Source organism: Pongo abelii, chromosome 8 (genome assembly GCF_028885655.2).
Source record: "Pongo abelii isolate AG06213 chromosome 8, NHGRI_mPonAbe1-v2.0_pri, whole genome shotgun sequence".
Lineage (NCBI taxonomy): Eukaryota > Metazoa > Chordata > Mammalia > Primates > Hominidae > Pongo > Pongo abelii.
Window position 1 is genome coordinate 48,698,872 of NC_071993.2, and position 144,179 is coordinate 48,843,050.

General features: G+C 41.4%; 2 protein-coding genes, 1 long non-coding RNA gene and 1 pseudogene across 4 annotated transcripts; 2 read left to right on the forward strand and 2 right to left on the reverse strand.

The window, feature by feature from the left end:
- Positions 1-26,183: 26,183 nt before the first annotated feature.
- Positions 26,184-59,304, reverse strand: LOC100454321 (zinc finger protein 37A-like; annotated as a pseudogene).
- A 2,627-nt stretch (positions 59,305-61,931) lies between these two features.
- On the forward strand, positions 61,932-62,219 carry LOC129048444 (FXYD domain-containing ion transport regulator 6-like). Its single transcript, XM_063727541.1, has one exon. It carries the CDS (start codon positions 61,932-61,934, stop codon positions 62,217-62,219), a length of 288 nt encoding a protein of 95 aa, XP_063583611.1.
- A 1,272-nt stretch (positions 62,220-63,491) lies between these two features.
- LOC100456980 (eukaryotic translation initiation factor 3 subunit L-like) lies at positions 63,492-73,817 on the forward strand. Its single transcript, XM_054523479.2, has 3 exons — positions 63,492-63,553; positions 64,061-64,179; positions 73,003-73,817. The coding sequence occupies exons 1-3, from the start codon at positions 63,492-63,494 to the stop codon at positions 73,815-73,817; spliced, it is 996 nt and encodes a 331-aa protein (XP_054379454.2).
- A 5,475-nt stretch (positions 73,818-79,292) lies between these two features.
- LOC129048445 (uncharacterized) lies at positions 79,293-114,764 on the reverse strand. Of its 2 annotated transcripts, none has more exons than XR_008510784.2 (6): positions 114,541-114,745; positions 113,735-113,844; positions 108,966-109,031; positions 106,367-106,469; positions 98,380-98,612; positions 79,293-81,036 (listed from the first exon to the last, which is right to left on the reverse strand). It is a non-coding gene; the product is annotated as an uncharacterized LOC129048445 (long non-coding RNA). The 2 variants fall into 2 exon arrangements; XR_008510783.2 differs by lacking the exon at positions 79,293-81,036 and adding an exon at positions 88,324-89,475 and having other exon boundaries at positions 114,541-114,764.
- Between the last annotated feature and the right edge of the window lie 29,415 nt (positions 114,765-144,179).

Here is a 144,179-nt window from a genome sequence, read left to right on the forward strand (position 1 = left end):
AGGGAGAAAGAGGTGAAACAACACACTTGTTATCTTGGAAGAGGAGATGAAGGGAGGAGAGCTGGATATGTCCAGTGGGGAGAAAACCAGGAGCTACTCCACCGAAGGTCGAGGTCTCCGTGTGGATGATACCCACAAAACATCGGCAGGAGGGACGCAGCCAGCACCAAGTCAGTGGTGAGTTTCATGAGTGTCAACTGTGGCCATCCAAATTAAAGGCCTGGCAATGGGATAAGTTAGCAACTGAGCTTTCTGTATGTTACCTTATTAACTTTCTGTATATTAGCTTATTAACTTTCTGTAATCAAATGCTGATTAAGCATTTTCTGAGCCAAAAGCTTTGTGTAATTTGAATGTAGTGAAAAAATGTTATGCGTTTAACACTATAACTTGAGATCTAAAAACAAAAAAAAAATTGCATAAGAATTGGTCAGATACCTTGTCTTTGAAACATACTGAAGTCTTCAAAATTAATCTGATAGCTCTGCGGTTGGTAGGTGGCATAAGAAAATATTTGGCATGAAGGGGAGTAACACACCACATGTATGTAAGTAACAATGGAAAAAATGTTAACTCTAGACTTTGAATAATTACTCTGGAATTCATGTGGAGAGAAATTCATTATGAATATATGTGGACAAATTATTAACAACCCTCCCAAAAGCAGAAAGCTCAGACTCAGGAAGATCCATTTAAATGGAATGATTTGGGAGATGATTTCAAGCGCAACTCTGCATTGATTCAGCATTTATTAAGTCATACAGCAGGCTGCTGGAGGCCTCACTGCAGCCTGGGCTGGTATCCAGTGTCCTCCTCCTTCCTTCTCAGTAGACTTCCTTGGCCTTGATAATAATACGTGTTAATGAACACAAATCTCAAAATACACATAACTTTTCTCCCCCACAAGCCAGGGTATCAGCTCTGCAAATCAGATGACCCCAAGGTCAGTGGGGGTGACCGGGGACACCGCCCCACATTCCTCCTCAGCTTCCAGATCCTGAGGAGCTCTGGGGCCTTCCTTCTGGACAGGGAACATGTCTGCCTGGCTTCCTCAGCCAAGTACGGGAGGCTTTGAGGTCCTGTGTCTGTCTCTGGGAAGGAGAAAGGAGCCTGTGGCATCTTCCCTAAGCAAAAGCACATCCAGCCCATGGCCAAACCTCAGAGTGGGGCGAGGGGCCCAGCACATCTCCTCCGTTCCTGCAGCAGAGCCCAGAAAACACATCTGATGTTGTGGCTGCCTCAAACCTGCAAACACCATGGGTTTGAAGTGTCCTGTTGACATGGCCATGGCCACTTTCCCCGTGGACCATGGCAAGTTTTTGTTTTTGGTTTTTGCTGTTTGTTTGAGACAAGGTCTCACTTTGTGGCCCAGGCTAGAGTGCAGTGGTGCAAACTCAGCTCATTACAGCCTCCACTTCCTGGGCTCAAGCAATCCTTCCACCTCGGCCTCCCAAAGTGCTAGAATTCCGGGCTTGAGTCACCATGCCAGGCCTTGTGTAGAAGTATTATACATTATCTTTAAAACATAGTTTAGTGCTAATAATCTAAAATTGTGTTGCCATTTACTATTAATATGCCCTTTGTGGTGCATCTAATAAAATGCTTTGCTTCATAACCTGAAACAAAAAAAGTTTCACTATATTTACTTGATCAGATCAACAACTATGGAAGTCTTAGAATAATGATAGTCTCACTCGAAAGAAAAGCAACAACCCAGCTTTAATGAAACTGTTTCTGTGTTTTATTAGTGGTTGAGAAATAACACATTCCTCCAGCAGTGGCAGCAGTCAGCTAGCATATGAATTTTTGTATTATTTTTTTACTTTGATAAATCCTGAGGCTCTGTTGAGGAAGAAGCTTCCACAGTAGGCCCTAGGAGAGCTGCAGCCACCATGTCCACACTGTGGTACGCACAAATGGGAATGTAGTTTCCCAGAGGAAACAACTTCCGTGGGTAGATTTGTGATTGAAGTTTGTGAATAGCTTTAAAAATCCTTATGAAGGCCGGGCACAGTGGCTCATGCCTGTAATCCCAGCACTTTGGGAGGCTGAGGCAGGCAGATCACCTGAGGTCAGGAGTTCGAGACCAGCTTGACCAACATGGAGAAACCCCATCTCTACTAAAAATACAAAAATTAACCAGCCATGGTGGCACATGCCTGGAATCCCAGCTGCTTGGGAGGCAGAGGCAGGAGACTTGCTTGAACCTAGGAGGCAGAGGTTGCAGTGAGCTGAGATCGCACCATTGCACACAAGCCTGGGCAACAAGAGCGAAACTCTTCTTAAAAAAAAAAAAAAAAGGTCTGGGCATGATGACTCATGCCTGTAATCCCAGCACTTTGGGAGGCCAAGGTGGGCAGATCACCTGAGGTTGGGAGTTCAAGACCAGCCTGATCAACGTGGAGAAACCCTGTCTCTACTAAAAATACAATTAGTTGGGCATGGTGGCACACGCCTGTAATCCCAGCTACTCAGGAGGCTGAGGCACGAGAATCGCTTGAATCCGGGAGGCAGAGGTTGCGGTGAGCCAAGATCGCGTTACCGCACTTTAGCCTGGGCAACAAAAGTGAAACTCCATCTCAAAAAAAAAAAAAAAATCCTCAGGAAGATTATTTACTTATAATCTCCTCCTTCCTTAATAAGCAGTCTCAGCATTTCTGCAATAACCAAATCTCAGCATCCAGTGAGGCAGCCTGCAACATGCGGGAGCTCAGGGCATTGCCACTGCACATGCGGCGCTTGGTGGGACTTTGGCAAGGATTTTGTCATTAACACTGAGCAAAACTCTACGAAGACAGAGGCATTCTTTTAGATTAAAAACTAACAACATAAGGCGGGGCATGGTGGCTCACGCTTGTAATCCCAACACTTTGGGAGGTCAGGGGGGACAGATCACTTGAGCTGAGGAGCTCAACACCATCCTGGGCAACATGGTGAAACCCATCTCTACTAAAAATACAAAAATTAGCTGAGCATCATGGTGCACACCTATAATCCCAGCTATTCAGGAGGCTGAGGTGGGAGAACTGCTTGAACCCAAGAGCAGAGGTAGCAGTGAGTTGAGATTGTGCCACTACACTCCAGCCTGGGCAACAGAGTGAGACGCCATCTAAAAAAAAAAAAAGTTTTCTACAGAAAATCTTTAATTTCTATAGAAAATCTTCAGTCTTCTATAGAAGAAAATTAAATATTACAAAATTGAAGATTAGAAAATTGCATAGAGAGCCGGGCATGGTGGCTCACACCTGTATTCCCAGCATTTTGGGAGACCAGGGTGGGTGGATCACCCGAGGTCAGGCATTCGAGACCAGCCTGGCCAACATGGTGAAGCCCTGTTTCTATTAAAAATACAAAAAATTAGCCAGGTGTAGTGGTGGGCCCCTGTAATCCCAGCTACTCAGGAGGCTGAGGCAGGAGAATCACTCGAACCCAGGAGGCGGAGGTTGCAGAGAGCAGAGATTGCGCCACTGCACTCCAGCCTGGGTGACAAGAGCTAAACTCTATCTCAAAATTAAAAAGAGGGAGAGAGAGAGAGAGAGAAAGAAAAGAAAAAAAAAGAAAAAAAAAGAATGATTGATTCCATAGAGAAACAGGTATTTATCAATCTTCTTGATTCTGGTGCTCATAAGGCTGCAAGTTACTCAGTTCCACCATCTTTTGCATTTGTGGTTGTGGTTGAAAGGAATGGCCTGAATCATGCACCTCATAACTCCACAGAGTGGACCCATGCCTTCCAGTTTTCTTTTTTTTCACTTAGGTTCTAAATTACCCATGTAGTTTAAGGAGTTTTGTTGTTCTTCACAATTCTGTCTGTGGCTAATCTTATGTCCATGGGATTCATTTGAGTCTGGAACATGTCCCAGATGGCAAGATGCAGCATGCCATGATATTTTCAAAATCTATGAACATGGTTGTTTGGCAGTTCCACAGTAAATATGTATTTGGAGTCTTAAGCTATTTCTTTCATGATATATGCTCAGGTACTGATAGTGACACTGATGAATTCTACTCGAGCCCTGAGGCACTGGGAAATGGTGATGGTTAAAGAAATCCCCACCTTGTGTTCCTGCCTTACTGCAAAGAATTCCCCTTCCCCATTGACTTAGCTAAGACTCACGGATCCCCCCTCAAAGGATGTCCCACCTATGACAAGGTCAGACACAGACCCCACAAATGCTGTCCTTGTTTCATGAAAGTTTAGCTGAACTGCTTGTCCCCACGGATTCATCAGGATATAATGCTAATTAACTTGGCTTTGATATGGGCTTTACCATGTCCTTCAGGACCTGCTCATTAGTTAGAGACCCCTTGTACTGCATAACTTCTTCAAAGACATTTTATTTTATGATTAATCTTATAGAAATGCAATGATTTGATAGATTAACCAATGTGGTTTTCCTCCCTTGTTCTCCAGTTTCCCACTATTTCTCTCCCATTTAGTCTAAACCTTGGCATCTCCTCTTTCAAAGGGGAAGTTTTAACAAAAGGACAAAGAGAAAGAAAAGAGTAGACACTCACATTTTGAATTTTAATAAACTTGGAAGAATGATGACACAAGAGTGAGTTTCTCTCATCCCAGAGCAGATGAGGAGCTTCTGAATGAGAGTGGGGGAAGGGATTGTGCTGTTGACACTCGATGGCAATTACACTGATGCAGACAGGGACCATGGGTGGTGGGGGGCTGAGGGTGCTGAGTGCACCTCCCCAGGCAGACAAGAAGAAACTTGCAAGTGCAGGCACAAGATGAGGAATCACAGTGAAACTTACCACAACATTCAGCCTCTATTCAGGAAATACTTCACAACACTTGCCAGGTACTTTTCTAGGCACTGGACATACCGCAAATAATAAAGCCATAAAAAAATTATGTCCCTGTGGAACTTGCAATTTTGTGCAGAAGAGCAAATAGTTCACTAAAGAACAAAGCACAACCGGCAACGTGTTGTGGCTCACACCTGTAATCCTAGCACTTTGGGAGGCTGAGGTGGGTGAATCATGAGGTCAGGAGATCAAGACCATCCTGGCTAACATGGTGAAACCCCGTCTCTACTGAAAAATACAAAAAAATTAGCTGGGCGTGGTGGCAGGCACATGTAGTCCCAGCTACTCAGGAGGATGAGGCAGGAGAATGGCGTGAACCTTGGAGGCAGAGCTTGCAGTGAGCCGAGATCATGACACTGCACTCCAGCCTGGGTGACAGAGTGAGACTTTGTCCAAAAAAAAAAAAAAAGCACAACCATACAATGTTGGAAGGTGTCAAAATTTATGGAACAAAATGAAGGAAAGGGGATAGGGACTGCTGAGGGGTGGGCTACAATCTGAATTGGGGGTTAGGACGGGGTGGAGTGAGAATGTTCCATTTGATCACAGCCTTGATGCATGTGAGAGATCCTGGAGGAGAGAGTGGGCAAGAGCCGCCCAAGTGGCTGTAGCAGGCTGGGTGCTGCATTACATAGGGCACATTAAGTGAAATGCGATGGCTATTTTGTGTAATCCTTTAAAATCCCAATAGAAATAGGACTTTGTGGGAGGACTACATTTTGAAATAATTATTTTCAAAAATAGTTATTTCAAAAAAAGCACAGCAGTTGCATCCTATTGAGTAGTGGGAACATTGGATGATAAGTTAAAGTATCATTTTGTGTTAGAATATTGAAGCAAATATGGCTTGGTGTGGTGGCTCACACCTGTAATCCCAGCACTTTGGGAGGCCAAGGAGGGTGGTTCACTTGAGGTCAGGAGATCAAGATCAGCCTGGCCAATATGGTGGAATCCCGTCTCTACTAAAAGTACAAAAATTAGCCAGTTGTGTTGGTGAGTGCCTGTAATCCAAGCTACTGAGGAGGCTGAGGCAAGAGAATTGCTTGAATCCAGGAGGCAGAGGCTACAGTGAGCCAGGATTGTGCCATTGCACTCCAGCCTGGGTGACAGAGCAAGACTCCATTAAAAAAAAAGAATATTAAAGCTAACCATTAAAAAAATTCGAAAGTTCCAGAAATGTGGCAAGACAAGCAACCCTATTAATGGCCCTAATGAAGCCCTGTAGATTTCTCAGAGGAGCCTCCATGTGTTAGAACCATACCTAGAGCTGCAGCTGGCTATACATTCTCCATCAGCCTCTGGGATCAAAGGTGGGGTGTGGAGGTTGTCTGGATGGGGCCATGAGACTCCCTCGCAGTAAAACACAAGCACAAAGGCTACATCCCTCTTGGTTTTTCATAATGTGGGAACACAGGCAGAGCTTAGTGTTCTCAGAGCCTCTGAGATCCCGGGCAAAGTGTTAGGTAAGATGCTGCAGATATGTCCTTCTAAAAATAAAAACTCCCCTGGTAAATGCTCAGGCATCTCAATGGCCACACCCGCCCTCATGTGTGTACCCAACTCCCTTCATTTGCCTCTGTTCCCACTGAAATTTTCCATGTGAAATCTGGGAGGGATTTGGACATCTTGCATAACTTAGTCGATGACTCTTCTACAATTTTATAGACTTCACTGATCTTTGAGGCTCTTCACTGACTCATGTGACAAAGTCACTTAATTCTGTAAATTTGGGCCAGTTCATTTTGCTAGCTCTCAGTTTGCTCATCTGTATGCAAGAAGTTTAGTGTAGGTAAACCAAGGACGCCAATATGCCTGTCTCTCCAGAAGGTCATTAACAGAAAATCTGAGCTGGGGGGTGCAGTTCCAAGTCCCAATTCCATGCCTCCAAGATCAGCTGTTTGTCTTTATTCATCACCAGGCATGCATCTCCTTGATACCCTCAATATCCAGACATAAAATGTGACAAGACAGATTATCTATGTGTTATTTTTTTCTCCATTCCTCATGACTTGTATTTCCTTAACTCATTGAAATCAATTTTCCACATTTTTTGAAGGAGAGTCTTTTGACAAAGATGTGAATTATCTACAAGCAGCTGAGAGAAATGGCTACTGCCCTCAGTGTGCTGGTGATAAATTTACAAATGATGAATAAAAGATTTCCTAAGGCATCAGTTCGCATGATGGTGTGTTTCTTTTTTTCTCTTGGGCACAAGGGAATGAGCAGAGCAGGTATGCCTCTGGGTTTGTTTTGTTTGTTTTTAGCTTATGTACAAAATCAAGCTCTGTTTTTCCTTGAAATATCTTTTTTTCTTGTATCAGAGATGAGTTGTAAAAGACTCATTGTGGGTTCAGAGAAGAATGCTTTAACATGCAAGGAAATGTTGCAAAATTGGAAAGAGGACATAATTCCACAAAACTAAATAAAACTGGGGGAATTTTTAGAATACTCTGAGTAAATCTTATTATTTGCATCCCACTAACCCCAATCAAATAATAATTTATTTAATTTACTAAATAGATTTGTTTAATTTACTAAACTGCACATTCAATTGACTGAACTGTAGAGGATAAGCAAGTGTCAACCAATAATTACCCTCCTTATGGGCTAACATAACAGACTCCAGTGAGTCATAATACATGCATTCAGAGGTGGTCCAATGCAGTCCCACCATAGAAATCCTTCCCATGCTTAGCCACTGTTGTCATTAATCTCTCCAAATTCAAACCATGGTTCAAACACAGTTGTCCCTTAGTATCCAGAGGATTGGTTCCAGGACCCACTTTGGACACCCAAATCTGCTGGGAACAGGCCCTAAGCCTGTCATAAACAGGCCTTAAAGAAACTGGCCATAAACAGGATTTCTGCAGTAATGTGATGTGCTCGTGATGGCTATGACACACACTGCTAGAAGATGTTGGTTTACTGGAGCAGGGCAAGGAACACCTGGCCCACCCAGAGCAGAAAACTGCTCAAAACACAAACAACAGCATGAGCAGCCTGTGCCATAACAACATGTTTTTGCTGCAGGTAATCATCCAGAGACTGTTTCTCTGCTCTTCACTAAGAATGTTTGTTTCCCCTAAGGAATGCTTTTAGCTAATTTATAACCTATAGAAACAATGCTTATCACTGGCTTGCTGTCAATAAATATGTGGGTCAAACTCTGTTCGTGGCTCTCAACTCCGAAGGCTGTTATCCCCCTGATTCCCACTTTGCACTTTATTTCTGTGTGTTTGTCTTCATTCCTCTAGCACTGCTGGGTTGGGGTCTCCACGACCGAGCTGGTCTCGGCAAGTGGCGCCCAATATGGGGCTCAAACCCAGTTTGAGGGGTTGCTGGAGCAACAGAGAATGTGGAACTATACTGGAGGACAGCAGAGTACTCTTAAGCAATCCCATGGTAAGTAAGAGGTGGAGCTTGGAAGCATCAGGGTAACAATGGGACAAGGGTCAAGCAGGCATGAGTCTTATTTGAGTCTGCTTTGGCAGCTCCTCAGAAAAGGGGGAATGAAGGTTAGTACTAGCCAACTTATGCAGCTTTGTAGTGTGGTAGAGAAATATTGCCCCTGGTTTCTGGACCAAGGAACTATGAATATAGAGGTCTGGGAAAAGGTAGCCAGCACACTGAAAAAGGCATATAAGGATGGTGCTGAGGATATTCCTATAGCTGTCTGGTCAGTGTGGGCTCTGGTTCATTCCACCTTGGAGACTTTCCACACAGATAATGAGGAGGAGGAATCAGAGGAAGAAGGGGAGTATAATGAAGTAACAGAAGAGGTGACAGAGCAGTTTTGCTTGCCAGCTAAAGCAGCAAAGGAGGGAGAGGTTTGCCCCTACCCCTCTGTACTCCCTCATTTTGAAGAAAAAGAGTGGCCTGACCCTCCAAATCTTTCTTTCCTGGAGGACACTGGGTGAAAATTAGTTGCCTCAGTGACTGTTCGAGCAGCACCTCAAGCGACCACTCTCAGTTCTATTCAGGCATGGATCCAGCAAGCTAGATGAGAGGGTGATATGGATGCTTGGCAGTTCCCTGTTAGAATACACCCACCTGATCAACAGGGGAATATTATAGCTATGTTTGAGGCTTTTCCTTTTAAAATACTTAAAGAATTTAAACTTGCTATTAATCAATATGGACCAGGTTCTCCTTTTGTAATGGGACTGTTAAGGAATGTTGCTGTCTCTAGTCAGATGATTCCTACTGAGTGGGATGCTTTTACTCGAGCTAGTGTGACTCTAGCTCAGTTCTTACAATTTAAAACTTGGTGGGCAGATGAAGCTTCCATTCAGGCTGCTCGCAACACCAAGGCCCAACCTCAAATTAATATAACTGCAGACCAACTTTTGGGGGTTTGTGGCTGGGCTGGTTTAGATAGATGCACAAGTGGTCATGCAGGATGATGCCATACAGCAGCTTAGAGGAGTGTGCAGTAGGGGTTGGGAAAAAAATCACTTCAGGAGGAGAACAATACCCTTCTTTTAGTGCTGTCAAGCAGGGGGCTAAAGAACTTTATGCAGATTTTATAGCCAGGTTACAGAAGTCTCTTTAAAAAGGTAGTTGCAGATTCACCTGCTAAGGATATAGTGTTGTGGTTATTAGCTTTTGACAATGCCAATCCTAAGTGCCAAGCTGCTCTGTGACCTATTAGAGGAAAAGCACATTTGGTTGACTATATTAAAGCTTGTGATGGTATCGGAGGTAATCTGCATAAAGCTACTCTGCTGGCCCAGGCAATGACAGGAATAAGAGTGGGTAAAGGAAATACTCCATTTCCTGGAGCTTGTTATGGGAAGCATGGTCATACTAAGAAAGAATGTAGAAAAAAATCAGTGAGTCAGACTGCCAGTTGGGGGAAAATAGAAAACTGCTGAGCCTGAAATACGTCAAAAATGCAAAAAAGGAAAACACTGGGCTAATCAGTGTCAGTCTAAGTTTGAGACAGATGGGAACCTGATTTTGGGAAATGCCATGAGGTGCCTGTCCCAGGCCCCATTCCAAACCGGGGAATTTCCAGCTCAGGCCACTCCCTCACCCCGTACAATGCCTGTCCCCCACCACAGCCAGTAGTGCCACAGTAGATTTATGCTGCACAAAAGCTGTGAGCCTTCTGCCTGGGGAACGCCCACAAAAAGTGCCAACAGGAGTCTGTGGACCCTTGCCAGCAGGGATAGTAGGATTACTTCTAGGTAGTTCTAGTTTAAATTTAAAAGGAGTGCAAGTACATACAGGAGTCATTGATTCATATTACAATGGGGTAATACAAATTGTTATATCTACTTCTGTTCTGTGGAAAGCAGAGCCAGGAGAGCGCATAGTACAGCTCCTCATTGTGCTGTATGTGGTAATGGGAAAAAGTGAAATTAAATGAACAGGAAGATTTGCAAGCACAAATAAACAAGGCAAAGCAGCTTATTGGGTAAATCAAATTACTGATAAACATTCTACCTGTGACATAACTATTCAGGGAAAGAAATTTAAAGGTTTGGCAGATACAGGAGCGGACACTTCAATCATTTCTCTACAGCAGTGGCCATCCGTGTGGCCAATTCAACCCACTAAATTTAACATAGTTGGAAATGGTAAAGCCCCTGAAGTATATCAGAGTAGTTATATTTTGCATTGTGAAGGGCCCGAAGGACAACCTGGGACTATTCAACAAATTATAACTTCTGTACCTATAAATTTATGGGGAAGAGATTTATTACAACAATGGGGAGCACAAGTTCTACTTCCAGAACAGTTATATAGCCTTCAAAGTCAACATATGATGCATGAAATGGGGTATGTCCCTGGTATGGGACTAGAAAAAAATTTGCAAGGTTTGAAAAGTTTCCACCAAAGATTAGGATATCATTTTTGCTGGTGGCCATTGTTAAGCCTCCAGAACCTATACCTTTAAAATGGTTAACAGATAAGCCAATTTGGATAGAACAATGGCTGCTAAGTAAAGAGAAACTGGAGGCTTTAGAGAAATTAGTTACTGAACAACTAGAAAATAGGCACATAGCTCCAACATTTTCCCATTGGAATTCACCAGTTTTCATAATTAAGAAAAAATCAGGTAAACGGAGAACGTTAACTGACTTAAGAGCCATCAATTCAGTTATACAATCTATGGGAACATTACAGCCAGGATTGCCTTCTCCTGCTATAATTACAAAAAAATTGGCCTTTAATAGTCATAGATTTAAAAGACTGTTTCTTTACTGTCCCTTTAGCTGAGCAAGACTGTGAACGGTTTGCCTTTACAATTCCTGCAGTAAACAACCTGCAGCCTGCTAAGTGTTATCATTGCAAAGTGTTGCCACAGGGCATGTTAAACAGTCCCACAATTTGCCTGATGTATGTGGGGCAAGCAATTGAACCTACTCGTAAAAAATTTTCAGTGTTACATTATTCACTATATGGATGGTATAATTTGTGCTGCCCCCACTGGAGAAATATTACTCCAATGTCATAATCACTTGCAAAATTTGATTTTTTGCACTGGTTTAATTATAGCTTCTGACAAAATTCAGACTACTACTCCTTACTCCTACTTGGGGACCTTTGTAAATGACACTACCACTTTGCCACAGAAAGTAACCCTTCATAGGGATCAACTAAAAACATTAAATGACTTTCAAAAATTACTAGGGGACATTAATTGGATACAACTTCCTCTAGGCATTCCTACCTATGCCATGAGTAACCTGTTTTCTATCCTTAGAGGAAATCCTAGTCTCACTAGCCCTCGGCAATTAATGAAGGAGGCTGAGGCAGAGTTACAACTGATTGAGAAGCAAGTCCATAAAGCTCAAATAAATAGAATAGATCCAGAGAAGACTCTAGATTTGCTAATTTTTTCAACTCTGCATTCACTTACTGGTGTTATTTTCCAAGAACAGGACTTAGTAGAGTGGCTTTTTCTTCCACATACTAATTCATGGAATCTAACTCCTTATTTAGATCAAATCACTACTATGATAGGGATTGGGAGAACTCAGATTGTTAAATTACATGGATATGATCCTGGAAAAATTATTGTCCCTCTCACGAAGGCACAAATACAGCAAGCTTTTATAAATAGTCTTACTTGGCAAACCCATTTAGCTGACTTTGTGGGTATTCTCAATAATCATTTTCCTAAAATAAAGCTGTTTCAGTTTTTGAAATTAACTAATTGGATTCTCCCCAAAATAACTAAATTTAAACCAATTAAAAGTGTTGAGAATGTTTTTATAGAAGGGTCTAGTAATGGTAAAGCTTCTTATTTTGTCAAAATGTAAAGTTTTTCAGATGCCCTATACTTCAGCTCAAAAAGTGGAGCTTGTAGCTGTAATTGAGGCATTGACTGCTTTTGATATGCCTATTAATGTTATTTCTGATTCTTCATACATGGTTCATTCCACACAGTTAATTGAAAATGCTCAGTTATGATTTCATACAGAAGAAAAACTGATGACTTTATTTACCCAGTTGCAAACAGCAGTTAGAAGTAGAATGCACCCTTTTTACATCACTCACATAAGGGCTCATACACATCTTCCAGGATCTTTGACTGAAGGGAATCAAATGGCTGATTACCTAGTTGCTACTGCAATATCTAATGCTAGACACTTTCACAGTTTAACCCATGTTACTGCCTCTGGTTTCAAACGCAGATACAGCATTACCTGGAAGGAAGCTAAAGCTATTATCCAGTGATGCCCAACTTGCCAAGTGGTACATTCCTCATCTTTTACAGGAGGCGTTAATCCTAGATGACTGGAACCTAACTCTTTTGGCAAATGGATGTCACACATGTTCTTTCATTTGGGAGACTAGCTTATGTACATGTATGCGTGGACACCTTTTCTCACTTTGTCTGGGCTACATGCCAAACAGGAGAGTCTTCTGCCTGTGTTAAGCATCATCTTTTGTGGTGATGGGAATTCCAGCTTCCATTAAAACAGATAATGCCCCAGGCTATACTAGCCAAACTCTAGCTACATTTTTCTCTATGTGGAATATTAAACACATTACTGGTATCCCATACAATTCTCAAGGACAAGCCATAGTGGAAAGAATGAATCTCTCCCTAAAACAGCAGTTGCAAAAGCAGAAAGGGGGAGACAGGCAATATGGAACCCCACAGATGCAACTGAACCTAGCATTATTAACTTTAAATTTTTTGAGCCTGCCCAAAGGCCAGATGTTATCAGCAGCTGAACAGCATCTACAGAAACCAGCTGCAAACACAGAAACAGAACAACTGATTTGGTGGAGAGACCCAATAACAAAAAGTTGGGAAATAGGTAAAATAATAACTTGGGGTAGAGGTTATGCTTGTATTTCTCCAGGCCAAAATCAACAGCTGATTTGGATACCATCAAGACACCTGAAACCTTTTCATGAGCCAGATGCCAAGGAAGAGATTCCAGGAGGATCCCGAGGACCACCCCTATTGCAGCCATGTCGAAGCTGATGCTAAGGAGGACCCCAACTGTCATGAGCAACACCTGTCAAACACAGCCACCCACCTGGGGACAGATCAAGAAGCTGTCACAGATGGTGGAAGAAAACCTGAGGAAAGCGGGACAACCAGTAACAATGAGTAATTTAATGGTAGCTGTGATAGTGATGATCACCACTGCCACGAGTATTCTTTCAATAAGGGCTGACAAAGAGAACAGTTATACTTACTGGGCATATTTATCAATCTTGGCTGGCAATAATGCCTGGATGCAATCACTCTGACACAATTACACATGCTTTCTGATCTCAGTATTTACTATAATAAATCTGCTCCTATAAATGAGGCATACCACCTTCAAAAACCTATTTGTAAACAAAATAGAACCTCAGCAGAAATAATGAACATACTTGTCAAGGAAGATAAAATTGCAGAACAGGCAGAGGTGCTGCACAATGATTCCTATGGAATCATTATTGATTGGTCTCCTAAGAGGATGTTTACCTTGAATTGCACCTCTGAGTCTGTGTGCCACTGCCACACTATGCTCAGATGATCAAAAAAAAAAATAGTCAGATGGTAGAAATCATAAGAAGTATGGCAAAAGTTCCTATTATCTGGAACCATGGTGGGATAGTGGCACCTCAACCTCAAATGATATGGCCAGCTCTAGAAGCTAAACATAAGGATTTGTGGAAACTATTAATAGCTCTTAATAAGATCAAAATTTGGGAAAGAAAAAAACATCTAGAAAGACACACTACAAACTTGTCTTTGGATATTGCAAAATTAAAGACAAATATTTAAAGCATCCCAGGCACACCTGACCTTAATGACAGGAACTGGAGTGCTTGAAGGAGTTACAGAAAAATTAGCAGCTAGTAACCCATTAAAACGGATAAAAACACTTGGAAGTGCTGTGATTTCAATGATGATTGTGCTTTTAATCTGTGTTGTTTGTCTTTGTATGGTCAGCAGATGTGGATCCTGACTACTGCTAGAAGTAGCTCACTGTGACGAAGCTGCCCTTGCTTTTATCAATTTGCAAATCAGAGAAGGGGAACATGTTGGGAGCAGGCCCCCCAAAATCTGCCCATAAATTGTCCCCAAAACTGGCCATAAACAAAATCTCTGCAGCACTGTAACATGTTCGCAATGGCCATAACGCCCATGCTGGAAGGTGGTGGGTTTACAGGAATGAGGGCAAGGAATACCTGGTCCGCTGAGGGCAGAAAACGGCTTAAAGACATTCTTAAGCCACTAACAGTAGCATGAGTGATCTGTGCCTTAAGGACATATTCCTGCTGCAGTTAACTAGCCCAACATATTCCTTTAATTTGGCCCATCCCTTCATTTCCCATAAGGGATATTTTAGTTAATTTAATATCTATAGAAACAATGCTAATGACTGGTTTGCTGTTAATAAATACATGGGTAATTCTCTGTTCGGGGCTCTTAGCTCTGAAGGCTGTGAGACCCCTGATTTCCCACTTGGCACCTCTATATTTCTGTGTGTGTGTCTTTAATTCCTCTAGTGCTGCTGGGTTAGGGTCTCCCTGACCGAGCTGGTCTTGGCACGAGCTTGAATTTATCCTTAAGTCCAATCTAGCTGTTTATCTATATCCTCATAAACTACTAAAACACTTGTTGTGGGTTGCGCATGGTGGTCATGCCTGTAATCCCAGCACTTTGGGGGGCTGAGGTGGTGAGTTGAGATTGTGCCACTGCACTCCAGCCTGGGCAACAAGAGTGAACTCTGTTTCAAATAAATAAACAAACAAACAAACAAACAAACACCTGTTGTGAAGTCTTAGGGAAATGTGCCTGGCTCTGGCTTCTCCCTGCTTGGGTTGTTCAAATTATGCCAAGATAAGAGGCAGTGATTTCAATGAAAGAAAAGCATCTCACAGTCTATTTTGTTTCTTTCTTTTTGTTTTTTTTGAGACGGAATCTCACTCTGTCACCCAGGGTGGAGTGCAATGGTATGATCTTGGCTCACTGCAACCTCTGCTTCCCAGGTTCAAGCGATTCTCCTGCCTCAGCCTCCCGAGTAGCTGGGATTACAGGTGCCCACCACCACGCCTGGCTAATTTTTGTACTTTTAGTAGAGACGAGTTTTCACCATAGTTGGCCAGGCTGGTCTTGAGCTCCTGACTTCAGGTGATCTGCCCACCTCAGTGTCCCAAATTGCTGAGATTACAGGCATGAGCCACCGCTCGCCCAGCTCACAGTCTTTAGTCTCCCCTTGAGAAAAACAGTTTTATAGGTATATTCTCACTCAGCTGATCCTTTCTCTTTTCTCGAGGAACATTTCTGGTATTAGTTTTTACCACAGTAAATCTGCTACAGTGACTGAGCCCCCAGCCAATATGAACTGTATAGGCACATCCATTGTTTTCCACTGTGCAGTGACCCATGAACCAAAGGGTGAAAATTGTGCCTGAGTGACCAATTTAAAAGCCTGATCTAGTACTCCAGAAGTTTCTTTATACTCCATTCATGTGATAGAAAATATCCCTAGTGAGAATGTAGAGATAATATGAAAAATGTAGAGATAATGTGAAAAAAACAATAACAGGTTCATTGTTAAAAATTTCCCACACAAATTTTAAAGTATAAAAAGCTTGGCAAGAAAATGTTTAAAGGGAAATGACACATGTGGAATTCAAATTACTCTTGGAGCACTTACAGCCTCTCTTAGTAGGTACGGTGAGCTAGATACCCTAACAAACAATTTGTTTCCTTCCTAAATTTCAAATGATATTAGTGACTGATTTTATTATAATAGTCACAGGCAGTGTGAGCCAGAACTATTTCCATACCTTCTGTAAAATTTGTGGCATTCTGATCCTTTTTTCCCCTGGATCTGCTTTTATTGTTGTTCTTTTTGTTTTGGAAAATGGGGAGTGTGTGAAAGTCAATAAAGCTGTTGAAATTGTCTCCTGTACGTTTAGCATCCAAGCCGCTCAAAACTGCCCCAGGTGTGAAGGAGTGAGAAGGGATTTGCATTTCTGCTTTCTTTTTAACTTTCCATGTATCTGCTGTCAAATCTCCATATGCTATTTCCCACACCTCCCACTTGGAAAATTCCTGTATAAATCCATCATTTTACTAAATGCATTGTTTTGAACTGAACTGACCCAACACTACATATGTTGTAGAATCTGGACAACTTCCAGCAGCCTTCTTACCTCTGATTCTTGAGTCTGGTATGCAGCTGGGTGGTGCTGCATACAAGACTTGGTTTAAACCATGGGGTGTGCTTTAAATCACACCCATGGCATTGGGTTCACTGCTGGAAACTTTAAAGAATTTAAGATTCTATTATGAGATTGTTGAATTTTTTCAACTTCATCCAAGCAGACATAGGTAATTGATGTGCAGAAACATTTCAGAAATTAGGTCAGCAGACATTCAGTTGTCCAGGGGTGCCACCCATGTGGGCTGTGCTGGACACTCAAGCCATGTGTATTCATTAGGTCCTTTGGGGCTTGACCCCTTGTTGAGAAGCTGACACAGCATTAGACAACTATAATGAAAAAGAATTAATGCATACTATATTTTGTCATGAATCTGTGGGTCACATTATTCCAAAATATGTATTTTATAATTGTATTTGACTGTGAGAGAAATTAATGTACCCATGGATGAGTATATACTGATTAAAACAATAAGAAAAAGACTATAAGTTTATTTTTTTGATTATGTGATTTTTTAAAATGGGAAAGTCACTGGTTACATTATATAATTTTAAACTTTATGTCACAGAAGGTAGTAAGAAGTTCTAGTATTGTTTGTTTCTCACAGACACTGAGTTCTGGCTAAATACATTACGATACAACTTTTAACAAAAACATTACTGCAAATACATAGTAATGTATATCTCAGTTAAAAAATAAATCTCTGGATACTATGATCAAAACACTTTGACAATTTCAGAGCTGATTCTATACCTCGAAGAGATTTGATGACTAGAAAACTCAATTGCAATAAAAGACACTTCCATATCCCTGTTGACCTCTGTGTCTCCTCTTTCCCCCATCTCTGCTCACAGGTGCCATGTGGACCATGGTTCTCATGGCAGACCTAAAGCAGTCACAGGTAGAAGCTCCCTCTAGGGCACTACAATTCCCATCCTTTGAGCATGCAGCCAGTCTTGAGCAGCTCCAGACCCCAGCTGACCTCACTTACTGTTGCCAGGGAAAGGCCCTGTTTGTGGACTTCTTGCTGCAAGGGGTGGCTCGCAGTGCATGTGATTCCTCCCATCAGGCAAACTGGCCATACTCTGCAGATGGTAAACTGCATGTCCAGGGAGCATAGGTCAAGGTTATTCACATGGAGCTTAAGTTGAAGCCCTGGCCAAGCTCTTAGTGTCTCCCATTCTTGACTGGACAACAGAGCAATGAAGGGCTCCTTCCTGACAGTTCATAAATGCTCCTTCAAACCACAGTGAGATTTTGCTACTAACATCATGTCTTCATTTTCTGAAAATGACCCATGTGTTTCTTTTCATAGACTTCACAATCAGGAGAGAACAGATAATTAGGGTGGGTTGGGTCAGGTGCAGTTCTTTCAAGAGATGAGACTGGGGACCAGATATGCCTCCTTACTCTTCAAAATCGACCTCATACAAAACATCAATTTCCTGTCTTTAGATGATCTCAATATGTAGCGTGGAGCTGTTTCTCCCTGGTCCTACTAGCCTAAACTTGGTTTAGCCCTTAAATATTTATTGAAATGATTACCATATCTTTCCAGTGAGTCCCCCAGGTCTTCCAGATTATCCAAAAGATTAATCCTCATAAATACAGACCATCGCCTTGAAATAATGGCTTCCATCCAATTTTGTCTGGTTTCAGATGTGCTGGTGCCTTATCTTTTAGGTCAAGTGCAGACCCCCTGCCACAATTTCAAGACCTCCTAGAGCCCATGTCCACCCTGTGTATCCTAGATCCACACTGCCAGCTGCCAGGGGGACCTGGGACTCAAGGAAGGTCACGGTAATCTTTTTAAAGATGTGGCTAAAGGAAATTCCTGATTCAGAAACAAAATGATAAAAGAAGGAAACAATATCAGGGATGAAGAAAAATAGAAATAATAAAAGCATGGATAAATATGATAGGCTAGGCTTCTTGAGTTTTTCTAAACTGTGTTTGATGATTGAAGCAAAAATTTCTCCATGGTCTGATATAGTTCTTCATGCATGTAAATTATGTTGTAAAGTGAGAAGAAGAAATGGGCCTAAATGGAGGTGAGGATCCTGCATATCACATGGCAGAATGTGGACACCAGTGGGCTGCAACAAGTGACGTGCATAAAATGTCACACCTGAAGTAATGGAGGGTCTAGAGAAACCCACACATTCTAAAACAGTATAGATAAACCAAACTGGAATTTAAAAAAATATTACCTTGCTGAGACCAGCATTTGGGGAGACCCTAACCCAGCAGCACTAGAGGAATTAAAGACACGCACACAGAAATATAGAGGTGCCAAGTGGGAAATCAGGGGTCTCACAGCCTTCAGAGCTGAGAACCCCAAACAGAGATTTACTCAGGTATTTATTAACAGCAAGCCAGTTATTAGCATTGTTTCTATAGATATTAAATTAACTAAAAGTATCCCTTATGGGAAACGAAGGGATGGGCCACATTAAAGGAATAGGTTGGGCTAGTTAACTGCAGCAGGAGCATGTCCTTAAGGCAGAGATCGCTCATGCTATTGTTTGTGACTTAAGAATGCCTTTAAGCAGTTTTCCACCCTGGGCAGGCCAGGTGTTCCTTGCCCTCATTCCAGTAAACCCACCACCTTCCAGCGTGGGTGTTATGGCCATCATGAACATGTTACAGTGCTGCAGAGATTTTGTTTATGGCCAGTTTTGGGGCCAGTTTATGGCCAGATTTTGTGGGCAGGGGCCTGTTCCCAACGTGTCCCCCTTATTTGATTTGCAAATCAATAAAAGCAAAGGCAGCTTTGTCATGGTGAGCTACTTCTTGCAGGAGTCAGGATCTACATCTGCAGACTACACAAAGACAAATGACACAGATTAAAAGCACAATCATAAAAATTACAGAGCTTCCAAGTGTTTTCATCCATTTTAATGGGTTACTAGCTGCTAATCTTTCTGCAGCTCCTTTCAGCACTCCAGTTCTTGGCATTAAGGTCAGGTGTGCCTGGGATGCTTTAAATATTTGTTCTTTTAATTTTGCAATATCCAAAAACAAGTTTGTAGAGTGTCCTTTTAGATGCTTTTTTATTCTTTCCCAAATTTTTATCTTATTAAGAGCCATTAATAGTTTCCACAAATCCTTAATGTTTAGCTCCTACAGCAGGCCGTATCATTTGAGGTTGAGGTGCCACTATGCTGCCATGGGTCCAGATAATAAGAACTCTTGCTGTAGCTTCTTATATCTACCATCTGACCATTTTGTTCAGATCAGCTGAACATAGTGTGGCCGTGGCACACAGACTGAGAGGTGCAATTTAAGCTAAACATCCCCTTAGGGAACCAATCAGTAATGATTCCATAGGAATCATTGGGCAGCACCTCTGCCTGTTCTGCAATGCAATCTTCCTAAATAAGTACATTCATTTTCTCTGGCCAGGTTCAATTTTGTTTACAAATAGGTTTTTTAGGGTGGTATGCCTCAATTATAGGAGCAGATTTATTATGGTAAATACAGAGATCAGAAAGCATGTGTAACTGTGTCATAGAGTGATTATACCCAGGCATTATTGCCAGCCAAGATTGATAAGTATGCCCAATAAGTATGATTGTTCCCTGTGTCAGCCCTTACTGAAGGAATACTCATAGCAGTGGTGATCATCACTATCATAGCTACTATTAAATTACTCATTGTGACTGGTTGTTCCACTTTCCTCAGGTTTTCTTTTATCATCAGTGACACCTTCTTGATCTGTCCCCAGGTGGGTGGCTGTGTTTGATGGGTGTTGCTCATGAAAGTTGGGGTCCTCCTCAGCATCAGCATCAACCTGGCTGAAATGTGGGGGTTGGTCCTCTGGATCCTCCTGGAATATCTTCCTTGGCATCTGGCTTATGATAAGGTTTCAGGTATTTTGATGGTACCCAAATCAGCTGTTGATTTTGGCCTGGAGAAACAGAAGGATAACCTGTACCCCAAGTTATTATTTTACCTGTTTCCCAACTTTTTGTTATTGAATCTCTCCACCAAATCAGTTGTTCTGCTCCTGTCTTTGCAGCTGGTTTCTGCAGATGCTGTTCAGCTCCTGATAACATCTGGCCTTTGGGCAGGCTCAAAAAATTTAAAGTTAATAATGCTAAATTCAATTGTGTATGGACTGTCCTGTAATCCCTATTTCTTCCCTTTTTTTGTTTTTGTCATCAGTTGTTTATCTGTATGATATCATAACTGAGCATTTTCAATTAACTCTGTGGAATGAACCACGTATGAAGAATCAGAAATCACATTAATAGGCGTAACAAAAGCAGTCAATACCTCGATTACAGCTACAAGCTTTGCTTTTCATAGGGCATCTGAATAACTTTACTTTTTGAGCGAGAATAAGAAGCTTTACCATTACTACACCCATCTGTGAAACAATGAAAACACTTAGCAGGCTGCAGATTGTTTACTGCAGGAATTATACATGCAAACTGTTTACAGTCTTGCTCAGCTAAAGGGATAGTAAAGAACTGAATTGATGGCTCTTAAGTCAGTTAACATTCTCCATTTACCTTATTTTTTCTTAATTACAAAAACTGGGGAATTCCTAGGGGAAAATTTTGGAGGTATGTGCCCATTTTCTAATTGTTAAGTAACTAATTTCTCTAAAGCCTCCAGTTTCTCTTAACTTGGTGGCCATTGTTCTATCCAAATTGGCTTATCTGTTAACCATTTTAAAGGTCTAGGTCCTGGAGGCTTAACAATGGCCACCAGCAAAAATGATATCCTAATCTTTGGTGGGAACTTTGTCTTTCCACTTGAAGCAGTTCCTTCAAATCTTGCAAATTTTTTTCTAGTTCCATGCCAGGGACATACCCCATTTCATGCATTGTATGTTGACTTTGAGGGCTATATAATGGTTCTGGAATTATAACTTGTGCTCCCCATTGTTGTAATAAATGTCTCCCACATATATTTATAGGTACAGAAGTTATAATTGGTTGAATAGTCCCAGGTTGTCCATTGGGCCCTTCACAGTGCAAACTACAACTACTTTGACATACTTCAGGGGCTTTACCAACTCCAACTATGTTAAATTTGGTGGGTTGAATTGGTCACATGGACAGCCAGTGCTGTAGAAAAATGATTGAAATGTCCACTCCTGTATCTACTAAACCTTTAAATTTCTTTCCCTGAATGGTTATTTCATTTATCAGTGATTTGATTTACACAATAAACTGCTTTGTGTTGTTTATTTGTGCTTCCAAATCCTCCTGGTCATTTAATTTCACTTTTTCCCATTCCCACATATGGCACAATCAGGAGCTGTGTTATGTGCTCTCCTGGCTCTGCTTTCCAGGGAACAAAAGTAGATACAACAATGTGAATTTCACTATTGTAATCCGAGTCAATGACTCCTGTATGTATTTGTATCCCTTTTAAACTTAGACCTTCCTAAAAGTAATCCTACTGTCCCTGCTGGCAAGGGTACACAGACTCCTGTTGGGACATTTTGCAGGGGTTCCCCAGGCCAAAGACTCACAGCTTTTGTGCAACATAAATCTACTGTGGCACTACAGGCTGTGGTGGGTGACAGACATTGCACAGGGGTGAGGGAATGGCCTGAGCTGGAAATGCCCCAGTTTAGAATGGAGCCCAGGACGGGACCCTCATGGCGTTTCCCGAAATCACGTTCCCATCTTTATCAAACTTAGAGTGATGCTGATTATCCCAATGTTTTCCTTTTTTACATTTTGGACATATTTCAGACTCAGCAGTTTTCTTTTTTCCCGTCTGGCGGCCTGATTCACTGATTATTTCTACATTCTTTTTTAGTATGAATAGCTTGTTTAAATTCTTTGAGTAATTTAAAAAGAAAAAGCTCAAATGTAGCTATAATATTTTCCTGTTGATCTAGGGGGTGTATTCTAACAGGGAACTGCCAAGCCTCTAAATCACCCTCTCGTCTAGCTTGCTGAATTCCTCCCTGAATAGAACTAAAAGCGGTCACTTGAGGCGCTGCTCAAACAGTCACTGGGGCAACTACTTTTCACCCAGTGTCCTCCAGAAAAGAAAGATCTGGAGGGTCATTTTCTTTAAAATAATAATGAGGAGGTGCAGAATGGTAGGGATGAACCTCTCCCTCCTTTGCCGCTTTAGCTTTAGCTGGTAAATAAACATGCTTTGTAACCTCTTCTGTTAGTTTGTTATACTCTCCTTCCTCATCATCATCAGTGTGAAAAACTTCCAAGGTGGAATGAACCAGACCCCACACTTGTCCCATTGGTACCTTGATGCTTCTGCGCTCCCCTTCTTACTCACCACAGGGATTGCTTAATTCCACTTTCTCCAACCATTGCTCTGGCAACCCTTTGACCTGGATTCGAGCCCCCACGATGGACACCACTTGCCAAGACCAGCTCAGTTGGGGAGACCCTAACCCAGCAGCACTAGAGGAATTAAAGACACACACACAGAAATATAGAGGTGTCAAGTGGGAAATCAGGGGTTTCTCAGTCTTCAGAGCTGAGAGCCATGAACAGAGATTTACTCACATATTTATTAACAGCAAACCAGTCATTAGCATTGTTTCTATAGATATTAAATTAACTAAATGTATCCCTTATGGGAAACGAAGGGATGGGCCGAATTAAAGGAACAGGTTGGGCTAGTTAACTACAGCAGGAACATGTCCTTAAGGCACAGATCGCTCATGCTATTGTTTTTGGCTTAAGACTGCCTTTAAGCAGTTTTCAACCCTGGGCAGGCCAGGTGTTCCTTGCCCTCATTCCGGTAAACCCACAAACTTCCAGTGTGGGCATTATGGCCATCATAAACATGTCACAGTGCTGCAGAGATTTTGTTTATAGCCAGTTTTGGGGCCAGTTTATGGCCGGATTTTGGGGGGCCTGTTCCCAACACCCATCATATACCAGCAGTGGACTTAGAGAAATGCACCACCTGAATGAGCTGTGTAACACTAGGAAAGCACATCTTTAGTTGGAACATTACTGGTTTCACTTAAAACCAAGTATCACACACATTATATACACCCTTTGTTTTCTATTTTTCATTTCTAACATTTGTATATTAGCATTAAAGAGAGAAATACAATTTGAGTGCTTGTCATCAGTGAAGAAAGTGATTGGCATAATTGAAAAGATGAAAAGAGAAGACATTCTGAGGGTCCTCAATCGATCTTATTGATTTTTAAAGGATTCTAGGGCTTGAATGTCTCAAACTAGTCCAAAAAAAGCCAATGGCAAGACCCACACAACTATAAATCTCACTAGGTACATCCCCTATTCCATGAACATGGGAGGAGATGAACATATCAGCCTTGCCCAATTTCTCAGCTTAAATTTATTTGGGGGTCAATCCAATACCGTTATATGAATTATTTGGAAATTGGAATATTTGAGCAAAAATGTTACTCTTTGCACTTGAAAATACAAAAAGATATGGACATAGAATATATCTTTATTAGAGAATACCGAAAGTCCCTTCAAGTCCAAGCTTTCAAATCCCCAGTTGACTATTTGGCAGAATGGCTCATTGTCAGGTAGAACTCTTTTCTAGGGCCCAAACTACATTGCTTGGATACAATGCACAGAGAAATTGGCCAACCCCACCTTTCCAGCTCATTCGTTATCAGCAAAAAGCTTCAGCCTGGGCTCCAGTTATGGCTATAGTTGGCTTCATAGGTGTGCGAACCATCATCTGGGTGATCACAGGATGATGACAGGGCTGCTGCATGTTGCTCTGGAGGCTTTTCACTGCACAGTGAACTGCCCGATCACAGCAGACTTAGACAAAACTGGATAACATAGTTCTTAATGGTTTCTTCCTCATTGAGCATCCCCTGATCTGAAAGGCTGTGAGGCAAGTTTTTACAAGACAAAGATATTAGCTCAGAGGATCAAGTAGAACAAATGTATTGTTGCTGAACACCAGGGCTTTGGCCTAGGTGTGGTTGCTCACCGCACAGAAAGCCAGTCACTAAGACGAGTATTGCCAGGGAAGAAGAGATTTATTGTGGATGCTGTCAGTCTAACCGTCAAATCCGTCTCTCTCCCAACTAAAGTTAGGAGTTCATATAGACAGGAATTAAGGGGAGCAAGGAATATGATCAACAGGCAGCAGGTAGTTAGATGAGAGGTCTAGCATCTCTTTGTAACCACCTGTGGGAAAACAGGAATGGGAGAGAAGGAAGAGGGGTCAACTGGCAACAGCTCTCCTTGTCCAGTTGTGGTGATCTGTAAAGTTTCAATTCCATGAAACTATGTGGAAGTCCTAATGATCAGTTTATTGAGAAAGAAACTCAGATGACAAATGTTAAATTTCTCAACCTTTAAGACTGGGAGGTCAATCCTATACATTGGATATTTTTGCCTGCTTAAATCTGATGTTGAATTGCAATTCCCAGTGCTGGAGGCAGGTCCTGGTGGGAGGTGATCATGGGCATGGAACCCTCATACGGCTTAGTGCTGTCTTCCTGATACTGAATTCTCCCAAGATCTGGTCATCTAAAAGAATGTGGCACTTCCCCCAACTCCCTCTCTCTTGCTCCTGCTTTGCCTTCTGCTATGACTGAAAGTTGAGGCTTCACCAGAAGCCGAGTAGATGCCAGCACCATGCTTCCTGCAAAGCCTGCAGAACCTGAGCCAATTAAACCTCTTTCCTTTATAACCTCTTTTCTTTATATTACCCAGTCTCAGGTATTTCTTTACAGCAATGCAAGAATGGTTTGACAGTAAATTTCTATGTTTATTTCCCTCAAAAAAGGCCCCCATAAACATCAATTGCATAGGAAAATTGAGCTGGTTTCAAGATCAGAAATTTGGCACATATTAATAGTGGAATTATTGTATTGTGCTTTTACTGAGTGGTGTTGTAAATTGACAACTACAGATTTTATTCTGTTCTGTGGAAAATTATGATCCCTTGAGACTTTATGTTTACAATTATTACTTCTGTTCATTTTACCATGTCCTCTTCCTCCATGCAGCAGGGGCATGTTGCAAATCACACACCCCAAAAAATTAAACACAGGACATTTCAAAAATTAGCATTGGTATTGAATACACTCCCCCAAATCAGGCTTATTTGCCATTCATATTTTTTCTGTAGTGAACTTTTCATACCAATCTTTCACCAATTTTCTTATTGGGATTTCTCTTCTATTCTTATCCAAAGCTGTTTTACAAGTATTTTTTTCAGTCCATAACTCACCTTTCCATTTCCTTAATTGTGTGCTTTAAGAACACAAGCTTTTGAATTTAACAAAATTTAATTTATCAAAGTTTAAAGTGAGTACATCGTTTTTATTAAGTGCATTAAATTTGTGTATATTCCATATTTTTATTGTCCATATAGAAATCATCACCTAACTCAAACCTACACAAATTTTCTCAGTTTTTCTTCTACAAGTTTTAACCTTGAGCTCTTTTATTTAGATCTATGATGAGTTGAGGCTTTATATATGCTTTGGGGAGTCAAAGTTAACACCACTTTTTGAAGATGTGTCTTTCCCCTTGGATTTCATTGGCACATTTGCTGAAAATGTCCCAAGCACCTCATGGTGTATGGCTGTGATTCTGGACTCATATATTCACAATTGTTTTGAATATTCACATAAACTTATAATCCACTATCAAACTTTAATTCAGGTGTTTAATTAATAGAACAATTTGAGGAAAACTGACATCTCAAAAATAGTTTTCTTGCCTATTTTGGCCCTATTTCTGCCATACACATTTTTGGAAAAATTTTTCCAGTACTAAGAATAAATATTGGAAGCTTTATTGAAATTGTATTAAATTTACAGAAACAGTTAAAGAAAACTGATATTAACAATGGTCTTCCTAATCATTGAAATTTTTACTTTATTTTTAGTTTTTTTGGGTACATACTAGATGTACACATCTATAGGGTACATGATATATTTATACAGGCATGCAATGTCTAATAATCACATCAGGGTAAATGGGGTATCCATAACCTCATGCATTTATCCTTTGTGTTACAAACAATTCAATTATACCTTAAAAATGTACAATTATTATTGACTGTAGTAAACTTGTTGTGCTATCGAATACTAGGTCTTAGTCACTCTACTTTTTTGTGCCCATTAACATTCCCCACTTCCCCTCATCATGCCCCCCACTACCTTTCCCAGCCTCTGGTAAACACCCTTCTACTCTCTATCTCTATAAATTCAGTTGTTTTCATCTTTAGCTCCAACAAATAAGTCAGAACATGTGATGTCTGTCTTGCTGTGCCTGGCTTATTTCACTTAATGATCTCTAGTTCCATCTATAATGTTGCAAATGACAGGATCTCATTCTTTTTTATGGCTGAATAGTACTCCATTGTATATATGTACCATATTTTATTTATCCATTCATCTGCCGATGGACACTTAGGTTGCTTCCAAATCTTGGCTATTGCGAGTAGTGCTACAGTAAACATGGTGCAGATTTATCTTGAATATACTGATTTCCTTTCTTTGGGGTATATACCTACCAGTGGAATTGCTGGATTGTATGGTAGCTCTATTTTTAGCTTTTGAGGTACCTACAAACTGTTCTCCATAGTGGTTGTACTAATATATATTTCCACAGTGCATGAGGGTTCCCTTTTCTTCACGTCCTCTTCAGCATTTGTTATTACCTGTCTTTTGGACAGAAGACATTTTAACTGGGGTGAGATGATATCTCATTGTAGTTTTGATTTGCATTTCTCTAATGGATCAATGATGTTGAGTACCTTTTCATATGCCTGTTTGCCATTTGTATGTCTTCTTTTGAGAAATGTCTATTCAGATTTTTGTCCAGTTTTCAGATTAGATTTTTTTTCTATAGAATTGTTATAGCTCCTGATATAGTTATAGTTACAGCTCCTGATATAGCTAGTGATATAGTTTGGATATTTGTCCCTGCCCAAATCTCATTTTGAGATGTAATCCTCAGCATTAAAGGTGGGTCTTGGTGGAAGGTATTTTGGTCAAGGGGGAGGATCCCTCATTAATTGATGCTGTCCTCGCATCAACGCCCATATTTCTGCCATATGCATTTTGGAAAAGTTTTTCCAGTATTAAGAATAAATACTGGGAGTTTTATTGAAATATTAAATTTATAGAAACTGCTATTATTTTAATAATGAGTCTTTAAACATTGAAATTAACTTTATTTTTAAATTTTTGTGGGTACAAATAGGTGTATATGTTCATGGGGGTACATGAGATATTCTGATAGTCATGAAATGTGTATGAACACATCAGGGTAAATGGGGTATCCATGACTTCAAGCAACCCTCACAAGACCTGAGTACTCACAAGATCTGGTTAAGTGTGTGGCACCTCCCTCCCCATCTCTTTGCCCTTGCTCCTGCCATGTGAGATACTTATTCCCCTTTTGCCTTCCACCATGGTTGGAAGCTTCCTGACGCCTCCCTACAAGCTGATCAGATGTTAGCACCATGCTTCCTGTACAGCCTGCAAAACCGTGAGCCAATTAAACCTCTTCTTTATAAATTACCCAGTCTCAAGTATTTCTTTATAGTACTTCAAGAATGGCCTAATACAGATGGATAGTTTGCAAATATTCTTTCCCATTCTATGGGTTGTCTCTTCACTTTGTTGTTTCCCTTGCAATACAGAAGGTTTTTAACTTGATGTGATCCCACTTGTCCACTTTTGCTTTGGTTGCCTGTTTGTCAGCTATTACACAAGAAATCTTTGCCCACTCCAATGTCCTGGAGATTCTCCAATGTTTTCTTTTAGCTGTTTCATAGTTTGAGGTCTTAGACTTAACTTTTTAATTAATTTTGATTTTTGTATATGCTAAGAGATAGGGGTCTAGTTTCATTCTTCTCCATATGGATATCCAGTTTTGCCAGCACCATTTATTAAAGACACTATCTTTACCCTAATGTATGTTCCTCATACCTTTGTCAAAAGTGAGTTCACTGTAGATGTATGAATTTGTTTCTGGGTTGTCTATTCTGTTCCTACGTGTCTGTTTTTATGCCAGTATCATGCTGTTTTGGTTACTGTAGCTCTGTAGAATAATTTGAAGTCAGTTAATATGATTCCTCCAGTTTGATTCCTTTTGCTCAGGATAGCTCTATTCTAGGTCTTTTGTGGTTTCCATATAAATTTTAGGATTGTGTTTTCTATTTCTTTGAAGAACGTTAAAGTTTTCTGGATGTTGCACAGTTTGTCCATTAACTTGCTGAGTGACATCTTTTTTTTTTCTTTTTTCCTGAGACAGGGTTTCACTCTGTCTTCCAGGCTGGAGTGCAGTGGCATGACCACAGCTCAATGCAGTCTCAATATCCCAGGCTCAAGTGATCCTCCCACCTCGCTGCCTCCTGAGTATCTTGGACAACAGGTGCACACCATCATGCCTGGCTAATTTTCATATTTTTTGTAGAGACAGTTTTGCCATGTTGCCCGGGCTGGTCTCAAACTCCTGGGCTCAAGCAACCCACCCACCTCGACCTTCTAACATGCTAGAATTACAGGCATGAGCCACTGAGCCCAGCCAGAGTATTTTCTTACTGTTAGGTACATGAAATGATTCAGGCTCATCTTCTTTTTCTCCCAATCTCTGACTAGGAATCATCCCTGGTCCCCATTTTTGTGGATAGTATTTAGGAACTAATAACTTGGCAGTTGGTGTGCTTACTGTTACTGAGGTGTCACTGCATTTGTGTTCTCTTAGTAGAATGAATCACAAAATATATGTATATGGGCACACACAACAATTTCTCTATTGTTCCTATATATTTAAAAGATATGAGTTCTATTCTAATCCCACACTCCAGGTTTTCTAGCTCTCCTCATTCTTATTTTTATAAAAACCTTCTCTAACAGGGAGAAAAGTTGCCGTCATCATTCTCAACATATTTATTTGCTCAGTGGTACCAATCTCTCAACAATGCTACCCATCTCCTCCCCCTGTCCCTTCCACACCTCACCCTCAGCCCTCTTGGTGCCAGCAGACACATAGCCACAACTCCTCACATCCCACGATGCAGGTCTAACTCCTCCACTCTGGGGAGGGAAGGCAAAAGAGACACATAAAGAGTCAAAGAGGGGAATCAAAAGAAAGAGGAATGGAAGGCCACATTGATTTTTTAAAAATAATAAATCATCTTTTGATTGCCCTAATAAACATCTCTTGGTGATGATACAGTTTATGGATATGACTAGACTTTTTTTTCAATTTTAGGATTTTGCATCTAAATCTATGAGACTTTGGTCTATAGCTTTATGTTTTTTGTTTGTTTGTTTTTTTGGTTTTGGTATCAAGGTTGCACTGGCCCCAAAAACTGAATTGAAAAGTTCCAACTTTTTTCTTCTAGAAGAGTTTATAAAAGCCTGGTATGCTTTATTTATTAAATATTTGGAATAATTTCAGTGAAGCCATCTGTCCTAGAGTTTTCTTTCTAAGCACGTTTTTGAATATTCCACTCAGGTACTGTTTGCACAGTTGTGACAAGGCACAATGAACCTCTGGTATGACCTTGTTTCCAGGGCTTTTACTGATGGCATGTTCACGAAAGGACCAACCTGCTGGCACTTCCTAAGTTCTAATCATTTCTACTGCATATTGCAAAATGCAAAACAAAACAAAAATCCTACTTGTTTTCTTCTCAAATTAGCTTTTCAGCCTCCTGCCCTATGAAGCATGAGACATCTAGAAATTTCTTTAGAAATTATATGTGTTTGAAGCCCCTAATGTATCCATTTTTTTTTCATTGCAATCTTGATTGTTCTCCTGGTTTCTGGTCCCCCCATGGCTTCCCCTGACCCCCAGGGTATGGCCCTCTGCCTGAACCAAGTTCAGTATTCCGGTTCTTTCCTATAGCCAGAATTGGAAAGGGTCCCCAGAGCAAAGAGCTGCATTCTGTGCATGTGCTTTCTGGGATTTACCACTCTCTAGAATTTTGCCCCTTTAGTTCTATTTGCTTCTATAGCAATAACTTGCATTTAAATATTTTTTGTAATTTTATAGTTGTCCTCAATCAGTGTATTCTGCTGCTGACTACTATACCTTACCCAATAGCAAAATCTATTTTTTTTTTTTGAAAGTGTCTGTCACTCAGGCTGGAGTGCAGTGGCATGATCTCAGCTCACTGAAACCTCCACCTCCCAAGTTCAAGTGATCCTCCCACCTCAGCCTCTCTAGTAGCCGGGACTACAGGTGTGCACCATCATGCCTGGCTAATTTTTGTATTTTTAGTAGAGACAGGGTTTCATCATGTTGGCCAGGCTGGTCTGGAACTCCTGACCTCAGGTCTTGCCCACCTCAGCCTCCCAAAGTACTGGGATTACAGGCGCAAGCCACCATGCCCAGCCTATTTGTGCTTTTTCAAAGCCCCATATTTAAGTTGTATCTCTATATACATTTTAAAAAGTTATATCACCTATGAAAAACGTGTTTCAGTTTGGAGAGAAATAGAGTTGGGTACAATAAGTCACTCACAACAGAATGTCCTGGCTTATGTGTTGGACGTCTGCTAGAGCAGAAATCTGGACGCACTCTCTTCTACTAATCCTCATAAGCTGCATACAAGGCAAGCTGACTTGCCCCTTTGATCCACCGTTCTGAGATGGGTCGCCCGAAATTAGTCTGCCCCAGGATTATTCAAAAATCCTGCTGGTGGGCTCCTGTCCTATGGCCCCAGATTAAGGGTCTCTTTATTCCTGGACATACAAGAGCACTCTCGCTTATGGTTCCCTTTGCTAAAAAGTCTTCGCTTATTTTACATATGGCTAAGCAATAAACCTTTGAACTAGTTATAGTCATTGACTCCAGAGTGGCATCTTTTCAAGTCTCAGAAAACAGCAGTCTTGACAATTAACTGAACTGGATATTAGCAAAGTAAAATGCTATTTCTCAATAAAAACCTTTTTTTTGCAGGGTGGCTCACACCTGTAATCCCAGCACTTTAGGAGGCCGAGGCAGGCAGATCACGAGGTCAGGAGATCGAGACCACGGTGAAACCCTGTCTCCACTAAAAATACAAAAAATTAGCCAGGTGTGGTGGCAGGTGCCTGTAGTCCCAGCTACTCAGGAGGCTGAGGCAGGAGAATGGCATGAACCCAGGAGGCGGAGCTTGCAGTGGGCCGAGATCATGCCACTGCACTCCAGCCTGGGTGGCAGAGCGAGACTCCATCTCAAAAAAAAAAAAAAAAACCTTTTCTCTACGTTTTCTTAAATTGCTAGATATCCTGTAATTCAACACCTCTGGTCTATATTAAATTTAGATTTTAACCTAAAACGTCCACACATTGGATACAGTTAAAAATACTTTCTCTACTATCTGATGTTCACTGAGAAAGTACTTCTTATTACATATGCTCTACAAAATATAACCTCATAGTAAATGCTTTCCTATAGTTTGTGCATTTTCTGTGGCCTCTTGACTTCACACAGACTGATTTTCCACATTCATTACATCCATAGGGTTTCTGTCTTATATGAGTTCTGTGGTGAACAATTAGGGCTGACTTCTGATGAAAGGTTTTCCCACATTCATTACACCCAAAAAGTTTCTCGCCTGTGTGTCTTCTCAGATATTCTGTGAAACTGTAGTAGTAGCAGAAAAATGCATCCCTTCTCAACCTAGGGATGCTGAGCCAGGTTTCACCCTGTGTGAACTCTCTGATGTTTACTGAGGTGTGGCATTGAGCAAAATGTTTCCTATATTCATTCACCAATAAGTATTTTCCACTTTTAGTTTTTAAACATAATCTATGGCCCAAATTCCAGAATAATGTTTTCCTGCATTCCATATCTTCATATTGTTTTTTTCCCTCTTTAAGTTCTCTTCTATACTGTGAGAACTGACTTCAGGGCAAAGGTGTTCTCATTATCATTATATTAACAGATTTCTTTCACCCTTTATGTTCTCTGTTCTACAAAGTTCTGACTTCACCCAGAGTAATTTCCCTCACTTACTACATTTATAGGGTTTCACCTCAAGTGTGTTCTCTGATGTACAGTTAGTTTTGACTTAATAATAATTTTCCACAAACATTACATTCACAGGGTTTCTCCCCTGTGTATGTTCTATGATGTGCAATGAGTTTTCACTTCACACAGAATGATTTTCCACATTCATTACATCCATAGGGTTTCTGTCTTCTATGAGTTCTCTGGTGAACAATTAGGGCCGACTTCTGACGGAAGGTTTTCCCACATTCATTACATCCAAAAGGTTTCTCCCCGTGTGTCTTCTCAGATGTTCTGTGAAACTGTAGTAGCAGCAGAAGAATTTTCCACATTGAATACATTCATAAGATTTCCCATCTGTGTGTTCTTAGATGTTTATTAAGGGTTGACTTCTCAGAGAATGACTTCCCACATTCATTACATTCATAAGGTTTTTCTCCTCTGTGAATTCTTTGATGTTTAATGAGGTCTGACTTTCCGAGAAAGGCGTTCCCACATGCATAGCATTCATAGGGCTTCTCCCCTGTGTGTTTTCTGATGCACAGTAAGAACTGACTTAAATGAGGTTTTCCCACATTCATGACATACCTATGGTTTCTCCCCATGTGTGTTCTCTGATGTTGAGTAAGGGATGACTTTTCACTGAAGGATTTCTCCATTCATGACATCTGTAAGGTCTCTCCACTGTGTGAATTCTTTGATTTCTAATGAGGTCTGAATTCTTATAGGTCTTCCCACATCCGTGACATTCATAGGGTTTTCCCTGTGTGTGTTCTCTGATGTCTTGTGTGGCCTGACTTCTGGGTGAAGGTTTTTCCACATTCATGACATTCATAAGGTTTTTCCCCTGGATGTGCTGTCTGTTGTAAATAAGGACTAATTTTTCACTGAAAAAGGTTCCACATTCATTATATTCAATAATATGGTTAATTGAGTGGGTTCTCTGAATTGGAGTGGGATTTAACTTCTGGCTGAATGGGTAAACACTCTGATGTTCAAGGAGAATGGATTCCTCAAAGATACTTTCTCCACATTCATTACATTCATAGTGGTTCTCTCTTGGATGTGTTTGCTGATGACTAATAAAAAACGACATATCACAGGTTTTCCCATGTTCAGTATATTTGCATGTTTTCTGTCCTGTGTAAGCTCTCCTATGTACAAGGAAGAGTGAATTCTCAGGGAAAGCTTTCCCACATTCATTGTATTCAAAAGGTTGCTCCCAATTTGTAATCTTCTGATGCCAAACGAGGTCTTCATTCAGCCAGAAGCCATTCCCATTTTTATTATATTCAGAAGGTTCCTCTTCAAAATGAATTATTTCATGCTTTCATCACAGAAATATTTTCCACCTTTGTTAAACTCATTGAACTTCATTCTTGAATAGTTTCTACTGGTATTAATTAATTCTGAAATATAGAGTGACAAGAAAGATTAGTTGACAAGGATATGTAAGAGAAATAAAGTTAGCATTATGTTTGAAGGCTCAGTTTAGGCCATTATCTCCTCACACCTACATTATGACAATAACGTGCACACTTCCAGTCTTATAACTCTTTTCAACTCAACACAGCAGCAACAAATCAAATTTCTAAAAGTTCTAATTCATAGATAGTCCTATAATCCAGGCTCCAATTCTGTGTGTTGTTGTTTTTGAGACAGTCTTCCTCTGTCACCCAGGCTGGCATGTAGTGACGTGATCTCAGCTCACTGCAACCTCTGCTTCCTGGATTCAAGCAATTCTCATGCCTCAACCTCCCAAGTAGCTGGGACTACAGGCATGCACCACCATGCTCAGCTAGTTTTTATGTTTTTAGTAGAGACAGGATTTTGCCATGTTAGCCAGGCTGGTCTCAAACTCCTGGCCTCAAGCAGTTCAACCACATTGGCCTTCGAAAGGGCTAGGATTACAGACATGAGCCACTGCATCTGGCTTAATTGTTTTTCTAGCTCTGATTCACTAGGAATAAAAGTATGCAACAATAAGAGTGAAATCAATGAGTGAACAAGTCATCGTTGCCACAGGATCAGGCTTATGGTTCTATTCCGGCTATGGGATTTGCCTTTTATTCCATCAACTGTACTATATTATACTGAGACCAATGTTCCAAGAACAAACACTTTTTTTTTTAACAAGGTATCACTGAAGTAGACATATCTTTATGTTTAGATTCAGATTAGAACCAAGCCATTCTTTTACAAGTCTAGAATGAATATATTTCACTCTAGGTAAGTTCATCTGTTTGTCCCTCATAAATTGCTCATGCCCATCATAATTTTATACTGATTGTTTTTTCATTGTCAGCTTACAGTCTAACAATGTTTTTAAAAAGTTGCCTTCCCAAATTTTCCCACCACTTCCAGGTTCATTTACTAAAAAATGTGAAAGAACCGTTTGTATAATTCATTTAAGCACAAACATCAGCTGGATTGCTATAACAATATTCTTTGTTAAACACTGAATTTTAAAATATTTCATGCAATTCTGTTTTCGATCACCAACTATGTTCCTGGCAGCCATTACTCTACCTATGATTTTCTCTCAGTGCCCTACGTAGATATTTACATCAATGGTACCTGATAAATAATGTTTATCAGAATTACCCAGAGAGCTTTTTCAAACACAAATTTTTTCAGGCTTCATGCTGAAATCATTAGTGTTTGAATGTTTAATTTTAATTTTAATTGCTTTTTATATTTTAGAGACAGAATCTTGCTCTGTCACCCAGGCTGCAGTGCAATGGCACAAACACAGCTCACTGCAGCCTCTTCCTAGGCTAAAGCAAGACTCTCAGCTCAGCTCCCCAGTAGCTGAGATCACAAAAATTAGCCAGGCATGGGACCGCAGGTGTGTGCCACCATGACTGGCTAATTTTTTAAGTTTTCATAGAGATAGGGTCTCCCTGTGTTGCCCAAGCTGGTCTCAAATTCCTGGGCTCAAGTGATCCTCCCACCTCAGCCTCCCAAATTGCTGGGATTACAGGCATGCACCACTGGGCCCAGGCTATTTTAAAATAATTCTGTAAAAAAATGTGAATACGGTAGAATGCTAACGAATGAGCAACTCAAAAAAGCATGTATAGAAAAATATATTTAATATTTTATAGAAGGAGGGATGCTCTTTAATGGGAAGACTACACCAGGGAGCTTTCCAGGGGTGCTGAAAAACACTCTATATATTCATCTCAATGATGGATACATGAGTCTCTCATATATATATATAATTTTATTTAGCTTTGACTTAACTATATAATTTATACCACAATTTTAAAAAAAAAACAAGATGTGTGTATGGAAGTGATACTGGGAGATGCTGGGTGATTCAGAGCCACTGGATATTTGGGTCATTCTAAAATATGATTCCTGAAGAACATTGCAATGGTCTTATTTATCTAAACTTACCCTTTGTGATCTGCCTACCTTTAAATTCCATCCAGCACTAACTCACCCAGATGACTCTGGCTTCGAAATTTTTCCTCTAATATCCATGGCTCCTCGCCTTTCTCCAACTTGAGGATCACTTCTGGTTTAGGAATGCAATATCCTGTGAATGAGAATTATATTACTTCTGACAAACTGGGTGGGTTTCCCTGAAGGAGGAAGACAGTATACCCCAAACAGTATACACACACACACACACACACACACACACACACACACACCTCATTTAATCCTGTCATGGGGCAGAGGAAAATATTCTTTCTGGTATCCAAAAGGGATACATTGTCCTTGACCTCTAAATTTCAAACCTAAATATTATATTTTACAAAATTTCCACAAGTTTCTATTGATAAGAAAGGACATGCATTCTGGCCTTCTACATGGGAAACAATTCCTACCTACCTACTGAGACAAGGTGGCTGTAGTTCTCCAGCATCACATTCCTGTACAGGGTCCTCTGAGCAGGGTCCAGATGCTGCCACTCCTCTTGAGTGAAGCCCATAGTCACATCCCTAAATGACACTGATCCCTGGAAAATCACAGTTCTGCTCAGTCTGACACGATAAGAATCAGCTGATGTGAGAAAAGATGTTTAGGGACTAATTCTTACCATTTTTGTTGTTGAAAATTAAATAGAAAATGTTATAAAGGGCCTCCATGATATATGTTGTTTTATGTTACACACTGTCGGTAAAAAATCATAGCAGAAATATCCTGTTGATGCATTAATTACTTAATGCAAAAGTATTTAGTACCCACATGTGCCTAGAGCTTTCTTAGTTTCTGAGTATTCCAATTTGAATACAAGAGTCTTCCTTACAAGAGACGAACATTATCTTCTCATAAGGAAACATACATACAGAGACATATCTACCACAGGACTTAAAGGACTCACACCACAGATATGTGCAACACAGATGGATCATAAAAGTGTTCTGTGCAAATTCATGTGAGAGTGTGTCAACATATTAGACTTCACTGAGATGATAAAACTTTAGTTCCTTTGCAAACATATAACAAAAACTTAAGAAAAGGTTAAAAACCTGAAAAAATATGTGGCAAGTCAATGGAATTGCTTAACAGGATAAGAGCATGTCTTACCTGTGATGAGATAAAGGTTGCAGAGGCACAGGAGATGAGGGAGACTAGGAAATACTTTTGGCTTTAATCCTGTTAGTGTTCTCCAGATATTTATCACTCATCTAATCCATAAAAATGTTTAGCAACTACTAGTTTTGTTTATATTTATTTATAAAGAAAATACAATCCACATATAAGGAAAGCTTAATTTTGTTCTTATTTTTTAGATAAAAATATAAATAGGCATGCTGATAGTTTCCTCCCATGCCCTAAAGGACTGGCAGTATATGACATCAACACAATTATCTTGCACACTTCCTTTAGGCCATAGGCTCCCTGCTCCCCCAACTCCAAGTCATTGATGCAAATAGCAGAAGATGGTGAACTGAAAATACACAACTGAATCCCTGTAACATAATTCAGTTTTCACTCAGGAAGCAATGCCACCAAAGTAGAGTGGAGACTGCTGGAGAGCAGCGTTAGAGGTAGGTTGTCTATATTAAGGGGCAGCAGTGGAGATGTGGAAGCGGAAATTCGCTAAGCAAAGGAAGAGAGGAAGGGCTACTTCCAGAGGGCCTGTATAGGGGCCTTAGAAGGTCTGGAAATTAGAACCAGGAGGTTGGGTGTTGCGGGAGGTGAGGGTGCAGAGTGACAATAAGACACATGCAGGCCATGCAGCTCTTGGAATGTCTTCATGTCATGCAAGTGAGCGTGTCCAGTGGAAGGTTACAGAGATGATTCTGAAGCTTGGGAGAGACCTAAGGTCTGGAGTTCAAGACCAGCCTGGCCAACATGGTGAAACCCCGTCTCTACTAAAGATACAAAAAATAGCCATGTGTGGCAGTGGATGCCTGTAATCCCATCTACTCAGGAGGCTGAGGCAGGAGAATCTCTTGAATCCGGGAGGTGGAGGTTGCAGTGAGCCAAGGTCGTACCACTGAACTCCAGCCTGGGTAACAGGATGAGACTCCATCTCAAAAAAATATATATGTCAGAGAAAAAAAAACAGCATTCCAAAATTAAATGTTAATATTTGCCTAACTGTGAAAACAAAACAAATACTCTGTGAACACTACTACAAAACAAAATAGGCCAGGTGTGGTGGCTCACGCCTGTAATCCCAGTACTTTGGTAGGCCAAGGCGGGAGGATCACGAGGTCAGGAGTTCAAGACCAGCCTGGTCAACATGGTGAAACCCCTTCTTTACTAAAAATACAAAAATTAGCCAGGCATGGTGGCAGGTGCCTGTAATCCCAGCTACTCAGGAGGCTGAGACAGGAGAATCACTTGAAAATCCAGGAGGCAGATGTTGCAGTGAGCCAAGATCACACCACTGTACTCCAGCCTGGGCAAAAAGAGTGAAACTCTGTCAAAAAAAAAAAAAAAAAAAGAAAGAAAGAAAGAAAACAAAATGGATGTAAAATGCAGAATTGTACAAATCTAAATGTATAAAATTGCACAAATTATCACAAAATAAAAACTGGAAGAAGAGATAATAAAAGAATAGTTTGTAAATCTAGGAGATAAATTCCATTCTATAATGAATTCCAGAAGAAAAAAAAGCTAAAGAGAGACTTTTTTCGGGGGAAAATGAGGGCAATCAAGAGCACTGTGTACGTTATAGCCCATTTATGCCTGAGGTTACAATTTTTTTAATTTTTGCAATCAGACCTTCAAATGACCTTAAGCAGTAGGATATAAATAACTCCTGCATGCTTAGCGTTCCAATAATGGCACACTAGCCATAAATGGGTTAGGGAATTCAGAATGCCAAGCACATACTCAGGACAGGAGAAGCTTGGCAAAGACCTGAAAAGACCCTAAGGTTTTACTTCTGGCTAATCTCTATGCTCAGTTCAAGCAAGCAGTGAAGACTAAGATGAAGTTCTAAATGGACCAGGCTAAGTGTTTAAAAAGTGCCCCAGGACAGAGCCAATTTGCAAATAATAAGAAAGGGGTTTTGTTGTAGTTTTTTTTTTAGTTTTTTGTTTTTTCTTTTTCTTTTTCTTTTTTGTTTGGTGGTGGTTGTTTGAAACCTGGCCTTCCAGGAAAAATGCCTGTTAAAACACTACCTGAACACAAGCTAAAGAGAGAGACCACACATAAGACTGCAAAAAAAGTTTGAAAAATTCATAAAAACAAATGGATACTGAAGACTTCAGTAATTAAGAACAGCAAAGTCTAGAGAAGAATGAGAAAGTGATTTCTAAAGTTACCAAATTATAATATTAAAATACCCAGTTTCAACAGGAACAAGAAAATCACAAAGCATACAAAGAAACTGGAAGTGTTCTCCAATCAAAGGAAAAATAGAAATTGACAGATATATCCCAGAGGCAAACCAAACATAACACTTCTTAAAAAAAGACTTTAAATCAACTGTCTTAAATATGGTCAAAAGCTAAAAGAAAACATACGAGCACCAGAGAGAACCATGAAACAACTTACAAACCAAATATCAATAAAGAGATTGAAACTGTAAAAAAGCACCATATAGACATTCTAAAACTAAAAAGTACCATAATTGAAATAATGAATTCACCAGAGGAGTTCAACAGCAGATTTGGGAATGCCAAAAAGAATCTGTGAATTTAAATATAAGACTATTGAAATTATCAAGTTTGAGAATCAGAGCAAAAAAGAATTAAGAAAAATAAACGGAACCCAAAAGACCTATGGGACACCATCAAGCTGACCAGCAAAAACATTATGGGAAATGTAGAAGAATAGAAGAGAGACAAGTAAATAGAGTATTTGCAGAAAAGCCAAAATTAAACTTCATAAATTTGGTGAAAGACACAAATCTACACATCCAGGAAGCACAATAAACTCAAAATAAACTCAAATACATCCACCAAGACATGTTATAAGCAAACAGTCAGAAAAAAAAAAAATGACAGAGAATCAAATGCAAAGGAGAAGCAATTTGTCATATGCAAAAGAACCTCAAAAAGATCATCAGCAGAAAACTTGGAGGTTAGAAGGCACTGGACTGATATATTCAAAGTGCTGAAAGAAAAAGCTGTCAGCTGAGAATTCTATGCGTGGCAAACATGCCTGTCAATAATGAGGACATTCCCAGATGAACACAAACTAAGGGAGTATGTTTTTACTAGATCTACTCTGCAAGGAATGCTAAAGGGAATGCTTTGGGTTGAAATGTGATTCACGACAAACAAGGGAACTGTTAAAAGATTATAAGCCAAGTTTTCATCTGGATTTGGTGTTAAAAGAGAAATTAGGATTAAATAAATAAGAAAAATGGCAGAGATTGGCAGAGTGGATACATTTCTTCAAATAATGCATAAAAAATGTAATTAGAATGAATAAGATCGAGTATTTGATAGTACAACAGGGTGACTATAGTCAACAATTTTTTTTATTATATTTTAAGTTCTGGGGTACAGTTGCAGAACATGCAGGTTTGTTACATAGGTATACATGTGCCATGGTGGTTTGCTGCACCCATCAACCCATCATCTACATAAGGTATTTCTCCTAATGTTATCTCTCCCCTACCCCACCACCCTCCGACAGGCCCTGGTGTGAGATGTTCCCCTCCCTGTGTCCATGTGTTCTCATTGTCCAACTCCTACTTATGAGTGAGAACATGCCATGTTTGGTTTTCTGTTCTTGTGTTAGTTTGCTGAGAATGACGGTTTCCACCTTCATCCATGTCCCAGCAAAGGACATGAACTCATCCTTTTTTATGGCTGCATAGTATTCCATGGTGTATATGTACCACATTTTCTTTATCCAGTCTATCATTGTTGGGCATTTATGTTTGTTCCAAGTCTTTGCTATTGTGAATAGTGCCACAAGAAATATACATATGCAAGTGTCCTTATAGTAGAATGATTTATAATCCTTTGGGTATATACCTAGTGATGGGATTGCTGGGTCAAATGGTATTTCTGGTTCTAGATCCTTGAGGAATCACCACACTGTCTCCACAATGGTTGAACTAATTTACACTCCCACCAATAGTATAAAATCGTTCCTATTTCTCCACATCCTCTCCAGCATCTGTTTCCTGACTTTTTAATGCTCACCATTCTAAATGATGTGAGGTGGTATCTCATTGTGGTTTTGATTTGACTTTCTCTAATGACCAGCGACAATGAGCTTTTTTTCATATGTTTGTTGGCCGCATAAATGTCTTCTTTTGCGAAGTGTCTGTTCATATCCTTCACCCACTTTTTGATGGGGTTGTTTTTTTCTTGTAAATTTGTTTAAGTTCTTTGTAGATTCTGGGTATTAACCCTATGTCAGATGGATAGATCGCACAAATTTTCTCTCATTCTGTAGGTTGCCTCTTCACTCTGATGATTGTTTCTTTTGCTGTGCAGAAGCTCTTTAGTTTAATTAGATCCCATTTGTCAATTTTGGCTCTTGTTGCCATTGCTTTTGGTGTTTTAGTCATGAAGTCTTTGCCCACGCCTATGTCCTGAATGGTATTGCCTAGGTTTTCTTCTAGGGTTTTTATGGTTTTAGGTCTTACATTTAAGTCTTTAATCCATCTTGAGTTAATTTTTGTATACAGTGTAAGGAAAGGGTCCAGTTTCAGTTTTCTGCATATGGCTAGCCAGTTTTCCCAACACAATTTATTAAATAGGGAATCCATTTCCCATTGCTTGTTTTTGTCAGGTCTGTCAAAGAGCAAATAGTTGTAGACGTGTGGTGTTATTTCTGAGGCCTCTGTTCTATTCCATTGCTCTATATATCTGTTTTGGTACCAGTACCATGCTGTTTTGGTTACTGTAGCATTGCAGTATAGAAGTCAGGTAGTGTGATGCCTCCAGCTTTGTTCTTTTTGCTTAGAATTGTCTTGGCTATCTGGGCTCTTTTTTGGTTCCATATGAAATTTAAAGTAGTTTTTTCTAATTCTGTGAAGGATGTTAATGGTAACTTGATGGGGATAGCATTGAACCTATACATTACTTTGCAGTATACCCATTTTCATGATACTGATTCTTCCTATCCATAAGCATGGAATGTTTTTCCATTTGTTTGTGTCCTCTCTTATTTCCTTGAGCAGTGGTTTGTAGTTCTCCTTGAAGAGGTCCTTCACATCCCATGTAAGTTGTATTTCAAGGTATTTAATTTTGTCTGTAGAAATTGTGAATGGGAGTTCACTCATGATTTGGCTCTCTGTTTGTCTATTATTGGTGTATAGGAATGGTTGTGATTTTTGCAGAATGATTTTGTATCCTGAGACTTTTCTGAAGTTGCTTATCAGCTTTAGGAGATTTTGGGCTGATACAATGGAGTTTTCTAAATATACAATCATGTCATCTGCAAACAGAGACAATTTGACTTCCTCTTTTCCTATCTGAATACCCTTTATTTCTTTCTCTTGCCTGAATGCCCTGGCCAGAACTTCCAATATTATGTTGAATAGGAGTGGTAAGAGAGGGCATCCTTGTCTTGTGCTGGTTTTCAAAGAGAATGCTTCCAGTTTTTGCCCATTCAGTATATTGGCTGTGGGTTTGTCATAAATACCTCTTATTATTTTGAGATACATTCCATCAATACCTAGTTTTTTGAGAGTTTTTAGCATGAAGCGGTGTTGAATTTTGTCAAAGGCCTTTTCTGCACCTACTGAGATAATCATGTGGTTTTTTTCATTGGTTCTGTGTATGTGATGGATTATGTTTATTGATTTGCCTATATTGAACCAGCCTTGCATCCCAGGGATGAAGCCGACTTGATTGTGGTGGATAAGCTTTTTGATGTGCTGCTGGATTTGGTTTGACAGTATTTTATTGAGGATTTTTGCATAGATGTTCATCAGGGATATTGGCCTGAAATTTTCTTTTTTTGTTGTGTCCCTTCAAGGTTTTGGTATCAGGACAATGCTGGCCTCAAAAAATGAGTTAGAGAGGATTCCCTCTTTTTCTATTACTTGGAATAGTTTCAGAGGGAATTGTATCAGCTCCTCTTTGGACCTCTGGTAGTATCTGGCTGTGAATCCGTCTGGTCCTAGACCTTTTTTTGGTTGGTAGGCTATTACTGCCTCAATTTCAGAACTTGTTATTGGTCTATTCAGGGATTTGACTTCTTCCTGCTTTAGACTTGGAAGGATGTATGTGTCCAGGAATCTATCCATTTCTTCTAGATTTTCTAGTTTATTTGCATAGAGGTGTTTACAGTATTATCCGATGGTAGTTTGTATTTCTATGGGATCAGTAGTGATAGCCCCTTTATCATTTTTTATTGCATCTATTTGATTCTTCTCTCTTTTCTTCTTTATTCTTCTGGCTATTCTATTTTGTTCTTTTCAAAAAACCAGCTCCTGGATTCATTGATTTTTTGAAGGGTTTTTCGTATCTCTATCTCCATCAGTTCTGCTCTGATCTTAGTTATTTCTTGTCTTCTGCTAGCTTTCGAATTTGTTTGCTCTTGCTTCTCTAGTTCTTTTAATTATGATGTTAGGGTGTCTACTTTACCTCCTTCCTGCTTTCTGTTGTGGGCATTTAGTGCTACAAATTTCCCTCTAGACACTACTTTAAATGTGTCCCACAGATTCTGGTACGTTGTGTCTTTGTTCTCATTGGTTTCAAGTAATTTCTTTATTTCTGCCTTAATTTCATTATTTACCCAGCAGTCATTCAGGAGCAGGTAGTTCAGTTTTCATGTAATTCTGCAGTTTTGAGTGAGATTCTTAATCCTGATTTCTAATTTGATTGCACTGTGTTCTGAGAGACTGTTATGATTTCCATTCTTTTGCATTTGCTGAGGAGTGTTTTACTTCCAATTATGTGGTCAATTTTAGAATAAATGTGTTGTGGTGCTGAGAATAATATACACTCTGTTGATTTGGGTGGGAGAGTTCTGTAGATGTCTATTAGGTCTGCTTGGTCCAGAGCTGAGTTAACGTTCTGAATATCCTTGTTAATTTTCTGTCTTGTTGAACTGTCTAATATTGACAGTGGGATGTTAAAGTCTCCCACTATTATTGTGTGGGAGTCTAAGTGTCTTTGTAGGTCTCTAAGAACTTGCTGTATGAATCTGGGTGCTCCTGTATTGAGTGCATATATATTTAGGATAGTTAGCTCTTCTTGTTGCATTGATCCCTTTACCATTATGTAATGCCCTTCTTTGTCTCTTTTGATCTTCATTGATTTAAAGCCTGTTTTATCAGAGACTAAGACTGTAACCCCTGCTTTTTTTGCTTTCCATTTGCTTGGTAAATATTCCTCCATCCCTTTATTTTGATGTGTGTCTTTGCACATGAGATGGGTCTCCTGAATACAGCACACTGATGGGTGTTGACTCTTTATCCAATTTGCCAGTCTGTGTCGTTTAATTGGGGCATTTAGCCCGTTTACATTTAAGGTTAATATTGTTATATGTGAATTTGATCCTGTCATTATGATGCTAGCTGGTTATTTTGCCCATTAGTTGATGCAGTTTGTTCATAGTGTCAATGGTCTTTAAAATTTGATATGTTGTTGCTGTGGCTGGCACTGGTTGTTCCTTTCCACATTTAGTGCTTCCTTCAGGAACTCTTGTAAGGCAGGCCTGGTGGTGACAAAATCTCTCAGAATTTGCTTGTCCGTAAAGGATTTTATTTCTCCTTCGCTTATGAAGCTTAGTTTGGCTGGATGTGAAATTCCGGGTTGAAAATTCTTTTCTTTAAGAATGTTCAATATTGGCACCCACTCTTTTCTGGCTTGTAGGGTTTCTGCAGGGAGATCTGCTGTTAGTCTGATGGGCTTCCCTTTGTGGGTGACCTGACCTTTCTCTCTCGCTGCCCTTAAAATTTTTTCCTTCATTTCAACCTTGCTGAATCTGATGATTATGTGTCTTGGGGTTACTCTTTTCAAGGAGTATCTTTGTGGTATTCTCTGTATTTCCTGAATTTGAATGTTGGCCTCTCTTGCTAGGTTGGGAAAGTTCTCCTGGCTAATATCCTGAAGGGTGTTTTCCAACTTGGTTCCATTCTCCCCGTCACTTTCAGGTACACCAATCAAACATAGATTTGGTTTTTTCACATAGTCCCATATTTCTTGGAAGCTTTGTTCATTCCTTTTTGTTCTTTTTTCTGTAATCTTGTCTTCTCACTTTATTTCATTAATCTGATCTTCAATCTCTTATATCCTTTCTTCTGCTTGATCGAGTCAGCTATTGATACTTGTGTATGCTTCACGAAGTTCTCGTGCTGTGTTTTTCAGCTCCATCAGGTGATTTATGTTCTTCTCTAAACTGGTTATTCTAGTTAGCAATACGTCTAATCTTTTTTCAATGTTCTTAGCTTTCTTGCATTGGGATAGAACATGCTCCTTTAGCTTGGAGTAGTTAGTTATTACCCACCTTCTGAAGCATACTTCTGTCAATTTGTCAAACTCATTCTCCATCCAGTTTTCTTCTCTTGCTGGCAAGGAGTTGCCATCCTTTGGAAGAGAAGAGGCATTCTGGTTTTTGGAATTTTCAGCCTTTTGTACTGGTTTCTCCCCATCTTCATGGATTTCCTTACCTTTGGTGTTTGATGTTGGTGACCTTCAGATGCGATCTCTGAGTGGATGTCCTTTTTGTTGATGTTGATGTTATTCCTTTTTGTTTGTTAGTTTTCCTTCTAACAGTCAGGCCCCTCTGCTGCAGGTCTGCTGGAGTTTGCTGGAGTTCCACTCCAGACCCTGTTTGCTGGGTATCACCAGTGGAGGCTGCCGAACAGCAAAGATTGCTGCCTGTTCCTTCCTCTGGAAGCTTTGTCCCAGAGGGTCACCTGCCAGAGGCCAGCTGGAGCTCTCCTGTATGAGGTGTCTGTCGGCCCCTACTGGAAGGTGTCTCCCAGTCAGGAGACACGGGGGTCAGTGACCCATTTGAGGAGGCAGTCTGACCTTTAGCAGAGCTTGAATGCTGTGCTGGGAGATCTGCTGCTCTCTTCAGAGCCATCAGGAAGGAACCTTTAAGTCTGCTGAAACTGTGCCCATAGCCGCCCCTTCCCCCAGGTGCTCTATCCCAGGGAGATGGGGGTTTTATCTATAAGCCCCTGACGGGAGACGCTGCCTTTTTTGTCAGAGATGCCCTGCCCAGAGAGGAGGAATCTAGAGAGGCAGTCTCAGCCTTGCTGAGCTGTGTTGCGTTCCACCTAGTTCGATCTTCCAGGCAGCTTTGTTTACACTGTGAGGGTAAAACTGCCTACTCAAGCCTCAGCAATGGCAGACACCCCTCCTCCCACCAGGTTCGAGTATCCCAGGTTGAGCTCAGACTGCTGGGCTGGCAGTGAGAATTTCAAGCCAGTGGATCTTAGCTTGCTGGGCTCTGTGGGGGTAGGACCTGCCGAACCAGGCCACTGGCTCCCTGGCTTCAGCCCCCTTTCCAGGGGAGTGAATGGTTCTGTCTCACTGGCGTTCCAAGGCACCACTAGGGTATGAAAAAAAAACTCCTGCAGCTAGCTTGGTGTCTGCCCAAACGGCCACCCAGTTTTGTGCTTGAAACCCAGGCCCCGGTGGCACAGGCACCAGAGGGAATCTCCTGGTCTGCAGGTTGTGAAGACTGTGTGAAAAGTGCAGTATCTGGGCCAGAGTGCACCATTCCTCATGGCTCAGTCCCTAATGGCTTCCCTTGGCTAGGAGAGGGAGTTTCTAGACCCGTTGCACTTCCTGGGTGAGACAGTGCCCCATCCTGCTTCAGCTCACCCTCCGTGGGCTGCACTGACTGTCCCACCAGTCCCAGTGAGATGACTCAGGTACCTCAGTTGAAAATGCAGAAATCACCCACATTCTGCGTCAATCTCTCTGGGAGCTGCAGACCAGAGCTGTTCCTATTCGGCCATCTTGCCAGCAAATCCCAACAATAATTTATTGTACATTTTAAAATAATTAAGAGTATAATTTGATTGTAACACAAAGAAAGGATAAGTGCTGGAGGTGATGGCTACCCCACTCACTCTGATGTGATTTTACACATTGTAGGCCTATATCAAAATATCTCATGTGTATAAATCACATAAATATATATACTCACTATGTATCCATAAAAATTAAAAACAGAAAATAAGGGGAACAAAAGAAAAAGATCTAATCATAAGCTGTCTCCAAGAAACTCATTGTAGATCCAGAAACAGTAAGCTGAATGTGAAAGGATGAAGAAAGATATTTATGCAAATAATAACCAAAAGAGTGCTAGGTAGCTACACTAATACCAGAAAAACAAAAAACAACAATAACAAAAAAAACAGACTTTACGTAAAAAACTGTTACAAGAGACAAAGAAGGACATTATACAACTGGAAAAGTGTTAATAAAAAAAATCAATTGCAAACATATGTGGATCAAAGAAAATAGAACCAAATATATAAAGCAAACACTGACAGATTTAAATGAAAAAATGCAGAGTTTGGTAATAATAGTTGGACACTTCATTGCTCTGCTTTCATTAATGGATAGAATATCCAGACAGAAGATCAGTAAGAAAACAGAGTATTTGAATAATGGTATAAGCCAAGTAGGCCTAAGAGAAGTATGTGGAATACTCCACCTACCAACAGCAGAATATGCATTATTCTCAAGTGCACAAGAAACATTCTACAGGGAAGCCCACAGATTAGGGTACAAAATAAATCTCAGTAAATTTAAAAAGACTGAAATAATAAAAAAAAAAATTCTGACCATAAAAGGATAAAGCTAGAAATCAGTAACAGAAAAAATTTTTTAACATGGATATTAACGTTTAATGGATCAAATAAGAAAGCACAAAGGAAATTTAAAAATACTTAGAAATGAGTGAAAAAGAGACTGTATCACAACTTATGGGATGCAGCCAAGAGTATGCCTATAGGGAGATTTATAGCAATAAATGCCTATTTTCAAAAAGAAAGAAATCAATAACTTTACACCTTCAGCAACTAGCAAAGAAGGATCAAACTAAACCCAAAGCTAGCAGAAGGAAGGATATAATACATATTAGAGCAAAGATAAGTGAACAGAAAATAGAAAACTACAAAGAACCAAAAAATCCAAAAGCTGATTCCTTAAATAAAACAAAATTCATAAGCTTTTAGCTAGATTGACTAAAGAAAAAAATTCAAAGAACTAAAATCAGCAATGAAAGTGACATTACAAAAAAAAATGGGTTATAAGAGAATACTATGAACAACTGTACACTAATAAATTAAGTAACTCAATGAAATAGACACATTTCCTAAAAGCACACACATTACTAAAACTGACTCAAGAAGAAACAGAAAATCTCAACATACTTATAACAAGTAAAGAGATATATCAGTAATTTTTTTAAAAACTGCCCAAGGGCAAAAAATCCAGGGTAAGATGGCTTCACTGGTCAATTCTATCAAATTAAAGAAGTAATACTAATCTTCCTCAAACATTTCCAAAAATTAGAAGGGAATACTTCCTAACTAATTCCCTTGAGTTTTATAATGCCAGCCAGCATTATCTTGATGCCAAAGCCAAAAAAAGACTTCACAGGAAAATAAAATTACAGGCTAATATCCCTTATGAATACAGATGCAAAAAATTATCAATAAAATACTAGCAAACCAAATTTGGCAGCATATTAAAAACATTACATACTATGACCAAGTTGGATCTATCCCAGGAATGCAAGAGTGGTTCAATATAAGAAAATTAATCAGTGTAAGACACCACATTAATAAAACAAATGAATAAACACATGATCATATCAATGATGCAGGAAAAAAATACAAAACCCAATACCATTCAAGGATAATAAAACTCAGAAAACAGAGGAAAGGAAGCAAAGTTCCTCAACATAATAAAGCGCATATATAAAAAACTCACAGGTAACATACTCCATAGTGAAAGACTGAAACATTCCCCACTAAGATCACGAACAGGCAAAGGATAGTGCTTTCACCACTGCAATTCAACACTGTATTAAAAGTTCTAGCCAGAGCAAATAGGCAAGAAAAAGAAATAAAAGACATTCAAATTGAAAGGCAGAAGTAAAACTACTCTATTTGCAAATAACATTATTTAGCAAATAATCCACAAAAAATCTACGAGCTAACAAATGGTTTTGGCGAAGTTGCAGAGTACAAAATCAACACATAACAATTAGGTTTTTTGTTAAAAAAATACTCCAACAATGAACCATCCAAAAGGAAATTCAGAAAACAATCCCATTTATGATAGTGTCCAGTAGAATAAAATATTTAGTGTTATGGTCTGAATGTTTGTGCCCTTCACAACTTCATATGTTGAAATCTAATACCATTGCAATAGTATGAAGAGGCATGGCCTTTAGGAGGTGATTAGGAAGCTCTGCCTTCCTTCATGAATGAGATAAGTGTCCTTATAACTTAATGGACAAAGTAGTGGCTTGACAACCTGGAGAGACAGGTTTAGATACTGTGCTGCCAATAAGCAGAAATTTTATTTTTGATAAGCTTACATAAAGTAATAATGTTTTTCCAAAAATAAGACTTAGTCAAATGGCCCCTTTTAACTTCTAAAATGTTTTAATACATCAAATCTGATTTGAATATTTAATATAGCAAGTATGGATAATTCCAGGAAGATGGTGATCTAAGGGATCAAACCAGAGCTGAGGAGACAGGTAGCACTGGCAGGTTTAAGAGATTAGATACAGGCCGGGCACAGTGGCTCACGCCTGTAATCCCAACACTTTGGGAGGCCAAGGCGGGCAGATCACCTAAGGTTGGGAGTTCGAGACCAGCCTGACCAACATAGAGAAACCCCATCTCTACTAAAAATACAAAAGTATCCAGGCATGGTGGCACATGCCTCTAATCCCAGCTACTTCGGAGGCTGAGGTAGGAGAATCACTTGAACCCAGAAGGTGGAGGTTGCAGTGAGCTGAGATCATGCCATTGCACTCTGGCCTGGGCACCAACAGTGAAACTCCATCTCAAAAAAAAAAGATTGGATACAAACAGGAAGGAGCAAATAAATATTGTGGATAATGATATAGCCTGGTTCCTCACTGTTGGAGAAAGAAGTTATAAAGATGGAAAACAGAAAGGCTATGGGGTTAAGATTGAAACTGGGAAATGTCTATGTAAACTCATTGTTTAAAAAATACGTATAAACAGACCAATACAAAAATAAGTGTACACGTGTATTTCTCTGTGTGTGTATGTACACATACATACATATATTTCCTAACTCTGTCAATTGAGAGGGTCTGAGGCAGTGACAGCCTCTAGCAATGAGCACCCAGATCTTGGTTTTTAAATTCCATCCTCCACTAGAAAGAACAATGTCCTTTGGAGAAATGGCTGATGGCAGAGGTAGTGCAGGAAAAGGACAAGATGGGCCACGCATATCTGTTGTGCCACAGAGTAATTACTCAAAAATTGATGTGGGAAGCAGGCTGAAAATGGAATAGGTAACTCCAAAACTCCATCCCAAACTAAAGCAACAATTAAGCTGGAAAAACAAAAAAAAACCCTCTCAGCATCAAGCTTTTCAGAATTCTCCAATCTAATTAAAAACTTAGTACACCCAGAACATTCCTGGTGTGGCTTGCTGATGCCTGTGCCAAAGTGGACAGTATGCACTTCGTTTTCAGAGAACTGTAGTTGTGTATTTTGATCTGTCTATGCAGGCTCTCTGAAGAAGTGGCTCACAGGCTTGTCTTTGTTTTGCCTGCCTTGGAACTTTCTCAGGGCTAGTCTTCCAGGAAGTGCTAGTTGAAAACATTTAAAGGCAATTATCTGGCCTCAGCAGCCAGATGAGAAAAGCAGCAGATGGAATGATAAAACTGGGAGTGGAAAAACTGGGAAGGAAATACATGAGGGCCAGGGTGGGGATAAGGGGTTTGAAAAGCTCCTGCATAAACCAGGGAATTGAGGTTATGTGCAAGGCCAGGGTAATATGCACGCTCACAAAAAACCTGAGAGGAACCTAAGCTTTCAGTCTGGTTGACCTTCAGGCTCAGTGTAAGCAGGAAGTAAAGTTTTACACACAGACGTAAATGGCCTGGCAAACCATTACAAGAGCGCCCTAAAACAGGGCCAATATGCAAAGACCAGAAGAGTTTTTTGTTTCGTTTTGGCTTTGGGCATTTAAAGAAATCTCTGTCAGATCACAAACTGACCACTAAACTAACAGAACAGAGGTTTCAGTGACCACATACAACAAAGAACTTTACAAAAATAGTTTTGAAAAGTCACAAAATAAACAAACTGCAAAATAAACAGCAACAACAAATTCTGGGGAAAAGAATCTGATTTCTAGAATTAACACATTTTAATATTCAAAATGTTCAGTTTTCAATAAAAAATTATGAGGAATGCAAAGAAGATAATACGACCCACAGACACACAGAAAAAAGAAATGAATAAAACCAGTCCTCAAAGACACCTTTTTATTGGTCTTACTAGATAAAGAATTTAAATCAACTGTTCTAAATGTGCGCAAACAGCAAAATGAAACCAGACAAAGAACTAACAGAAACCAGGTGAACGATGCCATGCCAAATACAAAATATTAATATACAGAACAAAATTACAAAAATGTAATTAGGACTGTCTGGAGCTGACAAGTACAAAAACTAAATCTTTTTTAAATCAGTGAAGGATTTAATAACAGAATGGAGCTCAAAGAGAACAAAGAATCAGCAAAATTGAAGACACTAATGGAGATTACTCATTCTGTGGAGCAGAGAAAAAGAATGGTGAAAAATGGACAGTGCCTAAGAGATCCACGAGACAACATCAAGCATACCAATAAGTTAATAAGAAGAGTTGCTGACGAAGAGAGGGGAACCAAAAAATATCTGAAGAAATAATGTCTGAAGACCTTCCAAATTGATGAAAGACATGAATCTCTATGTCCAAGACTCTCAAGAAACTATAATTAGGATAAGCTCAAAGAACTTCAAACTGAGAGAAATAATAAATTGTCACAAGACAAAGAATCTCGAAAGTAGCAAGAGATAAGGGACTAACCATGTACAAAGGATCTGAAATAAGATTAACAGCCAGCCTTTTATTAGGAACCATGAAGGCCAGAGGCAGTAGGATAATGGCACCTTTCAAGTGCCAAAAGAAAAAAAATATATCAAAAATTCTACATTTGGCAAAACTGCCTTTCAAAAATGAAGGAGAAATTAAAACATTCCTAGATCAATTTATTCCTGAGAGAATTTATTAGTACTAGATCTGTCCTACAAGAAATGCAAAAGGAAGTCCTTAAGGTTGAAACAAAAGGACATTAGACAGTAACTCCAATCCAAACACACAAAAAATTCAAATGGTAAAAGTAACTACTGTAAGTAAATGCAAAAGCCAGTCTTATTGTATTCTTGGCTTTTATGTTCTCTCTTTTTTCTATATGATTTAAAAGACAAATACTTAATAATTATAAATCTATGGTAATGTGCACACTATTTATGAAGGCATAAAATGTGACAATAAGAAGACAAAGGACAGGGACAAAGCTGTATAGGAGCAGAGTTTTTATATAATATTAAGGCTTAGTTAGTATTAATGCAAGCTAGACTGTTATAAATTCAATATGCTAATTGCAATTCCAAGTATTAACACTAGGTAAATAATGACTACAAAGAAATACAAAAGGAATTAAAATGACACATTAGAAAAAAACGAACACAAAAGAAGGCATACACAGAAAAACTGAAAACAAAAAAGATGTAATACGTATGGAAAACAAATAGCAAAATGGCATAAGTCCTTTCTCAGTTTATCATTTACTCTAAATGTAAGTAAACTAAACTCCCAACTAAAAGACAGAAATTGGCAAAATAGGCTGGGCCACAGTGGCTCACACCTGTAATCCCAGCACTTTGGGAGGCCGAGGCAGGCAGATCACGAGGTCAGGAGTTTGAGACCAGCTTGACCAATACGGTGAAACCCCGTCTCTACTGAAAAAAAAAAAAGAAAAAAATACAAAAATTAGACAGGTGTAGTGGTGTGCACCTATAATCCCAGCTACTCAGGAGGCTGAGGCAGAAGAACTGCCTGAACACTGGAGGCAGAGGTTGCAGAGAGTTAAGATCGCACCACTGCACTCCAGCCTGGGTGACACAGTAAGACTCTGTCTCAAAAATAAAATAAAATAAAAAAATAAAAATAAATTGGCAAAATAAATACAAATATATGATCCAGGTACATATTGTCGACAAGACACTCTCTTTAGATACAAACACACAACACAATAGGTTGAAATTGAAATGACAGAAGAGGATAGTAACCTAAAGAATGCCAGGGTGGCTATACTGAGACAAAAGACACTTTAAATCAAAAATTGTTACAAGAGAAAAACACTACATATTGATTAAAAAAAAAAAAAGTCAAGTCTACAAAGGAGACATAGTAACAGAAATAGAAATAAATCATCCTGAAGTTTACATGGAATTTCAAGGGATCTCAACTAGCCAAAACAATCTTGAAAACCCATGCATGTATGGTAAAATGATTTTCAACAAAGTTGTCAAGAACAGTCAATAGGGAAAGGACAATTTTTCTAACAAATAGTGTTGGTAAAACTGGATAGCCACAAGCAAAACAAAACAAAAACAAAAAAATTAACTCAAAATGAATCAAAGACCTAAATCTAAGAACTAAAGTTACAAAACTCATGGCAGAACACATAGGAGAATGGATTCGTGTGGCAATGTTTTCTTGGCTATAATATCAAAAACCACAGGCAACAAAAGTAAAAATAAATTGGACTACATCAAACTTAAAAATTGTGCATCAAAGAACACAGTTAACTGAATGAAAAGACAACCAACACAACAGGAGGAAATATTTGCAATTCATGTATCTGATGAGGAATTAATATAAAAAATATATAAAGAACCCCTACAACTCAAAACAAACAAAATAACCTGATTCAAAGATGGACAAAGGACTTGAACAGACATTTTCCATAAAAGATATATAAATGGTCAGCAAGCTTATGAAAATATGCTCAACATCACTTATCATTAGGGAAATATAAATCAAAACCACAGTGAAAAATTACCATACACCCATTACAATGGCTGCTATCAAAACAACAAAAGAAAATAACGAGTGTTGGCAAGGATATGGAGAAATCAGAATCCTGTACACTGAGGATGGGACTGTAAAATGGCGCACCTTCTGTAGAAAACAGGTCAGTGTTTCCTCAAGAAATTAAAAATAGAATTACCATAGGTTCCAGCCATACCACTGCTGAGTATATAACCAAAATAACTGAAAGAAGGATCTCAAAGAATAGTTGTACCCCATGTTCACAGTAGCATTATACACAACAGTTAAAAGGAGGAAGGAACCCAAATGTCCACTGACAGATGAATGAATAAACAAAACATGGGTACAATGAAATATCATTCAACATTAGAAAGGAGATAAATTCTGACACATGCTACAACACTGAGGAAGCTTGAGGACATTATGCTAGGTGAAATAAGCCAGTCACAATAAGACAAATACTGTATGATTTCACTTATATGAGATATAGCAAAAATAGTGAAACTCATAGAAACAGAATGTAGGATGGTGGTTGCCAGGGGCAAGGAGGAGGGGAAAATGGGGAGTTATGGTTTAATGGGTAGAGAATTTCAATTTCCCACAATGAAAAAGTTCTGGTGATTAGATGTACAATATGAATATACTTAACACTGCTTCTGAACTGTACATCCAAAAACAGTTAAGATTGCTAAAACAAAAAACTAACAATAAATAAAGATGCCTGCTTTGGCCACATATATTCAACATTGTACTAAAAATTCCAGCCAGAGCAATTAGGCTAAGTAAATAAATAAATAAACCCAAATTGGAAAGAAAGAAATAAAATAGTTTTGTTTGCAGATGACATGATCTTATATGCAGAAAATACTAAAGAATCCACAAAGAAACTACTAGAAGTAGGAAACAAATTCAGCAAAATTACAAGATACAAGATCAACACTCAAAAATTAGTTGTGTACTCATTACAATGAGCAGTCAAAAAGCAAATTAACAATTCCACTTACAATAGCATTGAAACAAAAGAAATTTTAGGCTTGTGGGCCATTACAGTCTCTGCTGCAACCAGTCAACTCTGCCCTCATAGTGTGAAAATACCCACAGGCTATACATAAATACATGAGTATGGCTGAGTCCCGATAAAACTTTATAGACTCTGAAGTCTGAATTTCATATAATTTACAACAGCATTTAAATGAAAAACTATTTAATAAATTTAAGCAAGGATATGCAACACTTGTACACTGAAAACTACAAAACATTAATGAAGGAAAGAAGACCTAGGGAAAAAAAATCTTATGTTCATTGATTATAAGATTTAATATTAAGATAACACTCCCCAAAGTGTTATCACCCACTCTAATACTTACCCAATGCAATACTTATCGAAAACTCAACATACTTTTTTGCAGAAATAGAAAAGCTAACTAAAAATTCCTACGGATTGCAAAGCACGCTGCTGTGGAAAACTGTCGGTTTCACAATAAATTAAATGTAAAATTACCATATCACCCAGCAATTTCACTCGTAGGTATATACCCAAAACAATTGAAAGCATGTATTCAAACAAATATTTGTACATGAATGCTCATAGGAGCACTATCCACAACAGCGAAACACAGGATGACCCCCAATGTCCATCAACAGATGAATGGATAAACAAAAGGTGGTATATCCATATAATAGAATATTGTTCAGTCATAAAAAGGGACAAAGTACTGATATACAACTACAACATAAATGGGTCTTGGAAACATTATTCTAAGTGAGAGATCAGACACAAATTGTATGATTCCATTCATATGCCATATCCAAACTAGGCAAATCTATAAAGACAGAAAGGAGATTATTGGTTGCTAGGGGCTGGGAGCAGAGGGGGGAAAAGGGAGCAACTCCTTATTAAGTTACAATACTGCTTATTAAGGGTGCTGTTTCCTTTTGGTGTGATGAAAATATTCCAGAAATAAATGGTGGTTATGGTTGTACAACATTGTGAATGTACTAAAGTCATTGAATTCTATACTTTAAAATGGCTTGTGAATTTCATGTGATGTGTGTTTTACCATAATTATTTTTTTTTAGTTAGAATCCCTCGAAAGTTATTACAAATATTCCATTTCTGCCCAGTCTCTAAGGCTGTCACAAAGCCTGCCACATCCTAACAACCCATGATCACCCTAGCCTACCAGGACTGTTTCTTTAAAAAACCATGAGTCCTAATGCTACACAATTCAATGGATTTTTTTTTTTTTTTTTTTTTTTTGAGACGGAGTCTCACTCTGTTGCCCAGGCTGGAGTGCAGTGGCATGATCTTGGCTCACTGCAACCTCCGACTCCCGGGTTCAAGTGATACTCCTGCCTCAGCCTCCTGACTAGCTGGGATTACAGGCACGTGCCACCACGCCCAGCTAATTTTTGTAATTTTAGTAGAGACAGGGTTTCACCATGTTGGTCAGGCTGGTCTCGAACTCCTGACCTCATGATCCACCCACCTCGGCCTTCCAAAGTGCTAGGATTACAGGCGTGAGCCAATGTGCCCGGCCTATTTGAATTTTTTAATCATATACTTTCTTTTGCTATCTCTTAAGTTTTCCCCGGACTGTACATGAATTATTCACTTTGTTGTACTACTTTTTTACGTAACTGCAAGACTGTCATCGGAAGTTTCACAATGTTACCTAATAAAGCCCACTGATAAACTGTTTTATGTTCCAGTTTCACAACTGTAAGATCACAAGATCTGCATTCACCTATATGACATTTTTGTCTTACTCTTCATCAACTCTCTATCAGAAATCGGCAAACATTTTCTGTAAAGGGTCACACAGTAAATATTTTAGGCTTGTGGGCCATTACAGTCTCTGCTGCAACCAGTCAACTCTGCCTTTGTAGTGTGAAAGTACCAACAGACAATACATAAATACATGAGTATAGCTGAGTCCCAATAAAACTTCATAGACAATGAAGTCTGAATTTCACATAATTTCCAAGCAAAATAATACTCTTGGTTTTTTTCCCTCAGCCACCTAAAAATATAAAAACCATCCTTCATTTGTGGACCATAAAAAAACAGACAGTAGGCTGCATTTGACCCATGAACTGTAATGTGACCTCTCCTCTATATTTTCCGGGATGTTATTTCTACTTTCATATGAATGTATAGACATTTTTTAAACCTCAATAATTACTTTTAAGCAAAACTGTGAAAAAATAAACAACTTACCTGGGATGTGATCATCTTCCACTAGTGTTGGCAGAGCAGAGAAAGCCGACAGGGGGTAGCTGAGAAATAAGAAAAGATCATGAGAAATGTCACTTGCCTAAAAAGGTCCACTTCCCAGCTGGCAAAACATCTCTAAAAGGGAGATACTCACACGTCCATGCATGACTCTGGCATGGTTATGTACTGCTTGGACACATTAGTTTTCAAATGTAAAAACGTTTGGTTTTCTACTGACTTATAAACAACTTATGCTGTACTCTAACAGAGTATGCAAACCAATATATTAAACTAATTAAGCAAGTTAGGAAAAGCCAAAGAATGGAACATAATACTTTCATTAAAACTGATGCTAAACAAAAATACTCAGGTTTTAATCTTTATTATAAACCAGAGACTCCCAACAAGGTTTTGAAAAAAGTGATGTGGTATTTTTCAGCCCAGTTTTTTTTGTTTGCTTTTTTGAGACAGAGTCCTGCCCTGTCACCCAGGCTGGAGTGCAATGGCACGATCTTGGCTCACTGCAACCTCTGCCTCCTGGGTTCAGGTGATTCTCCTGCCTCAGCCTCCCAAGTAGCTGGGACTACAGGTGCGCAGCACCACGTCTGGCTAATTTTTTGTATTTTTAGTAAAGACGGGGTTTCACCATGTTGGCCAGGCTGGTCTCGAACTCCTGACCTCGTGATCTGCCGGCCTCAGCCTCCCAAAGTGCTGGGATTACAAGGCGTGAGCCACTGCACCAGGCAGAGCCCAGTTTTTTTGGAAGGAAAACGAACTTGCTCTAACTTGGTTTCAGGTTCTCAAAACCATCTTTGGATTTTAAAAAGCAAACGGATTTTTACTTACTTTGTTGTCAATGCAGCAAACACCCACCTGAGTCCTCAAGCGACTCAGTGTCTGTTCTTGACTCTGCCACAACAAAATGTGTCAATGTCAACAGTCACTTAACATGTTAAGCTTGTTTCCTGTCCACTCCACCCCATCCCACCTTTTAAATAAAGCCGAAATAGATAACTTACAGACCTTTCTTGCAGCTGCACCTCTGATTCTGTAAGATCAAGATGGGGGCATCCGTACGTCTCTAGTTGTGCTGCAATGCGCCAGCAGCTCAACATCTAGAACGAGCAAGTAACGAATCCAGGCATGGAGGGTGCTGTCCTCCACTTGGCTGCTAAGCTCGGCCCTCCTCGTGATGCCTTCACAACTCCCCAAGAAGCGGTGCTGTCTGCTCCTTCGGCCTTGCCCTCCTCTGCCGCCACATCTGAATGGGCACAAAGCTCCCACCATCACCCAGCCTGTGGGAGTCTGGACAGGACACAAATCGAGCCTCTGCTCCTCCCACCCGTGCTCTAGATCTCTAATGAGGTCTCGGCCCAACTGGTCCGGTGTCCTCCTAGGAGGGCCCCTGCACCCTCACCGCCCCGCCCTTCCCTTCTCACCCCACAACAGACGTTTTGCTCCAAGACAGCTGGGCCTAAGCCCTTCAGTTCGAATCCTCATCCAAGACTGAAAGCTCCTACATCTTCCTGTCACTTGAGCCACAAGCTGGACCGTCTGGAAATGCCCACTGCTACTAGGGACACAGGCGAGGCCGGAAAGTGCGGGAGGGCCCGGGGTGCCTCCCTCCACGTGCGCGGCCTCACAGGTCAGTGGAAACAAGAAATCCCCCAATCCACAGCCATGATGCTTCAAAATACTTCCTGAAAGCGTCAGGCCATGAAGCTGCGACCTGCGAGGACATAGCAAGCGGGGTGACGCTGGGCAGAGGCTGCGTGTGGAGTCCGCGCCCGCAGGGTCCCTCCCCGCCCCGCGGGTGCTTCCCGCCACCCCGCTTGCCTCTGCGTCGCAGTGACAATGCGGGGATGCCGACTACAGGTGGTTGGAAGGAGACAGCGAGATTCTGAGGGGAAAGAATAAGGAGAGAAGCACGCATCTTTTGGGCAGAAGGCCCGTTTCCGCACGGTCCTGCCGAGGCCTCCGGGCATCCTTCATCTCCGGGAAGAGAAAATCCAACCTCACTTGTCACAGGCGCGGGACCTGCGTTCCCTTCGGGAGCAGAAGAACCAGGGCAGGATTAGGACCCAGGCCAGGCGGTAAAGCCGCTCCCTCTCTCCCACCTCCAGCCCAAGCGGCACCTCCAGTCCACCCTCGCTCCAGCCCTCCCTTACTCTACCCTCCGCGTCCTCTGCCCCGACTCAGGGAGATGCCGGGAGGCCTCCCTACCAGGCTGCACCGGAGAAAAACAAACCTTGAGCCACACCGCGCACATGCGCAGAAGGCCCGAAGCGGCTCCCGCGACCGGGGCCAAAAAGGGCACACTACATTTCCCACAAGTCCTCGCGCCGCTCTCTTAGAAAGTGCAAGCCACATTTCCCACAAGCCCTCGCGCCGCTCCCTGAGAAAGTGAAGACTACATTTCCCAAAAGCCCTCGCGCCGCTCCTTTAGAAATGGCATGAGGTTTCAGCCACATGGGGTAGTTAGTTCCCAGATGCACCCAGTGCAGTACTGCAGTTTTATTCGTTAGCTGAAATAAATTATGAGTATTTAAATTACACAGGTTTCTTATGAATTACATCTCCCTGATGATTTGGCTGTCCTCAACACTTCCTTTTTTGGCAGAATTCAGGAGTGGAATTTCTCCAGACATGGTCGGTTCCTGCGGCCCCGCTGCGCTGCCTCAGCACTACCTCCACTTGTGCCTGTGGCTCCACTTGCTTGGTTCTGGTCCACCTGACGCTCACCATGAGAAAACACGCTGGACATGAGCATTACCAGCCTGTACACTGTTGTAAAGATAACTCGGAACTGCTCTTCAAATTTTATTTGTTAAACCACATAATACCATCTTTCATGGCAAACCTGCATTTTCCATTCTTCAGGAGTATGTTGGATCTCTTGATCACAATAACTTTTTAAAATGTTCAGTGACAGAGGTAACACAGGAGTGGAAAACCAAAAACCGTAGGTTCTCACTTATAAGTGGGAGCTAAGCTACGAGTACACAGAGGCCTACAGAGTGATAAAATGGACTTTAGAGACTCAGAAGGGGGCTGGTGGGAAGGAGGCGGGAGATTTAAAAAACTACACATGGCCAGGTGCGGTGGCTCACGCCTGTAATCTCAGCACTTCGGGAGGCGGAGGCGGGAGTCAGGAGTTCAAGACCAGCCTAGCCAACACGGTGAAACCACGTCTCTACTAAAAATACAAAATTAGCTGGGCGTGGTGGCACACACCTGCAGTCCCAGCTGTTTGGGAGACTGAGGCAGGGGAATTGCTTGAACCCGAGAGGTGGAGGTTGCAGTGAGCCGAAATTGCGTCATTGCACTCCAGCCTGGGCAACAAGAGCAAAACTCAGTCTCAAAAATAACAAAACAAAAAAACTGCACATTAGGTACAGTGTACACTACTCGGGTGACAGGTGCACTAAGATCTCAAAATTCACCATTTTATAATTCATTCATAACCAAAAACCAAGTGTACTCCAACAGCTATTGAAGTTTAAGTTAAAAATAAAAAATAAATGTCCACTGACCAAAACAGAAGCATTTTTCTCCATTTCTCTTCCCTTTTTTTTTTTTTTTTTTGAGACGGAGTCTCGCTCTGTCACCCAGGCTGGAGTGCAGTGGCGCAATCTCAACTCCCTGCAACCTCTGCCTCCTGGGTTCAAGCGAATCTCCTGCCTCAGTATCCCGAGTAGCTGGGACTACAGACGTGCACCACCAAGCCTGGCTAATTTTTTTGTATTTTTAGTAGAAACGGGGTTTCACCATGTTGGCCAGGATGGTCTCAATCTCTTGACCTGGTGATCTGCCCGCCTCGGCCTCCCAAAGTGCTGGGATTACAGGCGTGAGCCACCGTGCCCGACTTCTATTCCCTTCTTTACCACCACTGATGATAATCCCACTTGTTCCCATGCTGGAAAAGCATTTAGTACCATCCACGTAAAAGAATCAGATTATTCAAGGGATGAGATATATTTCAGAAGACATCATGGCAAGTACAGTAATGATTATCACTTCAAGTCACAATTTATTTTCCTGCTCGTAATTTTTTTTTCTTTTTTTTTTCTTTTTCTTTTTTTTTGAGGGAGTCTCGCTGTCACCCAGGCTGGAGTGCAGTAGCATGATCTTGGCTCACTGCAACCTCCGCCTCCTGGGTTCAAGCGATTCTCCTGCCTCAGCGTCCCAAGTAGCTGGTACTACAGGCTTGTACCACCACACCCGGCTAATTTTTGTAATTTTACTAGAGACGGGGCTTCACTATGTTGGCCAGGCTGGTTTTGACCTCCTGACCTCGTGATCTGCCTGCCTTGGCCTCCCAAAGTGCTGGGATTACAGGCATGAGCCACGGCACCTGGCCTAATGTTTTTCCATTTTAAGAACAGTCTTGACACTTGTGAATATTCCGGTTGTTTTTTTTCAGACTGGGTCTCATTCTGTCTCCCAGGCTGGAGTGCAGTGGCATGATCTCGGGTCACTGCAACCTCCGCCTCCTAGATTCAAGTGATTCTCCTGCCTCAGCCTCCCCAGTAGCCAGGATTACGGGCACATGCCACCACGTCTGGGTAATTTTTCATATTTTTAGTAGAGACAAGGTTTCACCATATTGATCAGGCTGGTCTCGAATTCCTGACCTCAAGTGATCCACCCGCCTCAGCCCCCAAAGTGCTGGGATTACAGGTGTGAGCCACCTCACCCGGCCTCCATTATTGGTTTAATGATTCAGGTTCCATTATGTCATGGATTATTTCAGTAACATTGTTTGCTCTTTCAATTTGCATAATACTATCCCTAAAGAGATTGAAAACTATGAACATGCCACTCCCAGGCTCCTTGGGACTTGACACATCCTCCTGGGATCATCTCAGAGGGGACTGACTGTGCCGGCACCATGGAGGTAGTGCTGATCTTTCTATGCAGCCTGTTGGCCCACATTGTCCTGGCCGGTGCAGTTGAGAGGGAGAAGGAAATTGACCCTTTTCATTATGACTACCAGACCCTGAGGATTAGGGGGTTGGTATGTGCTGTGGTCCTCTTCTCCACTGGGATCCTCCTTATCCTAGGTTGCAGATGCAAGTGCAGTTTCAATCAGAAGCCCGGGACCCCAGGAGAGGAGGAAGCCCAGGTGGAGAACCTCATCACTGCAAATGCAACAAAGCTCCAGAAAGCAGAGAGCTGAACGAAGTGCAGCCCTCCAGTGGGAAGCCTCTGGAACCTGAAGGCAGCCGCTTGAACTTTTAGATGCAAATGTTGATGCTTAAGAAAACAGCCACTTCAGCAACAAATCTTTCCCTAAGAGAAGCCAATAACTTGTGTGTCCCCCCACGCCCTTCCCTGTCCCTTCTAAACACCATTCCTCCACCTGATGATCCAACTAATCTCTTGCCTCACCACTGCAGCCTGCAGGCTCCTCCAACTCCTGTGATGTGTCTGTGTGTGTGTTTGCTGACTGTAGTGTTCATGGCTACTTGCTCATGGTTATTACTGTTAGTGAACTGTGGACTCACTTTCCTGGGCAGAGGCTGAGCCATGTGGCCATCTGCTCCTCTCTGCCCCCCATCACCTCTCACTCTTGGGAGCCTGCTTTTTTCCCTGGAGAGTCTAGCTCCTTCCCTTTAGAGCATGGGCAGGAGTCTCCAGTTGTCTTGGGACCTGGGAAGGTTTGCACCACTTTCATCATCTTTCTTTATGGAGTCTCTTCACTCCTTTTACAAGAACCTCGCTTCCTTATCCCACTCCAACCCCAGTCTGTTCTGAAGATCAGCAATTAGAGATACAAAGCAAAACAAGGAGTTTGTGAGCCCAACATTGCCTTCAGGAGGCTACTATACCCTTCCACTGTTATTTTTCTCCCTGGGGAAGCCCCAGGGAGCTCCATCTGCCCTGCCCTTCACATAGCACCCAGGGATTCCAGGCCCAGGGCTGCTGCTTTTTTTCTTTTTTTTTTCAGAGTCCCACTCTGTCACCCAAACCAGAATGCAGTGGCACGATCTCAGCTCACTGCATCCTGGGTTCAAGGGATTCTCATGCCTGGGTCTCCCGAGTATCTGGGATTATAGGCACGCAGCACCACACCCAGCTTATTTTTGTATTTTTAGTAGAGATGGGGTTTTCCCTGGCCTCAAGCAATCCACCTACCTTGGCCTCCCAAAATTCTGGGATTACAGGTGTCAGCCACCATGCCCAGCCCAGGCCCAGGGCTTCTAATCTGCCCTTGGGGAATGTAGCTCTTACATATCTTATCAGCAATAACCACAAGGGCTCTGGTACCCTACCCGTCTCCAACCTTCCTGCTTCTGACACTTCAACCTACAGCCCAGTTTTTGTGGACACAGGCTTCCATCCTTGAAGTTGAGTCTCCAGCAGGTGATGACAGAAGGATTCCCATTCTGTTGCCACCAGCACACTGGAACGGACAGAGGGAGGGTAAGGGGCCTTTGCTTCTCTGCCCATGTCCCCTTGGTCAGCAGAGAACTCCCGCATCCTTTGCGCTGCCTGTCAGTGGTCAGAGAGGTGAGTGAGGTAGGTTAGAGACCCAGAAGGCTCCATGCAGCGCTGCTGCAAAGGTTACAGGAAGAGGTCAAAGGTCATAATGACAGCGGGAGCTCAAACGAGATCCCGCCCTTCCTGTCCTCCATGTGCCTGTGGAAATCAACCAACCAAGCCTCTGTGCCAGACTGCTGTTTTCTGTATCACGATCTGTCTGAACAACAGAAAAAAGGAATAAAATATTTGTTTCCTAGTGAAAAAAAACCATGAACAAAAAACAAATAAACTTCAATCAATGGATTATTTTTAAAGTAAACAAAAATTTTGGAATCTTTTCTTGAGAATTAAAATATTATTTCAAGACTTTACATAAACTAACAACTTTCTCAACTGTGTTAGTTACAAGAGCCAATGAGTTTCTAACTACAAAGGAAATGAAGAATATCAAATGCCAAAAAAAAAACAAACAATCCTTTAATCACTCAATTCTAATAGTGTAAATGCTGAAGTAAGAGAACAATTTTATGACAGTTACTTCAATGAAAATGCAAAGAACATCAGATGCTATTTGGACCTCATGATGCAGAATGTGGGCAGGACGGCCCACAACTTGGAATCATTCATGCTGTACTTCAGCTTGGACCAAGCATGTCTGTGCCTTTATGCAAACATCAACCACAATTTGTATTTGTGTTATCACCACCAAAAGCAGTTCAGAAGCAAAGGGAAAATATCTTCTGCCTTGTGATTACTTGTATCCATGGCTCTGCTGTAAATAGGTGATGCATTTAGATCATTGATCATCTCTGTGATCATAGTGAGGCTATTACTTTTGTAGTTGTTGCAGTAGATTTCATCCTGGCTCTTCAGAATTTGATTGCATCTTTGGAATCAGAAAATACTTCTAGCAGTAGTACTTTCAAATTGTCATTTGAGCTGAAAGACTGCTGCTGTTATATAGTGTGGCAGATAGTTACAACTTCCACTGCAATTACTATATCTCAATCTGAATCCTTTTTATTTATTTATTTTTTTTTGAGACAGTCTCGCTCTGTTGCCCAGGCGACACCGTCATGCAGTGGTGCAATCTCAGTTCACTGCAACCTCCACCTCCCAGGTTCAAGCAATTCTCTTGCCTCAGCCTCCCGAGTAGCTGAAATTACAGGTGCTCGCCACCACGCCACACTAATTCTTTGTAATTTTAGTACAGACAAGGTTTCACCATGATGCCTAGGCTGGTCTTGGACTACTGAGCTCAGGCAATCCACCCACCTAGGCCTCCCGAAGTGCAAGGATTACAAGTGTGAGTCACCGCACCCGGCCTTGAATTCTTTTTAATAAAAAAATTTGTTTACCACTTTATATAGCATTAGTTGAGGAAATCATACATCTTCCATGTTTAGCTGTTACTGTGTGCTGGTGCCTTTCTCTATTTTTGCATACTGCACAAAAAGCTTCAAAAGGAATCTTTCCTCATTTAATAAATCTCTGCTTTTCAAACAATTCATCACAAAGTTTATGCTTGAATTTTGGTGTTTGGCATTCAAATATACACAAATAAAAATAGATAATAGCAACCATCACAAAAATTGAGCTGAGTGAATTTGATAATCTCACAGCTGCCTTAGTGTGTCTGTCACTCATAAGTCTGAACTCAGAACTAACATCAAACAGGGGTTGAACCATTGAAAGCATTACAAACTTGCAAACTAATAATCAATTGAAGTGGCCGGGCATGGTGGCTCACACCTGTAATCCCAGCATTTTGGAAGGCTGAGGCTGGCGGATCACAAGGTCAGGAGATTGAGACCATCCTGGCCAACACGGTGACACTCTGTCTGTACTAAAAAAAATACAAAAATTAGCTGGATGTGGTGGCACGTGCTTGTAACCCTAGCTACTCTGGAGGCTGAGGCAGGAGAATCGCTTGAACCCAAGAGCTGGAGGTTGCAGTGAGCCAAAATCGCACCACTGCACTCCAGCCTGGTGACAGAGTGAGATTCCTTCTCAAAAAAAAAAAAAAAGAAAAAAAAATCAATTGAAGTGGAGTTGCCATTGAAGTGGCCTGAGATGGCTATCCAATCCTTGGCTGGTATCTGGGAATGTGAATTTTGGGAAGGTTTGGGAACCTGGATTTCAGAAGGGTTCCCTCCACCCTCACTGATCAAATGGCTCACTGTACCTAAACAATATGGTTTCTGTGGAACACCTGCTTTTTTTCTGGGAATCTGGATCTTGATTTGTGCACAATAGACAGTGTCTACATGAGCAGCCCCCCAATAAAAAGCCCAGGCACCGAGTCTCTAAGGAGCTTCTGTGACAACATTTTGCATTTGTTGTCACAGCGTGTTGCTGGAGGAATTCAGCACATCCTATGTGGCTCCACTAGGAGAGGATGCTTGGAAGCTGGTAGCAGGTTTCCTCTGGACATGGCCCTGTGACCTCTCTCTTTGCTGACCTTGCTGTAATAAGTTGTAGCCATACTGTGACTATATGCCAAGTCCTGTCAGTTCTCCTAGCAATTTGTTTAGCCCAGAAGTGTTCTTGGGAATCCCCAATACAGTTGGCATCAGAAGCAAATTTTTTTTACTTCTGACTCTGTCACCCAGGCTGGAGTGCAGTGGCACAATCATAGCTCACTGCAGCCTTGAGCTCCTGGGTGCAAGTGATCCTCCTGCCTCAGCTGGGACTACAGGTAGGTATCCTCCTGAATAGCTGGGACTACAAGCACGTGCCACCATCCTGGGCTCTTTTTTTTTTTCTGAAAAGATGGGGTCTTGCTATGCTGCCCAGGTTTATCCTGAGCTCCTGGCCTCAAGTGATCCTCCTGCCTCAGCCTCTCTAAGTGCTGAGATTACAGGTGTGAGTCATTGCACCTGGCCCAGAAGTGAAATTTGCTAGAACAACCCTGATTCACTAAGATTTGGCTCCATCACTGTTTGGGAAAAGGAAAAATGAAGGGGAACGGTGATAAGCCTTTTATAACTGGGTGTCTATCGATCCCTCCATGGTTTGACAGCAGCAGCTGAACTGCCACCTGCTATTAGAAGCCACAGTGACCTTTGCGGTTAGAAATGGATCCAACCCTGGCTTCTTTGAGCTGTACTGGATGAAGTGAGGGAGAAAATATACATCTGGGGATTGGCTTTGTTTTTTGTTCTCTTCTCCAGGTGGGAGGAAAAAAAAAACAACAGTGACAAATTATAAAGGTGAGTGTTAGGTGGCCCCAAAAATGTTAGAAGTTCTCAGGGCTGGAGCAAAGCTGGGGTGGGAGGGTGGGAGGGTGGGGAGGGCACCAAGACTCCATCCAGCCTCTTCTTCAGCCCAGCTGCTGCCCTGTTGCAAGAGCTGCCTCCTTCTTTGCCACCCCCGGTACCCTCCCCCATCTGCTTTCCAACCTGAATCTTTCCCACAGCAGTAATGCTAACCTAACTGCAACTGCTGGATTTACTGCTATGGATTTAGTTTGCAAAAGAAAAAAAAAAGTTTAATGGCTTTGTGTTTTGTGGCTATTACATCTAGATGTATTAATATGATAAAATTGATATAAAATGTTAAATGCTTTCAATTTCATAAATTCTAGAGGGAACATACTTATTAGGAAAAGCTGCAGAGGAAAGTGAGTGTGACACAACTTCCTTGCTTTTTTCAGCTAGTGGGCAGCTTGGAATTTAAATTCTCAATACTGGAAACAGAACAAGTCCCCAAAATTAACAATTTTTGCTATAGTTTTTGCCTATTGGAGCCGCTGGAAAAAAAGGAGACAATATGAAGAGAGGCAATCTTGAGCTAGAGATATGCTTTGGAATTTACCAAGCAGTTTTTCATCTCTAATGAGCTCTTGTAAGATCATATAGCTGACCCTCAGAGGCTGATGATTTTCTGGCCCCATGTGTATAGTTTTGAGTTGGTCAGCTTGGACTCTAAGGTGAATAATGTAAAAAGGGCCCAACAAAGCCTTGCTTGTCACTTGGCTAAGAACACAGCTGTCTGGCCCTGCAGCATCTCAGTCTCCAGCTACTGGAAGAACATATATTAGATGTTGGGGAAACTATAAGGCTACAGGGTGATGCTGCATGTTGGCAGGGAGAATTGTCCAAGGTAGAAACTGTGGGGAACAAAGAGAGAGATTCTCATCTGTGTAGCTGCTGCTACGTGCTAATTTGGGGGTAAGAAAACTGTTAAGGAATAAAAAGCCAAGACCTCTGTCCTCACAGGGCTTTCAGGCTAGAAGGGAAACTGGCCACCATACAAATTGTATACAACTGCATTAGTACTTAAGAGGTCTGATTTATTGCTTTGAAACACAAGTGCAGGATGTTTAAGGTTTATCAGCAGCCTTTCCCTTTGTGGAAATTGTAAACTAAAAATGAAATCCTAAGCCCCCACCAACTGAAAGACACTCCCCTTAGCCAAGGGGACCCCAGAAAAATCTTACAACTGAGTTCCTGGCCATGATGAGATGGGAGATCAGACATGTCTCGTTATACCCTCTCATGTTTGTGGTTTAGACACAGCAACTGACCAGCATTAATGTTAAAATAGAGATCATAAGACTGGCAGAGCGGACTTTTTGTGGCAATGAGATACCAAATTATAAACAAGACCTAAGGCCATGCCAGGCAAGGGTTAGGTCAAGCACTCTAAACTTAAACATTAACTATGGTCTAACTGCCACAAGTTATTCTTTTTTCTCTAGCAGCTAAATAAACACTGGCCTTGACATAAGCTAAATAAAAACAATTGTAGCTCATCACCAGACACTAATTGGCTCCCAACTCCTGTCCCAAGCACCATAACTACAGCTTTGATTAGACAAGAGATTGATTTCAGTAACTTTCTCCTGATAAGAAGACCACCCACCATGAACTGGTTCTGGCTGGATTTACAGAGACTGCACACTTGAGTGCCTTCGTGTCCTGTAAAGACCTTTTGACTGATAGGGCCTAATTATAAAACATTCAAATGTTAGGTCTCCATCCCAAAATGAACATGGGTCATATATTACATGCATGTTGGTTCAATACATGTGCATCAGGACCACCTTCACGCATATTCATAGCTCCTCCTGTAACCTGTTGAAGATGTATGTTTAGCTAACTTGTCCAGCATAATGCTCCTACCCCAACCTATAGTCCTTCAAAGTGCCTGTCCCTGGTCCCTGGTTTTAGCCAGAGGCATTCTTCTCAGCCTCTTTGCAGGCTGTAACCCCTTATAAGAAATAAAGCCTCCTCTCCATTCCAAATAGCTAAATCTTGTGAATTTTTTTGTTTTGTTTTGTTTTGTTTTTCAGATGGAGTTTCACTCTTGTCACCCAGGCTGGAATGCAATGGCAAGATCTTGTGTCACTGCAACCTCTGCCTCCCAGGTTCAAGCAATTCTCTTGCCTCAGCCTCCTGAGTAGCTGGGACTACAGGCACCTGTCACCATGCCTGGCTAATTTTTGTATTTTTAGTAGAGGTGGGGTTTCACCATGTTGGCCAGGCTGGTCTCGAAATCCTGACTTCAGGTGATCCACCTGTCTCCGCCTCCCAAAGTGCTGGGATTACAGATGTGAGCCACTGCACCTGGCCTAAATCTTGTGATTTTTAAATTCAACAGTCAATTAAATGGTTCCTTGATAGAGAAACATTTAAGGCAGACATTAGCTTTTATTGCCCCATAACACTTCAGTAAGTTTCCCTGAATATTTGCATTTACTTGTCAATCAACTCACAGGGACTGAGGCAGAAGTAAAACCCACAATTACCTTACCCCTGGCCTATGTGACAAAGTAACAAATCTTTTATCACATATTTGAGAGGCATCTCTGCTACCAAGAACTTTTTTTTAACCTTTTATTTTAGGTTCGGGGGATATGTGCAGGTTTTTATGCAGGTAAACTCGTATCACAGGGGTTTGTTGTACAGATTATTTCATCACCCAGGTACTAGGCCTAGTACCCAATAATTATTTTTTCTGATCCTCTCCCTCCTCCTACCCCACCCTCACGTAGGCCCAGTGTCTGCTGTTCCTCTTTGTGTCCATGAGTTCTCATTATTTAGCTCCCACTTATAAGTGAGACTGGGCGATTGCTGACCTGCATCTCTCTTGGGTGGATCTCCCAGGACATAAGCAAAAGACCTTTGGCCACAACCACTACCAAAGTCCCTTTTTCTGCTGCCTCCAAGTTGGGGAGGAAACGTAAGCCCTAAGATCACCCCAGAGCTGTGGTGGGAAGCCCAGGAGAGAAAAAAACCTGAGTAGTTTTAAACTAGAATATGCATGTGGCTTTTTAAAGATGTTTGCAATTTTTTTGCTATTCTCCCCTTGAGATTTGGGGGTCTATGCCCACCCTTACCAGACTGGACACTAGTGCTCACTTGTCACTGACACATGACATGAAAGTGATGCTGTGTAACTTCCAAAGTTATGTTTAAAAAGGCCATAAGCATCTGCCTGGTTCACTCCGGTCACTCACCTATGGTGCCCTTAATCACCAAGTCAGAGCTCTGAATGTCCTGAGACTGCTCTGCTACCTGGAATCCCAGGGTACCTGGGAGGTCTCCTATAGGTCCTGCAGTCAAGCCCCATGTCCTCTGCAGACATGTGAGTGAAGTCACCTCCAGATGATGCCAACCCTTTGCTGTGGATTCAACTCCGGCCAATGAGTCTTCTCTGCAGTCCCCAAACACCAATAAGCAGAAATAAGCCATCTTTTCTGTTTCTTCCTAGCCCTGTGAACCATGAACAAAATAAAATGGTTGTTTCATGCATTATTTTATGGTGGTGGTTCTTTCTTTGAAAAAAATTCACAGTAAAAGCACCAAGAATAACACACTTGTAGGACATTCACAAGGCACAAAATAACATACATTGAAATCTAGGTTTCCTTCTTTCCCTCTTCCACAGCCTATCAGCTTCTGCCTCTGGAAGTAACAATGGTTAAGTTTCTGCACATCTTTCCAGATTTATTAATTAAACAGTCATATAGCACTGACACTGTGAGGAAGCTTTTTAAGGGCTTTGCTTATATTTACTCATTTACTCTTCACTCACTGTGGACACTCAGGTGGCAGCAGGAAGGAAAGTATTTTGCTCAACCAAATGAAAGTCTGATCTGCTCTTTGAATGCTGTTCCTTCAATCAGCTAATTCTATTTTCTTCATATATTACCAAATCTTTTTTATTTTCTCCCCTAATTAAGCATTCAGAGATGTGACTCTGTTTTCTAGTTTTTCTTACGTTTCACCACTAAATCTTAAATTTCATATGAGACAGGCAGTGATGAAATTCCTGTCACTGGACGTATATGTGTATGTTTATGATGGTGCCTTACACATACACATTTTTCTATCTAGTGATTAACCATTAAAACTCTATACTCAGAGTGAGGAAACATTACATGTTTCTTCCCAAACCCTGTCAACTACCCTGTCAATTAAATAATCCCTGAAAAAATGGCAACATCTATATTAATGCAGTTTTTATGTCTCATCAATGACCCATTTGATAAAATAGTTCTAGAAACTTGTAATGAATCAGCAGTGATGGAAATTTGTACTGAACTATTTCATATCTAAAAGGGTATCTACTTTGTTTCAGACATGACAACTCTCTCATGTTTATTTTAGAATTTTCCATTGTTGCATGTTTAAAGGGCTTGTCAATTCCCTTCCCTTTCCTAATTCTCATGACCAGATCATAAGAATGTGCGTGATCAGGCTGATTGATGTGCCACAACACGTATTTAATCCTGGAATTTAGGGTTATCAGAAGTCTCCATTTAAAAAAAGTATTATATGCTTTCAAACAACCCATTGTTGAACATATAGTGCTTCATTTTTCTTAATGTCTCAGTGAATAGCCAGCCTTTTATGCATACATGAATAGAGGATCTCTCAATAAATTCAAAGAAATTCAGAAATAAGTACCTAAACTTAGTTGCATAGAGAGAAAAAGTAGGTAATATACATAAGTGATAAAAGAAGGTTTTATATAATTACTTTTTCAAACTAAATTTATAATAGTGCTTTTTAAACTAAATCTGGAACAAATTTTAAATTATTTAATCTAGAAATGTCCAGTGATTCAGGAACAGTAGAAATGGGTGAGGAGGGCATTTCAACTCAAGCAAGGAACTCCTTTTATTCTCAACACGTTAGCTTTTTCCCTCTTCACTCTAAAATGTTCACTATCAAATATATTTGAGAGGTCTTTTTTCCTCATTTAACATTTATTTCATGCACAGAGAATAATACTGTGGGTCTGAGATTCAGTTTTTGAAATGCAACATATACTCTAAGTGACCCTTTTACCCATGTCAAAATAGCAGCAGTTGGACCCCATAATGTGGCATGTATTCATTTGAAAATTCTACAGTGACCTATCACTGTGATCATGTGATGAAGCATATCTTGCCTTCCATTCTAACCATCACTCTGTGAGCTTCGAGGTTCAAGTTTGACAGTATTTGTCAATTTCGGAATGTCATACAACGAATGCTCAAATATGGGGAATTTTATGTACTGTTGCTGAGATATGTTCACTTTCATCTGATCGTGGTTTCTTCAAGTAGGCCAGTTCACTTGTACTCAAAATGTCTTCCTCATTTTTTTGTTTCCCCCACTCCAATTCATCTATGGATTTATGAACATGTTTTATAGTATTATTACTGATTTGTATTTTTGATTCCTCCACCAAGCTTTTTGTCTTAAATATTTTCCTATTTTTAGAAAAATGTACTGTTTCCCCACACCACTTTTGTACACAGTGTTTCATAGGATACAGAAAAAACACAACCACACTGCCTTCATCAGATGAGGAGAATCTTGATACCAAATACAGTATGAGACATTCCATGAAAGGGAAATTATAGACCAAAGTCTTCTGAGTATAAAAGTCAAAATTTGAAACCAAATATTAGAGTGGTCTAAATCTGGAGATTTTTAGGAAAAGAAACTGAAATTTCATGATGGGAAACATAATTTTGCTTAGTTTAGAGGTTTTGAGGGATTGTTTTAAAGAAAAATTTAAAAGATAAATAACATTAAATGGATATAAAAGTTATAAAATAAAAATATAAAGTTATAAAAATTAAAATAAAAATATATTAATATATTACTATAAAATTGTAAAAATATTATAAAAGGTTACAAAATTCTTTTGCTGTCAAGATTGATTGGGATTAGATTTGTTTAAAAGGTCTTATTAAAATTAGCCATAATATTAAAAATATAGCCAGGTGCGGTGTCTCACGCCTGTAATCCCAGCACTTTGGGAGGCCGAGGCGGGCAGATCACCAGGTCAGGAGAAGGAGCCCATCCTGGCTAACAAAGTGAAACCTCATCTCTACTAAAAATATAAACATTAGCCGGGCATGGTGGCGGGCGCCTGTAGTTCTGTCTCAAAAAAATAAAAATAAATTAATAAATAAAAATATTAAAAATACACTAATATCCAACTAAAATTTTTTTTAAAAAAATAAGCGTAAGATTTGTTCCCCATCGAACTTAACAAAAAGAGTATGTATTCCCGTGTGCCAGAGTGCCAGGTCACCACATACTATTATGTTGGGTTTGCATATTTGATGATGTGTCGCTACCAGGATGCCATCCGGGTCTTTGCCAACATCCTCCTCTACATCCAGAGGACCAAGAGCATGTTCCAGAGGACCACATACAAGTATGAGATGATTAACAAGCAGAATGAGCAGATGCATGCGCTGCTGGCCATTGCCCTCACGGTGTACCCCATGAGTATCGATGAGAGCATTCACCTCCAGCTGCAGAAGAAATACAGGGACAAGATGCTGCGCATGCAGAAAGGTGACCCACAAGTCTATGAAGAACTTTTCAGTTACTTCTGCCCCAAGTTCCTGTCACCTGTAGTGCCCAACTATGATAATGTGCACCCCAACTACCACAAAGAGCCCTTCCTGCAGCAGCTGAAGGTGTTTTCTGATGAAATACAGCAGCAGGCCCAGCTTTCAACCATCCACAGCTTCCTCAAGCTCTACACCCCCATGCCTGTGGCCAAGCTGGCTGGCTTCCTGGACTTCACAGAGCAGTTCAGGATCCAGCTTCTTGTCTTCAAACACAAGATGAAGAACCTGGTGTGGACCAGTGGCATCTCAATCCTGCATGGTGAATTTCAGTCAGCCTCAGAGGTTGACTTCTACATTGATAAGGACATGATCCACATCGCGGACACCAAGGTCTCCAGGCACTATGGGGATTTCTTCATCTGTCGGATCCACAAATTGGAGGAGCTTAATCAAACCCTGAAGAAGTTGGGACAGAGACCCTGATGACATTCACACACATTATTCAGCAACCTGTTTTGATATATTACAGGCAGGAAGTGTTTTTGCTACCGTGAAAGCTTTACCTAGATCAGCCATCAGCCTGTCCACTCAGTTAACAAGTTAAGGACAGAAGTGTTTCAGTGGATATCAGTAAAGGATCTTTGGAGCCAGAAAAAAAAAAAAAGATTTGTTCTCAATGAGATTACACACAGTAATAATTTTTAATTCTCAAATCTGTTTCTTTTTAAAACTTCTGAGATTTGTATCTCAGAAGTTCAACCTTTACTATATTTTTTTACACATTATTTACAGATCACACCTCATTACCCTTTGTTTCTTTTCCCCTTCAAAAGGTAAATCTTTTTACTTGGCTAGAATGGTAACTTTGTACTTCAACTTTTCCATCAGCTCTTTTAACTTTTCCCTCATATTCTATTTCTCCTGTTATAATACCAAAACATTGAACTCAAAGGTAAAAAAAAATTTTTTCTCAGGTGTAACATGATTTTTACTTTAAGACATATCTTTAAGACATATCTTAACTTTTTGACATGTCTGAATTGTTGCATGTAATCAGGAAACTTCCCATGCTATTAGGTTGGTGCACAAGTAATTGTTTTTGCCATTACTTTCAATGGCAAAAACTGCAATTACTGCACAAACCTAATACTAGGAGCCATATATCCACCTGCTCAAGGTGCTAGTTTTCATGTTTACATTCCTCTATAATACAATGTTCACTCATGACCTTGAATGCATTGTGCCTGTGTCTAATTAAATTCAAGTATCTTTTTCATCAGGTTTGACTTCCAAGTTATTTAAACAGACTTTATTTAGGCACTTCCCATTCTCAAGTATGCCTTAGTCCAGGTTGTTCGGATAGTTGCTCAGATTAAGCCAGTGAGATGGTTGGGGTCACAGATTTAATTCATTAAGCCACTAAAGCATCAGCCCAGATAGCCATATTTTCAGTTAATTTCAATTAGCTGCTCATGAAGGGTTGGCCAGTTGAATGGAAGTTGATTCTTGGCACAGTCTTCAAGTGGCAATTGGTTTAAAATGTCCTGAGTTCTGAGCCAGCTTGGGGGCTGATACAGTTTGGATATGTGTCCCTGCCCAAATCTTATGGTGGATTGTAATCCTCAATATTGGAGACAACTGGGTGAGAGGTGACTGGGTCACGAGAGTGTATGTCTCATAAATGGTTTAGCATCATCCCCTTGTTGCTGCTCTTGCAACAGTGAGATTTGGTTGTTTAAAAGTGTGTGACACCTCCTCCTACCTTGCTCCTGCTCTGGCCTTGTGATGTGCATGCTCCCACTTAGCCTTCTGTTACGATTCTAAGTTTCCTGAGGCCTCCCCAGAAGCCACGCAGATGTCTGTATCATGCTTCCTGTAAAGCTTTCAGAACCCTGAGCCAATTAAATCTCTTTTCTATATAAATTACCCAGTCTCAGGAAGTTGTTGTTGTTGTTGTTTTGTTTTGGGGTTTTTTTTTGTTTGAGACAGTCTCACTCTGTCACCCAGGCTGGGGTGCAGTGGCGTGATCTCGGCTCACTGCAACCTCCACCTTCTGGGTTCAAGCGATTCTCCTGCCTTGGCCTCCTGAGTAGCTGGGATTACAGACGCGTGCCACCATGCCCAGCTAATTTTTGTATTTTTAGTAGACACAGGGTTTCACCATGTTGGTCAGGCTGGGCTAGAACTTTTGACCTTGTGATCTGCCCACTTTGGCTTCCCAAAGTGCTGGGATTACAGGCATGAGCCACCGTGCCCGGCCAGGAATTTCTTTACAGCAATGTGAGAACGGCTGAGTACAGAAAATTGGTACCAAGGAGTGGGGCATTACTATAAAGGTACCTGAAAATGTGGAAGCACCTTTGGAACTGGGTAATGGGCAGAGGTTGAAAGAGTTTGGAGAACTTGGAAGAAGACAGGAAGATGAGGGAAAGTTTAGAACTTCTTAGAAATTGGTTAAACGGTTGTGACCGAAATGCTGATAGTGATATGGAAAGTGAAGTCCAGGCTGATGAGGTCTCAGATGGAAATGAGGAACTTATTGGAAACTAGAGCAAAGGTCACGCATGTTATGCCTTAGCAAAGAGCTTGGCTGGATTCCATCCAAGTCCTAGGGATCTATGGAAGTTTAAACTTGAGAGTAATGTCCTAGAGTATCTGGCAAAAAAAATTTCTAAGCAACAAAGTGTTCAAGAAGTAGCATGGGCCAAGCATGGTGGCTCACACCAGTAATCCTAGCACTTTGAGAGGCCAAGGCAGGCAGATAGCTTGAGCCCAAGAGTTCAAGACCAGCCTGGGAAACATGGCAAAATCCCATCTCTGACTAAAAATATTAAAAAAAATACCTGGCATGGTGGCATGAACCCATAGTCCCAGCTACTCAGGAGGCTGAGATGGGACAATTACCTAAGCCTGGGAAGTCTAGGGTGCAGTGAGCCATGTTTATGCCATGGCACTTCAGCCTGGGTGACAGAGTGAGACCTTGTCTCAAAAACAAAACAAAACAAAACAAACAAAACAAAAAAAAACTGGTGTGACTGCTTCTAAAAGCCTATGCTTGGACGTGGAAGCAAAGAAATAAGTGGGAACTTCTATTTAAAAGGTAACCAGCACATAAAAGTTTGGAAAATTTGCATCCTGCAGCCTGGCCATGTGGTAGGAAAAAAAAAAAAAAACAACCAAAGCCCATCTTCAGAAGAATTCAAGTGGGCTGCTGAGTAACCACCTGCTAGAGAAATTTGATAACTAAAAAAAAGGCAAGTGCTGATAGCCCAGACAATAAAAAACCTTGAAGGCATTTTAGAGATCTCAGAGGCAGCCCATCCAAACACAGGATCAGAGAGGCCCAGGGAAGAATGGTTTTGGAGGCCAGGCCCAGGCCTGCACTGTCCTGCACATCCTCTGGACATTGCTCCCTGCTCTTGGCAACTCCAGATCCAGCTGTGGCTTAAAGGGGCCCAGGGGTAGCTTGGGCTGCTGCTCTGACAAGTGTTAAGTCATAAGCCTTGGTGGCTTCCACATGGTGTTAAGTCTGCTGGTGCACAGAATGCAAAAGTGAATGAGGCTTGGCACCCCTACCTAGATTTCAGAGGATGTGTGGAAAAGCTTGGGTGTCCAGGCAGAAGCTTGCTGCAGGGGTGGAGCCCTCACAGAGAACCTCTACTAGGGTGGTGTAGAGGAAAAATGTGGGGTTGGACCCCCCACACAGAGTCTGTACTGGGATATTTGCTAGTGGAGCCACCATCCTCCAGACCCCAGAATGGTAGATCTACTGGCAGTTTGCACCCTGCACATGGAAAAACTGCAAGCACTAAACTCCAGCCCACAAGAACAGCTTTGGGGGCTGAACCTTGCAAAGCCACAGAGGCAGAGCTGCCCAAGACCTCAGGAGCCCATTGCTTGCACCAATGGCCTGGATGTGAGACATGGAGTCAAAGGAAATTATTATGGAGCTTTAAGATTTAATGATTGCACTGCTGGGTTTTGAATATGCATGGAGCCTGTAGCCCCCTTTTTTGGGCCTATTTATCCCTTTTGGAATGGGGTTTGTAACCCAATGCTTGTACTCCTATTGTATTTTGGAAGTAACTCTAACTTGTTTTTTATTTTACAGGTGGAAGAGATTTACCTTGTCTCAGATGAGACTTTGGACTTCAGACTTTTGAGACAATGCTGGAATGGGCTAAGACTTTGGGAGACTGTTGGGAAGGCATAACTGTATTCTGAAATGTGAGAAGGACATGAGATTTGGGAGTGGCAAGGGGTGGAATAATATAGTTTGGATATGTGTCCCTTCCCAAATCTCATGTTAAATTGTCATCCCTAGTATTGGAGGTGGGGCCTAATGGGAGGTGATTGGCTCAAGGGGGTAGTTTTCTCATGAATGATTTAGCACCAGCCCCTTGGTGTTGTCCTTGCAAAACTGAGTTCTCATGAGATCTGGTTGCATAAAATCGTGGGGCATCTTGCTCTCACTGTCTCTTGCTTCTGCTGCTGCTATATGGGATGCCTATTTCCCCTTCACATTCCACCATGATTGGAAGATTCTGGAAGTCTCCCAAGAAGCAGATGCCACTATGTTTCCTCTATATCCTGCAGAACCATGAACCAATTAAACCTCTTTTCTTTATGAATTACCCAGTTTCAAGTATTTCTTTATATCAATGCAAGGATGGACTAATATGGGGCCAAGCAGACCATGGTCCCTTAGGATGGTCAACTGACTATAAGGTGGCTTATACTGCAAGGTGAGGTCAGGCATTAAAACCTAGAAGTTGAAAGATTCTTTTTTTATTATTGTTTCAGCTCTTCTTTTCACTTAGCCACTTCTTCCAGGGCATCAGATTCCTGAAGCAACTTTGGGGTAGGAGCAGTTGAGAAAGCAAGTGAAAATAGCTCTTTTTTCAGGATTCAGGGAATTATTTCAAGGTCTCGGGTCTTCAGAGACCTCAGTCCCCAGAAAACCAATTACCTTCTTGTGCCAGATCCATCACTCATCAGTGCTGTGACTCTGGGCAGATCACTTCAAATCTCTCCATTTCACTTCCCTGAGCTGTCAAATATAGGTTGTAGCCCCTACTCTGCGCATTCCTCCAGGCTGATGTAAGCATCACAAGAAATAACAGATATTCTCCATGAGCTGTAAAGCATCATACCTATGGAAAGAAAGAAGAAAATCCCATCCTCCACTCCCCTGGAGCCACCCACATTTCTTCTCTGTATTCAACAACTACCAAGGTTCTGGCATATTCTTCTAGATATATAATGAATGAACACTTTAGGTCACTTATGAATCGCCAGTCTTCTAAAGGCTTTACCTCCATTTCACCATTTTTAGCCTTATAACATAACATAGGCCATATTAACATTTCAATACCTCAGAACAGGGAACTGAGGCACAGAGACGTCTCTATAACTTTCTCAGGTTTGTGCATCTTTTAAGTAGGACTTGAACCCACACCTTTATGCACCAGGCCCAGTGTTCTTGGTCACTCCAATATTTCTATTTTGTCTCATCTCAATACAGGTATTTGCCTACATAGTCAGTCTGTTGGTTATGAGTGCAACTCACACTGCAGGTTCTTGTTAAAATCCAACCGAGATTCAGGGGGTTTCACTATGCAGATGGTGAACAATGGGTCAAACATTTAAACTGTCAATAAATGATTACTCATTTCTCTATGGTCTTTGGCAGGAAGATGTCAAAAGCTGTCTTTTTCATAGTACATTTCCCAGCATCTTGCCTCCAGGATATGACAGTAGATCTTGAGGGATCAAGAGAACCTACTGTCCACACCAAGCTGAGGAAGAGAATACTCTGCCTCTGGCGTCATAACTAAGTGCACCCCGGAAAGCAGTCAACTGAAAGTACTGTGGAAATTAAATTGTTAAGTTCATTCAAGGATAACAATTCTAGATCACACAGCGTCGCGTATTTCAGACAACTCTAAAATTGCTATGCTATATTCTTTATTTCATGTGTGCAAATTTAAGTTTATTAAGTCAATCACTAGTGCTACAACTACAGAAGATATATTTACAACTTCCAAATTGTTTCAGTTTTAATAGCATAGAATATCTCAATGTAGTGTTTAGATATTTAGCTGCTTGTTAAACATTAACTAAAATGAAAAACTTCCTGAACAATGCTGCCATATTATTTAAATTAATGGACATTATGTGAAACTGTTTTGAATTAACATAAAAGCTGATGAAGTAGTACAGAAAGTTCTCATATACCCTTCCCCCACCTCAGCATCCTTTTTGTAATCACATCTCACATGAGTGTGGTAAATGTTACAATGACTGAACCAATATTGATACATTCTTATTAATGAAAGTCTAGAGTTTGGCACAGAGGTAGAGATGGACAATCTAGATGTCCAGTTTTTTCATAGCTGTATGTATCCAGTGATTAATTTCCCATTTGTTAGGAGGGCAACGGTTTTATCTTCATCAATATTTGTATCGTATGTTAGCATAGGCGACATTACTTCTCCATTAGATGCTGGCTTCATTTCTTGTTGTACTTGAAATTAGACTTCTCACAGACCAGCAAGGGGCCTGCAACCATTCACATACTTCTCAGGGTTGCCATGGTTATGTTGGCCCTACAGGAGCTTGATAAACTGTAGGTGGTCTTCTTATCGGGAGAAAGTTACTGAAATTAGTCTCTTGTCCAATCAAAGCTGCAGTCACGGTTTGTGGAACAGGGGTTGGAGGTTAGTCAGTATCTGGTGTTGAGCTACAATTATTTTAATATTGCTTATCTTGAGGGTCAGTGCTTGTTTAGCTGCTAGAGAAAAATTAACTTGTGGCAGTTAGAACAGAGTTTATTCTTTAAGTTTAGGGTGCCTGACTTAACCCTTACCTGTTGTGGCCTTCAGTCCTGTTTATAATTCGATATCTCATTGCCACAAATAGTCCATTATGTCAGTCTTATGATCTCTAATTTCACAGTAATGCTGGGCAGTTGTGTCTAAACCATAAACATGAGGGGGGATAATGAGATGTGTCTGAACCTCCTCCCATCTCATCATGGCAGAAACTCAGTTTTAAGGTTTTTCTGGGGTCTCTTTGACCAAGGGAGGGCCTGTTCTGTCAGTGGGGGGTTAGAATTTTATTTTTAGTTTACAACTCCCACAAAGGCAAAGGCTGCTGATAAGCATCTGCACTTTTGTTTCAAAGCAACACACTTTTTTTTTTTTTTTTTGAGACAGAGTCAAAAGACGGGGCACACAGAAAAGTCATGCAACATGGTGGTCCTACCACCACCTACAGCCTCTCCTCCTCATTAAAGTGGCCTGTGGAGGGTTTAGCCCAGCAGGCTTAGAGCTTCTACAGAATGGGTATCTGCTCCCTGGGAGGATGTTCTCAGGACATCCTTCATTTGCCTGCAGGGATTTTGGGGGTTGTTTTCAAAGCACAAGTGTGGTCCCGGCTAAGAGCAGCCTATCAGCACTCTCCTCAGATGTGTTGGTCTCCTTGATGGGCCAAAAGAAAGTGAGAAGCCACTGAAAACACATACACTTATTTGCCTTCCCTTTTTTATGTTGCCCACTCCACCATCACATTTCCTCTTCCTCTTTTTCTCCATCCTTCATATCTTCCATATCTTCTCTGAGATGGAGAACAAGAAGTCAGTAAGTTTGTCTCGGTGAGTTATTTCAAGGTACATACCACTCTCCCCTGAGGCTGATGACATCTGCAATCACATTTTAAAAGCACTGTGAGGATTATATTATGCTGTGTACTTCACACAGGTCTGTTTTTTCTCTTGACTTTAGGAACCTAGAAGGGGTACAGTGGTTACATCAAAAATCAAAGTTCCCCAAAACTAGCACAGAGGATACCTGTGGAAAGGATAACACCTTTTCCTGCCAAATTTATCTTTCAAATTGATTTAGATTAGCAGTGGCACAGTCCTTAATTCAAAAGGGAAACCTGGTGCTGAGGGAAATGCCTCTACATTACAGTTTATCATGGAAACTGTCAGTTGGTAAGAGATGCCCACCTAATACCACCTCAACCAAGGGTATTACATGTCTCCCATGATGTACATTTTCAGATTTTTATCTCTAAATTTCACTGGTAAAGAAACAAACCAGGAAAGCAAAATTTCTGTATAAGAAAGAAGCACGGTCAAGGTCTTCTTTATTTGGAGATGACTTGTCCAAAAGTTTCTCCAAATGCTGGGAGGACACAGAGTGACTATCAGTGCCCTGGAGGTTGGTGATTATGGATCACTCAGGGAGCTGTGCTCAATGTGGGGTGTGGAGGTGGTTGGTTCACATGCATGGACTGAGTTGACACAGGGCCATCCTCCAGGGTGGAGGAAGGATGGCAAAGAGGAGCAGCAGGAAAGAAATGAGAAACCACCAGGAGCCCAGAAGAAGGACAGGTTTCCCCTAGAAGCATCAGAGGGAACCTGGTCCTGCCTATGGATTTTGCACTACTAGCTTCGAGAACTGAGACATTTCTGTTGTTTTAACCCCCCCAGTTTATGGTCCATGTGATTTCAGGCCTAGGAAGCTAATACACCAAGACAAATCAATATACCTATATTTTGAATTTGCATGAATTTCTTTCATGTATGCCCCTAATATTTCCACAATTATGATTATTTTTGTGTTTATCTTTCTATATTTTATATACCACTAGTGTCATATTAGGTTAATTTAATTGCCCTGGTCATGAAGACATTATAAGTATATAATGACTGCATAATAATAATAATAAGAAATATATATATATATTTTTTTTTTTTTTTTTTTGAGACGGAGTCTCACTGTGTAGCCCAAGCTGGAGTGCACTAGCGCAATCTCAGCTTACCGCGACATCTGCCTCCAGGGCTCAAGCGATTCTCATGCCTCAGCCTCCCCAGTAGCCGGGATTACAGAGAAGTGCCACCACGCCTGGCTAATTTTTTCTTTTTTTTTTTTTTGAGATGAAGTCTCGCTCTTGTCCCCCAGGCTGGAGTGCAATGATGCAATCTCAGCTCATGCAACTTCCGCCTCCGGGTTCAAGCGATTCTTCTGCCTCAGCCTTCTGAGTAGCTGGGATTACAGGTGCCTGCCACCATGCCCAGCTAATTTTTGTATTTTTAGTAGAGATAGGGTTTCACCATGTTGGCCAGGCTGGTCTCGAACTCCTGACCTCAGGTGATCCGCCCGCCTTGGCCTCCCAATAATTTTTTGTATTTTAGTAGAGACAGGGTTTCACCATGTTTCCCAGGGCAGTCTCGCACTCCTGAGCTCAGGCGATCTGCCTGCCTCGGCCTCCCAAAATGCTGAGATTACAGGTGTGAGCCACTACGCCCGGCCACAATATTATTTTTATCATAGGTACTAATACATATTGATTTTTAGCTAATTCTAATTGCTTATTAATATCAATAAAAATATGCAGATCATCTTGTTATTGAAGCTCTATGGATCTGTGAGCTCAGGGGAGATGCCTCCGTGTGCAGTGGGAAGCCTCAAGTGCAGCATGCCTGGCATCTCCTGCTCAAGACAGAGTGCAGGCAGGGAGCTTGCTGGGCATGTTTGCAAGAGGGAGACCAGACTGAGGCATGAGAAACAATCTGTCACCCACACCCACCAGTGCTTTCACGCCTGAGTCAGACCAGAGCTTTTCAGATGTTACTGTGCGCACACGTCATCTGAGATCGTGTAAAGTGTGAATTCTGATTCCGTGGGTCTGGAATAGGACCTGACTTTGCATTTCTAAGGGGTTCTTTCCCCCAATTTTTCCCATACATATTTTAATATCCTCAAATTCCTAAGAATGGTGGAAAACATGAAGGAAAGCCATGAGCAGACAGAAACCAAAGAGTAATCTCTTGCAGAGAGAACTAAAGACTTTTGACTTAAAAATTTCCCAGTCCAGGGCAGGGCACCATGGCTCATGCCTATAATCCCAGCACTTTGGGTGGCCGAAGCAGCTGGATCACCTGAGGTTAGGAGTTTGAGACCAGCCTGACCAACAAGGTGAAATCCCGTCTCTACTAAGAATACAAAAACTAGCCAGCTGTGGTGGCAGGCGCCTGTAGTCCCAGCTACTCAGGAGGCTGAGACAGGAGAATTGCTTGAACCCGGGAGGCGGAGGTTGCAGTGAGCTAAGATTGTGCCATTGCACTCCAGTCTGGGTGACAGAGCAAGACTCCATCTCAAAAAAAAAAAAAAAAAAAATTCCCAGTCCAGGCTGGAAGATAGCTAGAGAGGACAGCTGAGATACTGACAGAGGTGCCACTTTAAGAAACAAACCAGAAATGAAAGTAAACACACCTCAAACCTTGACCTCCCCTCTGACTCCTGTTCAATCTCCCCACTGGCACCTCCTCCAGTCTTTGATAAAGAGTGGAACATCCTCACCCTCTCCCATTCCTTATCTCTGATTCACAATTTCCCATCTTGATTCTCCAGTCTCTCTTTCCTATCGTCTCCTTCTCCCCTGTGACCTCCTCACTTAGTCAGCAAGTTCTCTATGTCCAAAAAGCCATGGGAAGTTTTTCAGATCTTGGAAGTTGTCACTCGCATCCCCTTCCTTTAGTGAATCTCTCTAACCCCTCACTTCAGAAAAACCCCCAATGCTTCTGATTCTTCAGTACTTTCTCCTTATACTCCCGGGGTTCTCCTCACTTGACAGAGAATTCAGTGGATCTATCAATCAGGTGAATTTGTCCTCCCCAGCACTCACCAGACTGCTCACTATGTGCTGATCTCCTGAGCAACCAAGTGGGGAGAGAGAAACCTGGCTTCATGAGTACCCTGGCAAGTGGATTCAGGGCTGAATCGCCTCTGCTTGTAGATAATGTATGCTTATTTCAGCTGCAATTTGTATATGTGACAACCCTTCCCTTAAGCACTCCTTATAAAGTGAGAATTGTGCATCCTGTTCCCACTGAGGAGGCCTACATAGAAAGCTAAAGACTGAGACATCAGGCGGCTGCCCCGAGGAAGAACCTCACTCTGTCATTACGCAGTGAGTGGGCAGGGGTCCTGGCCTAGGTGGAAGCAGGAGCCTCTGTGAAAACCACCCCTCCTCTAGTCACAGAGAGGATAGCCTGTGGGCCTGCCCTGAGGGGACCTGTGGGGCTCTCAGCTGGGGAAATGAGGAAACAGACACTGATCCTGGCCTCAGCTCAGGACTCATTGGGCTAGCAGCTGAGTCCTCCCTGGGACCCTGCAGAGCCTCTAGCCAGGCTAAGCACAGGCCCACACCTCCCAGAAATGACACCCAGCCACAGGGCAGCAGGAAAGACCCAGCGAGGGTTTGGTTGGCCAAGGATTTGCATGAAGGGCCCCTGTTTCTCCACGGTCTGGAGGGTGGATAAGAGGCCTGCAGCATGGCTGCCTCAGCACAGCACTGGGGTATCTGGACAGTGGCATACACCCCACTCCTCCCCTTCATCCTCCTCCTTCATGGGACAGGCCAACATGGTCCTCGGCATCCTGATCCCTGGCTCACTCATGACGGAATTCTCCCCTCTTCTCCTTCCTCCACGATGTAATGAGTTTGTTTTCAGGGTCCCTCTCCCAGCCAGGGAGTCTCCGCCAAGCTCACCTGCACACTGAGCAGTAAGCATAGCACCTACACCACTGCATGGTAGCACGGCCAGGGAAGCCCCTTGGTGTGTGATGTGGCTTAAGAGTGATGGAAACCACGGCAAGAGGGACGGGATCCCTGATCACTACTCAGGCTCCAGGTCTGAGGCTGACCACTCCTTAACCATCTCTAACATCCAGTCCCAGGACAAAGCTGACTGTATCTGTGGTGTATCTCACAGCACTGCAATGCCATGTGAATGAAGCACAGTGACCCAGATGAATGGAGATGTGGGACAAAAACTGTTTTCTCCACTACGAAGTCTGCCACACAGCTCTCAGAAAATGTCTGGTGTCATAAATTCCAGGAAATGTTGGAAGATTTTTTGTTGTTCCTGTTGTTTCCTTTTCAATTTTGCAAGGAGTGACATAGATGCATTCTGATTCCTGCCAAGAGTTCCCTGGGAACCAGTTTGCTACACAGATCTTCAGTAATGCTTCAAATATTACAACAGATGTTGACACCCCTGCTGGTCATTGTCTCTGCATGGGGGATGCAAGGCCATTCACTCTCCTCTTCAGATATAAACACTGGGACTCAGCTACATGCCTCCCTCCTACCACATCGTGGTTCATCCTAATGACCACCCTTTGAAGATAACACCTTTATCTTTTTTTGACAATTTAAAAATAATTTCTATTTTTATCTTAAGATTCAGGGGGTACATGTGCAGTTTTGTTACATGGGTACACTGTGTGATGCTGAGGTTTGGGGAACGGTTGATTCTGTTATTCATGTAGTGAGCATAGAGCGCAACAGATAGTTTTTCAACACTCGCCCTGGGTATGTTTAACCCAGAAAGTCCAAATTTGGTTTTCACATTTTGAAACTAAACGTTTCATTCAATGTCCCCTTTTTCAACTGGTTTCTGAGTTGTTTGTGTGTAATGTTATGAATGGCATGAGATTCAGTTTTTGGTGTGGATCTCTGCATGAAGGCTATCACCCTTTCTAATCTGTGTAATGCCCTGTGCCCAGTTAATCATAGAGTCTGTATCCAAAAAGTACAAACACTGAGTGGCCACTGGGACTCAACACCTTCAACCTGGTATCAATAGAAAGCCTGTATCTGCATCACAGATGTGAATCCACAACAAATCCTTCCCATGGCTTTGACCCATTTCTCCATACCAGGCTGTCTCCCAAGAGAATCTCAACAAAGAATCATTCTGAACTCAAGTCAAAAGGATGCCCTTCAAGCATTGTTTAAGCAGAACTCCTGCCCCGGCATACCAACCAGAGAGCAACTGGCCAAAGAAATCGGCAGTCTGGAGCCTAGGATACAGGTGGGCTTGTATTTCCATTTCATTTCCTTGGAGTCAAAGAAAAAAGACAAGCTGGGCTAAGCAGTCTCCAGTCATACCATGTTAAGAATGAACTGAAAGTAAGACCCCTATCTCTGCCTTTTACCAATCATGGGAACTTGTGGTCTGGTGTATTCACTGATGGGGGAAGGAAGTTAAATTGGGCCTTTCTCCTGGTAGGAGAAAATTAAATCATATTTGCATGCTCTAGAGGATATAGGTAATATGGTCACCATGATCATGATAGGTTGTCATTGATACCTGGAACCAATATTATAGAATGCTCAGATAATAGGTAATATTGAGGACAGTGAGGTCAGGGCTGCCATCAAGTCCTGTTTCTCATCCCATGGTTTTTGTTTCTTTTCTACTGTTTTGTTTTGAGACAGAGTCTCACTCTGACACACAGGCTGGAGTACAGTGATGCGATCTCAGCTCACTGCAACCTCCACCTCCCAGGTTCAAGCCATTCTCATCCCCTACCCTCCCAAGTAGCTGGGATTACAGGTATGTGCCACACCTGGCTAATTTTTGTATTTTTAGTAGAGATGGGGTTTTGCCATGTTGGCCAGGCTGGTCTTGTACTCCTGGCCTCAAGTGATCCCCCCACCTAGGCCTCTCAAAGTGCTGGGGTTACAGGAGTGAGCCACTGTGCCTGGCCTCTACTAAGTGTTTTTATGTGGGCTTTACACACTGGAGAGTTTAATGCCTGATCCCATTTTGGAATATTTTGAGTGGAATAATGGATATAAAAATAAAACCGGCTGGGCGCGGTAGCTCATGCCTGTAATCCCAGCACTTTGGGAGGTCGAGGCGGGTGGATCATGAGGTCAGGAGTTCAAGACCATCCTGGCCAAGATGGTGAGACCCCCGTCTCTACTAAAAATACAAAAATTAGCCAGGTATGGTAGCGGGCCCCTGTGGCAGAGAACTGCTTGAACCCAGGAGGCAGAGGTTGCAGTGTGCTAAGATCGCGCCACTGCACTCCAGCCTGGGTAACAGAGAGAGACTGTCTCAATAAATAAATAAATAAATAATAAAATAAAACCATTCTGTTTCTCCAGTTAAGAAATAGCTGGAAAGATCACAATCACACCAGAAGTGTATCCAGACTGTCAACAACTAAGTAAAAGGGACTCTGTTGAAGAAAAGCCTACGGTTAGGGTTTTATATCAAATACTATAATCCTGAGTAAGCCCTGGGATACAGGGATCTGAGTTTCAGGCAGGCCAAGTGAAGACGTATTTCCTTCTCTTTATGCACCCAGTCCAGGTGTCAGAGTGCTACATCAAATCCCAGAATGAAAGCATGGCCCAGGCTGGGGGCAGTGGTTCATGTTGGTAATCCCAGTGCTTTTGGAGGCCGAGGCACGAGTTCGAGACCAGCCTGGCCAACATGGTGAAACCTCGTTACTAAAAATACAAAAATTAGCCAGGCGTGGTGGCATTTGCCTGTAATCCCAGCTACTCGGGAGGCTGAGACAGGAGAATCGCTTGAACCCAGGAGGTGGAGGTTGCAGTGAGCCCAGATCGCACCATTGCACTCCAGCCTGGGCAATAAGAGCGAAAATCGGTCTCAAAAAAAAAAAAAAAAAGTATGTCCATGGGAAGACAGAGATTGGCTGGAGCACTGGCAACCAGCCCACTGGAACTGATGATGCGGAAGGAAAGTACAAGAAACCATGTGGAATGAGGTTGGATCTGCCAGGGTGTTCACTAATGTATTTGTTGCCCCCACATTTCCAGCCATGTTTAAGACTTCTTTCCTGATCGTATCTGAAGTGACATATTGAGAGAATAGATGAAACAGTTTTACAAACTGCCTGGGACATAAGAGCAGGTCAACAGGTATTGCTTGTCTTTTAGGATAGAATCTTCATCGTGAGTTATCAAGTCCCCACATGAAACACTAAGGAATGATTAAAAGCACATTCCTGGCTGAGCATGGTGGCTCACACCTGTAATCTCAGCACTTTGGGAGGCCGAGGCGGGTGGATCACCCAAGGTCAGGAGTTCAAGACCAGCCTGGCCAACATGGTAAAACCCCGTGTCTACACAAAATACAAAAATTAGCCAGGGCATGATGGTGCATGCCTGTAATCCCAGCTACTCGGGAGGCTAAGGCAGGAGAATTGCTTTAACCCAGGAGGCGGAGGTTGCAGTGAGCTGAGACCGCACCATTGTACTCCAGCCTGGGCATTGCAGCGAGACTCTGTCTCAAAACAAACAAATAAACAAACAAAAAACTGCATTCCTCTACGCCATCCAGTAAGGAGGAGGCAGCCACAGGGTTTGATTACGACCGTCAGGTCTATTCAGAGTTAGGTTTTTGGCTCATAGGAGTCTCCTTATCTAGTACTGCATCTGGAATGAATGAACTCTGCGGTATATATGAATGATTCCAGGCTCAGCAGTAAGTATTGGTAATTAGTGAGCTCCTCTTTAAATGAATTTTCATCAGAGGTCCCTTCACATGGATTGTGTGTTATGAAAATGCCTTTGATTATAGGGAGATGACAGAGAGCCAAGGAAAGTCAGTCAGTCCTTGACCAAAGCCTTTGTGAGACCTAAAGAGTGAGAGGGAGGCAGAAAGAGCAAGTGAGCATGAGACAAAAACAAGTGTGGGGTGGGGAAGAGGTGAAGGAAGAGTGGACACACACCCGTCGGCCAGCTCTGGCTTTAGGATGCCAGCCAGTGTCTCCTAACCCAGGGACCTTTCCTTTGGAGACCACAGATGGGACAGAGAAGGAAATGATTCTTGGTGTTGAGCTCAAATAGATACTTAAAATTATGTAGACTAAATCAGATAAAACTTGAATCTTCTTTTCCCACTTAGATTTGGTTTCAAAACCAGAGAAGACACCTGAGGCTGAGTTGGCTGCAGTGTGGATGCTCCTCGGGAGGACAGCAGCTCCAAGGACATCAGAAGCCCCAGCCCTGGGCCCCAGGTGAGTCCCCAGCAGTGCCAGTGCACTTCCTCAGCACAACTCTTTGAAGTAGAAACGTCTCTTTAGGCTGTTTCCAAATTTGTTGCAGAGAATGCTGATGTCTCTTCCACAGCACGCTAGTGTTGGAGATGTGACCACCATCCCCACCTCATGGGAAGGTAGTTTGGAAGAAGGGAAGGCCATGGATCTTTCAGTCCTGGTGTGGCAGGCAGTGCAGAGTCCTCTTCTTCCAGCACTGCAGGGGTTTAAGCCGAGGTCCAGGATCAGTGCATGAACACCTCAGAGGCCTGGGAGGGATTAAGCATGGTGAGAACAATATTTGAAAATGTCTGTCTTAGGGGTGATGTGAAGATGGCCTGAAAGCCCTCTTTTCTTGTGTTTTCCTACAGAATGCTTAACCAAAGGAGGGAGACAAAAGTGATGCCATCACTAAACCACAGACAGGTGTCCTCCTTCAAGCTTTTCAGAGGAACCGATTCCCTGGAACTGCCATCAAGGAAGAGCTGGCAAAACAAACAGGCATTCCAGAATCCAGAATCTAGGTAAGTTTTCTGTCTGTGGTGCACAATTTGTCCCATAATTTTGGAAGTGGTATTGCTCGCTGAGATGGTACTAGATAAATCGGAGGTGGTATCTTCAAAGAAGTTGAGAGTTCTTTGTTATGAGGGTGCTGTCTTATGTGTCTTATTCGTCTTATGTCATATGTGTCTTATGTCTTATGTGACCTTTATCTCCATCCCAGGCTTCTAGGCACTAGACAACAGTATAGACCTTGCCCCTCCACTAACCCCCAGGTGTGATAATCTAATAGTCTAGGGTCTTCACTTTTGTGGGAAAATCTTGCCATTCTAGCAAATCAATGTGGCATCCATTCACGGGCCAGTGCAATAATTCCCTTAACTCATTCATATTTTGCAGACTAAATGTTATGTACAGACAGAATCACCGAGATAAAGCCCAACAGATGTCACTTCTGCCTCAAAGACGAGGGAATGAAGCTGGAACCTCTTACGTCTTCTGACATCCTTGTTTCCCTTTCTCTTAGATGTGGGCTCAGAACCAGAGCTCGGCCCCCAGGCCAGAGCAGAGGCAGCCCCGTGAATTCCCCCTGGCAGCCCCAGTCACAGACCTTGCCCTACTGCTCAGCTGCAGCACAGCAACCTGTGCATTGCCCAAACAGCTCTGCGCACAGGCCTCCCTCCAACTCCCCCAGCAGCCATTGGTTATCTGTACCAGCCCTTCCTCCACTAAGCAGGTCTGTGGAGGCTGTGTGAGCCAGGCACCAAGGGCCATCCTGCACCAGTCCACCTGGGTTGAGCCAGGAGATCTCTCTTCTCAGGACCCATGTGTCAACAGGACCAACTCTTGGAGGGGTACTCTCACCCACTTAGTCTCCTTTCTGGAACGTGTACCAAGGAAATTGCCAGAATGACAAGGACAGTGATGGCACTAGCCTGGGAGTTCTGCCCTTCAAGGACGCTACTCAGCCTCCGTCTGGTCATCCTGAACAAGGATCGCAACAACAAGGTCTGCAAGACACAGCCCACCTTAGGCAATGGTGGCCGTGAGCAGCCCCAGGGTGTGGTGACCAAATTGCCACCTGGGGACAGGGTGCTGCTCCACAACGTGCTCACATGTAGACACATCTGCAGCAGCCTAGGGCATGGCCAAGCAAAGGGCCATCCGTTTCCTTTGAGCTTTTTTTTTTTTTTTTTGAGACAGAGTTTCACTCTTGTCAGGCTGGAGTGCAATGGCGCCATCTCGGCTCACTGCAACCTCCGCCTCCTGGGTTCAACTGATTCTCCTGCCTCAGCCTCCCGGAGTAGCTGGGATTACAGGCACCCACCACCACGTCCTGCTAAATTTTGTATTTTTAGTAGAGATGGGGTTTTACCATGTTGGCCAGGCTGGTCTCAAACTCCTGACCTCAGGTGATCCACCCATCTTGGCCTCCCAAAGTGCTGGGACTACAGGCATGAGCCATTGTGCCTGGCCTCACCTCATGCCTTTTAGATGAACTCCTGACAACCTCAGAGTTTCAGAAATCAGCATCACCAGTTAGGATTAGGACAGGAGAACCCTCCATGGCCTGCAGCCAGGAAGAGTTTCAGGCTCTGCTCGATGCCCTGCAGAGCTCACTAGGGCTTCGGGTTTAGGAAGGAGAAGGCGTCTTTTCTCACCATCCCATCCGGCTCCTCCTCAGGGTGAAGAAGTAGTGTGACCCACAGGAGGATAAACAAGCGGACACACCATGTCCTGGGACAAGACTAATGCAAGAGGACACTGACCACTTGGAAACCCAAAAGGAGCATCTTTTCTCTGCCTTGTGGACACCACTTTAGCCTCTGGCCTCACTTCATGGCCTACGTGATTGTTTCTAAGCTCCAGACTGTCCTGCAGGAACCACGGACACCAGGCAGTGGATACCTTTTCTGAATCCTAAGAAGCCAAAGCGTTTTTATAATGAACACGACCTCCTCCCTGCGATCGTCACATCCTGGGCAGTCTGGACAATGCACAAACTAGAACTGAACCAAGGTGAAAATAGGTAAGAGAGACACATCCACACTTCACTACCTTTGGTGAGTTCACAAGGTGAGCCTGAAGTCAGGCTGATGCAGAGAAAACGGGGGTGCTATATTTCGTCTTGATGTCAGTTCATCACAAAGGGTTTGCATCTTAGCTCTTACCAGAGGAGATGGGAACTAGAAGTTATCTCACTATCTATCTACCAATGATTGATAACACAAGCTTAGATGCGTAATACTGAATAGTGTTCACATGTAATCCTCCCTTTAAACATGTAGACAGAGAACATGACAAGGAAATGCAAAACAGCAACTCCATGAAATCACTGAACAAAGTAGGATGTTCATCTTCTGACACTGTTAGCATTTTGTTTATATTTACATGTACCTTGCTGCCCTTTTTGTTATAAATAAATTTTTTGGCAAGTTTAAGCCTCTTGGTTCTTTGTCTTTGTCTCCTCTCTTCCATTCAAGTGGTACCTTCTGAGAATACACCACGGATTAACAAGCTATGTCTGCTTCCACTGGTGCCTTAAAAATATCCTTAACAAAGAAATGTGATTTATCAAGATGCCTGTCTTTCCCACAATTATTTCATTCATTTGTGCTCTCTTTCCATGTGAACCTGTGGGACCAGAGTCAGGATGCCTTGCTCTAGTTCATAGCTTGAATCTGCAGATGCCAGTCTGTTATTACTACATACAGACACAGATGCATTTTGCTTTAGGGTTTCTCTAGGGTGTGCATACTCCAAACCCACTGTTTACTTCCAGATAATTGGCACAGGATAATTTTCCTCAGAATTTTTTTTTTTTTTTTTTTTGAGACAGAGTCTCGCTCTGTCATCCAGGCTGGAGTGCAGTGGCACCATCTCAGCTCACTGCAAGCTCTGCCTCCCTGGTTCACGCCATTCTCCTGCCTCAGCCTCCCGAGTAGCTCGGGCTACAGGTGCCTGCCACCACGCCTGGCTTTTTGTATTTTTAGTAGAGACGGGGTTTCACCGTGTTAGCCAGGATGGTCTCGATCTCCTGACCTCATGATCCACCCACCTCGTCCTCCCAGAGTGCTGGGATTACAGGCGTGAGCCACCGCATCCAGCCTTTTGTTTTTCAAAGAGACGGAGTCTCGCTCTGTCACCCAGGCTGGAGTGCAGTGGCACCACCGTAGCTCACTGCAGCCTTGAATTCCCGGGCTCAAGCAATCCTTCAGATTAACTATTAACTGGGGTATTATAAATCTCTCTCCCAGCCCCACCTCACATACACATAGGCTGCATGCACACACACACACACAGTCATAATAGTCTCACAGTTTCCCCTGAAAATAATCTGACAAATGTCTTAGGCAGCATTGGGACCATGCCATTAGGTGTTGAGTTTGATTTTTTCAGTAGTGTCCCAACATATTCCTCATGTGCAGAGTGTAGCATGGCCAAATGCCAAATTTCCAAGAGACATTTTGTCTTTGTCCATTTGTGCGAACCGTGTACTGTAACAAACCACTTGAGACTAGGTCGTTTGTAAACAATAGAAATTTAGATATACCTAATGCTAAATGATGAGTTGATGGGTGCAGCACACCAGCATGGCACGTGTATACGTATGTAACCAACCTGCACATTGTGCACATGTACCCTAAAACTTAAAGTATAATAAATAAATAAATAAATAAATAAATAAAAAAGAAATTTACCTCTCACAGCTCTGGAGGCAGGGAAGTCCGAGATGAAACTGCCAAGATGAAAGGTGAGTATCTGGCAGGGACCAGGTCTCAGCTTCCAAGGCAGCCCCTCCTTGCTGTTTCCTCTTGAGGGGAGTGACACTGGGCCCTCACATGTCAGAAAGGGGAGGGGCAAAAAGGGGCCTAGTGTGTTCTCTCCAGCTGTCTCCTAAGATCACTAATCATTCATGAGGTGGAGTTCTCATGACCTTACCACCTCCCAAAGGCCAAACCTTTGCAAGCTGTTACAGAGGATTCAGTTTCAACATGACTTACTTTGTTTTGTTTTGTTTTGAGATGGAGTCTTGCTCTCTTGCCTAAGCTGGAGTGCAATGGTGCCAACTCGGCTCACTGCAACATCCACCTCCTGGATTCAAGCGATTCTCCTGCCTTAGCCTCCCGAGTAGCTGGGATCACAGGCACCCACCACACCCAGCTAATTTTTGTATTTTTAGTAGAGACGGGGTTTCACCATGTTGGCCAGGCTGATCTTGAACTCTTGACCTCAAGTGATCCTCCCGCCCCACCCTCCCAAAATGCTGGGACTTGTGCTCGGCCTCCCAAAGTGCTGGGACTTGTTCTTGGCTTCTCAAAGTGCTGCGATTTGTTGAGCCACTGCACCTGGCCTCAACATGACTTTTGGAGGGGACACAAACACTCAAAGCACAGTGGATGTCACAGTCACTCTCCCTATGCTCAGGGTAAGGTCATATAGTCTGTGGCCCAGGTGCAAGCCATCAGGCCCCATGATTCCAAGGTTCACCCTGTGGCATGTTGGCAAGTAGCAGTGCCAGGCCATGCTCAGGCACACTGGCGAGGGTTTTGCATTGGGAGAGCAGGAGAGTTACTTCCTCTGGTAATCTGGCGAGAACTGGTACCTTTTTCTCTTCTCATCAGCACCTGGACCATGGGCCACCATGCATGTGCATCTCGACATTCTTAGGGGTCAGGAAAACATGTATGGTGGCAGCAAGTGAAGGAGCAGCACAGGGTGCAGGTACTACCCTCCTGAATGCCTCCTTAGGCAACTGGAGTGCCACACTCACCTCTCTCAGTTGTCTCCTGCCTTTCCACAAACTTCACAATAGGCCAACTGCATGCACAACCCAGGGGTGTGCAATAACAAACAATAGTCTATAGGGATGTTCCATGCAGCCAGTGATGATAATCAGAGAGCTCAAGCCAGTCCTTTGGAAAGTGGGGCTCAAGTGCTGATCAGTTTGTGTGCAGTGTGGTCACTACCTTTACAGGTGGGAGCCTCAGAGACCACCTGCCAAACAGGCTGAGCCCAAGTCAAGTCATGCAGGGATACAGCCAATGGGAGAGCACTCTTGTCCTGAACACAAGAGCATTTTAGGATGGGAAGAGATGTGACACTCACCTCCCCTAAGAAAAGTGCATTACAGCACAGGCCAAGTGCAAACCTGCCAGCAACTGGTGGTTCTGTCCAAGAAGCCTTTGCCATAATATGGAACCTGTCAGTTAGCCAAGAGCAGTTAGTTAAAACTGGACTAGATGACCCTGGCTTTGGATGGGCCATCCTGTTTATGCCAGTGGTTGTAACTGCTTCCTTTTCACCCTGATGGTGAAGGAGGGATCCCCACTCTGATGCTATAGAAAGGTTGAACACTGAACACCTGACACTGGACAGATAAGATCTAGGTGAGTTTGTCAGTCACACCAACTCTCAGAAAGGTGGGGAGGACACCACATGCTGGGCAGAGCCACAAAGGGTTCCACTTGGGAGCAGAGTGGAAAAGAAGGGGTTGTGGTGAGCAGCTATATTATCCAGAGAGTACAGTGACCACTGTTTGCTGTGCGAGGATGTGAGGGGTTTGGTGAATAATTCCAAGAGCTGGTAGGGAAGCAGATCTTACTACTTAAGAATAAGCAGGAACTGTGCCTGGCCCCCCTGACAGGGAGGACTGTCTGCTAAGGTGCCTCACCTGTGGAAGCAGAGTGGGGATGGAAACCAGTTTAGGTCGTTCGAGGCCCTTTTGGCTTCAGACGTCAAGAGAACCAAGAATACTAGTCCTTAATTTCAGGTCACAGTTACCATAATTTAAAATATATTAAGGACGTATAAAAGCAATTCAAATATTCATTAATGGTGATTTACAGGTTCAGTCAGAAACACACGACTAACAAAAGAACACCTTAGTACAGAAACAAGATGTTCCTCGGTTGGTTGGTTATTTTCTTATTTATTTACTTAATACACTTCATTTTTAAGAGTAGCTTTAGGGTTACAGAAGAATTGAGCAAAAAGTACCAAGAACTCTCATATAAACCTTTACCCCTCCCATCCTCCACAGGCTCCCCAATTATTAACATCTTGCATCATTATGGTTCATTTGTTACAACTGATGAGCCAATAGTGGTACATTATTATTAACTGAAGTCCAGAGTTGACATTAGGGTTTACTCTGTGTTTTCTGTTCACTGTTTTCCATTCTCTGCATTTTGACAAATTACAGTACCCTAGAGAGTACTTTCACTGCCCTAAAAATCACCTCTCTACCTGCCATCCCTCCTTTCCCCTCAACTCTCAGCAACCACTGGTCCTTTGACTGGCTCAATAGTTTTGCCTCTCCCAGAATGTCATATAATTGCAATCATACAACATAGAAAGCCTTTTCAGACTGGTTTTCACTTAACAATAAGCATTTAGGGTTCCTATATGTCTTTTAATGACTTGATGTCTAATTCTTTTTTATCATATACCTGAGGACTATATTCTGCAACCTGTTTGACCAAGAATACACAGACGCTTGACTGCTCTGTTATTCTGTGGCCTGGACACCTGCATGCTTTCCCCTGCAGACTTGGACCCAAGCCAGGGTCCTGAACATTCGCAGACGTAAGTAAAGGTGTTGTGTTTAGGTTGTAATTCAAAACACTAAAAGAAAGTATCCCTGGTCCTGGGACAGATTCCTTAAACTCTCCTATAAACTGCATAACCAGACCCCTCACTGCAGAGATACCTAGACAAAGCATCCTTGGTCTCCTTTTCTCCCAATAAGATGAGCTGCAGCCCTCACTGTGTGTACATCCCTTAAGAAATGCTTTGGGCTCATCATACCATGGTTTAGAGTTTACTTCTTTGGAATCCTAACCCCCTTCATCTCAGAACAGTCTGGGACAGTCCCTTGTGAAAATTCCTCTGTGGTCACCTTTGGGGCAACTCCAGCTAAGTGCTGAGCTGAAGGAAGAAGTAGGGGAGTCAGCAGAATTTTAAGGAATGGGATGGGGAAAAGAGGATCCCACTGGGAGATCCTGAGATACCTGTAAGGGTCTATGTGGGCTTTGTTGCCTGCCCCTCCCTGATGCCTACGAGCTGCCCCAGAGATGCTGAGATGCTCCGATGCTCCAAAATCTCCAGCAGGATACAGGAGGGTGATGGAGGGTCTGAAATTGCAAAGGGTCAGTAAGGAAGTCTGGTGCTTGGATATAGAGGGACAGGACTGGTTGACATCAGCCATGGGCAGCCTGCATGGAAACAGGCTAAGCTGGAGGCCCAGAGTAAGGTGTGCAAGGCCCTGGGGAAACAATGATGAATGACATCCTCAAGGGACACAGGGTCTAACAGAAGACAGAATTTTACAGAAAGATGATTCTGGCTTCTCTGTTCTATGCTGGAGTAGAATTACATACCAGGGACCGAGGTGGGCAAATACGGAGTGCTTAACTCTGGGTATGGGAGTCTGAGAAAGTTTCCCAAAGGAGAAGGCAGACTCATAGTATCAGTGAAAAATGCTTTAATAAAAGTGGCTGCCAAACGGAGAGAGAAATTTGCCCTCTCAGGGAGTTGGGGTGATGGTGGGAGTGGTGGTGGATTCTAAAAAGCTTCACAGAAAAATTGATAGGAAAGGCTTTGCAGGATTATCAGGGGTGTGTAATCTTGAAATGCAGAGGGAACCAGACTGGCAAATGTTTGGTAGCACAGAAGTGTACAGCGCCTTTGGTAAATGATGTGTAGTACAGTGGCTAGAATGTAGGTGTAGGATGGAAGTCTAATGTAGTGCCCGAGTGTAGAGGGCTTTGAATTTTATATGAAGGAGTCTGACTATTACAGCAGGTACTTGAATAATGTCATTTCATTCAGTATCATTTCATTGTAATGTTGATAAGAAAAAACAATCATTTCCCAGCTGGCCACTTCCTGTGTGTCCTTTACACATTCTCCCCAGGTCCACATGGGTTTTCACTGGGTACTCCCAGTTTCCTCCCACATCTCAAAGATGTGCCCATTATGTGAACTATCATTTCTAAATAGTCCCCATTTGAGCTGTGTGTGTGTGTGTGTACACTCTGCCATATGATGGCACCCTATTCCAGATCCAGGGCTGGTTCTGCCTAGCGCCCTGAGTTGCTAGGAGAGACTCCGGCCACCCATGACCCTTAGCTAGAATAGGTGGGTAAATAATAATCTTACTTGTTTTTATCACTGATAAAGGGAGTTTTCCTGCTTTGTATTAGTCGCAAAGCAAGAAAATCCAATCAGAAACAAGGCCAAGCACATTTGTTTTCCTGCCTGGGATGGAGAAGAAAAGAGTTCTTGTTCTAAAGACACCCTTTCCCTGAAAAATGGAAGGCATGGAGTTTTTAAGAACTAGGTACAGGGAGGGAGAACAATGTTAGCATGGGCAGGGTGGAACTCTAGGTGCACAGGTTCAGAGCATATAAACATACATCTTTATACAACCCATGTCACAAAATGGCAAGATTTTCTTTGGGAGAGGGAATTTTAGTATCATAGTGATATGTTAATGATCTAGGTCAGAAGCGATGGCTGACGCCTATAATCCCAGCACTTTAGGAGGCTGAGGCATGTGGATCACCTGAGGTAAGGAGCTCAAGACCAGCATGGCCACATGGTGAAACCCAGTCTCTACTAAAAAAAAAAAATACACAACAAAATTAGCCGGATAAGTTGGCATACACCTGTTAATTCCAGCTACTCAGGAGGCTGAGGCAGGAGAATCGCTTGAACCTGGGAGCCAGATGTTGCAATGAGCCAAGATGGTGCCACTGCACTGCAGCCTGGACGACCGAGTGAGACTCTGTCAAAAAAAAAAAAAGTTTGTGCTGGTTGGGGATCTTATCTCCTGGTATCTGGTCAGGGGTGGAGAAGCCCTGGTGCTGGTGGGCCATCTTGTTTCTTTATGCAGCTATGCCTACAAATAAAGAAACGAAAGAAACACAGTAATAAAAAGATCTTTCCCAGTTATTTCATCAGGGTGGCCTGGTAACGTTTTTATTAATTTTTCTTTATCTTTTTTTTGGGGGGGGGGGGGATGGAGTCTTGCTCTGTCACCCAGGCTGGAGTGCAGTGGCTCGACTTCAGTTCACTGCAACCTCCACCTCACAGATTCAGGTGATTCTCCCGCCCCAGCCTCCCAAGTAGCTGGGATTACAGGCATGTGGCACCATGCCCAGGTAATTTTTTGCATTTTTAGTAGAGACAAGGTTTCGCCATGTTGGCCAGGCTGGTATCACACTCCTGACCTCAAGAGATCCTCCCACCTTGGCCTCCCAAAGTGCTGGGATTACAGGCATGAGCCAACACGCCTGGCCTAATTTTTCTTAAATGTATGTAGAGCTCACATTTGTTTCAGTATTTAATACTGGAAGTGTTTTAGGCCTTTCTAAGTTTGGTGATGTTCTTGTGACCAGAAATATGCCATAGAAACTTAACTATTTCTATCAATTAGACTATGGTAAGGTTGGCTTAATTGTAGGTCACAGTTTTCAAGAATGTATTAAATCCTCACACTGAGAACTTACTGTATTCAGCAGGCAATGGAGAGTCAGGAAAGTTTAAGCAAAAATGTGTAATTCTTCTACCAGAAAATATTTGATAAGACGTAATTTTATGAAACATCAGGTTTATAACAAAGTTATTAAATTATGTAGATATTAGGGTTTAAATTATTAATTTAATAAGTTATTAAATTATGTGAAGATAAAGGCCACATAGGCCCATTTCAAGTGAACACATAAACATAGAAGGATGATTAACAAAATTAGCTTGTAGTTTATGCTAAATGTTGATTGGAATAGACAATAAATTATGGAGAATTTCACAGGATACTAAGCTTGGATGGGATCTTAGAAGTTTTACAGGTCAATGCCACTCCATCTACTGGCTGATTTGCATTAGTTTAATAAATGAACAACAAAGATAACATGTATCAGTAAAAGTTAAAATCATTTTATTGAATATCTGTCACGTCTGCGCCATTGTAGTGTACTAGGTGCCTTACACCACTTATGAGTCCTCTATTTACAAAACGCTTTTCACAAAATACAAGTCTCCAAAGTCAATGGCATGAATAGTTGTGGTCCAGACATATGATGTTTGTTTTTAAAATCTTTATACAGCCTTGTCTCCTTTTTCCTTTTCTTCCTTTTACCCTTTTTAAAATGTGCTATGAGTTTTATCTAAGGCTAACCTCTGTAATGTTGCTATATGCCAGTATTCAGTTACTGTGTTTGATGAATCATAAAATGGTGTGAAGCTTTAATTAGTGTTCTTTTTAAATAAAATGCTATTTATGAATGCATCCATCAAAATGCTTTTGATTTGGGTATTCACAAAATATTAGTTTTCTGTGGATCTAACAATAATGCAAAAATCCAAAATGAATATAAAATATTAGCTAATATATATTTCAAAGTATTCTACAAGTATAAAAACTATTGTATGACATTACTTTCATATATGTAAAAAATTTTTAGTCAACATAAACATACTCTTTATATCTAAACTCGTATTAATTCATTTAAGAGTTAATATAGTATTGTAAAGTCATCAAATATGTAAAAACAAAATGTATTCTGACTTGGAATATACATAAAATTAACTATTTTCAGCTGAGTCCAGTGGCTCATGCCTGTAATTCCAGCACTTTGGGAGGCCGAGGCAGGCCGATTGCATGAGGTCAGGAGTTTGAGACCAGTCTGGCCAACATGGTGAAACCCCCATCTCTACTAAAAATACAAAAGTTAGCCAGGCTTGGTGGAGCGTGCCTGTTATCCCAACTACTCTGGAGGCTAAGGCGGGAGAATCACTTGAACCCCAGAGGCAGAAGTTGCAGTGAGCCGAGATCGTGCCACTGCACTCCAGCCTGGGTGACAGTGAGACTCCATATAAAAGTAAGAATAATAATAATAACAACTATTTTCTGTGAGTCCCAAGATAAAATAGCATTACAGAACACTGAATAATCCTGAGTTTGGTTTTCTTGGTTGCATTTTGTTTTATATTTAGTTTTGTTCACCTTGACCAGTGGGCTTGTGGTTCTTAGGTGCACCAGGGTTTTCATTTTTAGGTTCAAGATTTTAAAGCTTTAATGTGGTAATTTCTCTAATTTTTTTGACAGTTATTTCTCAGGTTACAAGTTAAAATAAAATTTCCATTTCACTGAAGTCTTTGGTAAGTATTTCTTGCAAAAGGTAAGAAATACTGATACACACTATAACATGAAAGAAATTTGAAAACATTGTGCTAAGAGAAAAAAAAGCAAACTACAAAAGATCACATACCGTACAATTCTATTTCTATTAAAGGTCCAGATGAGGCAAAACTACAATGAAAGAAAATAAATCAGTGGTTGCCTATGAAGACACAGAACGTGGGGGAAGTAGGAGGTAGTGGCTAAGAGGTGAGGGTTTCTCACTCATAAGTGGGTAACTCATAAATGGGTAATCACTACTAAAAGTGACTGTAGTGATGGATGCACAGCTTCATGAATATTCTAAAAACTACTGAATTTCTCTCTTTCTTTCTTTCCTTTCTCTCTCTCTCCCTCTCTACTTCTTTCCTCTCACATTTTCTCTCTCTCGACATGGTCTCCTTCTGTTACCCACACTAGTGCAGTACCGCCATCTGGTCTCACTGCAACCTATGCCTTCTGGGCTTAAGTGATCTTCCAGCATCATGTCCTCAAGTAGCTAAGACTACAGGCATGAGCCACCACACCCAGCTAATTTTTGTATTTTTTCTAGAGATGCTGTTTTGCCATGTTGCCCAGGCTAGTCTCAAACTCCTGAACTCAAGCAATCCACCTACCTCAGCCTCCCAAAGTCTTAGCATTATAGGAATTAGCCACTACACCCGGCCTGAATTGCATACTTTCATAAATGAATTGTATGATATGTTAATCATATTTCAATAAAAGTATTATTATAAAAAGGGCTAGATGCAGTGGCTCACACCTGTAATCCCAGCACTTTGGGAGGCCAAGGTGGGCCAATTGCCTGAGGTCAGGAGTTCAGGACCAGTCTGGCCAACATGGTGAAACCATGTCTCTACTAAAAATAAAACAAAAATTAGCCAGGTATGGTGGCATGCGCCTGTAAACTCAGCTACTCGGGAGGCTGAGGCAGGGGAATTGCTTGAAACAGGGAGGTGGAGGTTGCAGTGAGCTGAGATGGCACCACTGCACTCCAGCCTGGACAACTGAGCTAGACTCCATCTCAAAAAAAAGAAAGAAACAAAATGGGGGTTGAGCACTGGTGGCTCAGGCCTGTGTATAATTCCAGCACTTTGGGAAGCTGAGGCAGAGAGATCACTTGAGGCCAAGAGTTTGACACCATCCTGGGCAACACAGCAAGATCCCGTCTCAACAATAAAAAATAAAGAAGTTAGCTAGGCACAGGGGCAAACGTCCGTAGTCCCAGCTACTTGGGAGGCTGAGGTTGGAGGATTGTTTCAGCCCAGGGGTTTCAGGCTGCAGTGAGGCATAATCAAGCCACTGCACTGCAGCCTGGTGACAGAGCAGGAGCTTGTCTCTAGGAAGAAAAACAAAAGTAATGCAAGTTTTCATCACCTTCTGAGAGTAATCGACTTTCAGGAGGACTAGAGAAAAAAAAAAAGGACCACTGAATGGTTGAGGGTGTGTTCCCGGTTAGGCTCAGTTGCTGGCTGGGTAGTATCTGAAAAATTAATTAGTAAAATTACAGCTCTAGGGATCAGTCATGCAGTCAAATGATGAATGCTAAATTCATTACAAATGCCCAGGGTCTCAGGGGATCCTCCTGCCTCAGCCTCACCATAGCCAGGACTACAAGTGAGCATCACAACTCCCAGCTACTTTTTTTTGTGTGTGTGGAGAGAGAAGCCTTGCTATGTGCCCAAGCTGGCCTCAAAACTCCCAACCTCAAGACAGCTGCCCACCTCGATAACCGGAGTAACTGATTCTACAGACACATGCCACCATGTCTGGATAATTGTATTTTATTATTATTTATTTGTGTAGAGAGGAGATCTTGCTATGTTGCCAAGGGTGGTCTCAAACTCCTGGACTTCAAACAATCCCCCCATCTCTGCCTCCCAAAGTGCTGGCACTACAGGCAAAAGCCACTGCACCGGCCTGACTTAAGGTTTCCTTAATCTAGCATCCCGTACTTCATATAATTGGGAAAGGCAGTACTGTTTTTTTTTTTTTTTTAATTACTTAGTATTTCAACAAGAATCAACCATCTCTCAGGGCCAGGCACGGTGGCTCACGCCTGTAATCCTAGCACTTTGGGAGGCCAAGGTGGGTGGATCACAAGGTCAGGAGTTCGAGAACAGCCTGGTCAATATGGTGAAACCCCATCTCTACAAAACAATGCAAAAATTAGCCGGGTGTGGTAGCAGGCGCCTGTAGTCCCAGCTACTCAGGAGGCTGAGGTGGAAGAATCTCTTGAACCTGGGAGGTGTAGGTTGCAGTGAGCTCAGATCTCCCCACTGCACTCCAGCCTGGGTGACAGAGCGAGATTCCATCTCAAAAAAAAAAAAAAAAAGAAAACAAAAAAATCAGCCATCTCTCACCATTGCCATGACCCTGGTCAAAAACACTTATCTCCCGCCTGGATGTTGCCACAGCTTGGCCTCCCTGCTTCTACCCAAATCTTCCCACAATCTTTCTCAACTCAGCAGCCAAGGGATGCTTTTAAATCAGGAGACAGATCATGTTGCCTCTCTGCTCAGAACCCTCCCGCAGTTCCCATCTCAGTCAGAGTAAAAGCCAAAGCCCCAGCAATAGCCTCCCAGAGCTTACACTATCTTTACTGATCAGACACACCATTGAGTTCCCTCCTAGCATCTTTATCCTATTGTTTCTGCCTACTATGCTCTTACCTCAGCACCTTGGCCAGTTGCTTCCCCCCCTTCAAGTCTTTGATAAATTTTCACTTAGGGCAACCCTGGCCACTCTATTTAATATTGCCATCTGTCCCCATTCCTGCCATGCTCGCTCTTTTTTTCCCACAAAATCTTGCTGTGTCACTCAGGCTGGGGTGCCATGGCACGATCACAACTGAGACCTCAAACTCACTGGTGAAGCAATCATCCTGCCTCAGCCTCTCTAGTAGCTAAAGACTACAGGTGCATGCCACCACACCTGCTAATTTTTTAAAAAATATAGAGAGCATCACTATGCTCCCCAGGTTTGTCTTGAACTCCTGGGCCAAAGCAATCCTCCTGCCTCGGCCTCCTAAATACCTGGAATTATAGGTGTGGGCCACCAGCCCTGGGTTCATGTTCATTTCTTCTTGCTGCTGTTACAAACTGCCCTACATTGAGTGCCTTAATACATGACAAATCTACTACCTAACAGTTCTGGGAGCCAGAGTCCAAAATAGGTCAATTAAGGCTAAAGTCAAGGTGTCAGCAGGACTGCATTCCTTCTGGAGGCTCCAGAGAGGATGGGTTCCCTTGCCTTTCCCAGCTTCTAAAAGCCACCCCCATTTCTTGGCTCATGGCCCCTAACTGTATCTTCAAAGCCACAAGCGAAACATATTCAAATCTCCCTCTCTGACCTCTGCTTCCATCATCACATCTCCTCCAATTCTGAGTCTCTTGCCTCCCTCTTTCTCATAAAAACCCTTGTGACTGCTGGACACAGTGGTCGTGGCTCACACCTGTAATCCCAACAGTTTAGGAGGTCAAAGCGGAGAAACACTTGAGGCCAGGAGTTCGAGACCAACCTGGAAAACATAGTGAGATCCCCAACTAAACAACAAAAACCAAAAGAAATAAGAAAAGAAAAAATTGGCTGGGCATGGTGGTATGCATCTGTAGTTTCAGCTACTTGAGAGGCTGAGGTGAAACGGTTGCTTTAGCCCAGGAGTTCAAGATCAGCCTCGGCAATGTAACAAGATCCCATCTCTACGAAAAAATACAAAAATTAGCTGAGCATGGATGATGTGCACCTGTAGTCCCACATACTTCGAAGGCTGAGGCAGGAGAATTGTTTGAGCCCAGGTGGTTGAGGCTGCATCATTGCACTCCAGTATGGGTGAAAGAGAGAGACTGTGTCCAAAAGAAAAAAAAAAGAAATACACATCTGGTTTCTGCCCCTAGTCCTGGCACAAAGCTTCTAAAGTTCTCATAAAGTTCTCAGTGATAAAGGTGATAGGACCATCTTTTGTTTCAGTATTTGGTCTTAGTCCCAGGTTTCTAACACAAGACCCTCTAAGACCTTTGGGATCCCCACCATAGTAAGAATGCATTTGATGATGTTACTGAGATGACTGGGTGACTGAAAGCTCTCAGACAGCTTCAGGAGGAGGGCTGGTTGCCAGAACAAACCATGTGATTAGAGGCTGGAAACTTTCAGCCTCACCCACTGAGCTCCAGGAAGAAATAGTGGCTGAAGACTGACTTAATCACCAATGGTCAATGATTTCATCAATCATGTCTACCTAATGAAGCCTTCAGAAACACCCTAAACAACAGGGTTTGGAGAGTGTCTGGGTTCCTGAACACAAGGGGGATACTGGGAGGGTAACATGCCCAACAGAGGGCATGGAAGCTCTGTGCCCCTCCCCACATACCTTGCCCTGTGCATCTTTTTTATTACTTTTTTTTTTTTTTTTTTTGAGACAGGGTCTGGCTCTGTCTCCCAGGCTACAGTGGCACAATCGTGGATCACTGCAACCTATGCCTCCCTAGCTCAAGCCATCCTTTCACCTCAACCTCCTGAGTAACTAGAATTGTAGGCACATGTCACTGCACCAGGCTAATTTTTATAAAATTTTTTTTTGTGAAGATGAGGTTTCACCATGTTGCCCAGCCTGGTCTTAAACTCGTGAGCTTAAGCAATGCTCCCACCTCAGTCTCCCAAAGTGCTGAGATTACAGGCATGAGCCCAGCATGTACATCTCTTTCACTGGCTGTTTCTGAGATATATCCTTTACAATGAACCAGTAACAGAAAGTCAATTGGTGAGACCCAGTGGCTCACGCTCATAATCCCAGCACTTTGGAGGTTGAGATGGGAGGATAATGTGAGCCCAGAAATTTGAGACCAGCCTGGGCAACATAACAAGACCCCATCTCTACAAAAAATAAAAGAATATAGCCAGATATGGTGGTGTAGGCCTGTAGTCTCATTGGGAGGCTGAGGCAGGAGGATCACTTGACCCAGGAGTTCGAGGCTACAGTGAGCTTTGATCACATTGCTGAATTCCAGCCTGGCAACAGAGTGAGACTATGTATCTCAGAAAAAAAAAAGAAAAGAACCTGTTTTTCTGAGTTCTGCAAACTGTTTTAGCAAATGATTCAACGAAAGAAGGGGGTCATGAGACCCCAGTTTCTAACTGGTTGGTCAAAAGTACACGTAACAACCTAGGGTTTGCAACTGGCATGTGAAGTGAGGGTAGTCTTGTGGGACTGAGCCCCTATCCTGAGGGGTCTGCACTAACTCCAGGTAGTGTGAGAATGGAACTGTGAGATACCCAGTTGGTATCCAGATTGTCCGAAAACTGGTGTAGAATCTCTGCATTTGGTTGGACGTATTTGACCACAGCTACTATTCAAGAAAAAGAACTACTCATTATAAAGAAAAAACCATAAAATTACATGTTCTACAAAAAACAAATCAACCTTATCTACAGCCCAGTCCTACTCAAATATAGACTGTTAGAACAAAAGGTCTCACCATGGACTCGAGAGCTGACATGAGGAATGTCACAACCATCCCGCTCTCTGAGAACTCCTCATCTTCAATGAGCAGGGGGACACTGCAACTTTGGCCATGATCACTGCGCAAGAAAAGTAGTAAGAAAGTAAGTGGTAGAAATCGAGTGTCCTAAACCCATATCCAGAGCTGTGAGAGTTTTTTTACCAGCTGGCTAATTTACACTTGTCTTCCATCAGAGGAAAAATAAGACTCAGAAACTAGGTATTCGATTTGTCCAAAACTCTCATCAGATACAGAATCCATCCGCTAACTTTCTATCTAGTATTATTTCCATAAAATTAGAACAGTATCACTCCCAAAATAAATCCATATGGCACCCAGCATCAACGCATTTCTCCCAAGTAAAAGAGGAGGCAAGGCGCTTTACAACCCAGTGATGGGCTACCACAACAACACAGGAAACAGGTGCCAACCTCCCTTTCTCCCCTGCACAACCCGACACAAAAAAGAGTGGGTGCAGTGGAATGAGGCTGGGTGAAGAGAAGTTCCTCTTCTTAGTGAGAAAATAGATCACAGGGCATCAAGTAACATGTAAAAGTCTTTATAATAAGGCATTTTTTTGAAAACGTTTTCTAATATTTTGGTATCAGGAAAACCCTCAGATGAATTTCAAACACCATAAAAATACAATACATAAACATAAAATATTAACTGTCAACAATGATATAGATAAATTGTAACCTTTATGGATTGCTTTTTGGAATGTAAAATGGTACAGCCCACTGTGGAAAATGGTTTGGCAGTTCCTTAAAATATTAAGCATAGAATTATATGATCCAACAACACCCTTTAAGCGCTATACCCAAAAGAACTAAGAGCAGGGACTCAAACAGGTATTTGTACACCCGTTTAACAGTAGCATTATTCACAGTGGCCAAAAGGTAGAACCAACCCTATGCCCATCGGTAGGCGAATGGATAAAGAAAATGTAATATACACACACACAGAATATTATACAGCCATAAAAAAAAATCTTGCCAGGTTCAGCAGCTTACACCTGTAATTCCAGCACTTTGGGAGGTCAAGGCGGGCAGGTCGCTTAAGCACAGAATTTTGAGACCAGGCTGGGCAACATGGCAAGACCTCGCTTCTACAAATAAAAATTTTTTTAAAAAAAGGAAATTCTGATAGTGTTATCAATGAGCCTTGATAGCATTATGCTAAGTGAAATACACCAGACAGAAAAGGACAAATATTGTACAAGTCCACTTATATAAGGTATCTAGAATAAACAAATTCATAGAAAACAGAATAGTAATTGCCAGGGGCCAGGACGAGGGTTCAATGGGGAGCTATTGTTTATGGAGTACAGAGGTGCACTTTACAATGATGACAAAGCTCTGGAGATGGAGAGTGGTGATGGCTAACAATGCGGATGTGCTTAACACCAGGGACCTCTGTGCACTTAAAAATGGTTAAAAGTGTTATTTTATATTATGTATATTTTTACCAAAATAAAAAAATAAAAAATAAAACAAGACACCACATAAGGACATACTAAGATGGCAAAATCTAAAGCAGCTTTTTAAAACCCAGATAGTTTTTCCGTAAATAGCATATGAATTAAATGCCTAGTAAAAATTAGCCCCTTTAATTTAGTTGAATTAATTCTACTTTTAGAGAGAGCTTAAATAATTAAATAAACTTAATTGGAAGCATAACAGAAAAATTAAACACTGGATGCAGGAAGAGGAACTGTAAAAACATATCTATGTACATAAACCAATTTACTGACAACACGCGAGTATCCCTTAACTAAAGCCCCAGTATCCCAGAGAAGATGGACAAGCACTTGAAGAGCTGTCAGCAGGAAACTGTTGTACCTAAAAATGTCAGTAAATCTTCATTAAAGAGAATGTTCTATTTTCCTATTATTAAAGGTTGTCACCTAGCTTTACCATCTGTTACCATGTGCACTGACTACTAGGCCAGATTTAGACATCAACAAGTAATGAAGCACACATACTTAGGAAGTTACAATTTATAATAAGAACCACGTTCAGAAAAACAGTACTTTGCATCATGAAGACCTTCAGGCACCACTTAGTTTTCATCCTCATGGGCTTTATTGATCAATATTGTAAAGAGATACATTACCTCTTGTAACTTAAAACAACTTGTTGCCTAGGAAACCATACCAAAAGAATCATCTTTTATTTCCAAGTGAGGTGTTTTAAGAATAATATAATCTATAAAACAGAATAAACATACAACAGACCAAGCATGGTGGCTCACGCCTGTAATCTCAGCACTTTGGGAGGCCAAGATGGGCGAAATCACGAGGTCAGGAGATCAAGACCATCCTGGCCAACATGGTGAAACCCTGTCTCTACTAAAAATACAAAAATTAGCTGGGTGTGGTGGCGCCTGCCTGTTATCCCAGCTACTCGAGAGGCTGAGGCAGAAGAAATGCTTGAACCAGGAAGTCGGAGGTTGCAGTGAGCTGAAATCACACCATTGCACTCCAGCCTGGCGACAGAGCGAGACTCCATCTCAAGGGAAAAAATATATATGTACAACAAATACAGTAACACATAAAATCTGTTTTTCTCCTAACCTTCTGCTGCTCCTTCAATTTCTGCTGGTCCTGTTCTGTCACTGCCTTCTAAAGAATGATGGCTTCCTAAAAAGAGAATAAACATGTAATAAACCAATAAAAACTCACACTGAAAGACAAAAGAGAATCTAGATAACAATGCAATCACTTTTAAGATATAATAAACGTAAAAAATGATTCTTTTAACTCAATGGAAACAATACTAATTCAGAAAAAAATATAACACTTCTATTAGGCAGCTAAAAATTATTATTTTAAAATACAAATACAGAGTAGACCAAAGTAGGTTTGTGGATTTAATATTAGTTACTGTAACTGTATGGTAAAATCACTGGATATTGGAACCTGAAGAAGCACAATTATGTTTGAAGTACCATGCTCACCTGTCACTGACAAACACACAGACACACCAGCGTGAATGCTTGCTTTGCTTAGACAATTAACTCTCTATAAATAAGTTCAGGGTTTGCTGTGGAATGCTCCCTGCTTTCCATTTTCACTATGGTAAAAGCTACAGAAACTCCATCCCCATAATTTAATCAAAGTTGTACTTAAAGTAACTCATAAGTAAAAATGAAAGATACTACCTTTAGTATCAAAAAACATTTTAATCCAGGTAATATAATCTGCTTGCTTCTAAAAACTGGGACATAAAGCAACAGATCTGTTAGGCAGTCACATGGTAAACAGGCTTATCCTACTGGAGCAGAAGTTTATTCACAAATAGGAAAGAAAGAATCTAAGATATCGGAGCTCCAGTAAGGATTAAGACCACAAGCTGCACCCAACATACACCTTCTGTCCTTAAAGATCTCAGCTACTAACATAGAAAAGACTGAAAAACACTGCCTTCAAGTATAAATAAAAATGTATTACATTTTGGTAAGAATACATTGCCTAGGGGGAAGGGAAGCAGATGCTCATCTATTTTGTCCTGTCTATTGATAAATAAATTCAGAAGTTAAATTTAATTCAGAAGTTAAATTTAAATAAAATAAAAGTTAAATAAAATTATAAATAAACTTTCTCTTAATTTTTAAAGAGTAATGATTACAGTCTGAAAAATTCATTTGGTGGCTACTATTCTTGAATTACAAGTGCCATACTGAGGTGAAATCTTTTTGGTTTCCAGTATCTAGCTTTATTATGTCATAATTATCTTGGGATTCCTTTCAACTTACTGCATATTGTGAAAACTCACCTGAACTCAAAACTCTAGGTAAATCTATAAACCTCTATGAATCCATCTTTAATTCACTTGCAAAACATACTTTCTCTGCCAACATTTCCTTCCTTTTTTTAACCTTAATATTTGGATTTAGGGAGCATTAAGTTCTTTGACTGTAAAGTCAAAGAAAAAAGAGATGTGAGGTCAAAGGAATGATAGATAATAAAGAAGAGGCCAGTAATTAAAAAGTAAAATTTCAGTGAAGAGTAACAGTTAAGATGGTTGTTCATGTTATTACCCAAACACCAAGGGTTTGGTCCAGGTCCTGCTGCTCACCAGACAGAAACTAGTCACTGAGGCGACAAGTATTACCAAGGAAGAAAGCTTTAACCTGGTGCTGCAGCCCAGGAGATGGGGTCTCAGTCTCAAATTTATCTCCTTGACTAAAACTAGGGTCAGGAAAGAAATATAATAACGTATAAGAGAACAGAAATTAGGGAGGGGCATGAGGCATCTGGTGCGGTGATCTGGTATGTTTCAGTTATTTGATACTTCCTGAAGGTCTTTTTTTGAGGAGAGAACTCAGATAAAACAGATACAAGTTTCAAGGTTTAACAGCAGGGTCAACTCTTAGGTTGATCCAAACAAAACCCCATCCATGGGACAATTGGGCTGGTGTCAATGTAAGCAATAATTCTATAGGTCCTTTTTGTTCAAAATCTGAACAATTAAATTTATATTATATGTTAAACCTAAGGAAAATACATCTTATGTACTCGAGGCCAGAAGAGATAGAAGTAAAACCTACTGCTAATAGCCTATGAGTGTCAAGTTTGGGAACACTATAAAAAATTACAAAAAAGTAATAAATGCATAAAAGTTACAGATTAACAAGTGCTATTTCAGAATTCTTCTAAATACTAAGTACATGACATTATCAATATTTGCACTACTAACCACACAATAAGAACCTGACTTATGACTATTATGAGATAAGGTATAAATGTGTACCTTTACCTTAAATGGGAAAGTGTGTCATATACCTACATCGAGATTCACAAAAGGGAAAACTGATTTGAAAAATTGTTGCTAGTGAAGTTCATTTATATGTTAAGAAAAGGCCAATACAATTTTTCCTTTTCAGTATAGAAAAGTAATTCTTAATACTATAGTTATAAATACTAAAACACAGTCTGTGGAATACAAGAAACCATTAAATGCAAACAGTATGTAGGAAAATGGAGGTAAAAAGATTATACCTTGCAAAGACTTCAGGACAAGTTTTGCATGTCATCAGTTTCAGAAGGGCCTGCTTTGAGATACAAAGATAATACTTCAACAGTAACCCCCCAGGCCAGAGGCAGTGACTTATGCCTCAGCACTTTGGGAGGCCAAGACAGGCAGATCAGTTGAGGTCTGGAGTTCGAGACAGACCTGGCCAACAGGGGGATACCCCATCTCTACCAAAAAATACAAACATTAGCTAGGTGTAGTGGCATGCACCTATCTAGTCTCAGCTACTCGGGAGGCTGAGGCAAAAGAATCCCTTGAACCTGAAAGGCAGAGGTTGCAGTAACCCAAGATTGCACCACTGCACTCCAGCCTGGGAGACAGAGCGAGAATCTGTTAAAAAAAAAAAAAAAAAGTCATGTTCACATAGAGTTAGGCTCCACAGTTCACTCTCTTAACCATCCTGTAGTTCTGCCCACTCTATGCTACGCCCGGTCACTGATGCACTTGTATGGTAGCTCATGGCCCCCTTAGAGCTTAGAACCTAGGTTTCATTTCCTGCTCTACAGCTATATAATTTAACAATTTTCCTCTCGAGTTTGTTGGATTCTAACCCTATACATAACAAATCTTATTAATATTACTGAATCTTAAAGGGGGCTGTGATGTCTTTAGTCCTCAGAAACATTAAACAAAGGACCATATGAGGGTAAACAGAATCCAAATTTCTATGCTTTAAAACACTGAAGCAATGTACTGAGAAACACACCTAAGAAACTGCAACCAATCTACTCTCGACAAAAATTTAGACACTGTCTCTTCAAAATAAGCTATGTGGTGGTACTTATCCATATTCCTACATGTATCAACAGTATTTTACATGTCATAAACTTAAAAATAATTTTAAGTGTCAAAATTATAGGCCTTAATCCATTTCTGTGGGCTTGAAAAATGATACACTATACATTTGTTTCTTTAAAGTATTCAATAAAATGCATAAACTTCTAGAGCAATCACTAAAAAAAGAGTTCATACCAAAGGTTGTAATACTAGGAAAGAGGGCTCAATACTGCACGTTCTTAAAGGCAAAAGTTAATAAAGCCTTGTTCTTGGTTGTGAATCTTGGCCTTAAAACATTATTTGCACGATCCCCGCTTCCTTTTCCTGTTGTAAAGATGTGGTGACAAACCAGGTTTGCTCACGCAGATAATAATCTTGAAAATAGTGGCAGAGAAATAACATGAAGGGAATATAGTTTACCTAATGACCTCCTAAATTGGAACTTATTACCCCCATGCCTCTTGCATATCTCCAGACTAATATGTAAGAGAGAGGAAATGGCTGTTTGCTACCAATATTTTATTTGATGCTTCATTTTTTTTATTCCTTGAATAACTGCTTACAATGCGTTAACAAGAACAGGAAAGCATAGCTATTAAAGTACTAAATAATTATGCAAATCTCTAAGACATAGTAATGGACCAATTATTTTTAAAGTACAACACACTGACAAGTACAACACACTGACAAGTACTTTATTTTTAACTCAGTCTTGGTTTGTTGTTAATGCCATTGCTTGGGAAAAAGCAAACAAAAGCAGGAGGTGGTGGAGGAGAAACAAGAATAGAAACAAGAAATAGAAGCAGCAGCATAAGCAAATAAAGAAGAAGATGATGATGATGAAAATAAAAGACTGGAAGAAAGGAAAAAGAACGAGTGAGGGAATCGGAAGGCCTATTATGATACCTTTTTTCCCCTCCTTGATTCACGAAATTTGAAAAAGTTCAAGACTTTTTCACAACAACAACAACAACAACAAAAAGCAAAAAGATACACAGTCACCCCTAAATTTTGTTAAGATTGAGACAATGCTCCACTCACGCCTGGCTCAGCTGCCAGCAGAAGGATGGGGCCCTCCAGATTCTGCAGGAGAAGGAGGAGGACTCCTCCTTGTCCTGGCGGCACCTCCACTGCTGCCACCGAGGCCCACGGTACAGCACCCACAGCTTCCTACCCATGCCAGGCCAGGTGGCCCCGCAGCGCTCCTACTCCCACTTCCCAGGACCCCAGACTTGCTGCTGCTGCCACCACTAGGGCCAATGCCAATACAACCACCGCTGCTGTCGCCCTTGATGCACCGGCGCTCCCTACAAGGCTCCTACCACCTGGCCACAGCCACAGCCCTGCCACAGCTGGCCACAGCTGGCTGCCCTCCTACCTACTGCTCCAACGTGCCACCCAGGCTCCAGGCTCCAGGCTCCACCCTCCAGAGTGTGGCAGGTTGCTCCTCCTCCTGGCAAAGAGCAGCTGGGCCAGTAAAGTCAGAAAAGCCTAGAACATGATGCAGGGAGTGGTAACGTTAGAGCCTCACCTTGTCATGGTGGCCACTGGGTGGCAGTGACAGGTTTCAGTGAACTGGAGACTCCACGGTGGCTGGCTCCCCACCCACAGGAACCGTTGGGCCCACTGGGGCTGCGGCGCCTCGGAGAGCAGGAACAGCAGAACTCAGACCCAGCCACCAACACCCCACCCAACTCCCGGCCCCTCCTGCGCCCCCACCCCAACCCGAGTGCTAGTTTCCGTTCCTAATGTCTCCACCCACAGGGCCCTGTCCTCCCATGACGCCTGTGCCCCATGTCTACCCCATGACTGTGCTCAGGGATCCCAGGTTGTCTCAACACAAAGTAAGAGTACGCAGACCCGGGAACCATGACGGGCCCTGCCCTGCTCATGATTCCCATGGAAACACTGTGTGCCCGCTGAGCAGTAGGAGGTCTCCTTCTAGACTCTGGAGCCTGGCTCCTTCCTTGGAGGCCACTGCTGTGGCGGCCACCTCCGCCACCACCAGCAGTGCAGCCCCGATTGCGCCCCTAACCCGCTGCTGGCAGTGTAGCCCCCGATAGTGTCCCAAACACCCCCACACTCCCAGGCAGTATAACCCCTGATAGCGCCCCCAACCGGTCCCCACCTCGAATACTGCAGCACCCAACAGAGACCCCAACCCGCCCCCACACCGGGAGAAATAACGCCCGTAACAGTGCCCCAAGCCCCCCTCCATCCCCGGGCAGCGCAGCCCTGGGTAACACCCCCAACTCGCTCCTGGCTGCAGGCAGTGATGCCCGGAATAGCGCCCCCAAGCCGTTCCCCACTGTGGGCAGTGCAGTTGAGAATACGCACCTACCGCGGCTGCCTTTCTACCACTCTGGCAGTCGTGCAGTCCCTGTCACAGCCACCAGCTTCAGTGAGGCGAGCCAGGGTGCCACAGGCTCCGGCCTCCAGCTGTGTCAGGGGAAACCACCTTCCCTTCCCCCTGTAACAGCGCATGGCGCTGCTGCAGCTGCTCGTCCGCCATCTTACCACTCCAGCTGCGCTTCAGTCGCTGTCGTAGCAGCCAATGTTCTAATTGGATGAGAGGAAACCTCTAGGCTTATTCTGATTGGACTTTATTATCATGTTCTGATTGGTTAGCCTGAGGCTTACTCTCATCCAATCAGAACAGGCAACCCAGGAACCTCGGTATATAAAGCATGCTAAGGAGGAGTCAGGCCATTCTAGGCTGTTACGCTTCTGTCTGTTCAGTTGGTGTGTGCCAGGCTTAGAAGTGGGGAAGGCGCGGGGCATGGTGACTCACCTGTAATCCCAGCACTTTGGGAGTTCGAGACCAGCCTGGCCAAGATGGTGAAACCCCCGTCTCTGCTAAACATACAAAAATTAGCCGGGCGTGGTGCTCCTGTAGTTCCAGCTACTTGAGAGGCTGAGGCAGGAGAATCGCTTAAACCCAGGAAGCAGAGGTTGCAGTAAGCCAAGATCGTGCCACTGCACTCTAGCCCAGGTGACAGAGCAGGAATCCATCTAAAAAAAAAAAAAAAAAGGAAGGGGGAAAGGAAGAGCCACCTGCTGCATGCTGGAGGCTGTAGCCTGCAGTTCCACAGCTGGGCTCGCTGCAGTGAGTGGCAGTAATGCAGCATGGCAGGAGCGGTAGGATCTGGATGATTTCCAGCTTCATCCGTGTCCCTGCAAAGGACATGAACTCATTCTTTATTATGGCTGCATAGTAGTCCATGGTGTATATGTGCCACATTTTCTTTATCCAGGAACAATAAGATTTATCATCTGGGGGGCCGGGTGCAGTGGCTCAGGCCTGTTAATCCCAGCACTTTGGGAAGCCAAGGCGGGCAGAACACGAGGTCAGGAGTTTGAGACCAGCCTGACCAACATGCTGAAACCCTGTCTCTACTAAAAATACAAAAAAAAATTAGCCAGGAGTGGTTGCGCACGCCTGTAATCCCAGCTACTCAGGAGGCTGAAGCAGGAGAATCACTGGAGCCCAGTAGGCGGAGGTTGCAGTGAGCAGAGATCGAGCCACTGCACTCCAGCCGGGGTGACAGAGGGAGACTCCGTCTCAAAAAAAAAAAAAAAAAAAAGATTTATCATCTGGGGTATCAGGTGAGAGGACTAGCTAAGTTGGGTATATGGAATTAGAACTCATGAGTGAAGAAATTCAAAATTAAAGTTAAGAATATTACTTGTCTATATAGCATTTACAGAAGAGCCAAATAGACAATATTCCAGACTATAGAGGTTAGAGAAAATCAAGTTATCTATCTTAAGAGCACTTTTTTTTTTTTTTTTTGAGACAGAGTCTTGCTCTGTCATCCAGGCTGGAGTGCAGTGGCATGATCTAGGCTCACTGCAAGCTCTGCCTCCCAGGTTCATGCCATTCTCCTGCCTTAGCCTCCCGAGTAGCTGGGACTGCAGGCACCCACCACCTCGCTCAGCTAATGCTTTGAATTTTTAGTAGAGACGGGGTCTCACCATGTTAGCCAGGATGGTCTCGATCTCCTGACCTCGTGATCCACCCGCCTTGGCCTCCCAAAGTGCTGGGATCACAGGCGTGAGCCACCGCACCAAGCCCAGCCTCCTTTTAAATTTTCGGATAACACAGAACTCAGCAACACTTTGACAGTATGGATGATTACATACTATTTACAATATTATTGTCTTCCTCTATCTACTTGTTTATTTACTGAGAAAAAGGTGTCAGCGTAATCACGGAAGCAACCTAATGAATAAACTACAACTTGATTATAAAAAAGAATTAAAATTGATTCCTTCTTGAATACAGAGTTTTAAAAATTCTTAAGAGAATTATGGCTTATTGAGTACACTGCAATCCTTTTCTGTTACAGAAACAAAGACAAATGACTGCTTTGGGGTTATTTCCCCAAATAGCTTACATGTGTTTCTCCATCTGGTACATTGCAAAACTTCTTTTAACTCCTAAGGCCTCAGTAGAATTTCACAGCCCCTTTATAAATCCTGGAAGTTCAGGAAAGTGCCAACACGTGCTGAGCATGCTAATTCCCAGTGTCCTTGGAAAGGAGTCTTGATAGTAGTGGACTCTCCCTTGGGGAGGTCTCAAATGGCAGGAAACCAAGCGACTGTAACACAGGGTCTAGTTGTACGGTGATCTGCCTCACTCACTGTTCCTGGGGTTCGTTTTCCTCAGCTGGGCATACACAGAATTATGGCTTTGTTTGATCAGAGTTCTTTTGGACCATATGTACCTATGTTAGAGCCATTTGACTCCCTTCATTGTTGGTGGTCTCCAAGCATAAGAATATTGTAGGCCAGGCATGGTGGCTCATGCCTGCAAACCCAGCACTTTGGGAGGCCAAGGAGGAAGGATCACTTGAGGCCACGAGTTCGAGGCCAGCCTGGACAACATAGGGAGAGCCCATCTCTACAAAAAATTTAAAAAATTAGTTGTACATGGTGGTGCATGCCTGTAGTCCAAGCTACTTGGGAGACTGAGGCAGGAGGATCACCTGAGCCTGGGAGGTTGAGGCTGCAGTGAGCTATGATCACACCACTGCACTCCAGTCTGGGCAAGAGAGTGAGCTCCTGTCTCAAAACAACAACAACAACAATAGCCACAACAACAAAAAGATAAAAGGAATATTGTAGATAAATGGGAGAATGTGTTCTTGGAACTCACCCACTCGAAACTCAAGGAAATCAAATTGACAGTCTTGGTGACTTTCTAGGTAAAAATCTTCAAAATGAATATAAATAGATGAATTTTCCTGATTTGGATTGCTGAGAGTCCATTCACAGTTTAGGTTTCTTGAGTAATTCCTGACTCCATCATAGCCAGGAGAAGTAAATTTTCCTTCAGGAGTATTTGGAAGAGACCCACCACACACTAAGAAAACAGAAGGCAACAGAAAGTAGTAGTAAGATTCAGGCCACAACAGAAGATATAAACAATACAGCAACAGTAACTACAACATCAACATTACTGCTTTGATTTGTTTTTCTAGATGCAATCAGGATTATGGGTAAAAGGCGTGCAAATTATGGAAGTTTCTGCACGTTTATAAAGGAAAAATGTGCAAAAATCGACAACTTCTCTATTTTCCTGTTGGTGTAGATTAGGTGGCTGGGGTTTGGCTCTGTATCAATATGTCCAAATATTGAAGCCTACTGCTCATTAATATTTAATTTAAAGGAATACCCAAATATAATGGTGGCAGGTCCTAATGGCTTGATTAGCAATTCTCCACTTGATCTAATAATTTAATTTAAATCAAACAGATAATAGGATATTGACCTACCAATGAATTTGCCCCCTTTTAATAAAGGAACAGACGCTTCTTGTACCAATGAAATAACTTAGTGGGTTTTTTTTAATATTCACTCCCACTTCTAAATTTTAAAACCCTTGGATAATAGCACCAATCCAGGAAATAGGAGGATATTTACAATTAGAGGCCATATCTTGCTTAATTTTGGAATATTTTATATCAAATCAAACCTCCCATTTATTTTTGCTGAAAACGTGTGTGAATAGATGACCAGAAACAATAAAGCCTGTTCTGTCCCAAGCAAAATTAATTACTCTCCGAAACTAAGTTACCTTCTAGGAGGTAGATGGTTTCTTTCAGCACCAAATAATTGACCAAGGACTATGGAACAGTTCACCAATCCTTATGGTAACACGACTGAAACTGTGCAAGAAGCTCATCTAATGGCATTAAGAGTTTACCACAGCAGTTTCTTCCTGAAATCAGAAAGCTTTTTTCTGTCTGCAGTAAGTTTTTGATCTGCTTATATGTGTTTGTCTTATGTCAAAGATTCCAAGTGAACTTTGATCACTAAAGGGAAAATGGATGGCTCTGCTGCCATTGGCAGTAGCTGGGGGGCATCTGCAGTGCACCTGATTAAAATGAAGTACATTTACAACATCCCACATTATCTGCATCTTCACCAGAGGTATAAGAAGCAGTGAAGCCTCCATGTGGCCTGGATCCATCTGTGAAAAAAATGACTTTCACTGTGTTCCCTGAAGATTTAATCTCACTGCTTACATTCACACTACTACACAGTTTCTCTAGCTGGGGTAAGTTACTTCTAATGCCATAGAATACCTGTTGGAAAAAGAGTTTAACCTTTAGACACACAATCCATCTTACTGCATATTTCCTAGGAGGTGATATTCCTAGCCCAGACCCACTTCCTTCTATGGGAACCCTGCCCTAAAATGAATGACCTAACAATGCAGGTTTCTATCCCAGTGCCACAAGCCACTATGTTATCCTGAACACATTTTGTGACCTCAGGGTGATTTCACTAGAATGAAAGTATTGCAGTAGTGCCTTCCTGCCATGTGGTGACAGATTAAAAGCTGCTATACATTTTGGAACTGGAAACTGAGCTCCCAATGTAAAGAAGATAAGCCATCATGCTTACAATATGTTGTGCAGAGCTCACTGGTGGGCAGTTTTTCTTAACAATGCATCAGGACTTTTGTTATTTGTAAAGGAAGCTTAAAGGTTAGTTTCTGATGATTTGATGTATATAATAAAGCAGATATTTTTATTTGTTTTAATATTTATTTATTTATTTATTTATTTATTGAGATGCGGTTTTGCTCGTTTCCCAGGCTGGAGTACAGTGGCATGATCTCAGCTCAGCTCACTGCAACTTCTGCCTCCCAGGTTCAAGCGATTCTCCTGCCTCACCCTCCCAAGTAGCTGGGATTACAGGCATGCACCACTGTGCCCAGCTAATTTTGTATTTTTAGTAGAGATGGGGTTTCACCATGTTGGTCAGGCTGGTCTCGAACTCCTGACCTCAGGTGATCCACCTGCCTCGGCCTCCTAAAGTGCTGGGATTACAGGTGTGAGCCACCATGCCCAGCAAGCAGATATTTTTAAATACCTTGAAAAGTAATTTGAAAAATCAATCTCCATATGCAATTCAACATAATAGTTCTTTCCTCGTTAGTTATGGATTCAAAGCTTCAATTTTCTCATTTGAATTTTTAAGAATGGATTATTATTGACTCCAAAATATTAAATAATAACTGTAGTTATTCACATAGTTACAATAATTGGCAAATTGTTCCAATGCTGTATAAAATAAAAAAAATTTAGATGAAATAACTAAACAATAATTCATTGATTGAGTGATTGATATTTCAGTGTTTAAAAGGATTTGAATGACTCAAGATTAGAAATAATGACTCAGACTATGGCACTAAAAGTTACGCAGTAGGAGAATGCTCTCCACAACAAAACATGTCAGCTTTTAAAATTTACCATAATTAATTAAATTTAGCTCTCTGGGGGCTTCTTGTCTAAAGTGTCTTCCAGCTCACGCAATCAGAAGAAGAGTTTGCTATCATTTACTGAGCAGACAAAAATGCCAGTCTTGCTCATCATCTACTTAGTCTGTCTTATCCAATCAGCACAACACCCTCCCAAGCAGATAATAGTATCCATGTGTTCCAGATTAAGATACCAGAATTCAGAATGATGATGTAATTTGCTGAAGTTCAAATAATTAATAATAATAGAACTGGGATTCAAACAATCCCTCTGATGCCAAACCATGAAGTAGTGTATAAAGAAATAGATGAGGACAAATATTTCTATAATGCTGAAAACAGGAATGGGCATCACATTGCCAAAATCAAAAGGGATTAGAACCAACTATAAGGTTAACGGGACATGTTGGAAACCATGATCAATGGCTGTTATCCTGCCTCTGAGTCTGCCTTTGGCGTAGAATCACAATGACTAAACATGTTATAGTCATCCATTTATTACATGGACTTCTGCTGTTAGAAGCAAGAAGAATGCAATTCCCATCATTGTCCTCTAATCCCTTTTGTACTCAGAAACTACAACTCTCAGAATACAAATGGATGGGAAGTAGGCACGTGAGATTTAGGACAGGCTATAAAATTTGCTATGAACAGGGACAAAATCAGATACAGGTCATATTGTAGGACACACCGGGTGGCATAGCTTTGCATTTTCTCTGTCTGTACAGACAGTCAGATAGGCAGGTGGGTTTGGAAAAATTTCAGGCTCAGACCAGCTGGATAAGGCATTAGCCACAAAGCAGGGCAATGAAAGTTAACGCTGCTTCTGCACTGGCAGATCTTCTTTCTTCTTTATTCTTTTTTTTCTTTCTTATCCTTCTTCTTTTCTCTTTCTCCCTCTCCTTCTCAATCTCCTCCTCCTTCTCTTTCTCCTTCTCTTCTTATCCTTTTCCTCTTTTCTCCTTCTTCTTTTTACTCCTTCCCTTCTGCCTCTGTCTCTTTCTCCCTCTCCTTCTCCCTCTTTTTCTTCTCCTCCTTCTCCTCTTCCTTCTCATCCTCCTTCTCCTTCTTCTCCCCCTTTCGTCTTTCTTCTTCCTCTTTTTGGCAAGTTCTCAATCAAGTAGAGGGGTGGCAAAGGCCGACCCACATGCCCTTGTTTGGAGCAGAGTAAAGAGGAACCAAAATAAACATTGAACATATAAAAATATATTTCAGAAAAAGGAATGTGGACGTTATACTAAAGATTCAGAAAAAAATTAATTCCGAAAGTGATTCCTTGCTGGAGTTTTAACCTCCCCAACAGAAATGACTTGTGGATATGACATTTGTAGATTTGTAGGTTTCCTTATTTAAAGAGTCAGGGCACCCTCATGCATACAGAGATGCCAGTCATCCTTTCGGTAATTCATTCTTAAATATGAATGAACAGCCAAGGATCAGCAGACATTTAGGGAATTGACTAATGTAAAAGGCAGAGACCAATATGAGTAAACAGGAGATAGGAACATGAAGAAAACTGACCCCAAATAAGCAACACAAAACTTCAAAATTACTATTAATATATTCATGTATATATTAATATAGTAAACATGTAAAATATTTAAATATATATTTTTCAAAGAACGATGGTAAAATAAAGATAATTTCAAGTATATCACTCCTTTAAAAATGTATTGCCCTTGCCCATTTCCTTGGGGAGCTACAAGAGGGTATGTCTCACCAAAAGAGGAAATTAACCAAGAAAGGGACGTGCATAGCATCACAAAGCGAGCTTTCTAGCCCAGGAGCAGAATGAAGGAACTTGCAAATCTGCTGGCAAAGGGAAATTCTGAAATGACAGCTAGCATCCAGGCTTGCAGCTGATGGACAAAGGCTCAAGGAAGGATATTACTGAGGAAAAGAAATGGAACTGATATGTTTTACTACAGAAGGTGAAGATGCACACCCAGGGTGGAAAGGGTGTGGAAGAATTAGTGATCAGTGCTTAAAACCCAAGAAAATGTAAAGAGGACAAGAGGACACAATTATTATTATTCCTTGGGAAAACAAAAGCAAATGTTGCCATACTACACTACTTGGCTCAGTTGTGAATGGTGTTTACGTAATCATAGTAATGTCAACTAAATGACAATTTAAGCAAAAGCTGTGACATATGTATTTTGGGAGACATTTGGGAAAGTATATAAACTGTGCATACTCCATGTGCATTTGCGGTGGCAGAGGGCTAATTCTCATCTTCCAGAGTAGGATGTGGATAGATAATGTCCAAAAAAAGCAATGAGTAGTAGAATAGGAATATTATATAGAAATAACGACGTAAAACCCACCAGCAGTAGCTGCAAGAGTTATAAGTTGATAATTAAGGGATAGGGAGATGACAAGTAAGATCTGCTTTGGAATTTGTGGTTGTGGCTATAACTTTTATCTTTATTTGAGTTCTAAAACTATGGCTGTTCATATTCTCTTTCCTAAAGGACATGTGAATACTCTGCTTGTAAAATTCCTAATAATCATTATATTCAGTATGATTTAAACTATGAAAATAATTTCAAAGGTAAAAAACAACTGTTCACTTATACATCAAAATTTTAGTAATAGATGAGTAGAATTAAAAATATCTTTATATTTTTTATTTTCTGAACTCTCCAAATATTGCTCAATAAGCATCCATTATATTTATAACCAGAAAAATAGACTAAAATTAGAATTCAAGTGGATTTATATCACATGATTACAAGTACATAAAATATGCTTTGCCCAGAAGAGATGAGAAAATGCATCAAAATATGGTATAGTTGGAGTAGTTAGTATTTTTTCTACTTCATCTTTGTTTATATATATTCAATCAATAATAGGAAACAAAGTTTCTTTATAATAAACAACCTTAGTCCAAAATTTCCTGGCTCTCAAATAAAAGAAAACACACTTGGTTTCTTATTTTCAAGATCTGAAAGACAACAGTTCAGTCCTTCAGATATTAGAACTTGGAAATAAAATCTGAAGGTTGAAGGAGATCATTTTAGGGCAATACAAAGTGGTCATAAGATACAAATATATTTCATATTTTTGAAATTGACTACCCAACAGAAGACAATTAAACTGAAAACAAAAGTGGCTTCTTATTAAAGGGATAATGATAGTACCTCTACTATCCATTCATTCAACAATTATTTATCTCTGTTATATACAGGCATTGGGGGATTCAGTGAGTCCCCAGCAGTGAATGAAACTATGGCTTGACCTCAAGGAGCTTACATTCTAGTGGGGGAAGCAGACAATAAACTGATGAACAAATCAAAATGATGTATGGCAGCAGGTGTAAAGTGCTGTAAAACAACATGGCAGAGAAGTGGCAGGCCAGGGTGGGGTCTGTGACATAAGGTACTCACACTGTATGGATTAAAAGGCATTCAAGCAGAGACCTGAATGAAGTGAGGGTGTGGAGCAGGCTGCCATCTGAGCAGGGGCATTCCAGATGAAGGCAACAGCTGGACAGGGAGCATCTCAGCACATTCAAGGAACGGAACGGAGGCCAGGTGGCTGGACCCCAGCGAGCACAGAATAGGGGAGTTTGAGATAAGGCAGATAGGTAGAAGAGGGAGGGGCAGCAGATAATGTTGGCCAGGTGGGCCACAGGTGCAATTTGGGATTTTCCTCTGAGTGAGATGAGAAGCCATTAGAGGATTTTCAAAGGGAGCAACATGATCTGATTGAGGTTTAAAACCATCACATGCTGCTGTGTTGAGAATGAAGGGAGTTGAGAATGGAGGCAGGGGGACCAGGTGGAACTTACTAAAATAATCCAAGTGAATGCTGGGGATGGTAGTAGTAGATATAATAAGTAGTTTGTAGATTTATTTTATTTTATTATTATTATAATACTTTAAGTTTTAGGGTACATGTGCACAATGTGCAGGTTTGTTACATATGTATACATGTGCCATGTTGGTGTGCTGCACCCATTAACTCGTCATTTAGCATTAGGTATATCTCCTAATGCTATCCCTCCCCCCTCCCCCCACCCAACAACAGTCCCCGAAGTGTGATGTTCCCCTTCCTGTGTCCATGTGTTCTCATTGTTCAATTCCCACCTATGAGTGAGAATGTGCGGTGTTTGGTTTTTTGTCTTCGCGATAGTTTGCTGAGAATGATGGTTTCCAGTTTCATCCATGTCCCTACAAAGGACATGAATTCTTCATTTGTGGATATTTTTAAAGAGACATCCAACAGGACTTGCTTATAGATGCCATGTAGGGTGTGAGAGGAAGTATTCCAAAACAGACATCAAGATTTTTGACCTTAGCCACCAGAAGTTTGGAATTATTTACTGAGATAGCATATACTGCAGAAGGGGCAAGTTGGGTGGAGAAATGTACTAATATTAATCCAATCTACCTATCTACACACACATATGTATGTATAGCACTTCACAGTTACCAATCTATTTGTTATTCACACTCAGGGATCTCATTTGCTTTCTTTCACTGCAGGAAGCTGAGAGTGCTGAGGGCACATCTGAAACCACTGGAGGTTGGCGACGTGGAGGTCAGGTAGTTCTGCACCCCTGGAGAGAGCAGTCATTATGCAGGACAACCCATCTGCTCAGAACTTTCGGTGGTGGCTTGTGCTGTGACTCCGGTCCCATTCATCTATGTGCTGCTGTAGGCTTAGCTTCCCACAGCCTCTCCAGCTTTGCCATTTGTCATTATCATTCACTCTTAATATTTATTCTATCTATGACCCTAATGCACGGAGTGATAGCTGATAGTCTCTTAAAACAACTTTTACAATTATTTTGACAGTTTACTGTGTTTTGTTCTCTCAACAATACTTAGAATTTGTCTGAGTTATAGTTGCATAGATGGCAATTTTCCTGACCTAGTTTTCTGACTATGATTTATGGGTCAGTAAACTCCTTAAATGATGGAATATAACATCTCAGGCCACAGGGAACACTTACTATCCACCTGCTCACTGTTGCAGGACGGATTCGTGGCCAGCCTCAGGTTGCTAAACGTTAGGGTGATCTGCCTTCCTTCTGGGGCGGTGATTCTCCACTCGTAGATCCGGCCATGAGGATTTAGGTTCGGGTAGTTGGGAGAAGTAGATGTTCCAGCAGAGCCCTGAAGATCCCCATCACACTCTGATGTGGGGGAAAAAAGCCAAGAAAACTTCCAATCAAATCAAAATGTCTCCTTCCATCAGGAAAGCTCTCAAAATTCAGGTATTTAAAATTATCCTTCTAGACAAAATTATTCTCCGTATTTATGTGCGTGAGGATTTCAGTGAACATATACATTCATTTCCTATCTCTATTAATATTTAACCCTGGCTTCCATGGATGATAGTCCACAGACAGCAATTTAATTATCATCATGGCCCAAGAAATATGAGAGACCAATGAATATAATGAACTTAACAATCAGGAAAATCGGGTCGGGTGCAGTGGCTCACGCCTGTAATCCCAACACTTTGGGAGCCCAAGGCAGGCAGATCACAAGGTCAGGAGTTCAAGACCAGCCTGACCAACATGGTAAAACCCTGACTCTACTAAAAATACAAAAATTAGCCGAGCATGGTGTCGGGCACCTGTAATCCCAGCTACTCAGGAAGCGGAGGCAGGAGAATCACTTGAACCCAGGAGGCGGAGGTTGCAGTGAGCCAACAGCACTCCATTGCACTCCAGCCTGGGTGACAGAGATTCCATCTCAAAAAAAAAAAAAGAATCAGGGAAATCAGCCAGGAGGGTGGCTCACGCCTGTAACCCCAGCACTTTGAGAGGCCAAGGCAAGACCCCATCTTTACAAAAAAAAAAAAAATCAGGAAAATCAGAAGGTTAATGTAGGTATCCAGTTTTTCCAAACAAGATCTTTATTTCATCTGAGTTTGTTGGATTTGCAGTAAGGCAAATTCTGAGTAACTACAGGACTTTCTTAAGGCAGGCATTGCAGTATAACTCTCATCCTCCTATTATATCACTCGTGATACTAGTTATTTTCCCTTATAGCATTGATCACACCTGTAACTTTTTGTTTATCAGTGTGACTTTTTGATTAAGGTCCAAGAAGATAGGGGTCATGTTTTGTTTTGTTTTTCAAAGCATTGTAACACCAGTGCCTAGCATAGTGTCTGTCCAATGCAGGTGCTCAATGTTGTTTTGAATGAATCAATGAAATCACCGTCTATGCTGGATTCAAATCGCAGTCTGAATCCTGAGGCAGTCAGAGAGCCGTCTATGACAAACCTGACCATGGCAGTATTGCTAGAAGTGTCTATGCTGTCAGGAACGGTGTTCGCACAGTATCTGCCCAAGATGTTTCCTGTAAGAGACAAATAATTAAATATATATGTCCAGGTGATTGATTTGTTTTAACCTCTATTCGAGGTGTCCTGCGTGTACAAAGAAAATAATAAAAAACAAGACCTTGCCCATGAAGAAATGTTAATCTCTGTCAAGAAAACAGGAAAACATGAATGAAAATTAACATATTCAAGTATATGAAGAAGTGAAAAAAATGCAACCAGTTAGGGGAAGGATATCTCAGGATAATGAGGAAGGCTAGTTTTTTGGTTGAAAAAGTGGTCTGAGACAACAGAGTGACAAATATCTGCCTTATGCTACTGCCAGGAGACATGCATGACCCTCTCCCTGCCTCGAGCTATAGAACATCCCTCAAATAACGGCATGTGGCAATGGGATGTCTCAGCAGCAACAGGGTGTCTTCCCACTACCGTTGCTCCCCCCAAGTGGCCTCCAGGGTAGACTATATGACACCTGGGCTCTGGACATCCATTGTTAATGGTAGAATTGAGGGAGAGAATCGCTGGTACTGCCCAAAGCGCATTAATCTGCACTTCTTTGCAGAGTATAGACAGGCTTTGCCTTTCTTGGAAGTGAAGAAACTTCAGAGGCTGAATAAGTACATGCGAAAATAAACACCCCAAAGAGAGCAGATATATTTCACTAACCAGAAGTATGATAGTCCCACATCTCCACAAAGTCTTTTTCACAGTCAGAGGAATTCTGAAAGTTAAAATCTTCAAAAGAGATGGTGAGATAGTGTCTGGAGAGCCCCTGGAGATGCCAATCACAGAATAAGTTGTCTCTATATGGAAACGTTAGATGGCCAATGCTTTCAACAACACCATTTTGCCCTATTACTCTTCCCCCACACTGAGCTGAAAAATAAAAGGAAAAAAAGAAAAAGAAAGAAAGAAAGAAAGAAAGGATTCTATTACAAATTGTGTTTTTTTCATTTCACCAGCACATGTGAAAACTTTTAGGTGCCAAGTGACTATGAATTGAAGTTTTTAAAATTCTGAAAATGGTTAGTGCTTTCCTCATTATTTGAATTCTAGGGTTGATGTAAACAGAAGTGATACCACAAGTCCAATCCAATAATGGGAAACAAGATGACAACGCAATGGCATATTCTGTAATGTCACATTAATTCTTTCGGGACACTATGTAAGAGCTGTCAGTTGCAAGCAAGTTTCATCTCAAGAATAAACTGGTAGACTCATCTGACCTGCCTAGAACCTTGTGTTGATTCTAAAGACTGAACCCAAGCTCAGCTGGAAGGGGGGACACCTGCCATTTCTAGTTTTACTATCAACTAAACTGTTCACTACAGTAACTGATATCTCAGGGCCTTGAAAATTACTATTCAATTATGTCTTATTAGCTGGATGTGGTAGCTAATTGAATTATATACAGCTTGACCAGGGATATAACATGATCTACGGTGTAGTTAAATACTGTTACAACTAGGCTTTCTGAACTTTTGCTATATTAAATATTTGTTTGGTTTGTGTCTAGACCTATTAGATACTAAATTATGTGCTATTGTGACCATACTATAGTGAATCTTCAACAAGCAAAGTTACTGCTCAATTTTTAAGTAAGGAAATCAAAATCCTGAAGCGACATATTTGCTTTTTATCCAGTGACTGATTTGGCACTAGAGACTCAGAGAAAAAAAAAAGCTTAATCATTTTATATATGATGAGGAATTCAAAGACATTGTTCTAAATATAGTTATCTGGTTCTTAAATAGTTTTATTACTTAAAGTAATAAACATACTGTAGTTCTTCCTTTTCCTTGGGGGATACATTCCAAGTCCCCCCAGTGAGTGCCTAAAACCTCGGATAGTACCAAACCCTATATAGACATAGAGACAATTTTTTTCTACATATATGTACCTATGATAAAGCTTACTTTATCAATTAAACATAGTAAGAGATTAACAACAATAACTAATAATAAAATAGAACAATCATAACAGTATACTATAAGAAAAGTTATGTAAATGTGGTCTCTCAAAATATCTTGGTGTACTGTACTCACCTATTTTTTGGGCCTCTGTTTACCAAGGGTGTTGAAACCATGGAACATGAAACCATGGATAAGAGAGAACTACTGAATTTCATAGTAAGCAGAAGAAACAAGAGTTTGATTTAACTACACATATTTCTTCACAAATAAGTTAGAAAAAACATAAAATATTCAAGTTTACTAAGATTACATTTTAAAATAAAAATTAAAAGAGAAATTAAAGTTGATGACTGTGATTTTAAACATTTACACTCTTTACTTATTTCTAGCATTAAAATATTTTTTAAGTTAGGCAGATAGAATGACTTTTTAAAAAGTCATGGTTTTAAAAAAAGTTTTAACATATTCATTCTGTAACAACTCTTTTATTTAATACAAAAATGTTTTCCAGGGTTTTTATAGTTTTGTGTTTTACAGTTAAGTCTTCAGTATATCTTGAATTGATTTTTGTATATGGTATAAGGAAGGGGTCCAGTTTCAATCTTCCACATATTGCTAGCCAGTTCTCCCAGCATCATTTATTGGATAGGGAGTCTTTTCCCCATTGCTTGCTTTTGTCAGCTTTGTTGAAGATCAGATGCCTGTAGGTGTGAGGCCCTATTTCTAAGCTCTCTATTCCATTTTATTGGTCTATGTGTCTATTTTTGTACCAGTACCATGCTGTTTTGGTTACTGTACCCCTGTAGTATAGTTTCAAGTCAGGTATTGTGATGCCTCCAGCTTTGTTCTTTTAGTTTAGGATTGCCTTGGTTATTTGGGTTCTTTCTCGGGTCCATATGAGTTTTAAAATAGTTTTTTCTAGTTCTGTGAAGAATGTCATGGTAGTTTCATAGGAATAGCATTGAATCTGTAAATTTGGGGAAGCAGTATGGCCACTTTAATAATACTAATTCTTCCTATCTATGAGCATGGAATTTTTTTTCATTTGATAGGGTGGAGGGTGGGAGAAGGGAGAGGAGCAGAAAAAATAACTATTAGATACTAGGCTTAGTACCTGGGTGATGAAATAATCTTTACAATGACCCCCATGGCACGAGTTTACCTATATAACAAACCTGCACATGTACCCCTGAACCTAAAATAAAAGTTAAAAAATATATATTACCTATAGAATACTTGGCCTTGAATCCCACATGAGTGGGGCTGTTGTCAGATCGAAATCTCAAATACATAACCTCTCCTGATGACCACTGACTGCTGGGCAAAGATGTCCCACAAAATTTGGACAGTATTGGTGCATCTGAATCCACTCCATCCCACAACTAGAGTTAGTTAGAAGTACAGCTAAAGTGGAAACAAAATTATGTTAAATTTACATGGTCAATTGCCTTGACTTATTTTGATAATGACAACTTCACTTACTTTCTTTGAAGATGTTATTAAATCATCATTTCTTAGCATAAAAGACTATGATAGAATCAGCATAAGCCATGTGTCACATTAAAATGCTGTATGATTTTTTCCTAATAATACATTATTTCATTAGCAGCTCAAAAAGACAGGTTTTACATGTTCTACATTGAAGAATAATTACTTCCCTTCCATATTCTGTATTGGTTTTACAAATATAAATGTTGTTTTCAAATTAATCCCTATGAATTTCAAAAAACAACAAGTATTTTGTTCCACACAATGATTTGGTACATTTCACATGACAAAGATAAATTCTCTAACAGCTCTGTAATTGGGACTAACGGAGAGTCCCAACTGGAATTTTCTGGGTCCATAAGAGTAGACAAGCATGTATCTAGCGTTTCTTGAGGAGGTTACATCGGCTAATTAATGCTCCATGAGTGGAAGTGTAGTATTAAGTCCAGTGCCAGAAAGAGCAACAAAAGCTCTTATATCTAAGTTTTGCACCACAGCTGCATTCATGCAAACATATACACACTTTTGTTAAAGGAAAGAGGAAAATGGTTTTTTACAATCTATGTATTTTTACTTTCTCTTCAACATAGTAAGACTTACTCTCTGTTTTGTAATACTTGCAGAACTCTTATTCAGTAAAGACTGAGAAATTATACTCTACATGCTTTAGTACTGTTCTGACACTAGTGACCCCTGGTGACACACCACACAAATTCCCATTTGTTAAACAGACATTTTATCACTTGTGACACTGAATAAGAGGCTGGGAAAATAAATATTCATCTCTCAGAAACATGACATATTTCCTGTGGGAGGAAGAATGGATAAACAACAATCTCAAGTAGCCACCCTCAGCGTCCCTTGCAGGAAGTGTCTAGGGTCACAAGGGACAGTATCCATGTACATAACCCGCTCAGCTGATGGGAGAGTTGCTGGCAGACTGTGTTTTCAGGCCTGAGTTATTAAGCATTTCCCTTTTTCCCTAGATTTGCTTGCAGTATGTGCTACTGAAAGAAATGAATTGTTCTGAGACATGACAGTTAAAAAATACTAACTTCGGGTACGAAAAAAATGAAAATGAAAGTGACATACTTGGGTGTTACTTCAATATCGAATTGACCTTCAAATTGCAGCCATATGCGTGTTTCCGGTGGAGCCACTAAGATCCAAATGCAATCAGCGTGGGGGGGTGGTAATTATCAGAGTGGTTGGGGGAGGTCACATACCCAGCAGAATCAGCTTCATGGATGTAGATGTTGCCCCCACAGGCTGTCAGCAAACACAGTTAAATCAATCTATGCTCTCGTGAAGGAGATGCATTCAATGGACACAAATCATCTTTTAAAGTCAACTTCTCTGTAATTTGTCTCAATTTCCTTTCATCTGTTATGATCCTCATTTTCTTTTCCAGCAAATGAATTCTCAATTTGCTGTCGAGGCAGCTACCAGGTGTGACACTTTTTAATTTGCCAGACCATCTATCTATTCTTGTTGGAAATTTCATTCTTTCTGAAAGCCAACCAAATGATTATGGCACATGGTGCATGGAGCAGAACGTCACAGAAGCATGAATAAATATCCAGCACTTCGATAAGCATGTAAGTATGCTAGCAGTTACAGCTTCCCACTGAGCGTTCAGTACAGCAGAATGATGCAGAGCTATGATCTTGGTATATTTAAAAGACTAAGCAGATATATCTTTGCACAACTCTGGGAGCATTCATTCATCACATTTCTTCAGGATTTAGATGCATTTGAGAAACAAGGTCAATGGCATGAGACAATTTGTGAGCCATGTTTTGCTAGATGATAACGGAGCTTTTTAATACTTCTTTTTTTTTAAAAAAAAAGTATTATCGAAAAATACTTTTCTATTATTAATAAATATTCTTTGGCATTTTCAACAAACAAACCAGACAGGAATAAATGTACTTACAATGCCAATGCCAATGAAATTAACCTGTCCAATCACTTAGCCACACAGATACTTGATCTGCTCAACTCTAGCAACATTTATGTCCACTGTCACTCATCCACTTACAGTCACATCCTGAATTCTGTCAATACCTCCAACTCCCCCATCTCTGAAACTCTAAATTGCAAATCCAACTCCCTTGCTTCATGTCTTTCCTTCAATGTCGAAAGATGTTCACAAAAGGACCTATGTTAAAGGCTGAGAAATAGGAGTGGCATGGAAGTAGATATGGTGGGAAGATAGCCAGATAGATATGGGAAGTAGAAGGCTGGCTATAGTTATGGAACATGGTTGAGTTGGTAAGTAGAGAGAAATAAGAGTGATGCTACTGTTTCAGGTTGCCAACAATAGGTTGTGAAATCAAAAGACTTTTGTTTAAGTCTGATGTTAACTGCAGTCATAACAAGCTTCATGAAAGACAGGGAGAAAGCAATGGCCATAACCATACTTGCATGAACAGTGACTCCACAAAGAAATAGAAGAGGTGCAATGTCAAATATATCCTTAGTGTATCTCTTAGTGTATCTGAATTACCATTAAATGTTGACTTTAAAAACTTAAATCAAGACTGAGTCTATTGGCTGGGCACAGTGGCTCACTCCAGTAATCCCAGCACTTTGGGAGGCTAAAGCAGGTGGCTCACCTGAGCTCAGGAGTTCAAAACTAGCCTGGGCAACATGGTGAAATCCCATCTCTACCAAAAATACAAAAATTAGCTGGGCATGATGATACATACCTGTAATCCCAGCTTCTAGGGAGGTTGAGTAAGGAGAATCACTTGAACCTGGGAGGTGGAGGTTGCAGTAAGCTGAGATCGCACCACTGCACTCCAGCCTGGGTGACAGAGCAAGACCCTGTCTCAAGAAAGAAAAAAAGACTGAGTCTATCATAAATAAAAATAGAAAAGTAGAGTTCTGTCGGATGGGCTGATGTCTACTCACTAGACTCAAGACACTGCTACTCTCAAAATGCTTTGGTACCAGGTGAAAACCTGTCCATTCATGACTCAGTTGCAAAGCTCAACACGGAGAGAGGGAGGGATGAGAAGGTCCCAGGCTAGAAAGCCATAGTGCAGGTGCCCACAGAGCTGCGATAAAGCTCTCTCCTTGTGCCAGAGCTCTGTGCACTGGGAAGTGACCAAAGGTCCTTCCCTGGTGTTTTGGACCTTATTCCAGCTATTCGATTATTTTTGTGTGTCGGTTGGTAAACACGCTTACTCATTTCTTTTACCAAAATGAAGAAATTATGTTGACTTTAAATCTCATACAATGTGCAATAAAACATTTGATTTCATTGATATTTATATATATATAAATACATTTAGGAATCTGGGATACAAGTCGTAGGATCATTTTGAAATCTGTAGTATCTAACTTCTGGTGTGACAAAGCAAAAATTTATTATTTTATTACTTTCTACCGACATTACTCCGTCTTTTGGAAGTGATGCCTATTTATTTATTTATTTATTCAATTAAACATTACTAAAAAGTAAATGTCACCAAAATCAAATCATTACAGCAGAATTAAATGCAATTATAATCAAGTGCAATTAAGTACAAGCAATTAAGTAAAGATCTTAGGTAATATACAATTAAATCAGTAATAATAGAATCAAAAGATTATGTGTTCTTTTAAAAACAGCATACACATTATTACAAAATAAGGCAAATGTAATTCTTATAATGTTTCTGTAACTAGATTTAACTTACAATTAGACTTCTTATAATGGAAAGGTCTAAGGAATTTCAGGGATCAAGAAGAATAGTGTATCTTTCACTTTGGTCACTAATTAGATATGTGGAAATATCTAATTATGTAAATATGGAAAATTTCACTTTGGTCACTAATTAGATATGTGGCCTTGGAAAAGTCCAAGCCTCATTTTACTTATCTTTAAAACGGAAATAATGGTACTTTACTTGAAAAGTAGTCACAATGAGATATTGAATGTATCAAACATAATAAGTACTTGAGAGTAGGCATTCTTATTAATTATTTTACTGTTAGTTCAGAAAAGAAAACTTTATATGTTTTTTCTCAAATCTATTTAATCAAAGAAGACCAAGCAATTGCAGGAAAAGTAGATATAATTCTCAGTGGAAATACTTACCTAAACTCTTTGCCTCATGTTTGATCTTAAATCCTTGCCCTTCATCACTATAATCAGAAATAAACTGAACAAACATTTGATTATCTGAGGTGAACAGAGTCGATGAAGCACGACTGCCACAAAAATGACCATTTCCTCCACAGGGTCCGAAGGGTGGAGAATAGATATCAGGACCATTTCCTAGCTGGAAAGACAAATTAAAATTGCATCAACCCCTTTACATTGCAAAAGAAGGAGTATGTAATTCTTATCCATTTATGTCCCACGAAAGAAAAATTATCATTTTGTTTTCTGAATGAAGTCTGTGGAAAACATAATTAGAAAGGGTAGCAAGCAAGACCTACCACCAATTAATCCCCCTAGTTGCAAGAAGAATCACCATTTGGAATCTGGAAAGGCTGTTCAAAATGGACAGCAATGGTCAGGCCACTTTGGACCAGGATGTGCCAGGAACAGTTGAGGTTGGATGGGTAGGTCTCCGGATACCTGGGGGACGTGATGATCCCCTGTCTGCATGCAAATATCCACCGCAGCCTTCCCACAAAGAAACAAAGGAAGGTTATTTCAATAGGATTGGCAACTGGATTTTTATGCTTTCTTAGTTTTCTTGGGGGTTTTCACAGTGTAGGCAATAAAAATGCTTGAAAATAAGTAGGCAATAAAAATGCTTGCAAATAAAGCCAGAGTGTAGGAAATGATTAGCATAACAAGCATGTATTGAGCACATGCTATTGGCTACTCTATTTGTGGTGGTTGTTGAGACACGGGATATAGAGGTAAGTAATGAAGACAAATTACCTACTTTCATAAAGATTTCTTTATAGATGGGGAAGACATACAATAAACAAATACATAATATGTGAGGTGGTGATAAATTCTATAAAGAAAAATGGATGGGAGGAGGGAGAAGAGTACTTTATTGTCAGAGTTAAGTTGGAAAAGCCACGTCATTGGAGTAACATCTTAGCAGAGACATTAATGAAATAAAGAATCAAGCCAGATGTTTATGTGGGAGAAAACATTCCAGTTCAGAAAACAGTTAGTGTAAAGGCTTGATGTGGTAGAGGTACATCATGGAAGTCAGAATGGATGAGGCAGAATGAGAGATTCCAAAGGTAGCAGCATGTCTAGGTCATGCAGGAAACTGAAAAGGCTTATTCTGAGTAAGAAGAGGAAGATGAAGGGTTTTGGGCATCAGAATGGCCTGATCTCACTTACATTTGAAAATATCACTCTATGTGCCGTCCTTAGACTGCAAGGAGTGGAGGGCAGGGAAGGGCAGGAGCAGAGTGTCCAATAAAAAGGGGACAGCCTGAGGCCAAGGAGAGATGACAGGCGCATGAGCTAGGCTGGTAGCAACAGAAATGGAGAGGCGTGGTTGAAATCTAGATATATTGTGAGGGTAGAGCCAGTGTGATTTGTTGATGGTTAAGTGTGAGACAAACAGAAACGTCAAAAATAACATCAAGATTTTTGACTTAAATAATGAGAAAAATGTACTTCCCATTTGCTAACATTGTGAGGAGTGTAGAATTGGGGGCGGTGGTGGCATGGAAAAGGATGGGAATAAAGTGTTCGGCTTTCAAAGGTTAAACTTTTTGTTATTGATTATCTGTCTGTCTAATTGGGGTACAAGTGGTTTCTGGTTACATGGATGAATTGCACACTGGTGAAGTCTGAGATTTTAGTGCACTGGTTACCTGACTAGTATACATTACTCCCAATATGTAGTTTTTTATCCCTCATACCCCACCCATCCTCCCTGCTTATGAGTCTCCAAAATCCATTATATCACAGGTTAAATTTGAAATACATTCTAGACCAGGAGCTGCCAAGTATATATATATGCACACACACATATATATATACACAAACACACTTATAGATACACATATTTATATATATTATATACATATACACACACATATATACACACACATATAAATCAATCACAGTGGTTCTACCCTCACTATATACATTCATATGTATACATGTACATATGTATAATGAGCTTCCATACATATTAATATATACATTAGAGTGAGAGGGCAGGAGATGAAGGAAGAGGATGAAAGGAGCAGGCATTAATTCTCCAGTGGTCAGGGACTAGAAGCTCATCAGCAAGGAAGAGTAGACAGCTCACACAGCTAGTTAAATTGTAGAGGTGAAAATTTATCCCTTGTAAGTTGGATTCCTAGGTATTTTATTCTCTTTGAAGCAATTGTGAATGGGAGTTCACTCATGATTTGGCTCTCTGTTTGTCTGTTACCAGTATATAAGAATGCTTGTGATTTTTGTACATTGATTTTGTATCCTGAGACTTTGCTGAAGTTGCTTATCAGCTTAAGGAGATTTTGGGCTGAGACGATGGGGTTTTCTAAATATACAATCATGTCATCTGCAAACAGGGACAATTTGACTTCCTCTTTTCCTAATTGAATACCCTTTATTTCTTTCTCCTGCCTGATTGCCCCGGCCAGAACTTCCAACACTATGTTGAATAGGAGTGGTGAGAGAGGGCATCCCTGTCTTGTGCCAGTTTTCAAAGGGAATGCTTCCAGTTTTTGCCCATTCAGTACGATATTGGCTGTGGGTTTGTTATAAATAGCAAACACCGCATGTTCTCACTCATAGGTGGGAATTGAACACTGAGAACACTTGGACACAGGAAGGGGAACATCACACATCAGGGCCTGTCATGGGGTGGGGTGGGGGGAGGGAGGATGGATAGCATTAGGAGATATACCTAATGTAAATGACGAGTTAATGGGTGCAGCACACCAACATGGCACATGTATACACTTGTAACAACCCTGCACATTGTGCACATGCACCCTAGAACTTAAAGTATAATTAAAAAAGAACATTTATCTTAGGTCTAATTCCAAAGCCCATGCTCTTAAGCCACTATGCAGCCTGCCTCTCTTGAGCATGAGGAACACAATTTATCGTCAGTTGCTCCCTACTTTATAAAAGGTATATATAAGCATGGAGGAAATATTAGATTAATTTTTAATGTTAGATTGAGAATCTACTTTAAAATTATGTTTTTCAGTTAAAAACGTGGGAGTCTTTCACTCTTCCATGGACTACTTTATTACCTTTCATTTAGTTTGGATTTAAGGCTGTTACTGGACTTCACATATCAAGTTTGAAAAGTCTCAATCATACTGTGCATGATGGCATCCCATATATGGTGCCTGTTTTTGACTCATCAAGTTCATATTTCAAGAGCAACAAACTCTTCCTGCCAACCCTCAAGTGGATGACTTTAACCAAGTAATTTATAAGGATAAATGATGACGTTTTGCTCCGTCGATGAGTTATGGATATGAGCTGTGCTCTAGTTCCAGCCCTCAGCTAGGCTGAAAAATTGCTTTAAAGCTCTCTCTCATGCATTTCAGGGAGACACCTCCTCTGGAGTGAAGATGCCCCACCCAGAGACCTGAGGGCAGGACACTTTTGTACGACTTGGCCACAGTGCTTTGGATCAGGAATCAGCATCGACATAAGGGGAGCCAGCCATCCAGAGCCTGGACAGAGACCCATGTCCTCTGACTTGCCTTGTGTCCTAGTGCCCAGAAAACTATATTAAGAAGAGAGAAAGAGAGAGGAAAGGAGAGTAGATGGGGTAACATGGGATTAAAAAAATATTTAAACTCATTACTCTTGTGAAAGGATGCATTGAAGCCTGCCCTGGTTACACTGGAGTCCAAGGTGAAGCGGATAACCGTGTACTCTCAGTAGACCGGATGGGCCCAGGGATCTCTCTGCCACAGAGAACTGCTAGCTTCTGGGCCAAGTCATTGTCTCCTACATTGAAAGAAAGGAAACAGCATGAAAATACAGTCTTGAGAATCTGCTCTACCATCATTTGCAACTTAGCTGAAGCATCTCACACATTTTTTTCAGAACATCAGGATTCACAGGAGATAATGGGATTCTCAAAAAGAAGGACCCCTCAGGGGTGATATAATTCTGGCTCCAGCTTGCAATGATGCTGCCTGCCCTTTTCTTTATCACCCTGCCGTTTTTTTTTGTTTTGTTTTGTTTTGTTTTTGAGATGGAGTCTCCCTCTGTTACCCAGCTTGCCCAGGCTGGTCTCGAACTCCAGAGCACCCACCTCAGCCTCCCAAAGTGCTGGATTCCAGACATGAGCCACTGTGCCTGCTCTGAGACCTCAGTATTTTTTAAGGAGCACATCTGAGTTCTTCCACACTGGCCACTGACATATTACACACAGTTAGAATCTGGGTTTTATCATTCAATGCATTGAATAGCATTGAATCTGTAAGTTTGGGGGAGAAGTATGGCCATTTTAATAATATTGATTCTTCCTATCTATGAGCATGGAATGTTCTTTTCATTTGATAGGGTAGAGGGTGGCAGAAGGGAGAGGAGCAGAAATCACTGGCCATTGGACATGTGTTGCTCTTTTTGGCTTTAGCGAGTGAGCTCCCGAGATCGTCCCATGGGAGGATCTGTAGACTCAGGGACCCAGAACCAGGGCAACCCAAGGCCAGCAGGTGAAGTCGAAGAAGTGTCTGCCCGATGGCATCTTATCTTTCCTCAGCTTGTAGACTGTGGCAACCCCACTGCCCCCATTCTCTTTGTTGTCAGCCCCACCAACCAAAATGTACCTGTTCCAGAATCCTTTTTCTTGAGGTCCTGTTCTGTGCTAAGCGGAAGCTAGCTAACATGCGAATTCCTCCACAGTATATTTTTAAATGGAACCACCCCAATCGTGAGAACTTCAGAATGGTGGCAGGCTGTGGAGAAAATAAGACGTGGGAGTGTAAGTCTGTCACTTTCCAACTCATAATTAGCCCATGTGCACGGCTGATCCTGAAAAAGGTTTCTTTTGCTATTGATGATAGAATGGCTATCAAACAGAATTGATGTAATAGCAAAATATTATACATAGATTTTCAGTTGATGCACTCTTTCCTAAATAACTTGGTGTGTGTATACATGTGTATATGTGCAGGATGTTAGAGGAGATACACTAAGAAGTGCGATACTTAGGTACATACATTCTTCTAGAGCATCTCTTCTCTTTTTTTATGTTTTTATTTTTTAGAGGTAGTGTCTTTATCACCCAGGCTGGAGTACAGTGGCATGATCCTAGCCCACTGTAACCTGAAACTCCTGGGCTGAAACAAGCCTCCCAAATGGATGTGCACCACCACGCCTGGCTAATTTGCCCAGGCTGGACTCGATCTCCTCGGCTCAAGAGATCCTCCTTCCTTGGCCGCCCAAAGTACTGGAATTACAGGCCACTGTGAGCCACTGTGCCTGGCCTTCTTAACTTTTCTTAAGTCACTGACTTTTTTAAATAGTAGAGTGAAAACTACAACCCTGATCCATAGAGAAATGCATGTGATGGTTCTAATTTCAGCAGGCTTATGGATCCCCTTGTGTTCATCCATGAATTCTTTAGAGGTCTACATAGCTCAGATTTAGAAACTCCAGAGTTGGGTGAAGATAACACTAGTATGTTTGCATGTATGTGGACATAGTGATGCTATTTTTTTTCTTTTTGAGATAGGGTCTTACTCTGTCACCCAGGTTGGAATGCAGTGGCACAATTTCGACTCACTGCAACCTCCCTCTCCCAGGTTCAAGCAATTCTTCTGCCTCAGCCTCCCTAGTAGCTGGGACTACAGGCGTGCATCACCATGCCCAGCTAGTTTTTGTTTTTAGTAGAGATGGCTTTCACCATATTGGCCAGGCTGGTCTTGAACTCCTGGCCTCAAGCTATCTATCTGCCTTGGCCTAGTGATGCTATTTCTTAAAGGAGATGCTTCTTGGAAATTTGTATAAAACTTTAGATGATTTTTAATGCATCGCAGAACCCATTCTTGATGGCTTCTTAAAAAATGTTGATAAGTGCCACCTTATTTATCTGCTTACATTTACATTTGGTTAAATAAGAATTTGTAATCCTGTAGCTCCCAGGCTTGAATGGAACATGAGTGTGGGCACATGCAGATTTTTTTTTAATGGAATACCTTTCCCATTTCCATTTTCATTTTCTTCGTCAGTCAGCCTCATAGGCCAAAACCACTCAAATACAACTGATAACCAGTTAACAAACTCATTGACCTTGCATTTTGCTGTTTTCAATCTGAACCCTCTTTTGTCTAATTTTTTGCTATTTCTTTAGCTTTTTTTCCCCTGCCTGTATATTCTTTGTTCTAGTTACCTGATTTTTTTCTAAAATCTGAAGTTCCAACCCCTCTCTCTGGATTTTGCTCATCCTTCAGAAAGTTGAGATGAATGCTCATCTTTCTCTGTGAAGCCCTCCTTTTCATCCAACTGAACCAGCAATGTGAGGAAAGAAATACAAGACACCCCACAGCCTGCAGGACCATCAAGAACAACACCTATGTAATAACTTCAGCAGGAGATGAAAGTGACAAGAGCAAACTTGCTGAACCCCCACTCTATATCACGTGGAGGAAACAGGTGTAGTTAAGTGACGAAAATGAGGGAACAACAGAGCTTTCTGCATGGCTTCCAAGTGGCTGCTCCACCATGTTCCCTGCTGTCTGCAAGTGATGTGTGTGTGCACTTGAGATGCCCCATCAGGTCAATCTAGGAGCGCCATGGATGAAGTGTTCCTGTGGCTCTGGATCCTTACTCGTTCCAACAGAAGAACAGGGACAATTCCTAAGGTTAAAATCCATAGTTGTGTTAGTTCAAAGTGAAAGATCAAAGCTCCCATGTGGATTTGGTGGATTTTCCTAGCCCTGGGCCTCTTCCTTTCCCTCCCCTTCCTGCCTTCCTCATGCAGTGACCCTAAAGATAAGGTCCAGTAGGAAGAGAAGCAGTCCAGTTTTGGCCTCTTGCTGGATTAATTCCTTTTTTTTTTTTTTTTTTTTTGAGACAGGGTCTTACTTTGTTGCCCAGGCTGGAGTGCAGTGGTGCAATCTCGGCTCACTGCAGCCTTAACCTCCAGGTTCAAGTGATCTTTCCACCTTAGACTCCTGAGTAGCTGGGACTACAGGCATGCACCACCATGCCAGCTAATTTTTTGTAGAGGTGGGGTTTTGCCCTGTCGCCCAGGCTGGTCTGAAACTCCTGGGCTCAAGCAACCCACCCACCTCAGCTTCCCAAAGTGCTGGGATTACAAGTGTGAGCCACTGCACCCAGCCTAGATTAATTCTTAATTGCAAAAGAAGACAGAAACTAATGACAAAACATGCTTTTTATGTGTACGTGTAAGAGAGTGCAAGATAGACTGTGACTTGCTTACTGTCTACCTCGTAATGTTAATAATCGAGGTTTACATGCAGATATACATTCATATATATTATACATAATAAAGACATGTACTCATATAAAAGAGCCTAGATCACTCCTTTTATAACACTGAGCTTGTTATTCTCCATTGATGGGTTGAAGTTTTTTTCATATTCTCCTTCTCTCTCTTCCCATTGTTTTGGAATTTCCTGGGCATTTTTCCTACCCTTCCTTTTCTTACCCTTTCCTGGATGTCACCTCCTCCCCCGGCCACTGAATGCCATTGAATGCCATTTCCTTTCCTCTCAGCTCTGCTTCTCCTTCCCAGCTCCCCAGTTAAAGCTCTTTATTGATGTACGGCTTTGCTGGAGGGGTAACGCATCAGAACTGGAGTGCAATTTAGAAGCGGTGTTCCTGCAAGAATTCAGAGTTCATATGTCCTCCTGAAGATGCTTTGGAAGTTAACACAAGATTCAGAAATTAACTAATTTTTATATCCTTAGAGGAGAAGAAATCTATGCTTGTCAGTTTTTTAGGAGATTTGTTTGGTTATGCATACACCTTTTTATAGCTCAGGAACATATATTTTTGCATGTTTGGCTTTATACTCTAAAATCTACCTTATTACTTGCTTATACCTTTTTTCCTCTAATTTTCATGTAATTGATTTTTCACGTTGCTGCTGAAAGAGTAGGACCATTGTGTTGCAGTGAGTTAAGCCAGGGACATTTTTGTTTACTAAAATGACTTAGGCTATAAAATCCTGAGGCGGCTCATAATAGGACAGAGTGAGCATGTGCTTTTGGGGCACAGGTTCTCAGTAAATACTTGTTGTTTATTAACTGAAAGTAGCATTACCTTTGTTATTTATAAAACTAATAATATTTGGAGAACTTTGTTATTTATAAAGCTAATAATATTTGTTGGCCTTTCTTGGGGTAGATCCTTAGATATTTTGCTATTTTATGTTTACCTTGAGGAACATGTAGAACCTTTTAAATGATAGTTTGTTTCACTGTTTCATAAACTTTATGTTTTTAAATAAGCCAGAACTACTGTAATTCACTGCTTTAATAGCTGCTTTGGGTGAAATCCCATAAAATCTGTGAAGCCAGTTATCATTAGTATACTTTTGAACTTCAAACTCTTATGGTAATATGTAATAAGTTAATTATCCACCTTGTGTTTTTGGCCAGAAAACCTTTGTTTTCTGGCCAAAACTATAACTACAAATGACCTTTTTTTTGCATATAAAGTGCTTAGGAGGACTTGAAGGTAATTAATCACTATAACTACAAATTACCTTTTTTGCATATAAAGTGCTAAATAGTTTAATTATTCCTACATGAGACTGGGAAGATTTTTCTTTATGTATAATCATTAAAATGGCATTGAGAACTATGATTTTCTGAAAGAATTGGCATGTCTATAATTAGTCTAGACACTACCTTTGTGCTGTGAATGGACTAATGTTCTCCAGTTATTACTGCTACAGATTAAAAAGCCTGTGCTTTCACTTTGACCACAGATGCCCCAAGTCATATTTCATCTAGTTTCTGCTAATTTGGTTTTTTTCTCCCTTGCTTTACTCAGGCCAAAGAGGGGCACTTGTTTTTCAGTATCATATTCATCAAATGCTGGGGCAAGGAAATGTTTACTTTCACCATTTTCTCATAAATGGTCCTTCCCTCTCCCATATATATAATGAACAATCTCACTCATTTTCATCTATTCTCAGGTTTTTAGTAATTTTTCTAGTAACTTAGTTGTAGTAATGTAATATACTAAGTTATCTAAGTGACAAGCTAATTTTAATATCCTCTACCATCCTCTATCCTTCCATGCTTTATTTTAAAAAGCTGTAGAAATATATGACATTGTGAACATCTGACCAGGCATTTTCAATTGTTATGGCAACAGACAAAAACCTCCTTTTTTAAAAAATAGCAATATGTCAGGTTGTTAGAAGCAATGCTACTCGGCTTCATTTTGCTGTGACTCATTCCATCTGGTTTCTTTGGGGACTCTTTGGCCTGAGAGTTGCTGGCATTTTTGCATCCTGGAAGCAGGCACAATACAGTAGTGTTGCCACCATTGCAGCACAAGGGCGGGCATGCCCCTGTGCCACCTGCTGTCCTAGCCCTGGCTGTAAGCAGTTGCCTGCCCTAAGTCCTCCTCTTCATTCCCTTGCTGTAATTCACCTTCCATCACTGGAAGCAGAGATTCAGCCATCAGTTCACTTTTTTCAAAGAGGCTTGGTCCCCTGGCTTTCATGCTCTGGGCCAGCCCTAGCTCAGGAATCACTAGTTCTAAAAACATCCTTTGGTGCTTCTGCAAAAACAGTTGGGTGTAGTGCAGCCCCCAACTGCCCAGAAGTTTGGTGGAGATGGTGGGTGGAGGTCACCTCCAGATTTCATGCCTGTGCTGTGGATGGAAAGTGCCATGTGTTCGGAGCAGCTTCTGGCTTCCTGGCAGCCGTGGGTGTGCGTTAGCATGGTGCAGGCTCTAGTGCTGCCCTTCTGGAGCTGAAGAGAACCTGGCTGTCGCTGGTAACCATATGACTCTAAAGACCAAAGTGTGACCCCCTGACCCTCCCGTGGGCTGCACCCAAGCAGAGCACTTGTCCTTATGTTTTCGCATTGTGCCTGCTGCTCCCAGAGTCTGTCGCTCCTTACAGCTTTGTTTCTTTGCCTCAAGGGCCACAAGATGGTTTTGCTCAAAAAGCCCCCAAATCAGCTGCACCCAAACCGGTCTTTCTGTGCCGTCACTACCACCCAGCATCCTGCCGTTAAGGCTCAGTGTTTTGAAGCTGAGCAGTATAGCAGGTGACATCTCTTTGTATGGCCACCCTTGGTCATGATGAATTTGCCACTGAGCGACTTAATTCAGTGTGCTGGGGAATTCAAGGCTTTTCTCCTCTGGAACATTGTCCATCTTAAGCAATACTGATCTCTCCATAAAATCCTGTGTGGGGAAGCAGAAGTTGACTAGAAAGGGTTTGATTATGGCACCCACGTTGAACGTGTTAGCTATCTAGAGTATCATTTGTTTCACTTTTCATCAATCCCCAGGCTCAATAAGCGTCTTCATTTGGATAAGATTGATTATTATACTCATCGCATTATTGCATGGGGTAAGGGACATATGTGTTGGGTTGATAATCATGATG

What these genes read in the sequence shown, in the direction of transcription:
- LOC129048444 (XM_063727541.1), top strand. Translation starts at nt 61,932, where the DNA reads ATGGAGGTAGTGCTGATCTTTCTATGCAGCCTGTTGGCCCACATTGTC.
- LOC100456980 (XM_054523479.2), top strand. Translation starts at nt 63,492, where the DNA reads ATGTCCCCTTGGTCAGCAGAGAACTCCCGCATCCTTTGCGCTGCCTGT. An exon ending in GCCTGTCAGTGGTCAGAGAG is followed by an intron (nt 63,554 to 64,060) that starts GTGAGTGAGGTA and finishes ATTTTATGACAG; the next exon opens with TTACTTCAATGAAAATGCAA. An exon ending in CTTCAGCTTGGACCAAGCAT is followed by an intron (nt 64,180 to 73,002) that starts GTCTGTGCCTTT and finishes AATAAGCGTAAG; the next exon opens with ATTTGTTCCCCATCGAACTT.